Raw genomic sequence first — 144,179 nt, 5'->3', positions numbered from 1 at the left:
AAGGTGTGCCTCAGATATATTCCCTATGGTTACAACCAGTGCCTGGCAATTGCTTTGTGCTGGCAGGTTTTTCATTCTCAGTTTCCTTGCTGTTAGACAGATGTGCAACACACTTCTACTCAAATGTTTTATCAAAAGCTCTATGCAATACAACATATTAAATCCAGCAAAGTAGTATGCATATAGACATTAGGCCTGGTATGGTAATGTGTTGCTATTATGCCCCTGTACACAGAAAGAATTGGCCTACATGTACAGAAGTTATATTTATGTGACTTGAGTTTTGTTCATGAAAAGGTAATGGGCTTAATTCCGTAAGGTAATAGTAGCTTTAGTTCTGGCTAAAACCAAAATCAGAGCAAGGTACCAATGAAACATGCTAAGAAAATGTGAAAATCCTAAAACAAATCATCAAGGGGGAGTAAGCTTTTAAGTAAAGTTCAAGATGTAAACAAAAATCTTAGCACTTTGTCATAGTCCAATAAAGTGGTGGGTTTGGAAATCAGTGTATAGATTACACTGATCTTTATATGTCAGTAATATTGATACTATTCTCCCTGTTATATAAACACTGCAGAATATTCTAATGAAGTCAGCAACTTTTTTCTATGGCATTTCTTAAGTGGTAAATCCTTTTTAACAAAATAAGCAATTAATCTAAACCAGCATCATCTAGGAGACCTCAGGAAGGACAAGCATTTATTTTGATCAAAGAACTGTTAACAAGAATGTTTATAAAAATTAATAATGAAACAGAGTATACTAATTACTCTGTGGAAACTTCAGATGAACATAACATATACACTGGGGAAAAAGAGTATGTTGGTAACTTGTCATCATAAGAGGCAGATAAATACAGAACAATGATGAATATGGTTCACTTTATTTATATCCCCAGTCCTGCATCTTAACTGTTACAACCAATTTATAAAATTTCACAGTTTAAATTGTATTTATTTCAATGAAATGATTGATCTCTACTGTGGCTTGGGTCTTTTATACACATAATGTGCACATATAGATCATGAGCAAGGGGCAGACTGTTGGGAACATCTATCAGGAGTATCTGGGTTATACAGGAAATGGGAAAGTAGATTAATCTGTCCTAATTCAGGCATTTAAAGAACTCACTCTGTGGTTCATGGAGAGAAAGGGTATAGAGCCAATGATTTATTTCTTCCTAAGTCTGAAACATATCAAACTTATTCTAGTGAAACCTATTTCTTTCCATTGACTGTCGCAGGAGTCCAGGATCCCTGGCTGCTCCTTAAAACACCTAGTATGAGGTGAGAGAAACTCATACCTTGGGACTCTTTCCTACTTAAGCAAATTACCTTAGCAGTAAGGTTGTCTTTCCATTTCAGCTCTGAAATTGGAACTAGCTCTAATCCCTAGACCCATCATTGCTTAAAGTATTTCTTAAAAATCTCAAGCTACAAATTATCAGTGTGGGACAAGAGAATTGAAATGAGGAGGTAGAGCCATAAAACAAGTCAGGACATTACATCGAGTTCAGTTAGAGTATTGATGTGTGGACAAGCATATGTGTAAAAAGCTATTTCCAGGATTGGGCTCAGAGAACAGCAGTTAATGACTGATTATCTACCTGGAGTTTGGTAACAGGTGGAGGATCTCAAGAGCCCACTGTAGTCTCCATCAGTGACCTGGAGGAAACATCAGTGTGCCCTTTTATTAAGTCTGTAGGTGACACCAAACTGTGGAGGATCCATCAAGATGCTCAAGTGCAGGGACACTCTCCAAGGGACCTAGATAGGCTGGAGAAATAGACTAACAGGAATCCTATGAAATTCACAGAGGACAAATACAAACTCCTGCAGCTGGGGAGGAAGATGGTACAGGCTCTTTGGAAAGGGAACTTAGGGTTTGCTGGACAGCAGGGTGAGCATGAGCCGGCAGTGGCCCGGAACAACAGTGTCTTGGACTGCATTAAGTGATAAAAGGACATAAAAAGAGGCATTATGTCTGCTGAAGCAGAGTCAGCTAGTGAAGCCTGCCCAAAATTATACAGTGAAAGAATTACACATGAAAAAAGGGAGATCCAGATGAAGGATAAGGATAAGGAGAAATGTTTTTCTCAAGAGTACAGTCAAACATTGGAAGAAGTTACTCAGAGAGATGATGGAGTCTCTTTTCCTCTTTAAGGGTCTTCAAGATGCAACTAGATGGTGGACTTCCTGAGGTTCTTTGTAATCTAAATAATCCCATAAGAAATATCCTTTTCTGAATATACATGGTCAGAAAAAGAGCTATAGCTAGTGGTCAAATTTTTGGTTCATTAATCCCTACTTGGGCACATCATGAATTTGTCAAGGTATATAAGTTTATCAGGTTTGATAAACTTGAAAAGGTGCTTGTTATTAAAAGCTCTTATTAAAAGACTGTTAATGCTGGATATCTGTGCTTTAGTGGTTAGAAATGTCATTCTAATTTGTAGCCTATATTTATTGAAGGTTTTTGTGTTCTTTTTTTGTGCCAACTTAGTAGTGCTTAAATTTAAGTGACTTTTCTTCCTCCCAGGCATAAATATGCACCTGCTTGGTGCATTTATAGACAGCAGTGATACTTTTGGTTTTTATTTTGTTAGGCTAGATAAGCAGACTCTTATATACCTGTCTCAGGAGAAATTTCCTTCATTCCCTTTTCATGCTAACTATTTCAGTAGTTCATTTTTCCTGAACATGTATATGTCCCAGAAAGATTTCGGTAGTACAGGGTGACACATGCCACCTTCTCGGACAGAGAATCTCTTCCTCCTTCAACAGTGCCTTGCAGTTTCATACAGACATTGCATAATTCTAGGTGAAACTAATCACATTTTGGCTCCCCTGTCCTACCTCCTTCCTTAGTCTTGTGTGTTGCATTAATAAGGGAGTGCTTGAATATGGTGGAGCTTTAGTGCCTGTCCCAAACTGTGAATTTGGATGTTCAGTATGAATACTTTAATGTTCAGTATATGAACTCACAAAAGAAATAAGCCATCTTCTAAATGTGTCATCTCACAACAGAGCAGTCACTGTTTGGAGAATTTTCATCTGTATTGAAAATGTTAGACTTTCTCCAATGCCATCAGTAGCTGGGAAAGAAAATTACTGAAGGCACTCACAAATCAGCAGGCATCCAGATTTTCTGGCCACATCAGTGAGTTTTGACAATCTGGAATACCTTTGAATAATGAAACACCTATTGTGCAAGCATCCCAAACCCAGTGACCAAAACACTTATGACACAACTCCTGGTTAGCAGTGTTTTCTTACTGCATTGATAAAATGCTAACATGTAGAGTCCCTACTCCTCTTAAAAATGTGTAAGAACTAGATAAATTATTCATGTTGAACTTTTGTGAATTGCTTCTGATTCAGTTCTTTAAAGTCTGAAAAGCACATCTGGACATGCATCAGTAAATAAACAGGCTAGGCTTTCCTTGAAACAGCTTGTACTTTGGAAATAACCACATAATTTGAGATCAGGATGACCCTGGTGTTTAGTTGAATAGCATTAAAGCATTCCATCAATAGAATGAAAAGATTCAAGCCAAGATCAATTTGCTGACCTGATGAAAACAGGGATTTGCAATGCTGATTTTCTATGATGGCAACCACCTTATCCAGTTAACTGCATAAATAAAATTATCAGTTTTCCCCTTCAATATTACAGTTGTCCTTAAAGATTCTCAAAATTGGGGCATTTGCAAGCCATTCTGGAGAAAATAGTATCTTACAGTATTCAATTGTGTCAGCATATCTAGACTCATATTAGAATGCCCTACAATGAAGGATAAAAATGGAAACTGTAATAATTATAATCCTACAGCACTCACATTAGATATTCTTCCTGTATGTAAAGTTTAAATTTTTTGCACACTTTTATATTTTATTAAGGTGAAATAGAATGTAGGTTTAAGAAAGACAATAAAAACCTTGAGCTGACACTAAAAATAATAGGGACTTGCAACTACTTATACACTACTTAAAATTTTCACCACTAGCTCACCTATATTATTTTTTATATGCAAAAGGGGAAATTAAGAAGTCACTTTGGTAATTTTCTTTAGGACTAAATATTAGCATAGCTTCTTAGAAATAGGGTTTTTTCTGTGTGTCTTATGTTTCCTTCCACCCACAATTCTGTACTTCAGGACAATTTAATTTTAAATAAAAATAAAAACCAAGGAGTGGAATATAGTTTGGTTCTGAAGGTAATTCATACTAAAGGCCAATACAGGCCTGTGCATCATTTGCTAAAATCATGATCATGGTTCTAAAGGTTCTTGCTCAGTTGTCCTTTTACTGTGGTGCAATTTCTTCAGCACTTTATACTGCATAACAAAGAATCTGAATCTCGCAGCATTTGTTCATGTCTGAGCCTTGGTGGAAAGGACAGGCTGGATTCTTCCTCACATAACTCTAATCCTTCCATGACTCTTACATCAGTGTTTGGTTGCTGGATCATGTGTGTTTAGCATCATCTAAAGAGTCTTGAGGTATCCAAGGCATCCATGAAGTAGTAGAGGGACACTTAATGCCTTTTTGGAACAGTGTAGGGAAATCAAGAATGATGTAGGACATACAACACACTTACATGTAGAATGATGTGTAGTTGCTGCATTTTGTTCAGATCTTATGGGTGATTTGCAGTCTCAGAATCATTGGATGAAAGTCAGATAGAAGACCTCACATTAACTAACATGGAGCTGGAACCTTATGTTTAAACAAATGAAGACTACCCTGATTTCTTAAAAGATGGGCATCTAATGCTATTTACTGTGCTATATGGGATATTCTAGCAGGCCTCTGTCCACCACCTTTCCCAAGTCCCATGTCACAGTGCCAGACCACTGAGGCTGTCTTGGACAGACTATATCTCAAATAGCACTGGCTTCTTACGTTCATGTAGCCAGATCAAGCCCAAAACGAGAATACCCTGTTGTTCATGTGCAGGTTAACACTGAACTGAGTGCATCTATAGGTAAGTGTCAGCCTGTGAGCTGGGTATCAGGTTTTAGTCTATAATTACAGTCAAAGGAAATCTGTGAGTCAATGAGGAAATCTGAAGCATAGAGAATTATTTGGCTGACCACAAGTAAAGACTTCTCACATAACTGGCTAGTGACTTTTGAAATACCCTAGGATATAAGAGACATCTGCATGGGATTTGGAGATTTGACAAAGGATGTATGGGAGGTCCATGCATTTATGGAGCAAGCTGAATGCTCCATGGTAAAGCTTAATATATTTGGTGTTTTAGTTAAGAAGTGATTCCTGTGCTTGAGGACAATCTCCAACTCAGTGATTTTAAGCTTTTCTCACAGTCAATGGGGAAAAGTAGACACTTGTGGGGCCTGACTGTTTTAGGTATCTCCCAAGGTGAGATAAATTCCATTGTAAAAGTGACAAATGGTATGAAAGGACTTTAGACAGCTATCTTACTTGTACATGTGCTCATTATAGTCATGTACCTTTTGTCATGCTGAGGAATATCCCCAGTGCAGGTAGCTCAGTATCCAAGCTGCACTTTGTGCCCTGGGTAGTGAGAAATGGCTGAAGCTCCTGAAATCAGCTGTGGATGGGCACTGACTTTTGGTCTAACTAAGGGCAAGAAGAGCTGCATCACTGGCTGGACAGGGGTCTGGTCACCAGACACCCTGAAGGACCCAACTGGAAATGAGAAGAGCCCAGACCAAAATCTACAATTGGACCAAGAGGCTAATGCAAAGCACATGAATAGACTGTAAGGGTATGAAAGCCTAGAGACCACTTTGCATGAGTTATGCTGCTGCACCATGATTCCATTACTTAAGAGAACCAAATGAGTGACTCTGAGACTGTGCTGTGAGAGACCTGGGGTTGAACTTGTGGGGAACCCTCTTCTGACTGTGTGAGGGTAGGTTGTGTAGGGAATTGTGTGAGACCCACTTACTCAGTGGAGCCTCCTACTGTAAAGAGGCTTTGGACACACAGTTAAAGTCTTGGATGGAGTGGCTATAAATCAGAGAGTGGCTCCTGAATTGACATTAAAGAAAGTTCCTTAAACAACAGATGAACCTGGCATATGTTTGAAAATCTTCCTCAGCTTTTGAGCTCCTCTGTGAACTTTTACGATGTCTCTATCACTCACAGAGCTCCCTTGTCTTCCTCCAAAACCATTCCAGTCTGTCATGAAGTGCAAAGTTCTTGGCCTCTGACAATTTCCTCCCGTAGCTTCTACACCTGAGCAAATGCCTAACCTAGCTGATGTGACATTGGCAATGCAAGTTGGCATGCAGGACACCTAAACCCAGCAGAAAAACACATCAAAAACACAAACTGTAATCAGCTATGGTTCCAAGCACTGCAGCCTGGATGGCTCAGAGATTGTTCTATGGTTTTTTTTGTTTGTTTGATTTGGGTTGATTTGGTTGGGCTTGTTTTTGGTTTTGGGTTTTTGTTTTTACTTTTGTTTTTAAATAAAAACAGATGGGGTAGTCAGTAAGTTGAGGTTATTCCTGTTAGAATGAGCTGATATATTCATAATGCTATTTTGATAAATTTTCTTTCAAACCAGTGAGACTAAGAGACATTCTCAAACACATGCATCATGAGTAAGGCAAATTAGTTCAATACTGATTTAGAATCATGAGTTGTGTTTGTGCAAGCTAAAGTGCAATTTGCTTTCTTGTCTATATTCAGAAATTTATGAGACTGCTTCAGGACACTAATCAATAGTGCAATAGGCACTCTGCAGGACCAGCTGTTCAATGTTGCCCATGGAAATATGGTCCAGCACATATGTTCTACTCATATATAAATATAGATATTTTTAAAAATGAAGGAAGAATTTTTGAGAGCACTGTAAAATATATAAAAATTATAGACATCTGTTGATAGACAAATGAATCAATGTCTGCAGCTGTTCTACATTTATTAATTTTCTTTCCATTAAACGCTTTATTTTCTGAATAATTGACAGGGTACTGCTAAAGGTAATACAAGTTTTCACCACTCATAAAAGAATTCTATTGTACATTGTTATGATAGAATGCTACCATACAACTCTCCCTCTTCTTAAATATTTTAGATTTAGGCTTTAGGAGACCACTAGTGAACTAGCTTGCCTGTTGGAAATGGGTGGGATTTGTTTTTAAATCCACTCAGGCAGTTTTCTTTGGTTTCTATTAGTCATAAATAGGAACTATAGTGTTGAAATTTACATTTTGTAATGTTGGGAGTTTTCAGTCATTTCCAGTTGTAGTGGAATGAGAAATTTACTGACACGTGGAGTGGTATTAGAATACCTTTATTTGTAATGTGACACTGGTAGCACAACAGAATACTTGGTACCCTGTTTAACTTTTAAATTTTTTTGCATTTCCCCTTCTTTTCTTAAAAATGAAAAAAGAAAAAAGAAAAAAAAAGTAAGTCATAACCAATTGTAGATATCTAAGAGTAGAAGAGAGTTATGGAAAGGGTAACACAGAGACTTCCCTCTGAGCTTTTAAGATTTGCCCTCATTGGTCAGCATTAGGCAGACCAACCCTGACAATAACCATTGCCAGTGTCTGTACTTCCATTATGGTTTGCTGGAATCCGTCCCTAACATGTTGCTATAACTAATGCTTACCCTCTAATTAGTGAAGCTGAATTATGATAAAATTGTTGGGAAGACAGTTGCAAGATCTAGGACTAAACCTGAGTGTTGATGGTTCAATGTACATTGTGGTGGGCTGACCTTGCCTGCTGCCAGCTCCCCTGCTCAGCCACATTCTTACCTTCCTCATTAAGAGGACAGGGGAGGAAATAAGATCAAAAAGCTCACGGGTTGGAATAAGCACAGGGAAATCACTTACCTGTCATGACCACAACAGGCTCAACTTGGGGAAAATAAATCTAATTTATTGCCTATTAAAACAGATTTGCATAGTGAGAAAAAAATAAAAAATGAGTACACCTCCCCAACCCTGCTTCCCAGGTCCAGCTTGACTCCCCCACCTCTTTCTTTCATCCGCATGTCTGCAGATGTATTGATCTGTATTGATGACACTATTTTCCTCGCTTTCAAAACTGCCATGCGGAACTTTTTTTACCCTTTCTTAAATACACTTTCTCACCAATACTGTCATCTTGGCTGAGGACCTGCATCATGTTCTACTCTAAGTCTGTTCTGAAACAGTCTGGAGCCATCTGTGTGTGTTTGGTGTGGGTCAGCCCTGGCCCCTCATCACAGAGGCCACCCCAGAGCGCCATGGCAGCGCCTGGGCACCGGCAGCCAGAGCACACACAGGGAGGCACAAACAGAAATGTGAATCAAAGAGGTGCTAAAGAAACAACAGCTGCAGCTTCACCTAACTTGCAGCAGCCAGTGACCTGATTTATGCTAGTTTAATACATCCTCCAGAGATTGATGGGACCTCTTTTGTTCTAGGAACCTTTAGTGATGTCTGTGTCAGGTCTCAGAAGGACAGTTTCTCTGGGCTCTTCGCTGTGTGGCTTTACAAATGGAACGTGTTCTCAGCACAGCTTTAGATGTGCTTGCAGTATCTGTCTCAGCTACTTACATACTTCCCCATGGTCACACTGAGGTTCTGAAACCTTCCCAAAACAAAGCAAGCAGAAGTGGATGATAAATATTTAACAGACTCTGTTTCCTGCACAGTGGAAATCAGAGATACTGTGCCCAATGGACATTTTAAAATGTTTCCTTAAAAACCCTTATAATTTCACTTCTAATCATAGGTGAAGATTGATACTTTGGTTTCATTTGCATATCTTAGCCTTTTACATCTGAGTTTTATTTAATCTTAAATGTCAAAAAGTTCTGATATCTCTTAGAGGTGTTTGGACAGAAATTAGAAATGTCAGCATTCTGGGGAGTCTAAATATTTTATCCCTTCAGTTTATAAGAGTCAAAATATATAATAATTTATTCAAAAATAATGAATAGTATATTTTTTGGAAAGATCTGTGGAGAGCAAAACAAGAAAGTGTCCAAACATGGAATATGTATCAATATTGCAATATATTCATGCAATATTTTGTAAAATTGTGTTCCAGACCCTAGAAAAAGGTAGTGAACTTTTGGGTGAGGGAAAACAAAGAAGTTCCTGAGTTGCATGCAATTTTTCATTACTTTAATGTGTCATTAAGACTTAGACATACATTTAGAACAGTGACATCTGTGGCTTGAAATAATTGGAAATGTAGCATTCATAATACAATAATGATTTTTTAAATAAGAGAATTTAATTTGATGAGCAAATGCAGTGCCACACAAATGTAAGTTTTGGGGCTGGATCAAACAGCAGCTGTAAACCTTTCCAAGTAGATGCAGCTCTATTCAGAGCTTAATGGAGTATGATTCACAGCCTGCCATTCGAGCCTCTCTCACAGCAGAGATGCAAAAGAACAGCATGGCACTGGAGTCTGGGATGAAAAAGACATTAGGATAGTTGAAGAGAGCAATTACACATGTCAATGAAATTATCCTTTGTGCTTTGGATACGAGGGTTCAAAGGTTACAGACATAATCACCTCATTCTTCCAAACCACTGCTGAATCTGTGTAAAATTATCATATTTTTCTATATGCAATAGTCTACCAGTGCCCTGCATAAAGGCAGTGGCAGGCTGTCATTGACACTAATACGGTTCAAGACTAACATGTACTGAAAGCATTCTCAGAATGCCCATGAACTGCATCTATTTCTTTAGCTCTCAAAGCTTTTTTTCATGTGTGTCTATTGCATTCATTGCTGTTTGTGGCTTTTTAGCAAAACTGATAAAAATTACACAGAAATCTATCAAATAGGGAAATGTCTTCACAATAAATGTTTCTAAAAAATTATTAGCAAGGTCTAGTAAAAAAAAATCTCATGGTAGTAATCTCCTAGGCCAGATCTACTCCTAAATCCCACTAAATTTATAATCTACAAAGTATCACACAGCAGTGTAGTCTGACTTGATTTCAGGTTTGCTTAGGTCTCTAAGATTTTCCAGCAATTTTTCTAAATGCCTAAATTTAGGTGCTTAAGAATGCAGAGAAATATTATCCCTATCTCTGCTATACCTTTACAATTATACGGTTTGAAATACAACACTGTCTGTAGTCTGCCTAATTAATCTTGAGAAAATGTTTTATCATATCCTTGCTGCCTATATTTTTAAGAATGTCCTTAATTAGGCCACATACAGAATATTGTCAAGAACTAGATTATGCAATCTTCTCGTTTTATCTCTGTTGGTATATTCAAGGTCAAATCAGATTCCGTTCTTTTGAGGATTTCTTAATGCTTTAGTTAAATTTGTTTAAAGACCCTCTCTTCTCCAGGAAATGCTTTCATCTCTGACAGAAACAGGGTAGTTAAGCTGGTATGGAGGAGCTATATTTTTGCTACATAGTCACATGAAACAGGTTATAAGTTGATTATATCTACTTTAGCAAGCAATATAATTCAAAGCAATTGTCAGCACAGTGAAACAGGTGGTGATAAGGTCCCAACATCCAATCTTATGTATTTCGGGATTTCTTGCTTAGGCTAAGCTCTACTCTGATTCCACAGACTGGGTGCTCTTTAGCAGGTGGATTGCATTGGGCTGCACTCCAGGAATGTGTCCTTTGTCTTAATTTCCTCCACACAGGATCCAGGCAGCACTCTCAAAATCTGCTTTGCCATGCAATCAGTGTACTGTCAGTGCAGATGACTGGGAGATTTTCTCTGAACAGAGAAACTCCTACTCTAAACTTTGTGCTAATGTAATACCTTAATCGGTTGTGAAGAACTGGTGTAAGGTGACTTACATTTTCTCAATAAGGTTTCAGGCTATTAGCCTGGTGTTATTCAATTACCTGGGGAGAGGCATCTATTGCCATTTAATTTGTCCTAGGATATCCTTCTTGTTTTCCAAATGCCTGTTCCTTATGGTACAGATGTCCCATAAGTCCTGCATCTGAATTGTCAGCTCCACCTGGGTGTTTCTGGGACTGCAAGGCTTTCAAGGTGCTTTGGCTGCCTTTTTCTTCTTGTTTTACGGAGGTGGGAGGAGCAGTTATGGGCACAGGTATGTGTCAGTCATGTTGTGTCTCAGACCTTACTTATAAAGACACTCACCTAAGTGCTGGAGGTGTAGCTCAGCATCTTCCTCTCACTGTTGTAGATTATCTACAGGGATGTGGTGTTCCCGTTATTCTAAGAGAGTTTTCCATTAAATAAGCTATAGTCTTCTGCACTCAGGTGCATATAAATGATTAAAAAGATTGTAGGGTAGGAGAGGCTGAAATTTTTTCCATTTGCATATGGAAAAACTAAATATTTTGAACAGAAATGGCAATTTCCTATATATCTCCCGACCTGACAGGAAATCTAATTAGTGAGCTCTTGATCCTTCAGTGGACGAGAGGTAAATATTTTGAAATTTTGCTTTCACCTTGTGTAACATTAAAAAATTAAATAAATTTATCTTTTTATTTGTTTATTTGTGATGATGATATCAGCCCTCCTCAAGAAGGAGGAGTTTCCCACAGCCAAATTAACACAGCCAATCTATGCTACAAAGCAAAAAAACCCCTCAAAAAACCGAAACCAACAAAATAGTGTGTCAATATCTGTGCCTGCATATAAAGGAAAGACATGCAGCATTTCATTTTCCCTCAGATATCCAGATCTTGAAGGTTTGAAATTATAGACAATCACTTCCATTCTTCAGGCCAGAAAAATGAAAGGTAATACCTAATTATTGCAGAAATTAAGAACATAAAATGTGAACATTTTGAATTTTTCCCAGCAGTAGACATGTGCCTTTGTCCTTGCAGCTGCATTATGGAATTTGCATTCTTTTCAGAGAAAATTCTGCTGGTGCCTGTGGAGGGACAGATGGATTTGCAGAGCATCCACATAAAATACAAAAACCGCATCGGAGCACACCATGCATTACAAAATCATAAATGTATGACTTTTCCTTTGTTGTCAGATTAGAGAAAAAGCTTGAACTCTTAGGTCAGATTATTTCAAACCCATAAGAGTTAGCAACATGATCCTCTACAGTTATTTGGAAAACTCTTTTTCTTGTGGCAGAGGGCTTTTGTGTTGTTTTGTTTTGTGGTGATTTAACAGAATGTGCAATAGGAATTTCACAACACAGTGAAATAACTCCATGAAAAAAAAGAATTTTAAAAATATGTATGTAGATTTGGCTGAAGTTTTGATCTGTTAGATGATCATTCCTGCTCAGCAGTTTATCTTTTGCTATCTTTTGATATCTATTTTGATGTAGAATCAGTGTACACATAGTATATATGATCTACAGCTGGTAGGTTTTATGCATAAAGCACAAGAGTCGTTGGTACTTTGTGAATTTTACTTTACCTTGAACTGTTACATTCAGTTTGCCTTAACAAGCACAGAAGATTTTTTTCCTACTTCTGAACTATGGTCACCACAACATAGATTAAGTTCATTAATTCAGTGAGGATTGAGACAAGATAACACAATTACTCCAAGCTCTGCAATCCCACATGATTCCTATTGTTAATATCTAGTGGTGGTTTTCTCTGTCAAAAGGTCAGTAAATATGAATTTTAATTAAACCTTTTTTTTTTTAATAGATATAATTCAGATATTATGAAACATATTTACTGGTGTTAAATTTCAAGTATGAAACTTTTTACAACTTCTAGGAACCAGGTATAGATAGCTATTATATTAATTAAATTTTCCTCTTTTGTGAAAAATGTCACCTTGAAAATATAAAAGGTGGGGAAGGAAGGATCTTTTCTACATTTGCCACAGCAAAATGAGAAGTAGTGAAGAATTAGAAATTCTTGCAAAAAAAATCCAAATAAAGCAAAAAACCCTATACCTATATATGTAGTGACACTACACTATTTACAAACACATTTGCTGTGCCATTTGGAAATACCTTGCCCCTGTGTTCAATATTATTTGATTGTTGACTTCCAGGGAAATTACAGAGCTAAAAGAAATAGGCTGAAAACCTTTGTGATCATTCCTCATGGTCTTTTGTTTCACTGTAGGGGTGTCTGATCTGATTTCACAAAGACCCATAGATTAGATGTATACCTAAAAATAAAATGTCATTTTTATCTTGTTTCTTTGCTACTTTATTTACATAGGCCATTTTTTATGTCCTCAGAGTTTAATAAAAACCTTAAAGAGTTTTCCTTTTACAGCCTGAAGAAGCAAAATATTTGTTAAAATAATGTGTTATTTTAAATTTAAAGAGTTCATTGTTTGTGGTTTTTTTACTGCCTGTTACTTGTAATGGATGGAAAATTGTTTCCAGTAGCCTTATTTGAGACCAGAGAGCCTTTTGAAGCCTCACATTTCTTTGTAATTCTTCTATTAAAAATATATTGAAAACACCAAATTATGTTTACCAGATGCTTTGAAAGATTTTTTTTTTTTAATGATGTTGTGGAATAGAGCATTAAGGCTGTTTTTATTTACTTAATTTTTGGGAAGATTATCTGTCCAATTTTTCAACAAATGACTATAACATGGAAAGAGTTTTCTGTTCTCTAAAAACAATATGACTTAGAAACTTTTATATTACATGCTGAGCCAAAGTATTATGGATATTTTCACCTGAATTCACCTCAATCTTTAGAATTGGGATAGTCATTCATTAGAATCACCAACATGAAATAAAGCAACCAAGGAGGAAATCCTCCTAAGTGAACAAATCTTTGCTTTAGATTGCCATGCATCACTACTTGAATCCTAGGAATTCTAAGACCTGTATTATTCTTTTGTGAGGAATCAAATGGACACTTATGGTGCTAAGGCACAGCACCTCTGCCAAGGGATGGAGAGCACACACTATTTTTTTTTGCAGTCTCTAATATACTAAGAGTAAAATGAAGAACAGTGCAAGTAATTATGAATATCTTGTTACTCTTGCAAAACATAGCACAGCTCTAAAACTGAGAAAGAAGGAAATTCAAGGAGAAATGGGTGATTAACAAACTGAACAATATCAAACCCTAAAATAGTGTGTACATTTAATGGCAAAAGAAATCCGTTTTTGCTGTTATTCACATGCACACTCTGGAAATGATCATCTAAACATGTGAGCCAACCTCTACTGCCATTAATTCTCTACTGTGACTAACAGGAACCTGTGTCCTGGAGGGAGTTCATAGATACACTCAGATTTAGAACAAAAGGATAAATGAAAGACCTTCCACAAGGCCACCACATCCATTATGGAATAACTTACCATTTAAAATACAAGCCACTTCTAAAACAGTTTTAAAAAAAAGGTAAATTTTCTTTCATTATTTTCATTTTCCTAAATTTTGCCTGCCAAAACAATAGGGAAATCTACTGAGGTCTGCATAATGTTTGAGGGCAGATATGTTGCACAGAAGCCTCAGTGACAAGCATTCTGGAGAACTTTAATCTCATTAGGAAACCTTTTTAAACATAGTAGGCTCAAAAAGAAGGAATGCAGTATCACCAAGATCTTTGTTAATACCATACATCAAATGTGAGAAGATTCAGCATTTACAAATGCTATGCTATTTACCTTAAACAGCAACAGTGAAATTGCAGGTGAGATCTGTATTCTGAATAAATCCCATATTGAATGTGCTTAGTTTGTCAATTACTTTTCTTCCCTAATGCTAGTTCCTTGATAATGGACATTCTGCAGGATAGAGCAAACCTTTGCTCTTCTATCATGCTCAGATTATTCCTCAAGGTAAAAATCCATTAACTACCAAGATGGATCCAGATGTTACTTTCAGATTCTCCTGTGCTGGTGACATCCATGTGGTGGAAAGAACCACAGATATTCTGTCAGCATTTTAGCTGAATCTTTGGAATTTGTAGTTAAGGAAAGCTGAATCATGGTAGAATTGCATTTTAAGAAGCTGGTTAGTTCCCATTTAGGCTATATTTTAAACTTCTACAAATACACAAACACAATGAAGTAAAGAAGGTCAAACTTCCTTGTAAACCTGAGAAACTTTTATTCAGTGTATTACTGATTTAAAGTAGTTGCAAAACATCAAAGTAATTCACAATAAATGTTTGCAATAGTTTTTTTCTTAAATTGAAAGGTTTTTTTCCTCACTACTAATGCATTTAATATAGCTATTTCTGCAGTAACACAGTACTCTGAGTTTTCAGTGACACTACTCAAAGAATATTTGTTTTAGAAATGTCATTATTTTCCTTTTGTTTTGGCAAAGGAAAGTAAAAAAAAAAACTATTCAAATTTCAAGTCTGCATTGACATCCTGGTTCATTAGATATTGCACTGGTTACTCATCAAAGTGAGTTCCACCATATTAATTTTAATGTGTTCTAAATTGGTTGTTAAAACCTTGATGTTGCAATAATTTTGCACTGAATGAGGAGGGTGTGATTTTACCTAATTGTTGTGAATTAGAAAACAAACTGGATATTATTCCAAGAAAAAAATGGGGATTGAAAGACTGGAGAAATTCTCTATTATATTTCAGATAATTAGCGTTTTTAATAGAGGAGAACTAATGATCTAGATGAAGGAAATTTTTATGATTTACAGCTGTAACTTTGTATAGAATAACAACAGTAGCTGTAATGGGAATGACTGACAACTTTGGGTAATATAATGGTATTACATTAGAATAAGGAATATATAAGGAACTATTTGTGGTATGCTCCTGATTTGAATAAATATGTATTAGTCAGAGATATAGGGATATAATTTTTTTTAAAAATCAACAAAAAAACCAGCTTGAAATGCAAAGTTTCATTGTTTTTAAAAATCTCAGTAACCTACCAGCTCAATAAAATTTATAAGTCTGATTTTTGTTTAGGACTGCCAGTATTCAATGATGATGAAGGGTTGTTTTTTTTTCAATTAAAACCAGTTGTTTAGGCAACTTTTTAAACAGCCCAAGTTTAAGGCCTTAAAAAAAAAAAGAGATGGTCCGCAAAATTAAATTCAAAGGTGAGAATTGGTGTCAGAGACCTAACTCAACCTCAGAGTGAACTGACAGAATAACCAGTTTTACTTGCATTACCATGATATGCCATGTGAGAGCTTCTGGTGCCTTCAATATATAACTTTTGCCGTGGGAAAAAAAAAAAGCACAATAGCATTTGTAAGTGAGCAAAACCAAACAATTTGTGATAGCTGAATGATTTTGTGAACTCAATCCTATTACAGAGTCAATTTAGAATAGCAGGACTAGAAGAAAAATCTATAAATGTACTGGATGAATCAGTAAAAATCAAAATTATTGCACCTTCAGTATATTTCTTCAACAGAGCAATAGACCTGCTAGAATAATAGCTTCAAAAGGCCTCCACAAAAAAATATTAGTGGTGCTTCTGGGTTTCCAAAACCAAGGCCTAGATGCTACTATTCCCCTTATGAGTGCATTTGGCTTGTTTACATGGCTGGAACAAAGCTAAAAGCTTCAGGCTCCATGAATGAATCACTCCTGGCAGTTCCAGAGCGTTCCAACCTCCTGCCTCTCTCTTGATGGACCATTGCTACACTCTGCTAGCATCTGCAGATGTGTCTACAGCCACTTCTCTTCTGCCATGTGGGTACTCCAGTCAGGCGTGCCTGACTCTGGGCTTGCCAGCAGTAATCCACACCAGCTGCTGACAGCCTCTCTGCCAGAGAAACTGCTCAATAAGCCTGTGATGGAGGAACTCCTTTTCAAAGTACTTAAGAGCTTTAATGGTACAAACTCTATTTCTCACCAGCAATTTATGTCTTGTGACAATCTTGAAGTTGGAACTTGCAATACTGTCATGAAACAGAGGAAAGACAAAATCACTGTCTGGATGAAAGACTATTAAGAACATTCCTGCATAGCCTGCAGTAAAGAGTAAAACTGTGTTGATTTAACAAAAAAAAAAAAATGTAATTTACACATAAAGAGTATTTTTTTCTAGAGAAAAAGTTCATTCCTTCACTGGAGTAGGTGAGTAAACATCCATATTGCATGAACCAGCTTGTGACTCTGACCTTTTTATCTAAAATAAATATCCCGTGGTCAAATATCCCTTAGAATGATGGAGATTTTGTACAAAAAAACCCCAAACAACTAGATAGTTGTTATCTCAGTTCTCCACTTTCTATTTACTCCACTAATCTATTTACAGAAATATAATAACAGAAAGCTACAGACACTCTAGGAATATAACACAGTGTCTTCATGGTAAAGTTACTGCAATGTTTTAATGTCCAGTTTAAAACTGAATTTTCTCTGTGCTCTTCTAGCTATAGCAATTCTTCTGTGACTGCGGGCAAGTAAAGCATAAATTATGTATGTTCATTCAGTGCTTCACACCAAGAAGACAGTGTTCTTTGTTTATAGTTTGTTTTTTTATTGTTTGTGAAGAAGCAAAGTTGAAGAAGAGGGAGTACCAGTCAGGAAATAGCAATTGATAACAACTTTGGGCTGTCCTCCATGTGAGGAACTATTGCACAGACAGGAAAGCATAAAATAAAACGAAACTAGGGAAAAGAAACATTTTTCTATCATATATTTTTCTGCTTACACTGTAGAATTTGTGGCTCTTAATGCTTGCACTTTGGGAAGCAGGCAAGCAGGAAGACATTTGTGTGGAAAAGAGGACTATTTAAAGGCTAGAACTATTAACAGTTAAATATTTTGGAGAGCTTTTAAACCACAAGTAAACTATTAGCAGCAACTGTTAGGATTCTAGGGGAAATAATATTTTTCTCTTAAGAAATCTTTTTCTTAAACACCAAACTTTTTTGCTTCCAATGAAGTAAAATTTTTAAACCACAAACACATCTTGCTATATCTTTTCTAGACCTTCAAAATATATAATTTAAGTGAAATTTAGTGAAAATACATTTGTTCCTATTGTAAACAGACCTACGGTACCAAGTTTCACCCTACAGCCAATTTTTATGTCAGAGCTAAAAAACAATGAAAGACACAAAAACATTGACAAAACACTAACTCCAGTGGAGTGGCAAAATAGTACTCTAATTAATCAGCTAGCAGGGTATTAAAAACCCCAAAAACAACCAACTTGTGCACCATGATATTTAAGATTACTATGTTTAAATCTTACTATGAATGAATCTTATAATCTTACCATGAATATTCATCTTATTATAACTGAAAATTACTGCCTTTTGCTAATTTTGCAAGTTTCTATTTTGAACGTATTACATTTATATTCATCCCTTATATATTACACGTCTTTTAATACATATAATTGATATGCTTTTTATATATTGTCAAGCATCCAGCCAACAAAGGAAATATTTGCCTACAGTATCAGTCTGAAAAGTTTTTAACACTAAATTAGAGTATTTTTTTTTGTTGTTTTTGAATGAGAAAGGGAAGATGAGGGAAGGACATAGTTTTGGTTGCTAAAATAAATTTATTCTATATTGTTCAGTACCACACCTGAAATAGCAGAAAAATAATTTGCATTTGCATTATGTTCATAGAAATATTAAGGACTTATATGCTTGCCCAAAAGCCTAATTTAGATCTCCTTTTCTTAATAACATGACATGTATTAATGTTGAAAGGCCACCAAGTATTCAGAAATAATGAGCTCTGAAGCTTCCAAAGTCATCTAACCAATACTCAGCTGAGTTTTAATGATGAATAACTAGGCCAATCTTTTTTTGGTACCATAGAGCTAGGGATAGAACTTGGCCAAGGCAGAAGGAAAATGAAAGAGAAGCTTTGTGAGCCCGTTTACACTCCCTCTGCACATCATCCACTAGATTGTTGTGCTGTTTCCAAGTCTGCTGAGCCAGGTACTTGAGCCATGCCTCCCTCCCTGTTCTGTGCCCGTCCAATACATTTCCTCAGGTTGTCCGTTTAGGGTTTCTTCCCAGAAACAAGACGTCACAGCCTAGCTGCTCTAGACTTCATAATTAAGGCTGTCTGCTCCATTTTCCTGCCACCTTAAATGTACCTTTTCCCAAAACCTTGCACTCACTTCTCCAGGGGCTTGAGTTTGAAGCAGTATGCTTCCATCTGAGCACACCATTGCATATGAAATTAATAAACATAGCCAGATGAAATCCTAAACTGAGGTGCATGTGTTTGTGTTCTTCGGATAGACTCTCTGTTCTAGAGCACTTTGTAGCTGGATAAAGGTAATTTGCAGATGTTCATAAAGTCTCCTCACTTGCCATTTTTTGCAGTTTTCAGCAATAATATCCAGCTCTGTAAAACCTTTTTTTTTTTTTTCTTTTTCCAAACACTTTTGTATCATGGATATGAATTTACAGGCGTCCTGTTCACAGATTTGTTTCAGTAGCTAAGCTGCACCTACCAGAACTTGCTAGGTGATGGCAACTACCAGAATATTTTACTCTGTGCAGAAATGAGTCTAGTACATTTTAAGGTCTCCAAACCCCATCTAAAACAGAGCTTGACAGATAATAAACCAAAGGACGAGAGAGTCACTGGGGAAATAGATAAATGAGATGTCATAAACGCCTTTGCTACCTCAAGTCAGCATGATGTATGTTGATGTATTTCTTTGTTTAGACAAACATTTGTTGCATATCAAATTACAACAAATAAACTTCCCTACTTTTCATTATAAAAAAAAAGAATTTGATTTTCTTACAGTTATTTCAGTCTTCTCTGCTCAAGTATGAAAAAAAAAAAGTAATATGAAGGGTACTCATAAGTTGTTTGGGAAATTCTAAGAGGTTTTAATGCTGTTTGTTATTACACCTTTATGCCACTATTGTGAATTCAGTGTATAGGTTTCCTTAAGCTAAAAGGGATAAATATTTAAAACAAAACATAGGAATTTACCTACATTAGCCCTGTTTAAGTCAGTAAAACATCTGAAAACTCACACACCTATTTGAAAACGTAACTGGTTTTGTTACAATGCGGTGGTAGCTTGACTGTTTCAATGCCTTGAAAGGGAGAATTTTATGAACAGAAGGTGTTTTCAATTTTGATTAACTTGATGTTTGCAAAGGCTATTAGGAGAAAGAGATATCTGTTAAGCACTTTTGACCAAGAACAAATCAAATTATATGCACGTTATTAAGATAAATGTAATATGTAAAGTCAGAAAACCATAAAAACATGTTGGTCTAACTTTTACCTAATCTGTTTGAAATCAAACTGGATGAATTTTAACTAGAAATTTTTAACTAATTGTCCTTCTATTATGGACTCCTGTGAGGATGTAAATCGGCCTCTAGGGTGTATGCTGTATGCCTGTGAGCTGGAAATTTGGCAACTTCCAACAGGTGTGATGTTAACAATTTAAGTTAGTTTACTTTTGTACTGAAATGGAAAAGAATCAAAGATAGCTGTGCTTTGGGTTAGGAAGCTAACCCATTCTGAAATTCCACTGTAATATAAAACCAGATGCTGTAATGTCTTGGACTTTACTGTAAGAGATGAAGATAGTTCAGGTCCACTGGAAACTCAAAAAAGTCAGTGTTTTTTCTGGTCACTACTGCAACACAGATATGTTGGTCAGCCATAGTCTGGATTTCAGGTAGATTGTCAGTGAAGTTAACTTAGATTTATTTTCTTACAACATGTTAAAGGATATTGTACGCAATTTTCCCCAACAGATTTTCTCCCAAGCAGGAGAGATTCAGCTCATTGTTCTCCACAGTGAATACAAATTCAACACTTTTAGTGTGGCATGTTGAGTTTGTCTTAGAATTCTGTACAACGATCCACAGTTTTAAAAGCAATGATTACTGTGTCTCACTTTATAAAAATACAAATAACGTTGTGAGGGTGTATTTTCCATTAAATAGTCATCCTCAGAGTCCTAAAGCAAGATTTCATGGCATAAACACAGAGGTTTATTTAAGAATCAGTTTTAGACTAATCTTATTGAACGATAAACAATAACACATTCAGTATAAAGAGCAGAGACCTCAGATTTGGAATAACAGCACATAATAACCTTGTCTAGACCTGTATCACCAGTCAGACATACAACTGATAGCCAAGTGTGGCTTACAGAGGACTTTCTTTAAGCTGCCAAGTAATTTCTGGGTCCTTCTACCAGTCCTGCCAGGCTGTCTTTGCTGAGGTGAGTCAGCACAAGTCAATGCCAAAGCAAAAAACAGATCCTCAAGTATTCTATTTTTCAGGACAACTGAGTCAGGAAGAACTGCCTAGCGAAGAGGTGTTCTAGTTGGAAGATGGATTTAAATTTTGAGTTTAAACCAAAGGAAAAAAAAAAATCCAACAATTTCCCCAGTGCTTAGAATACAGCAGAGGATTGTTAATTTACTTAACTGTACTGCATGTTCTTACATCATGGTTGAAAGTTAATATCCATTTTCTAACCAAGTAGCAAATCTGGAAACAATTTATTGGTTTCAGGCAATCTTCAAACATATGTTCTGGGGATGATATTGGCTATAATTATCTTCATTTTCTTTTTAACTTCCCAATATCTATTTTTACTGTTTCATTTAAAAAAAGATTAATATAGAACTAGTGTAGCAACAATTTCTTCTGAGTAAATTATCTTTTGCTAAATTACTTCAGGAAAGCATTCTGAATGGGAGAATCAATTCCAGCCAACTATCATGCTTTGCAAGATTGTCCCTAGGAGTGATTCTCATGGACTGACATCACATTTTGTTTCAGTGTTGTGCTGGCATGAGACTGATGGGCAGTTACTGGCCCTGACTGTAAAGAAACAGCTGGACAAGCCAAGGCTAAGTCGTCATCCTTTCTAAGGACCACCTGCACACCCAGGTGGTCACTGTTCCTACTGGTCAAATCTCTGAACTCCCAAGGCTCAGGAAGACCTACAAATTCATATTATAGCCTTCTTTTTTCTTTCTTTTCTACACAGATAATGCTGCTCTTAGTTATAGAATGGATCCTACTTTGTCTGTGATGAAGACATTAAATAGTATTGGTCCTACAATGAACCTTGAGGGAACCATTATTGGGTTCCACTTGAACCTGAGCTATTGATTCTAACTCAATGGACATGCTACCCAGCCAATTCCTAACTCATCTAATAACTCCATCTGATGGAAAAGTAATATTTTTGCAATCTAGAGGTAAGGCAGCTGGGGAGAGCTGCATTAAAGACCTTAAAGAAGTTTCAATAGATGACATCCATAAATCTTCTCTTGTCCACTGATGTAGCTGCTTCACCATAAAAGACAACTAAGGTGATGAAGCCAAGTGTTCAGCTCTCTGTCTTCCACATATTTTGACACATCTTCCAGGAAATTCTATTTCATGAACTTTCAAGCACAGAGGTGAGGCCGACTGGTTGGGAAAACTGCTGCTCATCGGTGAAACCTGCCACAAACCAGGTGTTCAGACTGGTTGCCAGCTGGTTCTTCAGTGAGGCAAGCCCAGTGTGAGTAAATAACTGACTAGGTTTAAACCGATGTTTCGAAACACAAATATAAAAATATACTATTTTCTCAGTTATATAGTGAATTAAATTACCTCAACATGTACTTAGTACAGATGGGTAAAACTAGTGCTATGTGAGATTTTACCAGACTAAGATTCACTGTGGAACCTGATTGCTTCACAGGCCCCCAGTGCCTTGCAAGAGTGTGCTTTGGCCAGGACTACAAAATTGTTTCTGTTGGTTCCTCCCAACTCCCAACAGGTTACTCTCTTGGTCTTACTCAGTGCAGGCTACTATGTTCCACCTCTCTACACAAAATTAATTTCTTCCATCCAGTAGGGATTTTATAGAATCTTCCATGAACAGTTGATCCCTACTTTTTATTTTCGTCTAGCTGTTAAAGCCTCAACTGAGAATACCTCAGTTTTGTCTCTTGGCATCATTTGCAAGAAAAGCAGCCCTTGTTCCAAGTCAGCCTTTTTTTGTCTCTTGGCTGGTAACTTACTGGCCAGGTTGTTTTGGTCTCAGAACATTTTCAACATACTCTCACTAATTATATGAAGTGTGTTGCAGCTTTCAATGTGCTACAGAAAACATTTATGGGTATCTAGTTATACTGCATCCCCTAGGGACAATTTATTATCTCCACTACTCCTTTATCAAAACCCAGCCAGAACAACCATATTTTCTCTCCTTTCTTTAAACTTCTTTCATCTCTAGAAATGCAGAAACCTACACTATGTCTATTCTCTCTGCAGAAAGTTATACATAAAACAGATGAACATGCTCCACAACAACCCAAACAAAAATACTCAGAAAAATCTTTGAACTAGGGAGGTGTGCTTTGGTTTTTTTTTGGTTTTTTGGAATTTTCTTCTGCACCTGTTATATTATTCCCCTGTTACAGTACAAATTTGCTGGAAACTTACTAGGGAAGAGAGATTGTTTAATTATTTTTGCTTTTAAAATTGAGTCAATTTAGATTCACGAAAAAACCTGCAGGGTAGAGGAAATAATTGAAACTAAGAGGATGCCTGCCTGCCTTTCCACCTTATCCGTCACTGGCTGTCTTCCTTCCTATTTCCCTATATAATCCTTTTCGTCCATTTGAAGCTCTTAGCTTCTGGGAATCTGCCATGTCAGGTATTTGGGAAATATCTGGAAAAGTTGAGCACTTCTGTGTTATCAGAAATAATTAATGATGCATCTGCATGCTTTGGAATTAAATGCATGCTACAAAAGCAAACAAAAAAAATTACAAATGGGCAATACCTTAGCAAGGAATTGCACTCAGCATGTCCCATTTGTACAGTTTTAGTATGACAATACAAAATGCTTCTAAAAAAAGGTTATTAACTGTCTACTTAGATGCTGGAAATGACTATTTCTCTCCCTATTATCATTCTCCTTCCTTCTACTTCATTAAATATCTCTCTCACTGATCTTTGTGATCCACTGAAGCAAATAATTGTGTGATAATGAGCAATATTTGTGCTGGGGCTTTAAACAGATTGTAGTAGTCCTCTGAAAGACAAACAGATGATTCCAATAATTTAAAAAAATCTATAAGGTCACCAGACACCTGTATAGATGCAGCATGTGACTCAGCTCCAGATTGTGTATATGTCATATTGATATATATGTGATGCTGATAATATTAAAGCTGTGTTCTTAGGTGATATACAATAACAAAGAGTCTGCTCTCCACCATGTCTTCTAATAACTTCCTAAGTGACTGTTACATATTTGACTCCATTACTTTGCTTACTGGTTTATTAATTGAGGTACCTCTACATGATAGTGTTATCCCTTGAGATTTTCTTTGAAGCTGAGTTTATAGCTTTGGTTTCTATAAGCCTTTTTTTGCTTCTAAGAGCCCTGGGCTTTAAATTTTTTTTAAAATTAAATAAATTTTTTTTTAAAAAAAAAAAAATTAATTTTTTTTTTTTTCCTGACAAGAGAATGTCAGGAATAATTAGTCACAGAAAGCTGTTCACATTTATTACTTTACTGACCATTTCCTATGTATAGGTTAAAAATGATCCTTTCAGGCTTTTTCTTATAAGTCAGAACCTCTCCTGGTTCAGTTGATGTCTGCTTCTTCTCCTTCTCCCACAATACATGTTTATGAAGAGCTTGATTCTGCCTTGCTGTCTCCTTCCAGATGCAAGGGGGCAGCTGTTTTTCCTGCCTGAGGCCATCTCTGCCTCAGGCTGGACCAGCCTTTTCCCCTCAGTGTGTCCTCCCAGGGCGTGTGCTCCAGCCTCCAGACAGCACGGTGGTGCTGTGCTGAACTTCAAGTTTATCACTGCTTCTTTTAGGCTGGGGGACCCAAAACTGGGGACAGTGCTCAGCTGTGGTCTGAGCTGAGACTCAGCTGAGTGCTGAGCAGAGGGAGAAAATCCCTTTCCTCAGTATGCTGGTTCTTTTTATGCTAATGCAGCCTAAATGTATATAGGCCATACATACATCACCTGAGCTAGGGTGACAGGATTTGTACACTGTTATACCACCCAGCTATGAGCAACTGACACAACTTTGTGCTGTAAGAACAAGTATGTTGTGTAACTATTACACTAATACTTGATGCAGCCCTGCACCCCATTTCGAGTCCTATTTTTGAAGTGTTGTAATGAAATCTTTTCCATTTCAAGGAAACCTGGATGCTGTCATTGGTGGAAAAGTATCTTCTTCAATGTTATTTTTCTCTCTGTTTTTATTTGAATGGAAAGTGGTACTTTCATATTATCTCTTACCTCTTTTCACCACTTCTGTTAACTTTATCTAAAACTTTTGCCTTTGTACCCTTTTTCCTGAGTCTTAATTATGATTAATCGAATGTGTATGCACTCATATCAATTTTGCAATTTGTCAGTGCAAGTGTGCATGAAAACACAAGACAAGCTTCAGGCTTTCTCTCTCAGAGAATAATGTTTAAAATAGAATTTCGTTTGAAATAGCATTACCTTTGAGTTTGCACAACTTTTCAGCTGCCCCTTTGACTGTACTTACAAGTTACCTGACTCTTTTCCTCCCTTGCTGCTTCAGCTAAATGCAAGATGATTTTTTTTTGTGTAGAATAAGTAACTTTTGTCATGCTTTTGTCACAGGGTCAGAAAACCTTGAGTCAAATATATACTGCATGCTGCCTTGGCCAAAAGTACATCTGACTGTAATAATAGAGCCAGTGATCTGACAGCTTGTCTCCTGGGCCCTTGCAAGGCCACCTTGCCTCTGAGTGCACATAGAAAGATACCTTGTGCTTTCACTTTGAAAGTTCCCCAGAGAATTTTTTGTCAGGATTTTTCTTGCCAGGGATTGCTTTTGAAATGTGCAAGGAGCCGTGCAAACAGAGAAAAAGAAATCATTACTGCGGAAATACATGAAATATGTATTCTGCTCAAAGCTGTTGCATTTCCTGTGCTCACCAAACAGCATGCCCTTTGCAGCAAGGAGTATAAAAAACAAACCTAAAAGCCAAGGGAATCAAAACAAGGGTACAAGCATTTAGGTTATATAAAAGAGGAGCTCCTTTGGAGACAGCTCACCTCCTGAACTTGATGGCAAAGCATTTCAAACTTGGATACCTAATGAGATACTCTAAAATATCATGTGCTACTGAAAAATCATGTGTGGTCACTTTGTAGACACAAAAGAACGTGAAAATCTGAATAAAAGCTTCATTAAGTTGTAGCTCATTTATTATCACTTTCTTGAAGATTTTTTCTCCTTTGGTATTTGGAAAAATATTTGAGAAGAAAAATTTCAAAGTATTTGGAAGAAGGAAAATCAAACCTTCTTATTTCCACTATATGCTTCAACATTCAGTGTTCAGCATTCTTCAAATGTTCTGAATACTAAATGATGCAGAGGCTTTTTTTGTTTCATTAACATGTTCCAATAGCTTTAGGCTCTGAAATCTGAAAATACTAGTCTCAGCAAGTTATGCCTCATTTTTGTGGGATGTTTAATGTTATTGTCTAAACCTCTTGCATCTGCCTGCCTGAACCTGTGAGGAATTAGTAAAATGTAGAATACAATTAGGTAAGGTCTGCATTCCATCATCCACTTCAAATTTCATTGACTCTCAACAGCTGGTATTAAAGAAATGTTTTCCTTGTTGATTTTTTTTCTATTTTAATTACTGATGCATCAACAAAAACAAAAGGAAGGAATTACTGACACAAAAACAAAAACAAATGAAGAAATTGAGGGAACATTTAAAATTAAAAAAAAACCCACTGAATTACAAATTCATGTGAGTGGATTCAGTTTTCTTGAGAAAAGTGCAGATATTAGTGCTAGAGGAAGAAATTTCTCAGTCATACCAATCATGTCACCTTTTCTATGTAGCCCATGCATAAAAAAAATAACTACATTTTTAAACACTATATTTTTTGGTTTAATAGTGGACTTCCCCACAGGTCTGAGGTTAAGACTTCATCACATGAATGAACAGAAAATTCCCAGAGTCCTTCAGAGTTGTACTCCTACTAACAACAGTAGATTTTTCTCTACATTTCAGCAAAATAAAAGGTATAATCCAAGTCTGCCAAGACTAGAAGTATAAGACAATGCAGCTCTTCAGCAGACTCCTAGATTAAATCCAGATGAGGTTATTTGATTTAACTGGAACATCCGTTCCAGGAGGAAAGATCAAGAGAGTTAGGGTAGTTCAGTCTGGAGAAGAGAAGGTGGCTCTGGGGAAACCTCACTGCAGCATTTCGCTATATAAGAAAGATTGAGAGAGACTTCTTACCTCTTTTTACACTCAGGTCTGTGGTTCATTCCATGTAATGCAGTAGTTGCATTCCATTTTCAAAAGCTTTAAGGGTCCTGATGTTACAGTGAACTTTAAATAATATTTTACAGATTACAGAATTTTCAGCTTCCGAGTGTTTTGGTGAGTGTGCACACATATGTGGAAAAAAAAAAGATCTTTCCAACATGTATGTGCACATTCACAAAAAAACATTCAAGCACAACATAACTGACTAGCCACAAGAAATCTAGAAGTACTTTATGACAAACTATGTATATATATATATATAAGTGTTTATATAATTTGTCTATATAGCTCTGTTTAAACTTCCTTTTATATACTGGAATAGCTCTTAGCAAGTCTGATCTTTCATGTAGATTTAAGTTTTTTGTCTACATATAGAAAAAATTTTTACCATGCTTGTGGAAAAAAAATAAAATAGAGCTTATGTTTACAGCACTTCCCAGACTGCTTGGCTGTGGTTTTCAGTATTGTTCAAATGGCTCATAAGAGAGGGTTTTATTTCAAGAAACAGATAGGCAAGGGAGCCATCATAAATATAGAAAGCACTAAATTTGAATGCTAAGACCATCTCAATAGGCCTTTTTTCCAGTTCCTCACAATATTCAGGAATGTTGCTGTTTCTATTGAAGATATTCACCGGGTTTTTTCAGCCTAAAAACCTGGTTTTTATATTTTACTTCCTTTTAAGAACCATGGAGAAGCAAAGGAATAATTCCATACATAATTTTCCAGTTCACCTGCAAACAGCTATTTATGTGTTCAACTCAATCCATGTGAGTCAGACCACTGAAGCTTCATGGACATGTAAAGCTTGGTATAAATCTTACAAATAAAGAAAACAAAGGGGCGTGGTAAGAACTCCAAGAGAACATCACCCTGACCCTGCTCCAAGGCAGAATCAACTGTACTTGTGCACCCTTACATGGCTATTTAACATATTCTGAAAAACTTCTAAAGAATAAAGTGTAAGAATTTCAGTAACTTATGTAAATATTTACCAGAATTCATGATGCTGTTATACAATATTATTTGTCATTCTTGAAATTCAACCATTTCACCAGTCCTTTCATCAAAAGTGTTCATGTTTGCATATTTATTAGTCCCCACTCCGATCAAATGAGGTATTTAAAACACCTGAGTATCAATGCCCTCCACAAAGTAATTTTTCTTAAGGAATTGCAGTATTTTTATTTGTATCCTTGCTGTTTGTAGATCAGAAGCAAACTCTTACTAAACATCTACATTTTGCCTGTATTATAAAATATGATCTTATGAGTACTGTTTCTATTGCTATTTTCTGGATAGAAAGTCTTTTTCAGTTGATGGTTACCTATTTTAAAAAGAAACAAAGCAGAACCATACTTTAATTCAACTGTGAATAATCTAAATACTGCTCTTTGTTCAGTATTCCTGAAAGTTTATAGGCGAGTCTTGAAAATAGATCCATGAAACATAATTCAGGGGGAAGAAAAAACAAAACAAAAAAGAAAAAACTCCAAAAACAATCAATTGTGCAAACAAACAAACAAAAAATAAAAACCTGTGGGGAAGTTCAAATTTGCGATATAAAAGTCTTCATCTATGATAAATTTTGATATACCTTGGCTTATATATTCAAATAAGAGATGTAATCCAAATGTCTTTAAATTTGGATAAATTTGGATACTATGTTAGAATATATTTCACTTATGGAACCTTCTTCCAAAATTATGTATAAAATTTAAGGTCATCTCATGACAGTTTATGAATGGATATGTGGGACAAAATAATCTTTGTCCTTAGGGATGCACTACCTATGTGGATACAAAATAACTGTAGCAAAGAAACACGAGCCACAAAGTTAAAACTCTGCATTCAGCACCTTCTTGTGCAAGAAAACAATAAATACCTGCCTGAACTAAAAAATAGTAGGAAATGTTAGAGGACAACATGAACCCAAGCCTCCTTCATTTTTATATATATATAAATTATATATACCTAAAAAAATAAAATCATTTTCTCTCATCTTGCACAATGTTCTGTTTATGCCCAACACAAAACATTACATGCTGATTTAAGAGTTTTCCTGAGACAGGTCTTGCAAAGATTTATTTGTTTCAATTAGTTCAGGAGCTTTCCCTTTCCCTTCTTATTGCTAAAATCCACATGCACATTAATTCTGTTTGCCTTGAGTTAGATATCTAGACTGCCTTAGAATGAGTAGGGGATGATTATGCATTCCAAGCAGAGCTTCTTAAGCTCTTACCACTCTAAATATTTCTCAGAAATATTTACCAAAGAGAGAAAAATCTTTTAAAAACTCATGCAGATGGTAAATCAATGGAAGAATGTTTCTAAAAATAGTGTGTGAAGATGGTTACAAATTGACTCTTGTTAATCAGTATACACAAAAGTGGATAAATATGTGTGTTGGCATTTTCTCTGGTTAATTCAATATTTTTCTGTTGGCAGATACCCTTGAATCCTTATGCAAATTCCAAGTATGAATGACCTCAATCCCCCATGGTAGTAATAAAAAACATAATTGTGAATGGATGTACTTATATCTTTGTTTTTTCAAGTGAAAATGCCAGAGAGCTAAGTTGTAGCATGATAAGAAATCAAGTATAAATCTACTTTAAGAATCCTTCATCATTACTTTTGGCCAGGAGAAAAACTCCCATCAGCCTCCAGCAGCCTTAACTTCTTTAGGTGTTTCCCTTTGTTTCTTAAATGCCAATTCATCACAACCTTCTAAAAAAATATTTTTATAAATTTTAAAAAACTATTTTTACTTGAAAAATAATTTATTTTTTTATTTCCCTTGTCTTTCTCCTTTTCACCTTCTTGTTCACAGCTCAGGCCCATGATAAAATAAAAAAAACCCCGTATATGTCTCATACGTCAGTAAAACAAATTGAAAATGTCACCATAAACAGCCTACCTCAGACAACTAAGCAATAGTTTCAGGCCATTTCATTGCAAATGACCAGCTGTAAATCAGCAGAAATTGATTTCTTAAACCATGTTATGTAATCTTAAAAAAAAATAAAATAAAAAATATGAGTTTAAATTAAATTCCATGCTTTTGTTATCTGATGCTTTGATGTCCATAAATAACTTGACATAAACTGTTTCCCATAGGAAAATATATCTGATAGATGAGTTACAGTCTGATTTTGCCACAATTGGAACCTGATGAGTACTAGCCCAGGTGATCTGTTCAGGAAAAGATTTGATCAACAGCTCAGATTCCTACCATGACTCCCTGTCAGACACCATGACATCCTGTCAGGATGGAGTTATTACTGCAAAGGTATTCAGAGGCTGGCTTTCCAGACACATGTCAGTTAATTAACTGTGTAATGTCATTAAAGAATTTCTTTTAATTCATTGGCATCCTTGCACTAAGTAGAGTGAATGTTTTTTCTTGCCTTCCAGTTCTTTTTCCATTACACACATGGGCAGAGAAGAAAAGTTGAATAGATGCTTTAGAAAGATTTCTAGATTAGAGATGTGCCAAACTATGCACAAAGGAGGGGCAAAGCCAGCAAACTGACACACCTATTGTTTTATTAAACTCTTTCTGGTCTGTTATTTCTAAAGACCCAGGATATCTCTTCAAAGATCATACAGTGTAACAGCTGGAAAAAAAAGGACTTCAATCCCTGTGCAACTCCTCTGCTTCCCTGTATATTTGCCAGCCAAGCTTGCAACTGTGGCTAAATAAAACAGAAAAAAAAAAAAAAAAAAAAAAAAGCATGTGAATGTTTTTAAACATCTGTAAGTTTTGTAAATGCCCATGGGTGTATATTCTGACTGGGGCCTTTGAACACAAGTCAGTAATAATACCACTGAAGACCTGCAAGAATCAGTTAACTGGTTTTATATGTCCAAAAATTAGACATCTAAACTGAAATAAATCATAGATCAACCTATTGTTGGGAAATTCATCTGTCCTATCCCAAATGTCTACCTTAGGACCAGACTGCTCTCTCTTTAAAGACTTTCTCTTCACTGATAATAAGGAGTCAAGGATGGTTTGCTCAGGGTTTAGATGGTTTCAGCAATGCCGTTCTGAAACCCCTTCTGTTTATTTCAAAGATATCTGAATCAGCTATAGCTTTTAATTTTCAAGAGAATATGTGCAGTAACTTGTGTTTGTAGTCATGTAAATTTATGTGTGCTGATATATAGCTTCTGTTATTTTAGATAACATATATATATATATATATGTGTATAAGATCTCAGTCTTAAAATTAGTTATCTTTCCCAGTTTTAATCCTACTCTTAATCAGTAAGAAAAATAGATGAACCTAAATGAAATGTTTCTATAGGTGTTGACTCCACTACCATAAACCTTGCAATTTTCAGTGTAAGTATTGCAACAACAAAGGACAAAGAAGAGTGGTTTGTCCTCATTTAAAGATCAGGAAATTAATATATTAATGAAACAAGCATAATAACAGTGATTGAAGAAAGACTAAATAGCTTGCTTAAGGTCATACAGGAAGTCTGTGGTGGATGTGGAGCTAAACCCAGAACTTTCTTCTCAAATCTCTGTCCTGAATTTGGGACATGGGAAAAATTCCCGCTGAGATGAGTCAATATATTGTCTGAATTAGGACAAGTGGAAGGAAAAATATTTTTTATTAATGTTGTTTTCTATGATAACCACCAGATATTAGAGGTATGGATATAGGCTCATGTTACTTTCTACATATAAGAAAAATCTTCCTTAGTGTAACAACCTCTTTGCACAGATTTGTAGGAGTATTGCACACCACACATCAGCAGAAAGCTCTGAACAAATGTGATTTAAATTTATCTGGTTTTGCCTTTTCAGTGTGTGGCATTTGCTGTACACTTCATTTTTAAATCTTGCTATCCACAAATGTTTTAGAACAAAACTGGAAACTTTAAATGTGATCAGAAATGAAATGGGTGGTTCTGCTAAGCAAAGGCAGAAGCACAAAATGGTTATTTCTTTTGTTATGAAACTACTAAATGTTTCCATCTTTCTGAGATTAGCACCATTCAAGGCAGGATGGTGATGGGTTGGCAATTTATTTTGTTTGTTACCAGTTATCTTTGGTATTGATTTCAAAACCAGCAAACTCCACTCTCATATTTGTATTTTCTGAGAATATATGTTGAGTTTCCATAGCATAGGGATAAAAGATCATAGTGCAGGAAGGAATTCCTACAAATGCATTCCACACAGAACTATATTAAAAAAAAACCTGCCAATCCCTTTAAAGATGACGTAAACCAAGAGATGCAAGTGCAGTAATAAGGATCACTATTAAAACTTAGCCCTCACCTATGATAAAGATTAAAACTGAAATGCAATGAGATGTACCCTTGAACGTTTTCTTAACACTCTGCAAAATTACATTCTTCTCACATTGGTATTGTGTTTAGGAGTTTTCAGATGTCATAAAATACCTATTAAAATCTGACTATGCAGCTCAAGGACCATCTGATAAAATTTCTCACCTCATATATTTATTTTTTTAATGAGAGACTGTGAAACCTTTTTTTTTTTTCCATCACAAAACTCAGAATATACTTTGAAAGCTGGGGCTGACAAGGTCTTCGTTTGAACCAGCTTTCTTTAAAGCCAGTAACAAACAATCTTTGGGTGCACAGAGAAGGTTGTCATGGAAAAGTAGGTCCAAAAGTCAAAATCAAATTTTGAAGTTAGCTTTTGCTGAAGAACATTCTTCTATTATTGCGTTCATGCCATATTCAATCACTATGATGTAAAGCTTGCTTTGATAAGTCCAAACAAGGTGCAGTGATGCTTTTGAAAGGCAAGTAGCTGTATTTCTGTTAAATGGAACAACTGTGCAGCTTTAACATCAATGAATCAGGGAATGCCAAAATTATATTTTTACAAATTTGTCTCTTGAATGTTTATTGCAGGCATTTCTGCACTTCAGTACAAATTAGAACTTCTCAGAGAGCTACCTAGATCAAATTCAGGCATCCTACTCAATGTGAAAAAGGAGCTCAGTTTGTGTTTTTCGGTATGGCAAAGCAGTCCAAGCATTAACCAAGCATCCACCTGGAAATCTGGTACCCGTGTGAGCTGCAGGTTGCCTGGAGCGTGGCTGTGCTCCATATGCATTGTTGGAGTCCATGTGGTCGTGATTTGGTTTCCCCACAAGGTTCCTGTTTCATTACTGTGTGCATTTGCTCATGCAGGACAAGGAACATATCCTCTGGAGAAAAGATTATGGTAAGAGCTGATAGGTGTTGTAAGAGAGAAAATTTTATATTTCTGGCCTTTTCTACATTCATTTTGCATTCTTAGTATTTCTTTAAAATACTGAATATACTACTCTTTTTTTTTTTTTTTTTTTTTTTTTTTTTTTTTTTTGCCTCAAAGAAATGAATTAAAACATATGCCTATGATCCAGATGTTGTTTTTCAATAGAAGGCTGGAGCTAAATTGCATTCATCTAGCAACCTGGTAGCCAAGAAAAGTACAGCAACTAGAGGATGTCTGTCTTGCTTTGTTTCAGCTCCAATTCTGATTGTAAAATGCATGCACTGGCCAAAGAAACTATAGCCTTGTAATTAGGCCTTTGTAGCTAAAAATTCACCCAAAGCTACTTAGGAGTGTAAATTCTGCTCCCATAAACATTTATTTTGAATTTTATTTTAATAAATTTCAGGCAGAATGTGTCTGAACAAAAAATGTTGTATTTAAATGGAATTAAATCTTGAAATCATTTTGAGAAGCAAGAACTTTGTTATCATGCCACCCTCCTCCCTCTTTTCCACTCCAGTAATGCAATAGTTCTACAAGACTTAAGTAATGTTTTGGGTTTTTTATGAAAAAAAAATGAAATTAACTATTAATTGATTCAATGCAGGATGATAAGTTTAAGTATTCAGTCCATCCAGAAAATGGATAGAGAAACCATTCAAAGAAGTTCTCTGAGGCTTAAAGGTGAAATTATATTCTTTCAATGAAGCTTTTGATAAATAGACTTGGTGATTGGCATGCTCAGGGAAATAGAACGTCTTTGAGTCTGGCAAGTGGCTCTTTTAACATGCAACATTTTTAGATTCTCTATGGCTTAGCAAGCAAGAAACAGAGGCATTCCTTATGTTCCACTCTTATTAACAGAAAAAGCCTATGATATGTTTACATATCTTTGAGTAAACTGTAAAAATCCTTTTGGAAAAGATTTTAATTGTAATATCGCTAATCTTAATTACACACGATTTTTCTCAAAGCTTCTAGGTTCCTCTCTGCATATAAATTAGTGCTCCTGCCTATCCACGGCAATTAAAAATTGACATTTATTATATATTTTTTTTAAAGTTTAAATACATTTTTCTCAAGACATTTGTGTACTGTTTTGGAAAGGTCTCCACTCAGACAGTGTTGAAGTCAATGCATATTTCATGGCTCTTCACATCATTTACTTAGTACTACAAGTGTTGTTTTGTGTGTGACCAGCTGTCAAAGTGAATTTATCCTGAATTAGTAAAAAGAATGAATAAACTGAGCACCAAACCCAAGTAAACCCCTTTTCTCATTGTTTTTACTTCAAGGCCATAAAGTCCTAATGAAAAAGCTGACCTTTGGAAGAAAAGGAATTATTTTAACAATTATTCCAGCATAACCTAACTAAATTCTAATTAAATATGCTAATAAAATAATTTTGCTCCACTTCAAATTCAATTACAGAATTGTTTTGGATGGAAAACCAATAATTTATTCCTCCATTTAATTATTCATTAAAAACTCACTGACACAGGTAGGACTGCATGTGGAAACAGAGTCTTTAACATGCAATTTTAATCCTACAGCTAATGCCTTTTAGCTAGTAAGTCTTCGTAGTCCGTGTTGCTCTGATGAAGCAAGAAGTTTTTAAACACCTGAAATCCTGCTGTGGGCTGTGGTAACATATTCCATCTCTAATGGATGTCAGTGAAACACTTTCGCAATCATGCATGATCCTGCTTATATTCCCAACAGCTGCAGACTAAACATCTCAATTGACTCCAGCCAGTGCCAAATCATGTGAGGGCTGCTAAATGTGTGGGCATGGACATCTGTTTACAGGACTTTGTTCACAAAATCTTTGTCTCTTCAAAGAATTCATTTTCCCCCTCTGTGAGCACAATGCATGACATGTAGATATCACCCCTGCCTTACAGGAATAGCCCCATTCACGGAAATAAGGGAATTTGCAGTAGCCACAGAGTCCAAGCTTCCTCCTCAGTGAAACAGATTAAAGATATTTCTGGAGTTTTAACTTCCTTTAGGAGAGATTTCCCTTTCTTCATAAGTTTTGACCCTTTTGTGAGGAGTTTGTGTCAAGCTGCCTGAGCTGATGGGCCTGGTCAGGATAAAGGATGGGTCAAGGAAGAGTAAATTTCCTTCTGGGGTGTCAGAAGCGTCTCTGCTTCCTTCCTCAGGTTAACAGAATTTAATGAAAATATTTGTAAAAATTGCATTTGCTTTGTAAAGTAGGTTTAAGATTTGCTTGCCAGAACTTTGTTTTTGGAAGGTACCAAAAAGAATTCTTATGACAGACTTCTTTGAAAGAGCTGCAAGGTTTGCAGTAGTTAAAAAATGCTATATTGAATGGGAAAGGGCAAAAATTATTTGACTGGGAATCAATATTTTTGCAATAAGTATCAAGAATCACTCCTTAAACAATATCCAGTGTAAGTTATTAGTGTAAAAATATATTTAATTTATTTCCAATATGAACAGTTCCATTAAGAGAAAAGATAGGCTACATATATTTTCAAATTATATTAAAGGTAAATTAGAAAAAAGTTTCCTTTCAGTTAAATATGTGTAAAAATGCCTCCTCTGTATTTTAACTAAGAATATTTCAAGAAATCCTGAAAAGCAAAAAAAGTTACAATAATTTTTTGCTGTGATCAGTGATTTTGAATCTTAAAGATTTGGCTGAAGTAATAATATTAGGGTTGATCACTCTTTCTCCATTAGCTAAAGACAATTTTTATAACTACCTTACTAAATTTCTTTCAAAGAAGTGTATGTCAGTTTTAAAAATAACCAGTGTGTTCAGTAATACTAATGTTTTCATATGTTCAGTGTTTTGAACTTGAGTAAAGGTTACAATCTTTAGTTCATAGATCTGCTACCAACACAGGTAGATATTTATTGCTTAAAACCTAACTACAGCATCCCAGGCTGGTACTGCAAGGCAGTTTGCACCATGTCTGAACTGGACATGACATATAGCCAGATTTTCCTATTTGCATTGCTAGAGTTGCTTCATAATCCAGATATTTTGGGAATAGGTGTTTGGAGAATGCAATTCTGTAAGTAGCTATTAAAGGGAAAAATGAGTAATTTAGGATGGGACTCCACCTTGGCTGGTGGCAAAACCTACAGATAATCACAGCCTGTGATCAGCCCCAAAGATCCAAACAGAATATTATTTAAACATCAGTTTATATATTAAAATGTAAATTTGAGATAAAATTTTTTTCCTTTATATCTAAATGGTACACATCAGTTACAATTCTCATTCTAGTCTGCCAATAATTGAAGCAGCTGTCACTTCAAAGGCAGCGAACCACAAGCAATCAAAATGACTCTTGAAGTTTTTAAAGATATTTTGGATTTAATCTCTGAAAAGGAAAATTGCTGTATTTTGATATTTCTCAAACATTTTTTAATGTACTAACACATCAGTTATTCACCAGACTTCTTCAGCAATAAACAATTCCCAGAAAATAAAACATCAGCTATAAAAGATTAGGTTTTCAAAGTCTGAAAGAGTGTCCATTAGAATAAGTGGTAAATATGTTGCTTATTTGCTTCAAAAAGATCTCTAGAGGTGTTAAGTGTGTACACAATGTGATGAAAATAGGGATTATGCATTTAAACTTCTTGAGACACACCTAGAGTTATATTTGGAAACATCACTGATTGTTGAGAAATATTCTGTAGCTTTAAAATAATATTAAAATAATATTACACAACAAACTTCAATAAACTCCAGTTGAACATATGTTTGTTCGGGAAATTGGTGTAAATGAAAAATACAATTATGGAGAAACCTGATTCATTTTTATGGTGCTTGATAAAATGTTGGAAATTTTAGAATTTTTTTTCCCCACTTTTAAACTTTTAGTTGTATTTATTGCTTTATGTCATCATATGGAAACATAATAAAGAATTAAGGTCCCAATTATGGGCACTGCAGGAATAAGTTTTTTCTTGGAAGGACTTAAGGAGTACCCTTGTGTGATGTTATCAAACCTTTACTATACATTCCTTCTGAATGAGAAAAACAGGAAGTTTGACTTAATATTTAGCCATTTAGTATGTGTTTAAACATGCAGTATGGAGGGAAGATCAACAGCTTTGTTAGTGAAACTGGAGGTTTTCTTTTGGGGTTTTTGTGCCTTTTTTGCATGTTTTGGTTTTGCTTGTTACATTTTAGTCAAGAAAGCTGAAATTTATATCTGCTTTTTGGTGTATTTAAAACCTCTCATGTAGAAAATCTTTACATGTGTTCTGATTTTTTTTTTTTTGCAGTGAATAAAGCCATTATTTCAATGAAACACAAGAGCACATATGCAGATAACTGTAGATAAGTACATATCTAAAACTTTTATAGAATCAAAACCCATATGAACCCAATGTACTGTAAAATTCACAGTCCTCCATCTAAAGTCATACCTTCATTAGTAATGCATGATTTACACCATTTCCTTCTTATAAAGCATGACTTTCATGACACTCATTAAACTCAGAGAGAAATCGTGTTTTCAACCCATTCACCTGTGTAAAGCAGGTTTTTCTTATTCTCTTGTAAGGTCAAACAAAATCCTTTCACAGACCATACACCCTCTTTCTCTTTTTCTCTTTTTCTCTTTTTCTCTTTTTCTCTTTTTCTCTTTTCCTCTTTTTCTCTTTTTCTCTTTTTCTCTTTTTTTCTTTTTTTCTCTTTTTTTCTCTTTTTCTCTCTGTCTCTGAGAAAGATATTATACGTGCATTTATGCTGCACTTATTTTTCTTCCTTCACTTCCCCCTTCACTGTCCTGCTTCCCTAAACCCCTCTTTCCTGTTAAAAGTTAGTTGAAATTGAACTTTTCCCATGTCTGTGAGAAGTCAAACAAGAGTGAATCAAACACACATTCGAAATGTTCCTGAAATTTTGACTACATTGTAAAAGTATAAGAAAAAGGTACTCAAAAAATGTGTAAGATTTAAGTGAATGGCTAAGGAAACAAAATGGAGATATATATATATATATATATAAAATAAAGAAACAAACAAAAAAACAACAAATAGACAAGAAAAAAACCCAAAGAAAAACCTTTGAAAATTGAAAATTTACCCCAACTTGTTGAAGCTACTTACTTAAATGCAATCTCTTAAAAAACCACCCAGAAACTACACACTGAATTCCATGTAGCTATATCTCTTGCCTTCACAATTTCTGGGAGAAATGTTTAATCTCTAAATGTACTGCATCATCATCCAGGCCACAGTTGCTACCTAGAACATGCACCATTGTTCTGTGTGATAAATGCAATCATTTTCTGCCTGGGGCTGTTCACAATGGAAATTTTGTACCCACAAACAATCTTGTTAGTTTCATAATTGCTTTCCCCCTTCCAATGAATGCAGAATATAATGAATGCCAAGACAATCTTTTGAGTTCAAATCCAGGGATCTTCATCAAGACAATGAATGTGCATTCATTAAATAGAACCATGTTGAAAGTGCTTCTGCCATAAATACAGTGTAATAAATTTTCTTTAATGAGAATGTAGTATTTTAGCACATTACTTAATTAGGGATGAGCAGAAAAATGGACTTAATTCCTTCAGCTTCAGTGAGTGCAGCAGAAGCAGTACATTTTCATTCATTGCTTAGGGACCCATTAATTACATTACAGGCTGAATAACAAGAAAAGAAATTATTTAATATATTATATATAGTAAAGCATAATTTAATAATTTTAATGCTTATTGAAAGGATGAGGCTGGATGGAGGTGGCGTTATCTTCCTCTTAAGTGTCATATCTGTGGAACTGATAAAATTTCAGATTATTTTTATGGTCTTGATTCTCTGTTGGTACAAAGCACTAGACAGCTACTCATTTTGGGAGAGCAGAAAGAGCCATAATCATGCTGTTCAGTAACTGAATCAATTTACAAACCTGTATGGGAAAGTCTAAGCTGGACAAACCAAGACAAAAGCAATTCTTAACAGAAGATCATGCTAGTTAATGTGAAGTGTATTGATAATTTAAAAAGTTATAAAGCTGTGCTAAAAGCCAACATTTCAACTGAGTGTAAAAGTTCCCATCACCATTAAACACTCCAGTGTTAAATCACTGGGGCTCCTTTATGCAAGAATCATGGCCACTGATTATGAAAAACTGTAATTGAAAGGAAAGAGTCTCTACTGTTTCTTCTGAAAACTGAACTAATTTTAGTAAAATGAACTTTACATGAAGGGTAACTTGCAGAAGAAAAAGTCTACACTCTGCACTTCACAGATGTCCCGTATAATTCTTCCTGTAATCGTGTCTTTGGATGTTATACTCTTTGGTCTATAAGAAAAAAAATATGTTAAAATGGTCATTCAGGTAGATTTCATTAAACATATTGCATGTGATATAACATTTAACAAAATTAAAATTTTCTGAGAAACATTATTTAGATTGTTCTACTATGTTTAAATCAACCCTTACTTGCTGAGGTTTTTCATTTTAGAAGAAAGGAACTGCTGTGGTGAGAGTGTTCATATTTTTCTAACAGGCAAGAGTGTTTCTGTGTGTACTGAGAACTTGTTGGTTCAATTCCTTCTCCAGGGATGTGAAGCCATGGTTTCCCCACCTCTAAAGACTGTCCCATTTTCTCTTGACTGTTGTGAAGAAGCAGTGCATTCTACAATTAATTCTGTTGAGATCCTTCTACAGTGTATAAAGGCCTGAGCGTTCACTGAGCTCTGGTTCATCAGTGGAAGAGACTGAATGCAGCATCTTATCCTACCACAGTGTAAGCTGCTGTAGTTTCAAAGGAAGCCACAGAAATATTCAGAGGGCTGGAGAACCTCTCCTATAAATATAGGATGAGAGCTGGGGTAATTCAGCTTCAAGAAGAGAGGACTCTGGGGAGACTTCAGTGTGGCCTTCCAGTACTTTAAGGGGGCTTATAAAAGAGAGGAAGAGAGACTTTTTATATGAGCAGACAGTAACAGGGCAAGGGGGAATTTTTTACATAGAAAGAGGACAGGTTTAGATTAGATGTTAGGAAGAAATGCTTTATTCAGCATTAAGGAAACTCCCCAGTCTGAGCATTCTGGAGCCTCTCTGTCGGGCACACTCCCAAGGCCAGAGGCTTTCACTGCTGGGGCCGGAGCCCCTTTGCAGCAGCAGCTGCAGTGGCCAGGGGAGCCCCCTTGACTCCCTGCACACCCCATCACAGACCAGGTTCCCTCACCAAAACAGTGTTCTTTCTCAAAAGGCTGCAATTTGGTTAAGTGAAATTTTATAAGTAAGAAAGGTGAGAATTTGCTCCTTTGAACTTTCTGTAACTTATCTGAATTTCCATTAAAGTATATAGAAGCTCATTCTGGAGGAATTTTCAAAAAAATGCTGATAATATAAATATTTCATAAGGTAAAATAAATTATAAAACTTGTTTTCCTGTCTTATGCCATGGTTCATCTTACCCTCAATACTGCAGAACAGGTAATGTCACAGCTATAACTACATTTCCAATATTAGATTATGAAGATGCCATTTATCAGTAAGAAATGAAATCACAGCTGTAAGAAAGTGAAAGTTCCCAGTGATAGATCACATTGGTTTACACTGTCATGTCATTCTTGAATTCATCACTGTGATATGTATGATAGTTCTGAATGATTAAAGATTGAAAATAAGCATAAATTGCATAGCATCAAGATCTATTTAAACGTATGAAAAGAAATTCACTCAATTATTGCTCAGCAACGTAGCTAGTTGAGAAAAAAAATAATTGTTCACAGGGATCACAGAATACACATTCATTTGTCAAAAAGAAGGTTGGAAACTAAGCTCAAAATGTTTTTTATTTCTCTTGAGCATCAACAGATTTCAATGTAGGAAATCAAATATAAGATGGAAGTGTTATGTAGTCAATATAAATTTATATTCATTCTACAAGTTAAAAAATTTATCATGGCCAGAAAGTTTATAATAAGGGTTTTGAATACATTTCCCAACAATTTAAATGAACATGGCCTCTTACAGAAGAATGGTGAATTAATTAATGTTAGGAGTAAATACTCTTGCCAGTGATATAGGCCAAGTGGGACGTACGACACATTGGGGGGGAAAAAATGCTGCTGGAGAATTTATGAGGATGAACATGAAGAGATCAGATGCAGTTCCAGCAGAGCTATTGAATTCACAGCAACACAAAGTATGAGACAATGCAAGGTATGAGATAACCTGGACAAACTTGTCCTAGGGCACTTTCAGCAGCATTTTTAGCATACAGGTAGAAGCGCTGTTCCTGACAAGTGAAGATGATGCTGCATGCTCCAAGGAACTTCAGTTGTCTGCTGTCCTTCAAAATAAATCTCCACCCTCCAGCAGTCACACAGGTACCTTCCTCCTGTCTTACCCTTTCAGCAGCTTCTCTGGTTGCACAAACTCCGTCTGATATTTTCTGAACCTTTGGGAAAACATCTCTGTCACTTTTGGGGCTTGCTTTCCTGTTTGCCTCCTGTTTCAGGTAAATCCTCAGCTCCTCTTAGGCATCCATGAGGATGAGCTTTTGCCAAAGGCTCCTTCCAGGCTGTGTGCCTCCCCAACCTCTTGCCAGCCATACATGCTTAATTGTCCTTCAAACAGATTCCATTTCCTGCTTTCAAATGGGCATACTAGCAACCTTTTTGACAACAGCAGTTTTAACACAAGTCTGGGTAGTGTCCAGAGAGCACCTGCAAGTACAAAAATAAGAATATTAAAAATATGAAGCCATGCACCATATGCTGCTGAAGAACTCTCCATGCTTGGTAGGGTCAGTATATTTCTGACATATAAAGAATGACAATGCTTTATTTGCTTCACACAATACTCTTAGTATTGAGCCTCAAAATGGCACACTCAAACCTCATCAAAACAGTTTATTGGGATTTTTGGCTCATCATCCCTGATAGCTAAGCTTTAAGGAGCACATACTTCTCTCCTGCCCTAGAGCAGGGAGCAGCTGAAAGAGGCAATGTTCCTTTGACACTTGAGGTGAAGACCTGGAGAAAATAAAGAAAAGAGGGTTTTTTTTGTTAAAGAGGTTTTAAAAATTATAAGGTTTGTAACAACATACAAATCTTGGCTAATTTACACTATGAATAGTCCTAGGGTTCCTGTACCTTAAACATGGTCAATTACAACATCAGTATGTAAAAGCTAACACTTAGGGGAAGGGAAAAAAATGGGAGAGCAAGAGACTTTATGTAAATGTGTTCCATGGTGTTAGAGATGCCAGAGGATGCTGAAGGATTTCCTGTGAGCTGACTCTTTCCCCTTAGCAAGGTCACACAATTTCTTTTTTCTAGGAGCTGAAACAGAAGTGTTAGCAGAGATGTAGGAATCAGATGGAGAGGCAGGGAGTGAGGAGCAGCACCAGGCAGAGATGGTGGGAGGAGATGCAAGTGAGGCAGAGCCAGGATGGCACAGAAGCATCAGCAGAGGCAGCTCACTGCACAGAGAGCCAAGTGGGCTACAGGCAGCAGCTGCAGCAGTGAAGCAGCCAGCAGGAACAACATGAACAACAGGCTGGATCAATTTAAATCAAGCCTTGGTCCCCAGTGAGAGTTAAAAATGTTATTAACTGAGTGAAAGCTACTTCAGGGAAGGAAAATCATCAGTCTCACAGTAGAACAAGGGAAAACTCTCAGGTTTTATGCTTCAAAAACTGTTTATATAGCATTTGTTGGACATTTCCTTTGGAGTTTCTACTTTGTTGGAGTTTCATTCCTTTAATAAAGGTATTGTTTGCAAGCAATTTCAAATACGCTTATAAGTGGGATATATTAATCATCAGGACAAGGACATCAAACAGGACTGACTTGTTTGGTTTTTTTTAATAACCCTTTAAAAATATTTTTTAGCTATTTCATATATTTTGTACTGGTTTCATAGGCTTTTCATCATCCACAATTTAAATTTAAAAGGACTGTCTTTTCTCTCTATATGACAAGATCTTCTGTATGATGACCTCCCTTCAGAACAAGATCAGCGACTCAGTCCTGGTTCTGTTTTATTCTTATTCTTTCTCGCTTCTGGAATGAATTTGAACTCATTTGAAATCTGTCAGTAAAATTATTTAAGGTACATTTAGTTGCATTTCATATGACTGAGTTTTAACTGAAGTAATTTAAAATTCATTATTTAGCAGTCCTCTGAAGTTGTGTAAATAGTCCATTGTAATGTATGACCAATTGATTTATTGATATATATGTCACCTTCAAGGAGGAATTGGGGTCAGTGTACATCATGCAAACGCTATTAGGTTGAACCTCATTGCTTTCTTAGGTTGTAGTTTGACAAAATAGGTTCCAGTGAGTTGATAGGTTGAGTAGTGTATTCAGGAGGCAGGGAACATTAGCATCAGTGGAGTCTTTGAAAGTTACATTGATATGAGTGTAATAAAACCTGAAAATAACAGTCAGCCATGCAGTGCTGGCAGATTACAAAATCTCCTGCCATTTTAAATGTCTGTGTTGCTGTCCTCTGAAGAGAAAAAGTGCACCAAGACATGACTAGAATTTATTATTTTATGACTTTGAGACTGACCTGCACGCTAATCCAGGAAGGAAAGTGTTAAACACTTTGTGTGTGTGTGTGTGTGTGTGTGTGTGTGTGTGTGTGTAGCAGTGCTTAGCAGCAAACCTTTACATCCAGTAAAATTAATACACCCTTGTGTGTTTCTTTGATCCTAGCCCTTTTGATTTTAACTCCTCTGATACAGATGTCTAGACAAACCCAAATACATTTACAAAAAAAAGTAATCTCCTTTGAAGGACATATGGTTCTGCTCTAGGAAGCACTGACAAGAACTGGTTTCTGTAATGTAGTCTATCCATCACTTCTAGGTAGGAAAATGCAGAAAATAGCCAATCCCCTGAAAATGAAAGTCTACGGATATTTTTTCTCTGTATCTGTAAGTATGTAAAGCAGGTAGATACAAAGCTTCTGAGGGCTGATTTATATTTTTAATCTAGAGTTCATAGTGGCATATGGTCGGATGACTTAAAGCTATGCAAGTCTGAAGCAGTGACAGTTCTCAGGACCTTCAAAAACTTTGGAGAACCTTGCTTGATTCTCAGAAGCTCCTGGAAGCCTAGGGATCACCTCATTTGCACAAAGAGTAATCTCATTTAAAAGAAAACATATACTGCCTAACACATGGTATAATCTTTGAAACAGACAAAACTAATATGGGAAATTTTTAAGAAATTAAAAGGAGTGGCAGAGACATACTATTTTAATGGAAAGTTTGGGATTACACTGAAGGTCTAATATGTTTTGAGATACTGCAAATTAAGCTAGGATAATCATCTCCCTCCCCAAAAAAGGTGTGAACAGATGCTGTTAGAAAGTTGGAGTGGTTAATCAGCTGAGTTCACTTCATAGCAAGAAATCACCAAGTACATGTTTGGTCATCCTTATTTTTATAGTCAAGTTTCTTTTTATGGGCAAAAAGTAAATGTACTTCTATGCAATGAGATCATTCTTACTGTGAATGAAGTTTAAGTAGTCAAAACACGTTCAGATCTATTTGTTGCAGAAGAAGAAGGAAGAAAAAAGAAGAAAAAGAAAAAGGCCAGAAGAGTAAAGGAAGAAGGAAGGAGGAAGAAAGAAGAGGAAAGGTGGAAGGTGAAAAATATGGCTAAATACCAGTTAAATTTAGTGTATATGATCCCACCAGCACATAATGCTTTCTGTCTGGTGTTCATAGGATCAAAAGATCATTAGCATAGGAAAAGATTTAACCCAGCACTGTACTCACCAGTAAACCATATATCCAAATGCCATGTCCACACATTTTTGAACACTGCAAAAGACCACAACTTCTCTGAGCAGCTTTTGAGGAGAAATGAGTAGCACAAACAACATGTCATGTGATGTAATAGATTTACTACAACACCCATTTCCCTATTCTGCAGGAAGGAGGTAGAGAAAGTGGCAGTGAAACAGAGTCAAGGAAGAAAGGAGGGGTAGGGGTAAGAAGTTTCAAGATTTGGTTGTTTCTTGCTACCCTCCTCTGATTTTGATTGGTAATATATTAATTTAATTTCCACAAGCTGAGTCTGTTTTGCCTGCGAAGGTGATTGATGGGTGATCTCCCTCTCTCACAGTCCTGATCTTGTCCCATGAGTGTTTCATTCTGTATTCTCCCCCCTGTCCAGGTGAAGAGGGGAGCAATAGGTTGGTTCTGGTGGACACCTGGTGTCCAGGCAGGGGGCACTGCAACCTAAAACTGGCTTGGCCAGATTTGCTACTCTCTACTTCTTTACCTAAAATCTGCTGAGTAGTTTATAGCCTGGAGTCTCCAGCACCATCCTGTGCTTCTTGTTTGGTCATGCCATGGTTCATTCTCCTATTCACTGTGTCCTATGTCCCTGCTCTCAGGCCAAGTTGATGTTCCCCCACAGTGTATATCCATTATACTTAAATATGTACATGTTGGAGGCATACACAGAATAACTTCTTGCTACTGCTCTTCATAAAATTTAGGTTAAAGCATGGAGAGAGCAGTGCACATAAAACTCAGTAGGCAGAGGTGACACCCTGAGCTGTGCAAAAGTTACTGTTACAGCTAAAGAAAGTAAAAGAGAGTGGTCAAAATGAGTTCAAACAGAGCAAGCTGAATAGTCTTCAGTTCTTGGTCCTCAGCCAGTTAATTCAAAGCTTCTGGACACTGACCAACAAGGGAAATAGACATTGAACTCCATTATCTTCTTTCTACCTTGAAAATTCTGTCCTCTTTATTCTACCCCTAAAAGGATGTTGAACCTAAAGGGATTAGAGTCCTAATTCTTCACTAATAATTCATTTCTTTGTGCTGTCTCCACATTTGCCTGGCCTGTCAGAAAAAAAAGAAGTTACTTATTTTCCAGTATCTGGTAATATTAATGTCATCTTGGAGAGGATTCTTTTAAAAATATTGAAATGTAAAACTTGTGGTGAGCCCCTTATTGAGGTGTGCCAGTGACTAGTCTCAGCAGTAGAAATCAAGGACTATTTTGAGTGAATGAATGAATGAATGAAGGGGATGAATTTTTATTCTGCTGAAAAGATTAAACTGGAAATTACAGAAAGACCATTTAAAAAGCCACAGTCTTCAGCTGGTGGGAAAAGCTGCATTAGAGTTATCTTTGCAACATTTGGTACATTGCCCACAGTTGATTGCTTGTGTTTTAGAGGTGTTATCCCCAAACTCTCATCTTGCCTTTACTATCATGGCATCTGTCCTAAGGAAATGTCTAAATACTCCCGAAACTGATGCCTACATGATGACTTACAAGAACGTCAAGCACGAACATACTGCCTGTGATGCTGTGGGCCCATCCTGGGCTGTGATGCTTTTCTCAGCACTACTGACAAGAATAGCATTTGAACCTTGATTGCAGCCTTGCTTTTCTCAAGTGTCGCTTGGCAACTAAATATGCACGCAGTGATTAGTTTTTCCAACTTAAGCACGTTTTGTGGCTGAATTTTCCCAAACTTCTCTGACTTGAACATTTTCTGCTTGGTTAAAACGACAGCAAAAGCTTAGTCACAATGAGCTATTTTAAAAGGTACTGAGATTTTAAATGACTGTAATAAAGTGCTACATTTGGTGCCTTTCTTCCATGCATTTGTATTTGCATAATTAAAAGGGAAGATTTATATATAGAGAGGCTTTTTTTTGTTCCTTTCTCCTCAAGTTTTTGCACATAGGCTGCCTGTGTTTGATGCATTTGGCAGAAGGCAGAAAGCTGTAAGTTGCATATTTGAAAAGAGGCATAAAGTTGAATATTAAATGAACACAGTTATAGGTAAGCAAAAAAAAAATGTAGAAAAATTAAATACTCCCTTTCTACTTGTAGATTTGGCATATACAAATCTTTAGTTCTTACAATTAATCTTAGATTCATTCTTAACCTTACCCACTCCTGTTGATGTATGCTTTTGTGGGTGTATGACATGTATATTCAGAATGAAAAGGAATGTTCAACAGATTCCAGTACTATTAAGCTTCATCTTCTAATCCTGTCTTTTACATCTTCAGTTTCTGTGGCAATAACTTTCATCCCACTGCTGGGTTTATAGCCAGTAACGATATGTAAGTGCCAGTTTATCTAAATTCTTCTACTGTTTATATCAGTGTGACACTGAAGCTTGTCTTTTTACATATATACATAAAAAAAAAAAAAAGAAAAGGAAAAAAATCAAAGTAGTTTTAATTTAAAGGGAAAAAAAATACTGAGATAAATTCTTAGAAAATGCCTGGAAAAAAGCAACCCTAGTAGGAAAGGTGTGGGAATGAGGGCTGGAATCAAGCTGGATTTGCCCTACCAGGGAAGATGTGGTGATAGCTGTTCATGTCACATGTGCCTGCCTCTGAAATATGAGCTGTAGCCATGCAGAGAAAGCTTATGCAAATATCATCATGATTTTTTTTTTCCTTCCCATTTCTACCTGGTTCTTTATTTTCTAGCCTGGTTTTCAGGATCACTGCCTGATAGCTGTTCCACCTGCTTACCCCTAAGTGGGGCACCTGGTATTCATCAAGCCACCCCAAACATCTAAGCCACTTTTCTGGGAAGCAGTACATGCAGATGGGTAAAAAATATAAGATCAAAGAATCATTTAGTTTGGAAAAGACCTCTATAATCATCAAGTCCAATCATAAACCTAACACTACCACTACCATCAGTAAACCATGTTGCTAAGTCCCATGTCTACATATCTTTTAAATACCTCCAGGGCTGGTGGCAGGGCAGCCTGCTCCAGTGTTTGACAAACCTTTCAGTGAGGATTTTTTTCCGTATATCCAGTCTAAATTTCTCCTGGTACAAACCTGGGGTCATTTTTTATCATCTTAACTTGATAGGCTTTTGAGTAAAAGGACAAAGCAATGCACCAGTATCTTACACTGAGGCGACGAAAAACTTGATAAAGTGGGGAGCTGATACTAGCAACAGCACTTGTGAAATAGCCATAGATGTTTAATGACAACAGCCTGTGAAGGACACAGCCTCAGCTTTCAGCAAGTGAGGAATAAATGTCACATTTGACTGAATCTTTCCCATCTCATACAGGCTTTCCCTCTGCTTTTGTCACGCGTGAGCAGGGCTTGGCACAGTAAAAATGGCATCCTCCTCCTGTCAAGTGTGTTTGCTCCTACAGTGCTGTGAATAGGCACTGTCCAGGATGATTCAGAGTGAAGCCTCCTCCAGATAGGCATTGATTGTGCTGCTTTGAATCAGACATGGTATGACTTTTACTTACTGCTGTAAATTGGCTTTTTTTGCATATCTGTGTGTCAGTATTGCCTACATACTAAAATGTTATCTGCCTCCAGTTCCTTCAGAAAGGGAAAGTGCATGTCTCAATACATAAGGACTATTCATCTAGGGAGCACTCAGGTCAGGGTCTGTTTTGAAGACATCTTTCTCTACTGGGAGGGTTGTAAATCTATATCCTTCATAAAAGTATTTCTTGTGTATAGGTTGATAGCATCAGAGTGCCACAGCTGCTTGACACACATTAGTGAAAGGAAGTATGTAGAGACTGTTTAGATGTTTCAGGTTTGGGAAGGTGGTGGTAGGAGGGAGAGGACACAGGAAGAAATATCCTTTCTGATGTAGTGAATCCCAGGGGGTAAATTTGTGATTTGATATTATTATTCCTTTTATGTCCATCTCACAACCCTCTGAACAGTTCAGTTACAATCTGACCCATGATCTCCACCAGTATGGAAAGGGCATCTCTGATATTGACTGTCTTTTTTTTTTTCCCTGACCATTTGTTCTAACAATTTTTATAAGCATTTATATAAAAAAAGAAAGAGTTGCTGTAGGTTTTGTTTTTGTGCACATCTGCCATCCAGTCTGTCTGGGTGTTCAGTGCTGCCATTAAAGGCCCAGCAGTCAGTCTGAAGCTCTCTTGTATTGTAACATAAAAATCAGAGTGGGAATGCTACTCAAGCTGCAAGTATTATGGCTTCATGAAGTGTGAAGAGGAGATGAAATGTCAAGGGTAACCTCTTGCCACGTTTCTGTAATTATTTTATCATCATTTATGATTTATAGCAGATGTCTGTGAAGCAATTATTGGAAATAACACTATGCCTGTACATTTTTGAGTGAGGAAGAGAGAAGGGAAAAGATTCCTCTTTAGTAATACAGTGCTGTTTACAAGTACTGGTTGTAAGTACTCGACATACTGAAGTGATTGACATGTCTGGTGACACCTTCCTTAACCTGTGTTTTCTTAGAAGAAGCTGTAGAAGTTATTATGAAGAGGGTGTTAGGAGCATCATAAAACAAACTCAGATCAATCTTTAGAATACATAGGATACCTTTAGAGGGAGCACTAGAGGAAAATAGTTTATCAAAAAACAGCACTAGGCACATAGCACCATTTGTTAAAGATACATTATGTGAATATTATCTCCTTACAGGCCTGAGAGGGCTAAAGGAGATGATAATGCATAAATTCAAGTTAGTAAAAATGATAAATTTTTACTTGGAAGTGGAAAGAAAAAAAACCCTTTTAGCAGGTTTCATGAAAAAAGTTGAAGAGAACTGCTACAGTTTCATGCTGAACTAAAGATTACAGACTTAATTTTTGTCTTTTAGTCACTTTGATTTCTGACAGGAGATAGCATTTATCCTGATGTAATGGTATTTATGTTGTTATAAAACATCAGTATGATTTTCAAGAAAACACTCTGCAATAGATCAGGACCCTGATCCTATTTCCTACAGCTGTTTTACCTCTCCCTTAAGCTCTGTTTTCTGTGTCTTTACTTCCTCATCACACTCAGTGCTTTCCTGCCACTCAATATTATTCTCACCCACCCTCAAAGATCAATTTTTACCAAACCATGATTAATTTGGTTTCTGGCTACAGTTTAAGGCTCAATCAACCCACTGTGATTCAGCCTCCCTTGTCTCCATCCACTATTCCTGCTCACCATTACTGTTGTCTCTCTGAATTTATTTCCTGTCCTGTTTTTTTCTGATCTCCTTTACAGATTTTAGATGTTTTCCACAACATCAGTTCTGGACTTCAGCCATCACCTCTTAAGAGGTTAGGATGCTCCAAGCATGGAACTGGGGGGCTCAAGAGAATCACAAGGCTACAGTTATTCACCTGTTTACTGCTAAAAATAACACATTATCCATGGTTTTCCCAGGCTTGCACTTTGGCTGGATAAAATGGCTTGTGATAGGGGCAGTAGAAGGTGTACCATCTTCAAGTATGGATCATTCTAATACAGTAAGGACTTGCTTCAAAGGACTAAAGAGATAAAGGAGCTGAATTCTCTCAAGCAGAATAAAAAGAAAGGAGCCAGAAAATTTTAATCATATATTACTTTTTATCTTTCTTTGTTTTTGGAATTCTGAGAAACATTTTGTGTGACATTTAGAAAGCAACGCTTAGCATGAGAGATCCCTTGGGGGAGAAAATTATGGTCCAGTCTTTAAATGTTTCATTAAGTTCTAAGCACAGAGAAAGCCTTTTAATGGGAAAACGTCTTTTATCCATCCTTTAAAACTTAAAGCAGACACTGAATATCCCTGCATAGGATTTAAGTGACTAGGGGTTTTTTTGGCCAGGGGAGGGAGTGGGGTCCTGTAGGGTTGAATTCTGTGAGACCAGGAGTTGGCCCTGTGTCAGACAGAACCAGTTCCAACTCCAAAGCAGCCCCACTGGTGCCCAAAAGAGTTCACCAGCAACACTGGCAACGCCTATGTGACAATGAATTTAAGAAAGGGTAAGAAATTACGTACAGCAGCTGTGAGAGAGGAGCGAGATAACGGGAGATACAACTCTTCAGATGCCAAGGCTATTGAAGAAGGGGAGGGAGGAAGGGTCTTAGGTGATGGAGCAGAGGTTCCCCTGCAGCTCATGGAGCAGATCATGTTGGAACAGATATCCACCTGTGGCCCATGGAGATGGCCATGGTGAGTCAGACTGTCCCCCTGAACCCGTGGAGGAGCATGTTGGAACAGAAAACCATCTGTAGCCCATGGATACCCCCACACTGAAGCAGGTAAGAAGGAAAATGTAGCCTGTGGTCATTGACCACTCATGGCATTGAGTTTTATCAGGTACATCTTCACAAGTATATATTTGATGTTAATGGAAATAATAATGTGAAAGAAGTGATCTACAAATGGATTGAAAAAGATCTGGAGCAGTATATGAAAGCAGGGGATGAAGTCTGTGCTGAACTGACTGGTGAACCACAAGGAAAAACTCTAATTACATAGGAGGAGCATACAGATTTTTAAAATGATGTTAATAATGTGAAGCTGCTCAGTAAGTCATACCAGCAATAATTGTGTTTTGGTGTAATAGAATACTATCAGAAGCTTGCTTTTTAAATAACTACTCTTCATTTTAGGGACCCTTTCTTTTTTTTCTACTGAGAGTGTGATTAAGCTTGTACTGATGTCAGCAGAAGGTTTAAAATAAGCATGTAACTCACATTATCATTATGGTATAGTAATTACATGCATCATCAAAAGCAGAATGTGCCCCTAGGTGCGTTCTACTGTAAACTCTACAGTGTACTGTACACACATTTTGTAGCTCATTTTAAGACCTGGAGATAATATTTTTAATGGGAAAATTGCAGATTTGGGAATGCATTATATATCAGGAATTATTATTACCTGATATAAGTGTGAATTTCATTCTGCTACGAAGACCTGTGAATGTCCCTCTGTACCTTTACACCACAGTCTAGAGTTGCCAGTAAAAGGCCAGAATGAGCCCAGTTATTCCAGCTGAATGTCAGGTTTGTGGAATCTGTAGATCTTAACTCAGACCAAAGGTTTAGATGGTAGCCTGTGTGTATCTAAGATTCAGGATCACTTTTGTCTCCACGAATCTGCTTAACTGTATTATCCTGGTACAGTCAAGTTTCTCTTAACAAGATGCTCTAAATCTCCATTAAATGTTGAGTTAATGTTTGACTATTTTAGTTTTTTTTACAAATATCACTGATGTTTTGGCCTTTTTCATAGCAATGAATGAAGTTACTGCTTTCTGACCTCTTGAATACTCTTCTCATGTAGTACATAAACACTTTACTTTCCTGTACCAGATTCAGAGATGGCAACACATAAGTATTTTAGATAACATCCTGGTTTATGTGATACATTCTGTCTTGTTTTTCCTTTTGTAATGGTCTTCCAACAGCAAAAAATTTTTGCATTTGAATCTCTGGCTTACATGCCACATCCCACAAAAATAAATGCATTAGAAAGTAAAAATACATAATTACAATATGGAATCACATATGTCAATTGTGTTTGTGCTCAAGTTTCCCTCCAGATAAGCAAAACACAGTTTAGCTGACTGACACTGCCCACAAGCAAAGTGTAACAAGACTGAAAGTCAACTGTTAGTTAGTCCTATGTCAAGGTATTCAAAATAATAAGATGTCTCACATGTTTTCAGTCATTTTGCTGATATTTCTAAGTGCCATTCCAGGTCAAGTCTTTTTCCATCTGATTGACAAGGATCAAGTGAAGAAATATAAATGAGTAACAGGAAAAAGATGTGTAGTTAAGCTGTGTCTTAGAAATTAGTTTTCTTTGAAGAAGGGAAGAACTTGTTTTTTATCTTCATGTATTAGTTGGAATTGCCACATCATTAGTAATTAGGCACTATGGTTTTCCTCTAAATTACTTCCCAGTGTCCAGTCAACCTAAGTAGCTGTCTATTTCACACCACAGGTGAAATACCCACACCCAGTTCCTTAACCAGACAGAAGGTTTCTCAAACCTATGCTCCTCTCTTTATCCCATGAGCCTGGATGGATCCTGTGAAGTGCAGCTAATTTGAAAACAGCATATGCCAAAAGCAGATAGGAAACAAGAAGCAAATCTACTATTGAGTAGTGTATGATCAGGTGAGGGAAATTCCCAGTGGAATCTCCCATCTGAGCTGGCTTGGTGACTGATTTTAATTGTTGAATTCTCTGCTAGATATCTGTAAAGCACTTTTCTGGCAGCTGTTCCATTAAACACAGATAAGTAGATATAGAGTGGATCTTCCATCTGAATCCCAGCTTCCCACTTAAACTGGGCCTAACAAACAGTATTCAGCATTAGTATGTGTTGAATACATGTAGCCAAATAAAGCTGAGTTTTATGTTTGGAAGAAGTAAATCTATATTTTATATGTAAGTTATATGTAACCTATTTATATATATTTATGTGTAACATGTTTATACTATGTTAGAGCAAATCAATAAAGTCTTAATAGATTCAAAAAGAAAAGAAGAAAAAACAGAGAGCGTTAACAGTTCCATTTGTACTTAGAATCATTCTACTATGGTACAACCCAGAATGAAACTTTATTCAAAGCAATGGGCTACATTGAACTATTATGTAGGTAGTTCAAAGTTGCTGCAGCTTAAACTGAGGCAAATTAAACTGAACGTGCCCTGGCAAATGCTCCGGAACATAAATTTAAGTAAGTGTTTGATGTGAATACAAATTTTGTCCTCCACAAAGCAAATACAAGCTCAGCTTTCAATATATCATGTGTCTATTCAATGTCACATTATGCAAACACTGCTACTCATAATGCTATATTTTTTCTGTTTTGTAGGCAATTGCTTAGAGGGTCCTCAACAAAATTAATTTGGAAAAATTCAGAAATCAGAAAGACAGTGATTTACATCGTCCACTTCTTAAACCCCTAAACAGACAATAGAGCATGGAGGTGGTTACACAAATTTTGTTAGTTTTGTTAGTTACAGTGCATAAAATTTCAGCTAATTACCTTCTTAATCTATTCAGTAAAATCAAGCACAATGTGGTAAAACATTGAAAATAACCCTAATAAATTTTAAATATATAAATCAAATCCAAGAGAAGTCATAGGCTTTCTTTTCTTAGTTAATTTTAATTTCTACAAATTGTCTCACAGATATATAAGATTTAGTCTAAGGCTTTGAGAATCCCACACAGGAATTTGTTTTTAAGGAACCATTTATAAAGTAAAAACTACCTGAAAATGTTTCTAAACTCAGGAACCTTATGTTAGAAGATGTATTTGTGTATTCTCCTTGCTAGAATTTTCTGCCTACAGAATTTCTGTCATTAGTACTGTTTGAAAGTGAGAGAAAGTGCTATATTTTGAGTGACTAATCGTGTAATCACATATCTGCAAAAACTGAAGCCATGTAGAACCTATTGAGCAATTAACTAACTAAAATATCTGGAAATTAATTTAATTTAAATAAATGAAGTCACATTTTAATAAACTAATCTATGGGTGGAATATTTTAATTTAAGCTGTAGCCATTAAAATTAGGTATCTAGTCTAAATCAGTTGTCTAAGTCCTTTTCTATTCCATAAAGAGTTAGACATCTCCAACACATCTTAACACAGTTAGACTGTGAGGATAAATCTGTCATTGGAAACTGTGGTCTCCCTTCACTTAGTATGTAGAAGAAGCCTGCATTTAGGCTTGACATCCAACATTTAGATAATAAAAACTAGATTATCTGAGGCCCATTAAATGCTTTCAAAGTCAGCTACTCATAAAGTGAGGTAAGAGTCACTCTTGGAAGGTTGCTACACTTCCCCTTTCTGTTAAAGCCCTTACTTTACATGTTTGATGGACAATTAGATGGCTGAATCTCTTGTGTTGAAAGGTCAGAACTGTTGATTAGCACTAATACAATTCATGGAGACCACAGGTCTTTCATAAGTGAATTTGGTAAGAACTTTACATAACAATTCATTAATGGTGCTAAAACAGCAGGCCTGAGAGCTCATTATGTAAAATCCGGTGTAAATGAAAAAAAAAAATGAGAGAAATGGCCATTTGTTGTGAAATCTACCAAAACATCTTGCAGCAAAATAAACAGGGAAAAATTAAAAGGCCTGTTATAAAAGTAATAAAAACAAAACACAGAAAATATAAACCAGAACTTTATTTCCTGTTTTCATTCTTTTATGCTGAAAACATTTGAGAGATACAATGGAAGAGTCTGGCACTGAAACAAAAATATGAGTAAAAACAATAATAAAATAATTCCTTAAAGAGATAAACTGAATCCATTTTACACTGAAACAAGTGTATTTATAAGTTAATTTTTCATGGATGTCGTACTAGTAATATATATCTAAAGAGACAGAGACTGCAGCTGATTTTCTTAGATATTGCAGGTTCTGTTAAATTTTTTTTTTAAATTAAACTTTTCATTATTTTAATGAAAGTATGGGATGAAAAACATAGTTTCCTGAAATAAACAAACAGATATAATGTGGCAGAAAGAAAAACTCAAAAAAAATTAAAAATTATTTTGAATTTTTATATCCTGGAGAAGTACCTTGTTTGTGTCCTGTATAAGTTCAGAAAATAATTACTTAAAAGTTTTCTTTGGAGAGGTTGAAAAACAAATGCATTTCTGTTTGTACACTATTGTTTTTGTAATGTTATATTAAAAGATAAAATTTTAAAGCATTCATATAGTTCAGCATACACATATCATAGTTAGGTTAGGGCTAAGGAGAATTTGATTTGCCTTTGATTTTGAAATGGAATGTGACTGATCAGATATCCTCATACTAGTTCCTATTAATTACTGATTAATTACTGAAATGTTGACTTTCACATTTGACTAATAATTCATGTGAGATTTAATCTCTGAAAGAAATTTCTTGCTACTTTACATGCAGCCTCATGTGGGCATGTGTTCTCTATAAACATCTGCCAGCTTTGCCAGATTATGGAGATCCAAAATGCTTGTTTCTTTTATGGCTAAAAAAGAATCTTTAGAGTAATTAAGCTGCTGTAGCACTAAAACCATTGCATACTGGGCTTTCTGCTGTTGCCTTCATTTTTGTACCTGCTTTGTGTGTTTGGGTCCAAGTGTCTGTTTTCCCCCATGTGAGTTTTTTGGGGAAGAGGGCTCACTTTATTTCTCTTTGTAGAGAATCTGAGAGAGTAGGTGTTGGTAGATGCTATCCATCTGATTGATTCTAGGTAGCATGGTAATAGCAACGGATGAGGAAATAATTAGGCGGCTTTTTCAGAGTTTGGAACTAGTTTCTTCTATTATTGCTATGGTAATATTACAGTATTTCGCATTAGAGGTTGCACAAAATGTGTAGTTATACTAGGGAAAACCAAAGATTCACACAGCTCAGTTGTCTTCAGTCATGAGCAGAAGTAGATGCTTAGGGGAAGCCCAGAACAAAAGTTCTGTAAACTCCAGTTGTTCTGAGTGTTCTTCCAGAGACTCCTGTCAGAAGCTCAGAAGACCCTGAATGAACTGCTATTTCTTTGTATCTAAGAATCCTCCAAAGGCTTTTGTGCAATGAAAGTGACAATGGTCCAGTTGAAAGCATGTACACTTTTGGTGTTATAAACTCTTTGGCAATATGTTCCACAATTTAGCCAAGTGAAATCATTCAAATTAGTGTGATATCTCTCCTACCTGAATGAAAATTAGATGTTTGTCGTTGTAATACACAGTTGACAATGTGTTGGACAAAATGCTTATTCACATACTTGTAGCTTGGCACATATTCCTGTTCCCTTTGATATGCCATCATTTAAACAATGCATCACATCAAGATTCTGTCCTTGGCACTTGCACTGCTGCTTTCAAAGCAAAATAAAAAATACAACTGACAGCATTCTGCAGCTATAATGGCTTAGTTGTAAACTGCCTTCTGTTACCTGGAATATGAAAGAGGCAATAGAAAAAGTTAGTTCCATCCCCAGAACAATTCCTAACAGGATCTCACAGGATCTGTCATTTTGATGGAGATGCTATGATACATTATAAGGACAGCTAAAAGCAATATCTATGGACTTTCACTGAAGTTTTTCCATCATTCTTTCATATCCTAATGACATCATAAAAACAATATGAATTATTTACTCTCTTCCAAAATGTCTGTTATGACAACATAAAACACAAAATACAACAGTTTTGGACACAGAAATGTCACAGAAAATCAAAAAAAATATGTAACTAGCCACTGAACATGAGGCCAACATTTTATATCCAAATTTTCTTCAAGATTCCATGTATTTCTTTTTAAGTAAAACTTCATGGGAATAAGGAATGTGTCGTTCTCATATTCAATTTCCCTTTGTTTTCCTGAAAGGTACAATTTGTTTCTCTCTTTTAAAACTGACCAAGTATTCAGACAACAGGTATCAAACAAACCTTTTACAGAAGCTCACAGGAAATGTTCAGCTTTGCCAGAGTTCTTGACTTTAGAATTGCCTGGCAGCCAAGGTGGTCTTTGTTCATACAGTCTTCAATGAGTATGTGTCAGCTTCTGCCAAATTACTGTGATACTGATGGGTGATCATAGCTGATCCCAAATGGCACCACTCACTGTGGAGGCTTTATGTAGAAGGTTATGAGGCCCTTGGAAGGCAGAAATGGACTTTCTAAATTTGAGGAAATGGTGGAGTTGCAGCTGCAGCGTTGGATGACTCCTGCTTTCTCTATGTCAATGAGGAAGGCATGAGTAGGTCCTTGGTCTGTAGGTGTCCAGATTATTATCTTCTCTTTGGTATTGCCAAGTCTATTTAAATAGGCTGAAAAAATATGTGTTGGTGGGAGTTTTTCCTTCACTCCTCTCACTCATGAAGCAAGAATTCCTGATGTAACCAAGTGCTCTCCCACATGAACTGACAGCCACCTACTCATGGCAGATATTGAACAGAAAAGAAGAGAACAAGCACAACAAAAAATAGAAAGCAGTCCTCTAGAAAAAAAGTGAAATATTGCATCTCTGAAAGGGGGGAGCACAAGCCCTAAACCTGAAATGCATTTTGATGTTCAGTAAGCCCTTGCATGTCTTTCTGTTAGGGATGAATCTTATCCATGCACCAGGACAGCCCTTTAGAACACAGCAATTAAATTTTAAGCATACACCTGTACCCAGGCTGAGTACACTTTATCTCCATCCTACTTTCTTGTCACCTTGCACTCCATTTGCACTTACCTCTATGAGCAATTATTGACAAAGATGTGGTTCTCTGTTGCTGTAACAGAAACAGATGTTCTTTCTAGGATTTTGAGGCCAAAAGACAAACTATGCTCAGCCATAAAAGAAGCTGTAACCATTTACTGCTCTTTGTGTAGGGCTGTCTAAGATTATCTGGTAGGCATAACACTTTGAACTAAAGGAATTAAAATGGGACATGAAGACCAAGTAAATGAAAGAGACAGCAAATATACAGAAATTTGTCTTTCACTTGTTAAATGTTTCTTATGAACACTTTAAAATGAATATTTTTTTCCCCTTTATTTATATCTCAAGGTATTATTTGGAGTATGCAAATGTGATGTGTTCCACAAATCAAACCTGGCAACTCATAATCACATCCTGTTGTATACGATTTGATATTCATAGACAATCTTTGCCACTGACTAAAGCGTGCGTGTGGGAGAAGTGTCTATCATTCTGCTATACAAATTTATCAATAAAAATGTGTGCATGAGAGTGCTATGAATAGAAGTAGATATCAGTAGATTTTTCCTTGGGAAGATAGATAATTAATTTTTCATTTTTTACTCCATGTCTCCAACTTGGACGCTTTCTTCAATATGTAGCTTAAACCTTCATTTTTTTGGGTTTTCATGTCCCTCCCTTTTTCCATAAATCAGAATATTTAAATATGGAGGTATATATTAAATGCAGAGTATTTTATATCTTAATAACTTGCCAGCTAAGTTTCTTAAAATGGGTTCTCGAATTAAGTAAAAATATACAGAGATTTACATAATATTTTTTTCTGATTAGATTTCCATTTGAAGGTATCAGATTAGGTAAATTTTACTTTTTGGAAGTTATCATGATATTCTGATGTTATAGGATCCTTTTATCTCCCCTGGAGAGTCAGCCCAAATGGGCAGTGCTTCCTCTTACCCTCTTGAACTATGCGTTTCATGGGTCTTAGGAAAGCTTTTGTTTGACAAACAGGAAAAATAATAGTGAACTGCTTTTCAGATTTACTCAGTGCATTAATACATTTAATGCATCAAAGAAATTTTTTTCTTCTTTGTTATAAATATCAAAGATGAACTTATCCTGTTCTTTTAATTCTTCATATTTTGTAAAGCATTTCATATGGTTTTTAACACTCTTTGGGTGATTTGTGGGTAAATATGTTATATATCCATAAGCTGATATACACTTTGGATGACATGCATACGAATATTTTCCCACACCTTTAAAGACTCTGTAGAAGGTAGACACTGATCTGGAGATGAGGGAAGAAGGGATGGGAAGCATGGGAGAACTTCCATGTCAGAAATTCTTGTAAGGAAGTCAATCATTTACAATAAGGTGTGTGGAGAACCATATCCTCTTTCATGCCAAAACCAACCTTGTTCTTTCCATTCAACACTCACCTAAAAACTGTGACCACTCTTGACTATAAGGCTAAAGAGATGTTCAGTCACACACCCCAAGATCATTCTGTAAGTGGAAGTTATCAGTTTACCTTCATAGAGATTCTTTTTCCAATACAGGAGAGGAATTCATATTACCTTTGTTCAAAGGTATTCTTCTCTGTGGAAAAAATAAACAGTATGTTTATTTTTATAAACTAGGCCATGGATCTTGTCATGAAGGTCTGTTCTATTAATCAGCAGTTAATATATTTTAGCCCATTACATCCTTAAACATGAATGTCTTTCAATATTTTTTTTTCTGAAATAAGGCTGTACTATAATCTGTTCCCTATAGCCCCTGCCTCTGCCTTCTGTCAGTACTGGAGCTTTGTTTCCTACAAAAAGTAATGGATAAAAGATAGTTTCCTTCTGCATAATTAGTTTAGGAAAAAAAAAGTAGTATAGAAATTAAAATACCTATAAAAATTTGGCTTTCAACCTGTTCCAATCTGCTGCTGTACTATGCTCAGATTTTAGTCTGAACACAAAAGATATATTAGCTTTCCATTCTCTGATGATGATATCCTATATGGACAGTCATGTGTTTTTAATGAGGCTAAGGTAGCGTTTAACAAAAAATTAAAATTTCTTGCTTTTGAGCTTTTCTGGGGTAGATGTCTTTTCATTACATGGCTATAAACATCTGTTATCTATTCAGAAATAATTATCTGTTGCTCTTTTTTATGCCGAATTCACAAGGTCTCTTATTAACAAGGTATTATCAAGTTTTTTTCTTAATCTCTCTAACTAGAAATCTGCTGGCTGCATTACATAAACAAGAGCATTATTAAAAGGGCTCTTCAACATTACCACTGCATTGCATTACAACTTTGAGTGAACTTCAAGCCATTTCTCATAATCATGTTGTTTCTTAGTGTTTTAAATCTAGCATGGGAAGGGCTTTGCACTATTCCACCTTAGGATACACCACCTTTTGATTTTTGTGGTGTGGGGCTTTTGGGAGATGGCTTGTTGTGCTTTTTTGATGGTAGTTTGGGTTTTTTGCGATGATGCTTGCCTTCATCTTTACAAGATACTCATAAACTCAAAAAGACATGTGAAAATTATAAGACTAACAAAATGTTCTTCCAGTTTTGTTTTATTGTTTTTTTAGAAGAAACAGACATGGACCAATTTAGTTTATTTGTAGATATAAACATACCAGGAAGTGCAATTCTCTTTGCTCTGATGAGCCACTTCAGACAAATTGTTCCAAGATCTCTGGCCTAGAAGTTTGCCCATGGATTTTTTTTTTAATTCCTCATATTTCTCCTGTTTACCAGTTCTTACTTTATCCTAAGCATAGTACTTCTGAGGGGAAAAAGAATTTACAGCTAGCCATTTCTAAAACATTAGATGAAACTCTTTTATTTTAGTGTCATTACAATAATCGCTACAACTGTGTTATTTACATTTGGATTCAGGAAGTAGTCCATCTAAAGAGATCTGCTAATTGATAGTTCTTAAAAACACAGACATTCTATTCTAATTAAATTGCTACCCTGAGCATTCTGTTCATTGGGACAATTTTTGTGAGCAAAGACTGGAATATGCTAGAAAGAACATATTAAAACTACCCTACACTTCTTCCTGGTCTAAAAATGTGGGAAGCAGTGTAAGTTACATTGTTTTAAAACTAGAAGAGAATTATAAATAGGTGTTCTTGCAATAATCACTCTAGAGCTACCAGCTATAAATCTAGACTCTTACAAACTATGGAATATGAGGCAACCCATCATTAAAAAAGGGGGAGTATTTTTGGTGTAAAGAAGAGATCAAAGACACAAAGTCATAATGATTTCATATCTAGTTGCCACATACTTTGTCTAAAAGTAGAGGTTCTCATACTATAAAAATGAATTCTGTTGGCTCAGATATATTTAACATATGCAGAAAATCCAGCACATTCCTGTTAAATCCAACAAGTTCTGAATTTGACATATCACGGTGTAGCAGTGCTCTTTAGCATATAATAGGATCTAAATTTGGAATATGCAAATGTATAAAGACAAGAAGTGGCTTAATGAGAATAAAGATCCTTGCTGTCACTCTTTTTAGGTAAGTATTGAAACACTGAGAACATCAGTTTTCATTTGGTTTTGTAAGTTGGCATTTATAAGAATGAAATCTATGTTCCTAGGGTAGTCAACACTGCTCAGGCAAATGTAATGGGTCCTGTTTGTGTTTGTAAAACAATGACTCTTTCAAAAACGAATGTGGTAGACAATACAATGTGCATGCTACACAGAAAACTAAAGAAAAGTAAAATGGTTTTGCTGTAGAAGTAATAACATTGAAATAAGAATTTTTTTTGAATTATCTTTTAATGGAACACAAATTTGATCAATCAGTTTTAGGTCTTCTAAATATGGAGCAATTCCAGCAGCATTCCAGTGCTGATATAAGCTGCAAAGTAAAGCAGTGAAAGAGTTTGTGAATTTTAATAAAGAAAAAGTTGATTGCTGAATATGGTTTTAGCACACTTTCAAAATGACTTTTCTATTATGTCCTGGTTCTTACACCACATCCTTCATTCCCATTAGTTATTCAATCTATAAAAATATTAGTCCTGTAGATATTTATTTTCAATCTAAATAACTAAAATTTCACAAAAAGGATTAATTTATTCAGGGACTCCTATAGAAATATTACACTTTTTGTTGTGGATATGAATAAATGACATGAAAATAACTAAATACCATGTAAAATGGAAAGTACTGGAGTGAGTTTTGGCAAGGGAAAGAGACAGTAGGCTTCAAAAACAACAGCACATAGGGATTGATTTCTGCCTAGGCAAAACAAGCATTGGCTGGGATAATATTTTCTAGCAGTTTCCTCCTAGTGGTGTCATTCATTGAGAGAGATTGGGATAAGAAGTGCCCCTTTTGAAATCAATTACATGAGATTTTTTTTCTATTATGTATTTCTTCTGTCCTATATATAAACAACTAATGTTTAAACCTGTGGCTATCAGCAATCCTGTAAAATTGCATTTCTTTTCAGTAAATTCAATACTTAATTATTTTGTGAGTTTACAACTGTGTAAAAAACAGCTCAAGTTGTTTTCAGTCTGTGACCTCTATGTATTTCCTTGATGTAAAAACTTTCAAACTTGTATCTACGTCACAGAGCTAATTTCTAGTAGTTTTTAGAAGGAGCTACTGTTTCTAGGCACCTGCAAAGAAATAATAGTCAAAGCTATGGTTTTAGCCAAGGACATGCAAGATGACTAGTTCTTCAGTAAATGTTTAATGTTAGTAAAGTTTTGTTATAATTTTAATTTCTGCAAACCCAAAGTGACATTCTCAGATCATGCCTAATCGTCCAAGCATGGCATGGCAAGAAAGAGGAAAGATCAGAGCCCTCATGGCTGGGTGCAGAGGGCTGCATACACACAGATTTTGTGTATCAGTGTTCTAGAAGTGCTGAATAGCATTATCAGTGCTCACTGTAAGCTGGGATATCTCCTGTCAGAGAGGCTGGTTAGCTGAGGATCAGCACTGTTCTGCAGCAGGCTGCCTCAGAGCTCAGGCACAGTGGGCACATATACATGGTTTTACCAGACACCCGCATTGACCCTCAGGCAACATGACCTAAACATTGCATTCATAGCACTAGGATTTCAGATTTCTGTTCTTTAGAAGGAAATCAAACATTTCTCTACAGATAAGATTCCTGTAACTGTTATGTTTGGCTAACAGAAAGATAATTTCTTCATCACTGGAATTCAAATGATGTCATGTCAGCTACTTAAAAACTGCGTAACCAAATGATAGGAAGTGCCATTTGTGTTCAGCAGTAACAGGTTTTGTGAGTCTTCAGCTGCAGACACTGTCATTTAATTTCAGCATTCACATTTTTAATCTTAATATTCCAGCATCTGAGCAAGTTTGTTGGAAAGAAGAGAACAATCTTGACTCAGTGCTTAGCCTATGATCTGAGGAGTAGAAAATTATGCTGAAACTTCTCATGGAAAGGAAAGAGATTGTTTCTCTAGCACTAAGAAAACATGATTATTAAGAGACATGGGAAAATATGCAATATAGGGAATTTACCTACTGTACATGGCTAACTAAATATATATATATATATATATGGCTAACTAAAGAGCAATCTGAACTTTGGACTTCTAACTCATAGCTTTAGCTGAATCTCAGTATAAAAGACAGTTCCCCCAGCAAAAAGTACTTATTTTTAAGGAGCCTATAGCAGGTTCTAGGCACAATGAAACCAGACCTTGGTGAAATTCAGTGGGAACATCTGTTCAAAGAACCTACTTGGAAATTAGCCCAGACATTTGGATAAACCTCAGTTCAATGTCTAGCTGCTCTGGTACCAAATACCATAGGAGGAAAAAGGTAGGAGATAGAAACAAAGCAAACCTGAATGACACATTTCACATATCATTGGACTCCCAAGTCTACAAGTGGCATTAATTACTAGGGAAGATAAACACTTATAAATGCAGGGAACAGAATCAAGGATCTGTTTGAGAGTTGGTTTTCCATGTAGCTAGAATCTTTCTGACTTAGTAAAAATCAGGAGAACAAAAACATTAAATATGATTATATAATGTGAATTACATGAGTTTAGATACATAGAATTGAAAATATCACGTTTTTTAGCAATTTCCAAATTTTGTCAAAAGTTATGTAAGCCCTTATTTCAGATTATAGATGAAAAGTAAAGCAGAATTTCCAGTGTCATACACACAGAGAGGATACATATGCAAATGTTATGATGAAAATAGATTTGAATATTGTATGAAAATAATTTGCAATGCAACTAAGTACTTTTGCTTTCAATATGAAATTTTTAAAGCATTCTTCATGAGTAATGCAGAGAAGGTGGTGATGGAGGAGGATGTAAAATGAAACTGTCGATAGAGGATTGTTTAGTCACCAGGCTACTCTGCTGCACTATTACTAAGGAGAAGAGAGTTACATACGCAGGATGCTTAAATTAAAATCTGCATTTTCATGGCAAGGTGGGATACTAATTTAGGTCAGGCTGGTATAAAGTGAATCACAGCTAGGATTTTACCAAGCCCCTTATACATCTGGTGACTTTCTAAGGCATTATCTGCTTGAAAAATCATGAGCTGGCCTTTTTGTTAACTTTGGTTAAAGTTGATTTGATATAGTGATTTGTTGTTTCCTGCACATAAAAACTGTGGTGTCTGATGTTTTAAACAGTTCTCTTCTGCTTCCCAACAATACTTAATATAAAAACATTTCATGAGAAAAAGGTGAACAGGATTCCTTCACGAATATGCCTTATGCAAAACCCACTTCTCCATTTCTATTTGCTACACAGAAGTCCTTATCCACATCCCCCCATTCATACTGTGAAGCCCCAGCCAGAAGACACCATGGAAAAGCTAAACCCCTTTGAGCATCATCTAACTCTGGGGGACATGACTGCCCTGCTGTCAAGCCTACAGATTTAGGGAAGGAATGTCACTGCTCATCTCTCTTGACATTTTGCGATCTCACAATGAGGAGGAATCCTGGTGGTTGGTGGGAGTCTGGGTTTTGGCTGTTTGACTTTTTTTTTAGAAGGTTTTTGTACTGTCCTCTTTCCTCACCCCAGTCCCCCGATCTGTCTCTGGGAGTTTGACCACCCTTGCATATTATTCTACTTTTTAAGGCCCTTTCAGACTTTTCAGACCAACCAATTATTTCTTGGACATTGTATATGGAAAAAGGCCTAGCAATAAAAGGCATAGTTAAAACTGCTCAGTAGACTTTAATTTATGCATACTGCTATTTTGGGAACCAGATTTGATAAAAGCCAAAATACAAGTATTGTTTATTTTCTTTTCCTTTTCATGGGGCCAAAGAAGAACAAAATTATAATCTCTTAGGTGTACAAATAATATGCTCTGGGATTATAACAGCACTGACAGCTCCCATCTGTGATTAAGCCTCTCTTTTAGCCACCACACCAACACATACTCCAAATCACCCTGCAGAATATAAAGTGAAAATAAGCTCATAGTGATGAAACAGACTGCTGAAAGTGGTTTTAGTTAAGTCAAGCAGTTGGAGAGGAAACACCAGCAGTTCAATGGTCTGTGATAGGTAAAACTGCATCCATTGCTAGATAATAAATTTTTTGGATCTCCTTAATCAGGATGATCATAAGAAAAAAATATTATATTGTGGCCAGATGCTTACCCTACTGTATTTCAAACCATCCAGATGTGATCCCACTAAAATCCTGAATTCAAATAGACACAGTATCACATCACTGGGCCTGAGCCAGACAAAGTGCCCTTCTTCAGGACACTTGGATCTGATGATGTCTTTTGAAGTAAACATGTCTAGACTAGTTCTTTGGTGCTATGTACAGAGATTACAGGAAAATAAGGCTAGTGCTGGTTCAAATGACCCTTGGAAACACAACGACTAGCAGCACAACGTTATCTTATTTTGCCTGCTGTTGCCCAGATCTTATGAAACACATCGAAATTTATCATGGTTTCCATCTGAAAACATTAAAAAACCCTCTTGAGCAGGCAAAACTGAGCCAAGAATGTCCCAAAAACTGAACAGACCTCAACAAACATGTTTGCAAACCCACACAAACATCTGGATTGTAACAAAAGACAAATCTAGCAAATGTAGCCAAATGCCAGCTTTTGTTAAAGACATTTCTTGTAATTGTAAACAGAGTTGCTCATTTGATAGACAGCATCTGTTGCATTTTCATGAACTTTGAAAATAAGTTCCCCACTTCCTGGTTGGTTTCACAACTTGATGGCAAACTCCCTTTGCTTTTTATTCTCATTGTCTTGTCCTATTTGTATACACAAGATCAGCCTGTTAAAAATTCAGAAAAACAATCTCCTGGGGCATCCAGCAGTAGTCCATTTTGACTTGTGTTTGTTTCCCAATTAAGCCTGTAATCCTATGAATGAATGATTCTAATATAATTAATCAGAACTGCATGCATTCAATTCATTGCTGTGGACAAATGGTAACACAATTGTGTTAAAGATCTTTCACTGAATAGCTAGGTCCAGCTGCAGTTGCAAACTTATACAATGTTAAAAATGGTGGAGAAGGAGATCGGGTTTTTGGGAGGAAACTTCATAAAATATAAAACTGCAGATTGCCTGCTCACTATTAGCTGCATGCTGGGCTGGCACCCAAAACCTGAGAAATATTTTCAATCACTGTCAGAACCATTGTGGAGAATTGTAAGCAGCTGATAAAGGCCTTTTGATCTATTTCTTCCAAACCTCCTATTAACTGTCTTTTGTCCTTCAGCATATATAATTGGAATGTATAAATCCAATGCATTTTAAAGATTAGCCAACCTAGAGAGAAAGAAAAAATAGTTTTAAAATATTTCTCATACTCTTCTAAAACACAGTTGAAAAGCATTGTAGAATGGAGTCAGAATTGTTTAGACTGGAAAAGAAAATCATTAAGTCTAATGATTAACCTAGTGCTGCCAAGTCCACCACCAAACCTTATCTCTAAGAGCCATATCTTCTGGTCATATTACCTCTGGGTACAGTGACTCAACCACTTCCCTGGACAGCCTGTTCTGAAGCTTGACAACCCTTTCAGCAAGAAAATATATCTATCCAATCTAAATCTAATATCCAATCTAAAACTCTTCTGGCACAACTTAAGGTCATTTCCTCTTGTCCTATCACTTTCCATTCTCTTGACTTGTTCCAGGGAACCAGAACTGAATAAAGGATTTGAGGTGTGACCTTACCAGTGCTGTGTACAGGGGGACAATCACTGCTCTGATCCTGCTGGCCACAATATTGTTGATCCAAACGAGGATGCTGGTGGCTTTCTTGGCCACCTGGGCACACTGCCAGCTTGTGCTATGCCAGCTGTCACCAAAAGATGTACTAGAGGTCTTGACTGCTCTGTTCTGCTTCCTTGTGCATTTGTTTGCAATTTTTTTAATTCCCAGGTGCACGAATGCGAGAGAAAAAGATTATTTTTGTGCTTTACATGTTAAATGGAGAAAGATACTTCTCTTTAATAATCCAAAGCCTTATTAATTTGAAGCTGTACAATAACACTTCTAATAGTGCACATCATGTATGTCACCAGTGCAAACCCTTACCTAGAATGCATTCTGTATGATGAAAGGAAGCAGACATGTTCCATGCACATGTAATTTGTTCACCAACATCTTTGAATCTCATTATTCAAATCCAGGCTGTGTTTTCACAAAAAATTTATTTTGAAGAATGAACAAGTCCAGTTTCTGAAAGTAATGCATCACTGAGGTGATGGCAACACCACCACTCAAAACTAAGTGAAGCATTGCTGCAACTTGAAAACAGCTTTCACTGCAGTTAATGTTTACTAGTTAAAAAAGGAGATATGCTAGAAAGCAGACTGACACTGTTTTCTTCTTATTTAGGTCACTGTGCATAATCCAGGATTATATATTACATGTATTATATATTATGTGTAGTATGTGGAGATTGTAATTATATTATATTGTGTGCATCAACATCAGAAGACAATTAAAATTATAAGAAACTCTTCTAAGAATAGAAAATACACCAGGAGATTGTGCAGGTTGGGAGATAGATTTGCTGTTATACTTTTGCCCCAGTGTTTACCCCAGGATGATTCATTACCTGCTTTCATGGTTTTGAATACTATATTTTCAGTGGCATTACATTATCTAGTCCAGCTACCCCGTTTGTGTGACACAAATTTGCACTTAATTCATGAGAATTTCAAACAACTCTGGAAGAATGTGTAGAACTGGCTGAGATGCTCAAAACTGCACAGTGATTGTGAATACTTCATAGAATCATAGAACACCAGGTTGGAAGGGCACCTCAAGAATTGCCTGGTTCCAAGTTTATTGGCAAAAGCACTGTCTAGAAAAGTTTGTACTGATAGGCTTTAAAGAAGTTTGACTTTCAAAGAGAAGATTCTTCCTAATGTGAGATTAGTACTTTAGGAGTCTATAGTTAAATCAAATGACAAAAACAAGATGGAAAATTTGAAATCTGTTCCAAGAAATCTTGAAAAGAACAACATTTTCCTTACTTTCTTCTATGAAAGATAATTAGATTGTTAAAAATAGGTGTAGGTAGGCAGCTGTTGAGGAGATAGATCACTGGTATCAGTAACATTCTGCAATTTTGAACTCAAAGTGATGATCTCAAGGATGTGTCTCCAAGGCTCAGACTCAACAACTACTCAGGACTTGGGGACTTGCCTAAAAATCAAGGCAAGCTGCTCGTTTAACATTTCTAAGCATTACAAAGGATTTCTGTGCATTTGAATTATTGGCAGCATTTAGAAACTGGTAGCAGGCACCTTTGTCAAGTAATGATTTTCAGTCACTGCCAAAATAGATAATGGAAGCAAGAAGTTTTGTCAGAATTTTCAAAATGGACCTTTTGAAAATGGAGGCAAATTCCTTACCTGACAAATATATTTAACACCCAGCAGTTTCCATTAAAAAATATGTTTTCTACCATTGATTTTGGAAATGTACTGATAACTGATATATACCATGATTAAGGTGCCTGAGCTGCTTTCAGTCAAGTAGCACATTTGATCTGACTAGCACATTTATATGTGGATATTTACTTGTCATCCTAGGAAAGTCAGCCCATGGACATAGTCTAAAGAGATCATTTATATGGTTCCTGATGGATGAGTTCCCCTGTATAGCACTTGTATCCAGAATGAAGAATAAGAACATTCTTAGTAATTCTACAGCTAATATAAATTTGTTAAGTTATATTATTTATCTATGTTTCTAACTGACTTAGTCCTATAAGTATGAAATTATTGAAATTGATAGAAACATTTACATAAATCCTGTATGTCATAAAAGATTTTGATATTTTATAAATTAACCCATAAAATATTTAAAGATTATATGAAAAAGGAATGAACTTTGTACACATGAACTTTGAAAACTGCCTCCATTACATGTACCATCTTTTTCTTGTGGAAAAAGGTCTAATAACAAAAAAAATAATTTGAACTCTCTCTGCTTAGAAACAGAAGGCAGTAAAAATCCTTCATTTATTTTATTATTCCTAACTAAAGAAGTTTATACCCAAAGTTAAAGGTGAATCCACATGACAAGCTTGCAGAGGACATTTGTGCTTCATACAGTGTGCTATACCATTGTCTCTGTTTTACTGGACACACATTATTTCCTGCTTTCTTTTCAAGTGACACTGCCAAGAGAAAACACCATTTATATCTGTCACATCACTTGTCTCTTCATCAGCTTAGTCCAGCCTTTTTGCCATGCGTTGCTTTGCTGATACAGTGGTGGAGGGAGATAAGGAAGGAATCTATGCTGATATTGAAACTGCTCATAGAAGCTTCTTATAATGGTGGACAGTGTGTACATGTAGCCTGCACCTGTAATGCCTTTTGATTTAAAGCTCAAATAAAAACACAGAAGAGAAAGGAAACCTATTTCTCTCACTAACATTAAATTTAGAGTAGCAAAAGAATGGACTGATAAGCTCATTGATAAGTTGACATACACACAATACGCAGGTTTTAAATATCTTAAGAGAATTTTAGGCTATTTTTCCTTCCAATTAAATTTAGAGGTTTTGATTTCTTGTAAAACATATCTGTGGAAAGCCTATTAACATGTGTTTAGATTTTAAAATGTTTCAAAGAAATCCTTTGGAGTTACCAGCACTCTGAAAATATTACAAAGAAACGAATTTTCCAGAAAGAAAGGGAAGTTTCCCAAATTAATATCAAGTTCATCTCTTGATTGGTTGGATATTCATATTCTGCCTGAACTTTCTCAGTTTCTCTCTTTCAACTCTGATTTGAGAGCCATGAAGAATATTATCAACAGATTCTTTCTCTTCATTTGAACAATATGGGGTCTGAAGCAGTAGAATAAATCAGAACAGAAGCCATAAAAGTTGTTCAATATGTGCAGGATTTTCAGTTGGGTTAAAGCATGTTGAGCCTCCAGATTGCAAACTAAATGTTTGGCAAGGAATGTGTCTAGCATCTCCTACTCCTCCTTGGTTGCTAATATAACTTATGGAAGCCAAACTCATACAGGAGAAGTCACTTTACTCCATTACTGCACATAGAAATAGTAAATGAGTAATGTTTACAGGACGGAATTTATTTTTTTTAATATTGTATATCTCTGAAAAATGAAATTCAAAGTTGAGAGAGTTAGAAGTGAAATCATGGTTCTCTTTGACACGTGGTAAAAGCCAGTATTTCTATTGCATCATTTTAGTTATAATGTTTGCAATTAGTATCGATTACTTAGTGTTGGAAACAGATGCTGTTGAAGGTAATTTCTTAAATGGGAGAATACACAATTCCTTGTAAAACTGACCGCTGAACCATTCAGCACAGAGGTTTTGGTTGAGTGAGAAAAAAAGGCCTTGCAGAGAGGTCTCAAACAATTTGTGTTTCATTTTGACAGTTACATGCAGAGGAATGGTTTAGATGCTGTGAGGGGCCTTGTGGAAACAAATGACTCCCACAATACATTTTTTTACTCATGAGCATTTATGTCTATAGGAAATGGAGCCTCAAATCAGACATTTTCTGTGACATATACACAGTTGTGTATCAGCAGGAGTAGATGGAAATGAGAAAAGAAGTATTGTGCAATTCTTTCTGATATCAGATGATTTGATTAAGCCGGCTTATGAAGGCAAAACTGCTGTTCTGGTATATGGGAGTTTTATTTTAACATTTTTGAGATCTAGTTTTTAGCAAAGCCTACTTAATACAGAGTATCTGGAATCAATCACTTTCTTTCTTTTCTACATACACACCAGGCAAGTCAAATGAAACCTGAATGAAGAACTGCAGGATTTAGCTTAGCTAAAATTCAACAAAAGAAAAGTTAATAAAAGTAACATTTCCTTACTATTTTCCAGTTTATCAGATAACCATGAAACTCTCAAAGCAATCCCTTTCTTTTCTCTGTCCTTCTGTTTGTGTGTTATGTTTAATCATCTTCATTTTCCCTTCAATATGCTGTTTTCTTCCCCCGAAAATTTGGCTTCTAGTCTGTATTCTCTCATTCTCTCTTTTCCCATCTTCTTCCCAGCTTTTATGTGGTGAATCCTGTTTTTCTTTCTGCATTATCATTCTGTCTGCAACTCTTTCTTTTCTCATTTATTTATCTTTTATTACCTTAACTCTAATGTGATATTTTTTGACATGCCTCTCACCAGCCTGGTAAAAGTCTTACCACTGAGACTTGAACCCATGTCTTGATGATACAGGTAAATACACTGCTTAATGTCCTTTCCCTAAAAGGAAAATAGATGTAAAAAACCATGCCATTTTCCACTGACAATATAATTTGAATAATTATTAAACTATCAAGAAATAAATTGTATATGGATTGGTGTTTTGGTACTCCTTAGTCTAGATATAATTAGATATTCAATTCATGATTTTTTCTTGTGTAATTTTCTAAGCAAAATTTATTTCACTTCCACTACATTTGTGTATATCATATCTATCATATCATATCATATCATATCATATCATATATCATATCATATCATATCTATTTAAATGTTACTACCCTGTATGATTTTGCAAGCTTATACCAACAGTAAAGCTGGCATTACATCAGCAGTGATTTGGTAAAGACTCTGGAGGCAGCTCAGTTATCCAAAGGATGTAATGACAGTTGTGGATATGCTGTGGTATCCTGCCAACACCCCACCTGTTGATTCAGAAAGCTACAGGTCTCAGACCACCTAGGGCACTCCAGGTAACATTATGAAATACTGATGTCTATTTCAGAGAGTCAGGTAGGGTAAATCAGGACAGTGACAGTGAGAAGAACCAAAGCAAGATTACCCTATTTAAATGTGGAGCATGTTTTAGGGCATATAATATAAAAATACAGAGGTGACATCTGCAGTTACCTGTTGGTGCTCACTAGGGCATGTCTAGTTTCTGTTCCTCCACATAGATGGGTCTCAGATGTACTTGGTGGAGCACATTATAGTTCTTACATTTTCAGTTTATATTTCTTATAAAGAAATTCTATTCTTTATATAATTTCCTTATATTTGTAAATCCATGTCCTGTCCATTTACAAAAATGGAAATGCACTAAGGTGTGTTGTCAGACTAAACACAAAAATGCTTCTGCATTCTGTGGTCTAGGTGTGGCCAAAACAGCCTAAAGCAAATCGGTCCCAAAGTGTCTCCTATGGAAGAATAATATATTTTGCCTATCTGAATCTTATCTGAAAATTACATATTTCGTACTTCCTTCAGTCCCTGCCCAACACAGAAAGTGAATTTTTGCCTGGCTCATGACGGGATTTATTTATTTTTCTGGTGTTATTTCTAGGTTAAGCCTTATTTGTGAATCTTTTCAATGCATGGCAGTTCATACTAAGGGTCAAACAGGCTGGTCAAATTAGTCCACTGCCCCGAAAATGTGGCTTCAAAAAACGGCAAATCAAATGCTGAAAATATAATTAATGCCTGAATCTACAAGTAAAAACAAAACAAAACAGCAACCAAAAAACAAACTACCCCCTTCCCCCCCAAAAATAGAATTATTCTACAAAATGGAAAGCTTTCATTGATTTATTTTGGTCCAGAAGAGAGGATAAACTCAACTTCTCTCTGCTAGTGGGATACTCACTGCTCTTTGATCATGCTGCTAAAAAGACATGTGCTCTGTTGTTTGCTGAAACTGGCTATTATTCAGCAGAACTGAGCCAAAACCCTTAAATTCCCTACAAGTATTCCTCAGTCAAAGCTTTACCTCAGATCACTGGCAATGGATTTAAGGGGAAAAAAAAAATAAAAAGGAAAATATAGGATAAAATCACCACCAAATCTGCTGTCAGATTATTTTAAGAAGTCAGTTCCAGTCATTTAAACTGACTCAAAAATATGCTGGTAAAAAAACAGTATAGTGGAAATGAACTTAGTGAACTCAAAAGAAAAACAATAGCATCAGACAATGTAGACTGCTTCCCTGAGCTTCCTGTCATACAGTTAGTCCCTAAATCCCAACAGAGCCAGCGAAGGCAAACAACATTTTATAAAGCAAACACAGAAGTCTGGGTCTTTCCTGTTTTTCATAATGAGGTCACCTGAAAAATGAGCTAGATATATCTCAGGTATTTGTTTTCTGTTGTCTTCAGCAGCTGTTGTGCAGAGAAAGGAAGAGTTTTCTTTCCTGTTATTTGGTTTTTTAACAGATCCTGTGCATGTCAACACTGAAGAAAGAAAGCAAGCATGAAAAAAAAAGCATGGGCTATGCAAACAATTTCTCCTCATACAGGTCATTGATGCCATGAGTCAGAAGAGGAAAATGGAACTCAGGATGCCAGGCAAACATTAAAATTACTCACAAATGACTTGGAAATTACCCTGTTAAAGAGGTAACAACAAGTTTGTATGAGATGTTTGAATAGCAGAATATTATTCAGGAACTGCTTGCTATTGAGTGTTGAAGCTACAATAACATAACCTCATGTATTGTTCAAAAGCAAAGGGAAGTCCCAACAAAGTACTATATAATTCCTAAAATAAAATAGTAAATTAAATATCAAACCCTCAAAGTATCATTTAGAAATGTTCTAGCCCAGGCAAAGTGTACATTGGGTCAATTTATACTTTACAGGCACTAGAATTTGGCATTCTTTCATTGAGAAAAGAGTTTTATTGTTATCCATGTGAGATATGTTGCACAAGTAACATTGATCCAGGCAGCATATAGTCCCTTGAAATGGGATGTGTTATCCAGAAGCAACTATTAAATGTCTGTTAAAATGGTCCAGTAGCAATGGTGGTCCATAAAAGATAGGAGGAAACAGCTACAGACCTAACATAAAACTTTAACGGGGAAAAGGGGAAATTGAGTTATTAACACTTATCTTAACAGCAGTTTTGCACCAGAATAATCATTAACTTCAGTGTGGCTGCCTCTTTTGTTCATCCATGTGAGCTGGGGAAGAGCTGTGCCTACAGTATTCCCCTGAACACGTTAGGAGTCTGTGCCATAAAGATGACTTCTTTCAATAGTTCCTAAAACTGGTCTTTGAGTATGTGAATTCCTCAGTGACTGTGTCCACCAATGTGTAGGTATGTAGCAAATGAATGTTCACCTTTAAATGATGTGCATGACTTCACCTAGAACATAGTAAAGACATTTCAGAATATAAGCTTCAATGCTGTAAAGTAAGTGTTGTGGTTTTCTATACTGGGAGCTTTTGGGGTGGGATTTGTGAATCAATAAACTTCTTCATGTAACTGTTTCTGAAAATGGCATTTGATATCAATAAAATATACACAGAGATTATTTTTATGAAGTTCCAAGAAAAACACTTGCTTTCAGTTCAGGACTAAAAGGAGAAAAGATTGAAACAATTTCTATTCAATTTCAGAGTCATCATGTTTTTTGATGGCTGGCTGAAAAATGAGCAAACAAAACACATCAAAGGTGATCATAGTCATTAAATTTTAAACTGCAGATATATGCAGACATTTATTGCCTGATTGGATTCTGAAAGATTAACTTAGCATAGGAACCGCAAGTTCAGTTAGATGGCTACAGTGGCTAACATGTGGTTGATTTATTGTTCTCAGGGGACAAAAGGAATTGAAATTTGACAGACAGGATACGCTGTATCCACTTACTGGAAGAACATTAATTCCCAGAAGTCAGAATGTATGCATTACAAGCAATGCATCTTTTCATTTTGTTTTGTTTTTCAAGCAGTATACAGCTCAAAATAGCAGAGACGATGCCTGAATGCCTAAGTAACTCTTATGTAGTGAACTGGTGCACAGGAAAAGGAAGCGTGTCTGTCCAAGAAGCACTTCAAGGAAGCCTTGCAAGCATGCTTGATTTAATGCAATGTACTTGCCAAATCTCTTGAGCTATTAAGCAACACAAGTCACTTTGTGCAGCGTGCTTTTCTAGGAAAAAAAAACATGCAAGATAAAGAATGTGTGAGTTATAGATATAAACTAGGTTACAAGTTGAGAGCATCTGTAAAATGTGATCCAAAAAATGCCTAACATACCAACCTACCTTCTTGCCTACTGCATTTGACTCATCTAAATCTTGCACTGTACTTGCCTATGAGAAAAAAAACCCACAGTGAAAATACCATTTAAACTGATTCTGATACTAAATTCTGATACTTGTGTAACCAAGTTTTTCTTCCAGATGAATAAAATCACATCCTTTGAAATGAAATGCTTTTTAAGATATGCTCTGAATGTTTTAGGTGAAAGTTTTCTTAGCATAAGGTACTGTAATGCCAAAAAGGAAGATTTTTTGGGGACCAGATACTAGCTATTCTAAGCCAAATAGATTGTCTTTATTTTGATGGAATAGAATCTAATCAGAGTAGACTCTAATCAGAGTAGAATGTAATCAGATCCATGTATTACATGTCACCATTGGAACACAGAGTGTGCTTACACAGCTAAGCATATTCAGTGTACACACTCACAGGAAGTCTGTAGTAAAGACAAGAGGTAGGAATGCAAAATTCAAAATCCTTTGGAGGCATTTCTGGTCGCTATCCCAGCACTTTCTCAAAGACAGGTGATGAAACCTTTTAGAGCAAACTACACTTAAAGAACCGCTATCATCGGCAGAAGCCCAGAGTCCTTGGTTTTGTCCTTTCCAGTCTTTCTCAGGTTTTCTAGGAGCTCAGTATCCCACCTAGCACTCAGTGAGCCACCACTGCAACCAATCAAGCAATTGGAAGTTTTCACTGACATGTCTTCAAAGACTTTTCCTGCAGCTACTTCATTTTTTTTCTTCTTTCTCTGTCTATTAATGCCTGCATAATACTTCACCTCTGTTTTGCTCTGAGGATGGAGTGTTTGCCCTAGGTATACTTATTATTGGAGTTTTTCCAGCTGTGGGATGCTGGTTTTAGAGATCCTATTTCACTTAAAAACAGCTTACGCTCTGTGAGAGTGTAAAATATTCTGACTAGATAGTTACTGATTTATTGTTGCCAACAGTGGTTTTCTAATTCCATTACTATAATTTCCAGTGAAAATTCCATTTACAGTACTCTATGTTTGGACTCCAGGTAAATGAAAGTCAGTAATTTAGTGCTGTGAATGTGCCTCACTATTCTAATCATCTTACTTGTTATAGGCTTTCTTTCTTTCATTCTTTCTAGGGGAAAAAAAATATCCCAAAGGAAAAATTGCCACACATTTTTAAGAAGAAAACAAATGAGAGGACTTCAAGTGTTACACTACGTATATCACATAAATTATCCTCTATTCTTAAAAACCCCTGTACGCTGTAATTTAGAGCCAACATGCAGACACCTATTTTCCATTGCTGCTGAACTGGATTACCACCTGCCTTGACTCCATCCTTTGGAAGGCTGCCAGCATTGTTACAATTTAATGCTATATCCCACTGTGTCAGGAAAGACATGCCTCCCCAGCCTCACTGTCAAACAAGTGCTTGTCAACATCCCTTAATTATTGCTATTATTAGGAATGAAGGTTAAATACATGTGCTTTGTGAATGGTAATTTCTATTGTCTGGTTTAGTTTTGTTAGGTTCAGTTCAGTGCTACTATGAAATAAAGATTTAATTGAAAGATGATTTTAGAGTCAGGTCTCTCAGTTTAGATATCATTATTTGTAGTAATTTTTGTGCAAGCTGTGTTAACATTTACATTTCAAAATGCTGGTACAAGAGGGAAGAACACAAGTTAAGGAAAAACCTATCTCTCTCTCACTAAACAGAAAATAAATGTTCAATCTCCCGGACACTACATACGCAAAGAAGGATACAAGCGACATTTTCCTTCCAGAAAATTGGAAATTTTCCTATGAGAAAATTGGAAAGTGGACACAGCTTCACTTACAATATCTATCTTTGTACCCAGGTGAATGGTTACTTCTAGAAACTGTGGCCTCTGGTCATCAGAGGATGATTAGGTCAGAGGGGGTTTTTTTATCAGTGGAAATAAGTAAATTCTGGCCTTGAACATTTCCATGGGTGGTGCATCCATGACTGGCAACCTGTTCCAGAGTATTACCAATCTAGCAAGTTAGGTAGGAGTTTTTTCTAAAAGGCAATCCAGTATAGTGAGTGGGGATCTACTCATGCATACACAATAACTGATTCAGAGCTGTACACTGATCATTTCCATCCAGCTTGGTTAGCAGAAGCAACAATCCTTTTGCAAAGTCAGCTTCTGACTTGAAAAAAAAAACAAAAACAAAAACAAGTTCAAACTTTAAATGCATCCTGAGAAAGAACTATGATGGTGCCAAACTTTTTTTTGTAGTAGTCAGGTATTCTATATACTCATCCAGAAACAAGAGGATCTAAGTTTAACCTTCTCAATTAAAAGATTCAAACTTCTATTTCCCCCTTCCTGTGGAAACAATGCACATGCTGCCTATCAAACATCCTTTGCAATATTATATGAAAGTACTAGTTGGACACAGACACTTCACCAGCCAGGCAGCCTGTGAGAGGAGGCTTATTGGACTTAAAAGTTGAAATTCCTTCCAAGTGCTATCCTAGGTCCTAAAGAAGATGGTCTTAATTCTTGAGCCAAAATATTTGCCTTCATTCACAAGGAAGACCAGGTGAAGGAAGTGAAATATTTTTGTTTCTCACGTGGTTGCTTCAGTGACTACTACTTCCAGTTTCTGGGTGATTTCTCTACAGAAATACAAAAGGAAAATGGAAATTCAAATCCATCCAAAACACTTCAGGAATTTGAAAAGAAAGTAAAAAATTTTCTATAGTAATTAACTTCCAGGCTTATCACCAAAATAACCATAACATTATATTAATATTTTTTTAAAAACCAGAATGTGCAGCTGACTAGACAGTGGCTAGTTTGAAGTATATAAGAAATAGACAGGAGGTCATTTCATTATCTGTGAACACGTGGCATTTAGAATAGATGAAGTAGGGAAAACTGAAAGTATGTAATATTTTGTTAGTTGGTGTCCCTGAAGAATGGTTATCATGGTTATATGTTTTGAAATGAGTTTCTTCTTATTCTGCAAAACTTCTCCTTATAAATCTGAACAGTAAAAAAACTCTAGAATTTTGTGAGTTTCAAAATATTTATATTTGAATACTGATAAAGTCAAGAATTATTGCTAATATTTAGAATCCTTTATATTCTATCTGGAAAACATAATTTTCTCTTGCAGAAAACAAATAATAATGATTTTGATGCATTAACTCCACCAGCCTATTAGCATGTTCTGTAAGCTGGAGTTTAAAATATTAGTATTAATCAAAAATATAACTTTGTTCTGGAAGCACTCATTTTCTTAATTTCATTGAGATTTAATCCATCAGTTAATACCATTAATAACTCTTTCTCACTCAATACCAGTGATGTTTCCCTCATTCGTTGTACCACTGAGCCTACAGCTGGTTTTACTTGAAATACAATATCCTACATCTAATTCCTTTAAATGAAATCCATCTAAAGCCAAATTTCTGTGAATAGAGCAGAGTTAACACATGGCTTGTGTTACTCAGGGCACTCCTTGTTTACAACCCACAGTACATTTTCATTGATAGCACTGTATCCTTCAGTCATGGTCAGCCCATCACAGACTGTAACCTACCCTTCATCTCTTTCCAGCTGAGTCAGTGTTTTCCTCTATGTTCATTTATGGGCTGATCCTGAGAGGCACAAAGAACCTGCATCTGCAGTGAAGTTCATTGCACTTCCTGACAGGATCTGACACTTGATTATTTCTTCCTCTTTTACACATAGTGCATCTGTCTATGTTGGCTCTCATTTTATTCCAGTGGTTTTCTGTAATAATTATTGCCCCTTTTCCTGAATCCTTCTATGTTTAGCATACTGTCCTATTTGTCATTTCCAGTTTTAAATGAAAATCTTGAATGACACTGAATGTAAAATAGCCTCCAGTATGAAGGCTTCCTGCTAATTTGATGATAACATCCCAGTTATGCTTTGTGATTAACCTTCTAGCCAAGAAGCTTTTTAAACATACAGTGTTCCTATTACATTTGCATCCACAGTGTAAATGGAAAATGCATGATATGTGATCTCTTTCTGCCTACTGGCCTCACAGGATATTTCAATCTGCAGTTTTCCTAAAACTTATTTTCCACACCTTATACTCAGTTAAATTTCTCATCATTCAAATAAGTGATTAATATGAGCCTAAGGCATATGAGCCCATTGAAAATATTTCCCCTTATAAGGTAGTATTACTGTTCATCCAAATATTTATTTTCTCCTACATCACCAAACATTTAGAACCATTCAGTGTGATCCATGCTGCTCACTGAACATATGCCCAAAAGGTGAACAAGGGTGGCCCAATCCCACGGAGGCTGGCCACAGCCTGCAGCACCAGTCACTGGCCTCAGAGCTCCCTGGCAGTCCCAGACCAGGCAAGGCAGAATCCAGGGCAATGCCAAGTTCATGGAGTTGGGTTGGGAGCAAAGCAGGTGGAGTCAGGGACAAGGCTGGAGCCTGGAATCCTAGAGCAACACCAGGGCAGGCACCAAGAGCACTGGGATGGGCTGAAGTGTGGTCCTGAGCAATCATCAGGGAAGGAAAAGCTTAGTGCTGCCCTCAGGGCTCTGACAGCAGCTTGGTACTTAATGTTTACCTCATTTTTGTGTTGCAGGAGTCCCAGGATGCAATAAAAATATAATACATGTCATGAATGATATAAAAATGTGAGTTTCCAGGTGCACTCTGATTTTATTTTTGTGATAGCTACATGATATATTGAGGACAAATTCATATGATTTTTTGCAGTCCTATTTTTTCAATATTTATATTCAATATCTTTCTCTGATACACTAGTTATAGAATAGGACAGCATATGAAGAAAAAAAACCATTTCTTGCTGGCATTGTTTCAAGTTTATAGATCTTTATATTAAACGAGTCGTTTATAGAAACCATTGTGATCCATGAGTTAAACATTCAACTAAGTGCTTTGTCAACACAATGTCAGTTGCAAACACAGTAGATGTCTCTAACAACTCAGTTGTTTGAGTCTCAAGTCCTCGTGGTCATTGTGCTAATAAAATGCACGTTTTCTTACAAAGCAAGATCAAATTTCACTAGTCTTATTTAAAATAGCTGAAATGCTTGTGTTTAGGTGTGAAATCTCAATTAATTTGTTAGCTTAACACTTTAATATTTAAACATTAAGGATTCTTCTTTGTTCTCAGTGTCATACAAATACATTTCCACAATTTCTGCTCTTTGATGAGAAAAGGAGTTGCATGGGGAATAGTAGAATTAATAATTTTGAGTGCTACATCCTCTTTGCAACAATTATCCAGTAGCACCAACCCCAGCTGAAATACTGACTGGATGCTCTCTGAATCCCTTGACAGTGCTGGAAGCATTCACACTGCTGCCACTGATTTCTAACCTTGATGTCCTCCCTTTAATTGAAATACCCTGTTTTAGCAGAGCTCTTCTGAAGACTTCATGCACAGGTGCAAGGTTAGTAACTGCCCTGCTGAGAAAAAGGCCATAAAGTAGTAGTAGATAACCTGTTTGGGACATCTCAGTGAAGATTCAATCGTCCCATTTCAGCAGACATGGAAAGAAAATATTTTTTTAAAAAACATTGCTGTTCATTTTTAATGAAACATGGAATTATCTTCTCTTTTCTGGTTATTTTTTACTCTTTTCATTCTACCTTTTGACCCCATTTTAAAAATCCTTCATATTTAAACATTTTCTGTACAGAACAGCAAGTCAATTTTTAAGTAGAAATTGATCTAAACTTGGACTTTGAGGCAACTTCTGAGTAACGTGGGACCAGCCTCTTCCATTTTTATTTTCCTTCAGAATTAGATACAAATTTGGTGTGTTTGCTGTTCATGTACAAGTCAATTCACCATTAGCAGTAAATGAAAAAACAAAGGTTAAAAACATTTTCACCGTTTCACCGTTCATCCCTTTGCTTTATTGCAGAGCCCATTGTTTAAGAATTTAGAACTAACCTTTTGCCTCTTTACCTCTCACATAAGGAAAGGCTGAAGAAGACTTAGGCAACTTAAGAATTTTTACAATGACTCAGCAGGCATATTGGTTTTAGTAAGTGTAAGGTTATTATGAAACCAATACATTCAAGTTCACTATATTTAGCTTAGTAGAATGGAATACAGCAGGAATAGAAAATTTTGAAGGATTCAGAAGTTGTGATTTTATGCATTATAATTTAGCATACACCTATTTTTTTCAGAAAAATAAGATGTTGCAAAATACAAAGGACCTTAATTATCCAGCTTTGAATGTCAGTTTTTTCTGTGAATATATCCATCCTTTCTAGTAGAATGTATAAGTATCCATGGGTAAAACTGTATGTTCCTACATTAGAAAATACTTCATCTAAGCACTGAGAAGGCTTAATAAATTAGTGTTTTGGATTACTATGTGTGGTCAGGATTTTCTCAGCAGTTAAAATAGCCCGTTTATCTAATGCTCTATTCCGCAAATCTACAGTTCATTTTTAAATTCAAGAAGTTCTAAGCTTAATATTTTTTTTTGCATAACAGTTTCATCATGAAAGTTCTGTGATTTTTGGTAAACTGGATCCAGTATTTTAGAGTTAAACTTGAAAATCCTTATTGTTAATGATGTTATTGTTAATTATTACAGACTGTCATACTACCTAAGCTAAGATAAATTCTTGGTGTTCTGCAGAAACAGAACCAGACACTGTGCTGCACTAAAGGACATAAAATTTCAGGCTCAGTTCCATTAACATCTATTTATGCCTGCATGCTCTAACTGAATTTGAGAACTGAGTTGGAGGTAACAAAGAAAAAGCTGGAGAAAGGTGGTCTGATAGTCTACTGGTCCATTACTTCCATTTAGTCACTTGTCTCTGGAGGATAGGAAAACTGGCTGTTGTAATAATCATCTTATACTTCAGTGGAATTCTAAGTAACTGATTGCCTGCTAGACTCAGGAGTTCTCTCGTAACAGATGTTTTGTGTTTGTTCAAATACACTTGCTTATCATTTAAAGGTAGCAATGTCACTCTCGTTTGTAAGGTCTGTGTTTTTATTAGTGTTAAAAACAGAAGAAAAAAAATATGAATAATTTTTAGCCTATGATTGAGCTTATAAGACCTAAAGTAACCTGACTTCTTTTGGCATCTAAAAGACTGAAATTTTCTTTTCTTTGCAAGAGGGTAATTGTATTTCTCTGCATGGGTCTTACACAACTGACACTGGAGGAATTGGCCATATGGCTGCCATCACCACAGTGGGGAGTTGCCATATCAGTCATCAAGATAACTGATCGAGCTAGAATTCAACTCAGGTATGAGGCAGCATTGTAGTAGTTATTATAGAGTGTGGTGATGGAGTTTTAATGTAGGGGTTTTATTTATTATTATAACCACCTACATAAATGATTATAAATAGATTTTTTTTTCCTAAGAAGACCTTTTCCACCTTCAAAGGAAAGATTTGCGTAGATAAGCACCCTTAACAGGCAAGCCCTAAACACTCACAAGTGCCTGTATCTCCAGTTGTATTTCTTACTGTGTAGGATTTTCTTCACTGCTTTGAATATTTAGTGACCCTATTAGTTACTGGAAGAAATTTTTCAGTCAATTTCACCGAAATTTTTCAGTCAATAGACAGCTACTAATGATGTGCTTGATTCAACAAAATGAAAACTTGGGAAACTTGGTTCTAAAGTGAAGATTATTTTATAGCCAAGGTGTATTTTTTTATTCTGTCCATAATGCACCTTGTCCAAAGGGTCTCTATAACTTTCTATAACAAACTATTTTATTCTGAGGTAGATTGTCTGTTGAAGATATGATAGAGTATTCACACATACACTCTACATGGAGGCTTGACATTTCTTCTCCTACTGAGGCTACAGGAAGGTATGCAGGCTGCAAACACATGAAAATTCTCCAAACATGGAAACAGTATAACTGGTCCTTCTCACTCTCACTAGATGGTGCTGCAGAGTAGTTTTCTGAAAAATAAATAAATAAACAGAAAAACAAAGCAAATTGTTCCCAGAAATTGCTGGTTTACATTTCACTTTCATAATTGCCAAAATAGTGGAACAATTATTAAAGGGGGGAAAAAACACAGGCTATGTAGGTGTAATGGAATTTGAATTCACAAACAGTCCAGATGTCTAAACTCTAGTCCTTTACAGAATTTATGCCAACTAGATTGTAACTTGGAAATTAGAATAACAGGATTACAATAAGAATGTTTCAGGATAAGTTTTTCATTGTGTCTTACTGTGCTCTGCCATGGCATATCATTTGTTCTGTTTTTAAGTACCCAAGATAGTTTCCTGAAGACCTCAACAGCATGCTGTGTTCCAGGTATGTGGGATTCACAGTTAGGTTTTCCTGTAGGCACTCTTTCAGATTCCTCTCTGGAATCTCTGAAAGGCCCAATCTAAATTCAGTAACCACCAGAACACAAAATGTTTTCATTCAGAAACAGAGGAGGAGAATGTGCCTTTTGTAAGGTAATTGCTAAAAGGCTTGAACAGGTTGCCATCAACTGGGAGGTGAAGATATCCTGTCTTCAGCCTGAGCAGATGCAAGGGGCACAAACTCTCCACACAGAATGCAATAGGCCAGGGAAGGCAAAAGGATGAGAACACTTGTCCTATTGCTGGGTCACATCAGTGTACAAAGAGAAGAAAGGTCTAGTGAGGGGTGGGAGACTAAGCTCAAAATACAGCTATGTTGTAGGTTATTGGTGACAGTATTCACAGGCAAGAAGTCTGAGGAAAAGAAGAATCATTTTGGGCTCTGATTCAAACATTTGTTATGCTATTTGCAATAAACAGTCTTAGATAAGTATGGAAGCTGCTGAGGACAAGGGCTAGAATTCAGGCTTTCTGGAGGAGTTCCTCACCACTGATGAACATACTCAGGATCCTTCTTGTGCTCTCACTTGTGTTCTCTTCCCTGTCTTGCAGATGCATCCCAGGAGCAAAAAGCTGCCTTTTCCAATAGGGTTGTTAAAGGATAGGAGAGCCTTGAGACTTGCATATTAATTTCCATAGACCCATCTAAAGCAGGGCTACAGGTGAACAGATGGGGGAATTCTGAGATAGACATCTTTTCCTTTTGCATTTCTAATGATCGTTTTCTCTGTTTAGCATGCTATGCAGAATGCATCACATTCTGTGGTCACTAACTAATATACTATATAGGGAATACAAGTATTTCACTCACATCCCAGTTCAGTAGCTGGAACCTAATAAGAAAAATAACTGAACTCATATGAAATTCTGGTGAGAAGACTTTAGTTGGAACACGAGAAAAGAAATCCTGGCAATAAATTGTATTTATCTTTGAATAAGATTCCCAAAAGAAGGAAAGCTATCTATTCCCCCCAGACAACTTTTCAAACTAAATACATCAAATCCATTAGAGAAGCACTGTTTCTTGTTTGGTTTTTTTGTTTTTTTCTCTTGTTAAATCCTAACTATTCTGAGTACAGCTTACCGTACATCTCAGTTGTAACTCTTTTCATGCTTGTGTTGTTTGGGGTTTTTTCACTTTGACAAACAGAGGAATAAATATTAATAAGCTATCTAACATAACTATTTAGTAGTAATCTGTCTGTCTATATTGAAATCAGGGTTAAAACCAGTTAAAGAAAAAATTGACAGTATGTCTTAATATTTGTGGGAGGTTAAGTATTAGGAAATATACTGCATATCTTTGAACTGGCACACAGGGGAAAAATGATACATCCTTGTACATGCAATAACAATACAAATGCAAACACAATACAGACATATGTAAAACAGACACACATATGTCTGGTGCAAGAATGACACATAGAAGCTGATTTCTCCCCAATGCCTGTTTTAAATCTGATTCCATTAATTGCCAGCTGGCTGTGAGCTGGAAGAGGGCTGTCAATGGAAATGGCAAAAACAGATTCATCTCTTGATTTAATATGGATAGCTCAGTACACATAGTCTGTACTATGCATTTATTCCTGCACTTTTCTAATTGGTCTCTTCAAATTGTAGATTATATAATTTTAGCTAAATCATATGGGAGAAAGACAGAGACCAAATAAAGAGATAAATTATTAATTTATGTTTTATTTTAATTCACCTTAATGTAGTTAAATATTTTGAAATGTTTAAAGTTAAAATGAAAGACAAATGATAAATTCTTTGATTTTCTCTTAACTCCAAACAGCTATCGCATGCTGGAGTCTGGAACACAAAGCAAGATACATCATGTGTGACCTAAGAAAGAGCACAAGTTTTCATAAGGTGACTAACAGGAAAAGGAGTTTAAAAATATAATAAGTATAAAAATAATAAATTATATATTATATATTTATATATAATATAAAAATAATTTATTATTTTTAAAAAAATAATAAATTAAGATTTTAATTGGCTCAGAGAAAAAGTTGCATATTCTCCTCAAACTCTACAAGTCTGATTTTATGTGAAACCAAAGAAGATCATCAATATTTTGTCTCCCAGAGATGCATCCAAAAAGACATCCAGGTATTTCCTGAAGTCTAAAGAAATAAGGTCATATTTCAGGGATCATATATTTAATCCTACTGCAAAACTGTTTGGTAAGAATACAAATCATGGGTCCTGAGCAGGATATTTGGCTGTTGCTTTGTGTACAAGATCCCTAATTTAAGCTGCAGGCAGCAGATCATGATTCATGTGATGAAAACTAAGTCAGATCTATCTTTGTCAGCCCTCAAACACAATTAAATACATAACATACTTAACCTGCAAATAGGGGGGAAAGGAAGAAAGTCACTCAGCGATGTCAGTTGTGTACATATGAGAAAAAGTTAAGGTATCAAGACCGTGCCTGATGATAAAAGCCAACTCCTTTCACTTTTGTCTGTTCCTTCATTTGTATGGTAATTTTTATCTTCCTTGTATATTGTAGAAGTGAAGCTTTGTTTGGAGTGCCTATATCCCTACATTTGGAAAATTTTGCTCTGTGAGAGAAGTCTTTCTATTCTATGGACTGTTGCCACTTTATGCAAGACATTCTTCCAGGTTGGCAGGGAGCAGTACTGTACTATAGCTGGTCTTGGAAAGTGACAAAGTTAAAAATTTCCAAGATACTTTCCAGCTAAAGTAAAAAAATAAATTATGCAACTGTGAAGTGTTATCCTGTTTTATATGCTCAACCTTCTCAGTGAACTACTGGGATCTTAAAGTGAAGTTTCAGAAGCAGTAAAGTCTACTGTGTGATATTTAAGAATATTTGATGAACTGATGAGAATTTAATATCCAGAAGACACTTAATATTTTGTGTATTATTTTTGGGTTGGATGACATTTTTCTTTACTTTGATTAGATGAAAAAGAAAAGCAATTTGAAATATCAGAATTTAAATGCCTTGTCCCCCATGTTCTTGACATGCCTATGAAATTTTCCCCCTCACAACATTTCCCTGTTGCTATGCTCAGTGATGATTAATAAGTGTAGCAGAGTAACATTTGTCTAAAATGAAATTATGAAGAATCTGACAATTTCACTGTCACTGATATATTTCAAAAGCAGTTGTCTTCAACATGAAGCAGTACCTTCTTTGAACCATTCAGGTTTTCTGCAGATCTGAACCGTGCCTTGCATTTATCTACACAAATATGGGAGTAAGAGATATACTTTTTATTTTAAATGAGATTTCACAACTGCCTGACTTGAAAATTCCCATTTGTACAGCTATAAAATGGCAAGATATAAAGTGTTCCAGTAATAAATTAATTAATTTGGTATAATTTCAGTGCTAATATGTTTTTTATTTTATCTGAAAACATTACAGAAGAGTGCAGATTTCTGCACAAAATATTGTTTTTTTATTACAGAATGAAATGGCAAAAATACTAATTTTGCTTTGCTCTGCAGCATGCAGGTTTTGGTATAAACATGCTGTTCCTTTCACATATCCTTCTTGCACACAGCAGAGTTTGACACCATTGATGTGCATGGCTGGTTTCAACAGTATTTGATGTCAATAGGACCTTTTCCATGTACTTAAATGGATATAGGAAGAAGAGGACTGGTTACATATTTACAGGATATATCCTGTTAAATGACCAAAGAGCGGTTTACCATCTGTTTTGCAGGATATGGGCCTTTTCTTCTAAATTATTTATATTCCTGCCATGTCACAGCTTTAGGACAATTACCTAAGGGTCTCCTGCAGTGCCTGCAGGCCACAGGATTCCCCCACAGACATTCTGCAGGCAGAGGCTGTACACTGCATAATTGGGCTGCATTGAGTTCCTTGACAGAGTAAATTACCCAGGAAAAGCGTCCATATTTCCATACCCACCTTTAAGAGTAAAATGTCTCTAAACAAAGACCAAAGGACCTTGTAAAAGCAGCAAGAACTTTTAATTTTAATTTCCTAGCTGACTGTTAGGACCAAAAACAATAAATCATGCATTCATTACACAGCTTTTGCCAGAATCAGTGTATTGACTTTAGAGGAGGTATTAAGAGACTGAACTGCAACTAACTCCTGTGGCAGCAGTCCTGCCAGGGCAGAGCCAGTCCGACTGAGTTTGGAACTGTCTGCCTGTACTCATCTGCCTGTGCATTTTTAAAAGGCTACCTTCTGCAGTTGGGAGAGTTCATTAAGTCACTAAAGCATCAGATTTACTTGAGAAGAGAGGGGAAACTGCAAGTAAACTTTTGATAGCAAAGCACAAATGTGAGGAAAAAATAATTTAAACTCTACTAAATTAGTGATGAGTGGGAATGAAATGTCTAATATCCTTAATGTGAGCTGGGTTTGTTTAAGTCTCCCTGTGACTCTTACCCAATAGCAATGCCTCATTTCCCATTGAAGTGTATCCTGTAGGCTTGTGTGTCTCAAAACACCAATTTAATGATTCCAAAGCAGCCATGGGCATTGACTAGAGCTTTTGGACTAGCTGTAGCAATCATGGTAGCCTGAGGTAAAATGCATTAATTGCACTCCAGCATTGTCTTATAATACTCCATTTACTACAAAATGTAGTTTGTTCTTTGATCAGTGGAAGGAAGAGATAAGAAAAAGAAACAGAGAAAAGATGGATCCTTGTTATGAGGTGGCATTTTTCTTCCTTATCCTTACTGGTTTTATCCAACAAGTAGCTCTCGAGCCTGAAAACAATACTTCCCAAATGAGCAGATCATTGCTGAACAATTGTGAATTAGCACAGATTGTGAGCCTGTCAGGAACTAGATACTTCTTCCTGTTTTGCAGAGTTTGTAAAGCATAAAATCCTGAAGCCTAATGTTTCCTTGAGAGAAAAACATCATCTTTCCGGAAGCAGACATGCTTGTTTTCTGTCATTAAAATGGTCTGGAGAGAAAAAATGTAATTGTTCCTGTCTCTTCAGGTTTAAAATAGATCTCTGAAGTTGTTGGCATAACCTGATTCACCTCTGTATCATTTACTGTCAAAAGAGTATTACCTTCTGGGGAAAAGTTCAAATTAGAGAACATTACAATGAAAAAGGAAAAATATTAATGTATAAGCTTTTCTCCCTTTTTATTCTCTCTTGAACTGACTGAAGCTTTACTGTGTTTTCAAAGATACTGAGATATTTAGAGAAATGAGACACTAATGCCAAAAGAGCTTGGAAATGTTTTCTTCACCAGTCTTCTCTAATTTTGTTGACTTTTAGTGTTTTATCCTGTGTTGTCCACTATTCTGTTTAAAATGAATAGAGGGATTGTTTTTTTTCTTTGTTTTGGTTTGGTTTTTTTTGTTTTGTTTTACTTTTGTTTTTTGTTTTTTCAACAAATTTGCATGTGTTTTAAGGCCTCTTTTTTATTTTATCATGAAGTTTTTCTCACAGAGTCCCTGACAAAGAGAGGTCTTGTCAGTCTCCTTGACCCCTGAAGAGGTGAAGGAGATACTAAAAGTGTCCACTCAGACTCTTCTCTTGTGACCTGTCCAAAAAGAGGAGAGACAAGAAATACAGCCCCCTGTTTATAAAAGACAATTTGGAAGGAGGGGGATAGATGTTAGATCAAAGATGAAAAGCACCAGAAGGATGTCACAGGGCTTTAGGAGCCTCTCTGAAATCACACAGCAAGGTTGCTGAGTTTGTGACTCAGTTAAGTTCCTGTATTGACTTCTACCTTCTTCGGCCACTCTTGAGTCAAAGCCATGGACAGGTCAACTATACTTAAGAAACTTGTTGCAAGACTTCTGCTGAATAATTTATATTTTAAAGTTGAAAACCTACTGTTTCTGTTTGATAATTGCTGTTAGACATCTGTGGCAGACAACTTTGTCATGATCTGGAACTCTTAATGTTTTACAAGCCCTGTCCATCAATAATCAAGATAGTGTGAAATGGAAAATACATAATCTCTAATGCTAAAAAGAAATTATTGTAGTAGATAAAGATGAAAAATCTATTTCTTCTTTCATATAAAACCCATTTCCATGGCTTGATAATTTGCCCATTCCTCAAAGTGAAGCAAAACTGGGTTTGCTTCCATTTTATAACTATTTAAATTACTGGAGCTGTAAAAGGAGGATATAGACAAAAACTAGGTCCAAAAGGAGAGATAAATAAAAAAATGTAGGTTTGATAACATTTCCTTTTACTATATGTGACTTCCACATGGTGACTTGAGAGGATTCATAAGCTAGGTTTGTCTTCCATGTCTGCAGTTCACTATAAGCAGAGAGTGAGGTTGAGTGGGATCTGCTGACGAATATAGCAAGCAGAGCAGCTGCCTAACTTACACCTCACATCTCCAGTGGGGCATGCCTGTAGCATTGAGCAGGATGTCTGTGCAATATTGTGCTCAATTTCCCCTCTCATCTTAGGTGTTTATGCTACATGTTTAAATTTTGATGGTCAACACACCTAAATATTTATCTCACCTATCCTTTTCTCTAGAAAATTTAAGTAATAGTCTGACAGCTGAAGGACTTGATCAGGAAATTAAGGATCTTGGTTTCTTCTCTGTCTGAGTGCTGTTACATAGTTTATGTGGTAAAATATGTGGGAAATGTTCAAAAGGGAACAGGGTATCCACTAACTAGATGAGTGGTCCTGTCACTAACCAGAAAGATGGGCACCATCTTACCTGCTTTCTCCTTCTCTAGATACCATTAATTTTAATTTCCTTTCTTCATTGTAATATCAGCTAAAGAGAACACAGTAATGTTAAATAAGTCACTTCAGGACTGATCTTTAGGATAATGGAAAGTCTGAGGATAGTCAGGACAGATCAAACTGAAGACTTGCATTATGTATAACTTCACATATCTTGGGTTAATTACCAGATACTAATTTCATTTTCTGAAACCTGGATTGCCATTCTCTAGATGTGCTTTTTAATGGACTTATCTACATGTGCTTTTTTAGAACTAAGTATATAATAGATAAATTCCAGAAATCCAGTCAAGCCAGGATTTTCACAGAATATAAATATAGCAACCTTAGATCCAAAAGTAACATTCACCTCATGCAACTTAAGGTGCTACAATATGGCTCTATACAAAGTGACTTGTCTAGCATTGATGAAGATGAAGTCACTGGAATCAGTGGAGAACAGAGACAAAGCCATCTGGTCTTGAAATTTGACGCAGACATTCAAGGAATTGTGCTGGTGAAATCTTTCTTCCATGGCTGAGAAAAGCTTTTGTGGAATCCTAATCTTTCACTTAGAAAGCTGAATATCATGTTATTCCTAGTAAATTTTAGGAGACTATCAGATTTCTAACCTCCAGACACCTAGAAAACTGATATGTTTTAAAATGTCAATGTCTATTTTTTGCTAGTTATTTGGACTTTTATTCTTGGAAAATAGAAGCAGTTTACCAATTGCCTATCAACATTTTAATCACACACCTGTTACAGGTTGGGTTCACAGGCATTTGGGAGTTTCTCCACCTCTTTTCTTTCCTTGTAGACTAAGGATAAATAACTAGCTTGCAATATATACATTTTGAATGGTAAAAAGTTATTGTAGTGAATCTAAGTTCCGTGTTCTGCCTTCAATAATATGCGAGCTAGATCTAACCTCAAAGTCATGTTTCAGCGGCTGCCATGCCAAAGGATTCAAAATTTTAAGCTCTGCTGAGTGCCAAAGTTTATTAGCTTGGGCTTGGTGCCACACTGACACGAATATGCAGCATCTGGCCAGCTGAGAGGTCAGGCAGGGAATGTCTGGATCTACCTTCAGAAGTCCTTGCTGACATACTCCTTAAAGTGTTAATGGGAATGCATGGGTGGCAATGTCTATAGTTCTACATCACCGGAGTTAGGGCTGTGGAAAGAGTCTATCCAAGTGATTTAAAGAACTTGGGCTGGGAGAAGTGACTGACTTTCAGTCCATGACAGAAGGAAGGTAGACTAAAGAAATGTATGACTAGGACTGCTTGTATTGCATGTTTCCTAAGCCAAGGTGTGCCACGACTGAGTGTGGTGCTTTGGAATTTGGGATGATCATAAATGCCTAATCGGTGCAGGAGTACTTTTCCACTTACTGTGGTCAGAGTACTGCAACTTTTGTGCACAGGCCTTGCTATCAGACACCCATATCTGTATTGTTTTGAGATCTCTTTAATGTATATCACTCTGTGTAGAACTGCCCACTTAGAAACTATAATAAGGAAGAAAATGAATGCTATTTATTATATAAAGCATGATTCAAAATCTCTACTCTGTAGGTTTAAAATACAACATGTTATACTATACCATAATATACATACTGTTATATAGTGTGTCATAAACAAAGTCATTTGTAATTTTGGGAATTTTTAGACCTGAATAAATGATATATTACTGAAGATAAAGGAAAGTCCTTGTTTATAGGGTGCTATATTGTTTTGTCATATGCTAATTATTAGGTATGTACAAATTCTTATATTTTATGTCATGCACTTTAAAGTACCTCAGAGTAGATGGTTAATAAATCAAATACAGCAGCAAGTGCATTTTGAATACATGAGTATAGTGCTTGCTTATCTCTCTGCCATAAAGCAGTTTATAATATATCAAACTCCCTTTCAGGCATTTTAGTAATTTATCAAAAATGAAATAAACTGCTTTATGAAAGTAAATAAGTGCAACTGAATTGTGAAAAGGAGTTTCTTACAGGTCAAGAAAGTAAAATAATTTCCAGGACAATATTATTGAAATTTATTTCATTAATTCCTAGTCTTGACCTTGTATCCCCAGCTACAGATTTGTATTTTGCTGTCAACATACTTAACATCTTCACTTGAAAACTGTTTCTTTCAACTAGATACACAAAAATGTTTATAAAAACTTATTCACTGTGATTTCTTTACATGTTTATAAATCTCATTTACATCATCCTGTCAGTCACTTAATTTTCTTTAAATTTCTTCCAATTTTATAATTTTTAAATGCAAATACTTGTGAAAATCACTGTTTTTCCTCCATTATCGGAAAGTACTTTTATTTTATAAATTACAGATATTATTTCTTATGTTTCATATCTGTCTTATGTACTCCTGGGCTGATTTAGAGCTTCATCATTTATAAATTGGAATCAATGAGAGAATCTGCATTTAATTTTCATTTTATTAGACTTTCACTGAATCTATTTGGTAACTTTTTTGGATATGACTAATTTAAACTTTGTTAGCATTTTATATCTCAGTAGTTTTAGAAGAATATTATTCCATGTGATACAATATAAAAACCTCTTGTAAACAAGCACTTTCATGTCACTATTGAAATGAAGTCAGAGTTTAACCATATGGCTATAGAAAAAAGAAATCTCTTCTTCACTGACTTGCTGAAATCATAAGTAAACTGTGGCACTTTAAAATCCCAAGTACAGAGGGCATAAGCTTTATTCAAAGGTTAACAAAAGGTGGCAGGTTAAATTGCTCAGACACATATTAGGTAACAGGAGGAGCCAGAAACCTCAGCTCTCAGCCCCCCTGCTTGAACCACTAGACACAGGCCCACCTATAGCTCGACTTTCTGTCAAACCCTGTGTCTGTAATTAATCTTTCCTCTAACACAGAAGAAACTCTCTATAGACACCTATGATTTATTTCTTGGAATCCCACCTTCTGACCCTTTCCTGGAGGTCCTTTGTAACTTGAAATAATTTCACTTCATGCACCAAAGACATCATTACATTTCTTACTGATGAGATGTCATATACTTACAGGCACTAGTAATTTCTTACATGGCTCAATAAGACCTAGCAATGTGAAAAAAAGGAAATGTATTTTCTAGTCTTCAGTAATCTTATAAGCAAAGGTATCTCTGTATATAAAATCAACCTTATAAATATGCATAGATCTTTACATATTGATGACTAAAATTAAAAAGAAACCTGTAAAATTTTCACTGTATCATTTGAAATCATAATATAAACATTTTGCAATGTAAAACATGACTTTGAGAATATTAATACTGTTTCATATACCTATATTTGGTGCTGTTCACCTCCTTAAGAATCTTGAGTGAGAGCTGATGGCTAAAATGAAGAAAGTCGGGGAGTTTCTGAGGTATGTGTAAAGAAATTGAAAGCTCCAGACGAATCACTGAAATCTGTATCAATGTCAGGTTGACCTTAGCAAAGGCCCAGATTTTGCTAATGCAGTGTCTAAAATGCTCATGCAGAGGTTAAGTTTTCCAAATCAAACTTCAAGTTGTTGGCAGGGCAGTTATGGGGAACTCCCTTGCAGCTGTCTGTACCAGACTTGGCCTGTAGTATATGTTGAATAAAGGACTACAGTTTCCACTGCAGCTTTCAGACAGAAAATGTTCTCTAAGTCAGAATTATTTATAATGTACTAAAGACTACTTAATTTATGTGGTGCTGTTCTTGATTCCAAAATCTCCATCACATAAAATGAATACAACCATTCATAATAGAGTAGATTGCAGGAGTAATTTTCTACCAGCCCCGAAATCTTTAGAATATCTCTCATGTATAAGCTGATCTAACAAAAAGAGAACAAAACTAATTTTGCTTTAAACTACTGTATATTTTCCTAAAGTGTAGCATAGCAATAAATGTACCTTACTTCTCTGAAGTGTCTGATCAAATCAGAAGGTTGTAATCATCTTAGAAGGTTATAATGATCAATAAAAAAATAGTTAATTTAAATAAAAATGAACACTTTTGTTAAAAGTAATTCTAAGCAAATCAGAAGGGAGAAGACTTTAAGAGGGATCATTCCAGAGGATGCTGGTAACATGATCCATAATTCCAGAACCAAATTTTCAAAGCCATCAAGTAAGGAAGTTGCACATTGAGGTGTGGTTTATTTTGTATGTGATTCCTAAAATGTATGTGCTGAAGGCCTTATGCTGTAATTGTAGCTCTTATTGCTGAAGATAGAAACTGAATGATGGATTAGAGAGGATGCACATTTCTCATTTTGTTTAAGAGTCAAAAACATTCACTACTCATGCATTCTTAATTCATTAATCTATCTGGATAATAATTTGCATGCTTTGTTCAAGGGAAAAAAAATCTAGTTGGTAGCATGTCATTATTTTTCTAAAGGTGCATGAATAATTTGTGGTGATTGAATTCCTCCAACAAATTAATTAATTATTTTTTTTTTTGTCTGTTACTAAATGTCAAGACAAAGTCATAGTTTTAGATGCAATACCTGGTTAAAATATTAGCTTTGTTATTTTTCCATCAGGAGTTCCTTTAATATTCAGTAGTCAAATTTTGTTGGAGGTACCTGATCAAAGAAAAGGTCATAAAGTTTTGTTTCCTCCCTGTAAATGAATAAACTGTATTCTGCTTGTCATGTTGCTTCTTTTGTGATAGATTTGAGGACATGTAAGGTGTGTGCTGTCACATTTTTAAAGATAATGCTTTTGTTCTGGTCTTCTTGACTAAAGATGGAAGAGCTGGAGCAGAAAAAAAGCACAACTGTTTCCAGTTTCCAAGGATTCAAATGGATTTTTTCCATGCAAATAAAGACTTATTCCATAATACTGAATACTGATTTTCAGATCAGGAAGGACAATCTTCACCACCACCCCTGAAATGTAGGCAGTGTATTTGAAGATCATTATAGATACCACTCAGATGAATTAATATTTTCATGGTTGTAGTATCATGAGCTTATTATATAGGTGAAATTTCTAAGAGTAGCAAAAAAGTCCCATCCCCAGAAAAAACCACAGCTGCTTTCAAAAACTCGATTTTGCAATGAAACTTGCTTATCAGGAAATACATTAGTTTGTATTCCTGACTGATCTTTTCAGTGCAACTTTCAAACCCTAAAATTGTGGCACTTTTATCTCACTAAACAAAATGCAAAACATGGAAAATTGTGGAAGGAAAAAAAAAACGAGAAGAGAATTTATGTTACAGGCACCTCTTTCCTTTTCTGGGATCTTTTGAAAGTAAAAACAAACAGAAAAAAAACCATGATATGAGTAGCAAGCTTTTGGATAGATTGTTGAGCTGTTAAGTAGCTAGTCAATTCAAGACTCATATAAATGAATTTCTCAAGGATTTATAGCTGGTCATTCTCTAGAGGCAAAGTTAGCCTTAACCAAAAGCATGGATGTGATTTTACAACTTTATTATGGAAATGGCTGTAGTTTCCACTGTAATTACTGCTTGTTCTCTCACAGACATAGCTTCCAGAATGCTTTAGAGCAAGCTGCTTCATCATACACTACACAAGGAAATTATGCTTTTTTTTATGTGTTCCCATGTTCTCACTCTGGTAATTCTTTTCACATCATGGGAATTATAAGGTGTCAGACATATTATTTTTTTACAAAAGACAGAAAAAGAAAACAAGAAGAAAAGAAATAAATCTATTGATATACCCATGTTATAAATGCTCACATTACCTTTAGTGGCTTTTAGTGCATTGAGTTAAACCCACTTTTAATTTTGCTACTCTTCATGAAACTCTCCTGGGTTTTATAAATACCTGCTCCCTTAGCTAGACTTCCCTATGATCCTGGGCTTCAAAGTCTGGTTTTATGAGGAAACCACGCTGTCTCCCTGTCTCAGCGTGCAATCTTTCCTGTCACCCGCTCTGGGGGCCTGCTAAGCGTGGCTCGCTGCGCACAGATTGTTTGTGAAGCTGCCAAACGGAAGCCAGCAGCTCAGTTCAGCTGAAAGAGATAAAAAACAACATTATTTCATAGCTATAAAAAATCACAATAGACTTGTAAATGGTGCCTTGTACAAACAGGGTTTTTCTTCAGGAAAAGAATAGGTCCTTCAACCAAAACTGAGACATCTGTATTGTTCATTCAACTCTTGTGCAATAAGTTGCTATTAATAGCTCTGCATTAGAAAATCTGGCTATAAATAACATCTGAAATCTACTCCCATAGCACCCTTTGTCCCTCATATGCCTTCTTTGGGACATTTGTATATTTACCATGAAAAAGAGAACAAAACAACTTTGGATAAAAAAGGGTATGACTATATTGAATGATTCAGTTCCTCGGATGGCTTTCATTTTGTGGGAGGAAGAGAAGGGAGAAGAAGGATAAAAAAAATAAACATCTCTCTGACTTTTCTCCAATATTCTAGCTAGACTAACAGGCAAACAGACACAGCTTGACAGACAGATGATTGTCTTATCAACTGAAACCAACTTGGAAAGGGTATATCCAATCCTCCTAAAATAGCTAATTAATTGGGAGCTAGTCCCTCTGTTCTCTTGATATGGGAACTTTTCACAGCAGATGGTCTGTTCCATGATACAAACTGTATATTAGTTTTCACATCTTCCTGAAATGGAAGTCACTTAACAAGCCCTTCCAAATGAATGGCACCAGTAGGAAAAGCTTGATGGTTTTACCTCTCAGGAGGTAAAGATTTGACAAGGTGTTTTAAAAGTTTCATTTGTAATTTTGAGTCTTTTAGTTTTCATAATGGTTTTGTGCTGTCTCTTGTTTTGTTTTTTGGGTTTTTTTTCTTCATTTCTGAATCTGAGGAATACAGTTTGCTCTTCTCTGCTTCTATTGACAGTAACATTTTTGCTAGGGTGAAGCTAAAGGAACTATATACTCTCCACATAGTCGTTACTAATCTGAAAGCAAAAAATCTTACTGAATTTTAATTTCATTGTAACTTCTCCACTGTGTGTCTCAAAACAGTCTAGATATGTTTAGTTGAGAACATAAGAATGTGACTACTATTCTTCACAGTCTTTAGAATAGCGGATTAGAACAAAACAGTTTCATTTGGAAGAAGGAAGATTTCCTTGCTGAAGTCTTCATTCATACACAAAGTTTATTCCATTTTTCATTGTTGAATTGGACCTGGCTTTACAGGTGTTGGTTAATATTGAAGAAGCTCTCCATAAAATCAACACCAACTTGTGCTGCAGCTGTTTGTCACAGCTGGTTGGTTGTTGTTTGGTGGGGGTTGGGAAGAAGATACTCTCCTGCTTCATGCCTTTCAGATGGTTTCCTACATCCAGCATCTTAAAAAGTTTTACCATTTTTAATCACCCAGTAGCTCACCACAGTTCCTCAGGGTGTCTCTGCTGTGCACCTAGAAGAAGTATGTTTATATAAGGGCAACAAATTTGAGAATTGCAATATACTTCCTGAGCCTCCTTTTTTGATTCTATAGAAAATAGAAATCATCTGGGTATGAAATCCCACAATGGTACAGCAATGCAGTACTGCAGCTAAATCCTAGGCTATCAGCCCTATTTTTTTAGGCTCTCACTTGCAGAAGCATAAAAAATAATATTAAAGCAAACTAGTAATAGGGCCAATATATGTCATTTTATCTCTTATGCGTTCAGACCATTCAGCTTGCAAGCATCACATTTCTGTAAAGCAGTATTTCTTTTCCAGACATTCCATAGTGTGCACTTCTTGTGGAAACAAGGTTCTGAAATGCTCCTGTCTGCTCCAAAGCTCTGTGGTTCCAAGATCATCTACAACTCAAGTAGGCTATGGAATCCCAGGTCCTTCTCTTCCCACCTTCACCAGTTAGCTGTTATGTGTAGCCAGTAAAGTGTTGGCAGTTTATAATTGAGTAGTTAAATTTGTTTTATGAACCTGTATGTGCTCATCATTAGGCAAGGCCTATATCTGGTTGATTGAACACGAGTAAGAAGTAGCAGGTAAAAAGAGACAACATCAGCAACATTTTTCCCAGCAGAAATAATCAGGTGCTCAGTGAAGGCATTCAGCTAAATCATGTGAGACAGATCCAGATGTGAATAAATGTTACTTGCAATATCTTTGTGAGCTTTATCCTTTTTAAAATTAACTATTAGAGATGTGGAGCCTGGGCCTGAAAGTTATATTTGCTCTTTCTTAATTTAAAGTAGGTAATTGACAAAGTTGAATAACCTTTAGCCAGACCTATGGTTAAAAGAGATAACTCATAATAATTATTGTAACACATGTGAGTTTTCAAGCAATAGAACAGAATTTCCATGCTGTGTGTGATGATAGAGGGGTATGTTCAATTTTCAATGTATTTGGAGAATAAATATTCTCCAATGCCTCAGTTCTTGAAATTAAAACTAGATTATGAATAGTTGTAAACAGACAGATAAAAGGAAATTCCTTTTTCCCCCATTATCCTAAAAAAACCCAAAACCCTGAAGAAAGCATATTTATTCATAGCAGGTAAGTAATTTTCATCAAGAAACAAGAATTCTTATTGTAAGCAAACTGTAAACTTTATACAGCTGCTGTTATATGGCTGTAAGGGATTGTAGCAAATTTTGTGAATCTACAACCAAATAATGTTGATTTTATGTTATAAATTTGAATTGTGAATTGTAGTTTTCATTAAACACTTGGATTCATGGAAATGGTATTAACTTCAAAATTTATGGTGTAGTAAATAATTCCAACTCTCTGTGATAAGAACCTTTGTTTGCTGACCCTGTGATAGACATATATAAACCTATACATGTTACATATTATGTACATGTTTGTAAAACACAAACACAGGTTTTGGTTTGTAGAATAAGTATTATAGGTATATTTTTATGTGTTCTGAAAGTAGCTAGGGTCAATGAAAGGATTTACAAAGCAGACAGCTTGTCTCTGTTTGTTTAAACAGAAGAGAAAAAATAGTTCCAAAAGAAATCAAGCAGTGCTGCTGCTAAGCTGATATTGAAAATTTTATTTATTATCAGCAGCCAAAATTCTTTACAGTTTTTTGTTTTCATGGGAAACCTCTTTTAAAAAAGAATACCTCTTTAGTAATGAATTCTGCTTTTTCTGAGATTATGGATGATACTAAAAAATTTAAATCAACATACCAAATAAAAATGTATGGAATAGGAATAAAATACTATTTTTCTCTCATGAGATCAATAATTATTGGGGTGGTTTCAAGAGGATGTATTATTTGTGAACTGGGATCCACAAGTTACCTAATTTTCTCTAGTAAATATTAGAAATCTTAACTATGTTGCATGTTGGAGCTAAATAAAATGAAAGAAGTACTTTAGAAGAATTTAAATTACAACTTTTGATGACTATTTTTGCACATCACATGGAGAGAATGGATACCTTGGCTATCATGAATCCATACTTCTAGGGCTTTGAAGAAGCCATAAATTCCTAAATTGATCTAAGATATATTTACACAAGATTTTATGTGTCACAGTTTAGTGCACTCTAATGTTACATAACATGGACTATTTTGCTTTAGATAAAATGGACTACTTTGTTTTAGATAAAGGATTATATTAATTTCAGCTTTTGCAACCTTTATAAACCCAACCCTCAGAATTCAACAAAAGAAAATGCATGTGTGATGCTGAAGCCAACTACTAATTTCTTGCTAATGAATTCACATCTGTTTCATGTGAGTGGGTCAAGATAAAGACCCTGTGTACATCTATGCAGTAGATCAATTCATTCTTAGATTAATAAGTGCATATTTTTGCAAGTGTGGGCTTAAGAAATTTTTCACTCACTGCTGGCCACCAACTGCTAGGAATGTGTTGCATGTACTTGGAGATTCTTAGTCTGGTAAAAGAATATATTTGGAGGGAGTTATATTATTTTAGTTGCTCTTTTCTAAACCACAAGTTAAAAATTATGTATTACAGCACTACTGGACAGCACCTGAATTTTTTTACTGGTTTTACAGCCCACTGCAGAAATGTGTACACATTGTTGAATCAGTAAAATAGTGTTCAGTCAGAATCCTAGAATTTAGCCCCTTATGTTTCTATATGGTTCCTGCCAATGATGATGAATAACAGAGGTTTAACATGGCAAAGGAAGTAATCATGATGAGCTGCAGGAGAATTCTAGTAGATAATTATTCCAACTCTTCTGAAAATCTCAGAATACATATTTCTGGTTGTAAAGGTAAGCATTTATTTTTCAAAGAATAATAGAGATTATTTTGTACTGAAGATTTTATCTCATATAAAATACAAGATTACTGGGAAGTAAGTTCATCCCTTAAGACTAAATGTGACCTTCATTATTGATCTGCTTTAAATCCTCTTCAGTTTAAAATTATCTTAAAATTTAGTCATCTTTTCAGTGTTGCTTTTAATTCTGCTACAAGCATTATTCTTAGATTCTAGTCTTGTGGCTTGGAAAAACAGTAAGGTCTATATAGTGTCCTGGAAAACCAATGAGAAGTTAGAGACAAAATTAACTTTAACATTATTTATATGCATGAACATAAAAAAATAATAGATCAACTTTTCTGACATTCTATATTCTATATTCTATATTCTATATCCTATATTCTATATTCTATATTAATTATATTATATATATATATATTTTAGATTAATACCAGTGCCCTCAGAAGTAATTTGGCCTTATAAACTTCATATAATCAGACCCAACTCACAGTCCTTTCTGCCCCAAGCTCCAGACATTAGTCCCATTTCCAGTATTTGTTCCATCAATATAAACTTGCTCGGATATCAGGAAAAAAGAATATGAGAGACTGAAAGCAAAATGCCCTTATGGTGGATTTCTGAGGCTGTCTTACTGTGGTCTTGGCTGGAGTCTGGAGCTCACTGAGCAAGATGATTAACAAAGAGCAGGAGACAGTCCTTTGTATTTGTTTGGAGGCATACAAGAAATCCATTGGCCTACACATGGCACTTGACAATTTCACCCCTTATTTTCCAATGAATTTTCTTAATGAAATGAACTGTTAAGACCAGTGCATGAATATGAACTGTATGTGGTACATTACCTATGCTGCATTTTAGAGCATGAGAAATGTGACCATGTTCAGGCATCTGTGAACAGAAATTGGAAGTTGTGGAAAATAAACTTTTGTCCTAAAGAGCTTTCAAGCAATAATTCACTCTTATAGAAAGGTCTATCCTAAGGTCATGCTACCTTTATTTCATAATCCCAGAACACAGCAAGGAAGTGAATCTGGACATGACCTCTTTCAACTCCTGTTCATCAGAGCAGATGATACAAACAACACAAGCATTTCACTGCAAGGTCTGTGAACAACCTGGAATCATGGTATAATTTTGCCAGCAAGAGAAATCTATCAAATTGGAAGCAACAAAGCTTATTATCTTGTGGTTTTGTTGAAGTTATCTTTATCTAGAATGAATTACTGTATAATTTTAAGCAAAACCCCAGTCTCAGTTAACTCATTCTCATTCAATTAACATGTTTATCCACTTAAATGAAAATGTACATTAAGTTTTTGTAGTTTAGTTGTCTGTTTCTACCTGACCCCATTATTTCAGTGAAACTAATGATACTTCACAATGATTAGTATCAGAAGTAGGCCACAGAACTCTAAGGAAGTTAAAAATCTTCCATTCTGATTGTATATACAGAGACAGAGTCAGACCTTGCTTCAAAAAAGCAGAGTATTTACAAGCAAAGTAACCAAGAGAGATTTAGGTAAAAACTAACCTTATTTCAAAACAGGTAACTGTTTCTTAATACTGGACTGTATTCAGGCACACTTTGTGTTAATTCAGTGTCTGTTTTCCCTGCTGTGGTAAATGGATGAACAGACTGCTGTGTTAGATTCCACACACTGTGAGCAGAGTCACGGAATCATAGAGCCAGCCATTAATAGAATGGTTTGGGTCATCAGATCATATTGTTCCAACCCAATGGTTTGGGTCATCAGATCATATTGTTCTTCACTTAGACTGGGTTACTGTGAGCACTTTTCATCCTGTTCTTGAACATCTTCAGGGATGGGAAGTACATAATCTCTCTGGGAAACCTGTTCCAGTGTCTCTTTATCCTTCCAGTCAAGAATTTCCTCCTAATACCTAATCTAAACCCTCCTTCAGCTTCAGAAGATTCCCTCTTGTCCAATTACTACATGCCCTTATCAAAATTCCCTCTCTGGCTTTCGTGTAGTCTCCCTTTATGTACTGGAAAACTGCTTTGTGATCTCCCTGGAGCCCTTTCCAGGCTGAAAAACCACAAGTATCTCAGCCTATCTTCATAAGCGATGTGTTCCAGCCCTCTAATCAACTTTGTGGTCCTCTTCCCTTCCTCTAACAGGTCAACCTTTTAATTGCATTGGGGGCCTCAGACTTGGATGCAGCACTCGAGGTGGGGTCTCACAAGGCCAGAGTGGAGAGACAAAATCACCTCTCTTGACCTCTTGGTCACAGCCCTTTTGATGCAGCTCAGGATTCATTTGGTCTTCTGGGCTGCTAACACAGTTTGCCAGGTCATACTGAGTTTTTCATTCACAAATGCCTCCCTCCCAGTGCTGGTCCCAGCCTGTTCTGGATCCAGCCTGTACTTGTCTTTGGGATTTCCCCAACCCAGCTGCAGGACCCTGCACTTGGCCTTGCTGAACTTCATGAGGTTTGCACAGGCCCACCTCTCAAGCCTGTCCAGGTTCCTCAGGATGGCATTGCTTCCTTCCAGAGTGTCACTGGCAAACTTGCTGAGGGTGCACTCAATCCCACTGTGCAAGCCACCTGCAAAGATGTTAAAAGTGCTTGTTTCAATACCAGTCCTGAGGAACAGCACTCAATAGCATGATATTTTTAGATGGTGAGTGTCAATCTTCCACTGTACATCACTCAGAAAACAGACTGAAGAGCAGAGCAAAATAGAAAGCAGAAAGTACTATTTTCAGTTTGTTCCTGAAAAGTGGTGATAGCAATGTGAAGCACTCTAGCTAACCTTAGGAATTGATCTTTCTTCTGCATGAAACAGTGAATTTCCTACCTTTTTTCAATCTGCTGTAGGTTTGAACCACTGTTAGGCTAAAACATCAAGGTCATATTAATTTCTACAGTGCAAAATTATAGAAAATTCCCTAATACAGAAAGCATGCCAGAGTTTGCATGGGCATGGAGCAGACGTCACTTCTTGGTTTTGTTGGAAAATGGCACAAAGAGCCTGACTCTGTGCCTCATGCAGTGATTCTCAGTGTCTTCCCACACTCTGTGGGAAAATGTGCAAGCTGATGGTTTACCCCAGCTGCAGCAAGGAGTGTGGTCCCAAATGCTCTGGTTTAGCACCAGTCTGAGCTTGCAGAGTGTGCACTGCAGTGCAAGGAGAAGGGGCTAGATCATTCACCATAGAATTGCTTCTGGCTAAATCTTGAAAGATCTCTCTGGCAGACTTAATCAGGACCACACTGTACCTTTAATCTCAAGGCAGAGCAGGCTCTACTAATCTGACCATTTCTAACCCGTGCTACCCCACTGCACAGGAAGGATGGGATGGGATGGGATGGGATATGATGACAATTTGCTGTCTTTTAGCTTGAAAACTGACTAAAGAGATGAAAAATCTGGCACATCTTTTGGCATACCCTTTGGATATTTGCAATTTTTTTTCTATCCACGGTTTTTTATATATGATACATGAAATTCTCAAAGGCTGAAAGAAGAAGGTCTACTTTTCATTTGGAGAGACATCATTAGAATCCAGCCTAACAAAACTTTCTCTATGTTCATTTTCCTCCTTGAGTAAATAATTTCTCATGGCAGACACTGCTACATTACTGGCTATTACACAGCTTAGGTGGTGTTGATGTTGTACTGGTTGCCTTTTATTTGGTTAGTTTTGTTTGCTTTATTCTTTCTGCAGACAGACTTTAGGCTTTTCACTGTTTACAGAGGTTCTGAAAAAGACAAATTACACAAAAGCAGCTGATTATACTGTCTTCTGATTACTTAATTGGTAGATTTTTAGGACAGATGACACTGGATACATTTTAGAAAATACAAAGGTAACTGGCTGAAAGACTCAGATGTGCAGGAACCTTGTAAAACAAAGGAAAGAAAGTCTGAAGAGCAACTCAGACACTTTAGCCTTTTGAGTACCAGAAGAGTAACCCCCCCAGCCCCAAAACATATAAATAAACTCTAGTTCTGTGCATTATATGCAGATGTCTAGGACACCCTTGAGAATCTCTAATGACTCAGCTACTCTTTTTGATTATTAGGTAGATTGCATGCATGGAAAATATACATTCTTTCTCCTTGTAATGTGATCTCTATGCATTCTTTTAATCTGTTTAAAATAAATTACTTCCTTTGGGCCAAGGGATGTGTTTGATTCAAGGTTTAAATCAAGGAGAATGCTTTATTTCAGAAAATTTAATGGATAACCCCCAAAATTTTACTAAGTGCAAGAGGTCTCTGACTTCTGCTTTCCATCTGTCCTGTAGCATAGCTGGTGCTCTGTTTTACATGTGTGTATTGGATAATCAGTTTTTCCCCATTAGTCTGAGCAATTAATTATCTCTTTATGTACAGATTTCAAGCATCCATAAAGTAGATGACAGGTTATAATGTAAGTATTCTATTAATTATTCGTATTCAATCAGCTGCATGCTTCAACCACAATTCTGTGAATAAGAAGCTACACATGGTTCCAATCCCATGCTCTCACATTCTAGGAGTCTTTTTACCACTCTCCACCTCCAGGCAGCATCACAACTATCCAAAAAACAATAAACAAAAATGCTAACTCATTTTACTGTAGTTTTGTTACATTATTAATATTTAAATACATATTAAAGAAAAATTGGATATGAACGATATTAAAGGCTTGCTTAAAATGAGTTCTGCTTTAAAATGTGAAGAGAATGCGCAAGTCTAAATACTCAAATAAGGGTATTGAAGCAGGAAAATTGGTTTTGTTTTCTTTATTTCTTTTATTCTTTCTTTAAATATTTTAGGCTTATAAAATATTTATTCATAGAGAAAATATATTTGTAGTGATGGATTAAGCTGTTCTCTAGAGCAGTCAATAGATTGTTTCAGGCCTGATGTCCCCTGAATAATTTTTCAGAAACTTCTGACTTTCTAAAGTTTCATTTCACCTTATTCTAAACATAGAAATTATTTAAATAAGTAAAAAATTATCCACCCACACAACACAAATGCACTGGAACTATTTTCTATTTGCTGCAGTCATGTTGCAGTCATGTTACACATTCCTTGAGCTGGTGGCTCAAACTGGAGAAGGGATTAGTTTCACTGCATCATTGAGAAGAATGATAATGGTGCTCTGAGATGTGCAAGCAATGTCACCACACTGTAGGGCTTTATACCAATTAAATGAGAAAACTGCTAGAGAATATCAGCAAATAGCTGTGGTGAAAAACTAGTGAAAATTCCAAGGTTTTCATCACATGTGGATTTTAGTCTGTGTTCAAGAGATTGCTGAGTTGCATAAAATGCCTTTTGTCATGTGGGTGGGAAAACTAATAATGGGGCAGCCAGCAATTGACTGTTAAATTGGCAATTCTTTAATTGTCAATCTAGCAATTTTTCAGTTTATAGAAAAGTGGTAGGTTCTGTTTAGGTGGCACAGGAACTGAAACATCTTGCTCCTGAGAAGAAATCTAACTGACAAAATTAGATATAGCTCACATGATTGACATATAGTCTTACAATCAGTGAGGAAAGAAATTGAATTCTGCAGCAATGGATGGAATTCTGTAATAAAATCATTATTACATATGCACCCATGCTGTAACAAATAAATTTAATGAAATAATTATTCTTTTAAACATTAACGTGGGAAAATTTATCTACGAGTATTTCCTGTTGGACAGCTAGAAAAGGTAAAGGTCTATACCTAGATTTGTACTGAATTTCCTTAATCTTCATTTATTCTTATCAACACACTTCTACAAATGTAAAGTTGTTAGAGACAGAAAAGGAAACCTTTTTTTCCTTGATAGAGAGAATTGGCACCATGGACAAAGGTAGGTGACCAGTTTGGAGGGAATAGTGATGTATGTATTGGAATAAAATGTTTTCTATTTTCTAACAGATTGACAGATATGCAGATTAACTATACTTAATGCAGGTAAATTTTAATTAATAAGATCTAATTAGAGGGTATTTTAATCTAACCTCAAACTTGAATCACAAAATATTGAGATGAAAACCACAAGAAAATGTGAAATATTTGTTTTGGTTCTTATCTATTCAGTTTTCACCATCATGTACACACTTCCCATGCAAGCAGTTCATTGCTAGTGTTGCAGACTTTAAGCTCAGAGCTGTGTGAGTGGGGGGAAAGGGGGCTGTCACCACCCAATAACCACCAAAGTTGCAGTTCAAATACGTGAGGTCAGCAAACCTACAGAGTTGATACCATGGTGAAATTTAAAGGAGAAATGGAGAAACAGAGATTCAGGTCTGCAGTTTTTCTCTGCTCAGCTTAATCCAGTCATGAAACCTTCCCTGCAGATGGGGGTGTTGAGCAGCAGTGCAATGATGATGTTATTGCTTTGCATGTGGCATTCACCCCCAAAATAAGAACAGAAAAGGACCTAAACCTCACAGTTTCGTCCTAGCAGTAGAAACAAATAAAGAAACACTCTCCCTAACCAGGAACAAAACTCTAAGGAAGAGAGTTCCCATGAGGGAAGCCTCACTCTGAAAAACCACATAAATTCACAGTTAAAGAAGATTTTGCATGGCCATGTGTTTGAAGACTACATAGCAATGACAGACAGTAAAGTAACATTAGGGGTGAGGTTTTGTTAAGAACAAGAACGAGCAAAAGAACAAAGAGTTAAGGATTGCATTTTTTCCCTTTTCTTCCAGTGCCATAGTCTGTTCTAGCTTTTCTGAGAACTTTGTATTCTAAGACTCCAGAGCTTCCAAACCCCCTTTTTCTCATAGAAAAATATATTATATTGCCTGAGCCACACTGATGCCAAGATGCTTGGGTTTTACACTCTCTTATTTTTCCATTTTTTTTGTTTGTTTTGTTTTTTTGGTTTTTTTTAATATTTAGTAATACATGCAATTTTTAATTTTTTTTCCCTTTGGATTCCTGAAATAAAGTCTTAGAGAGGGACTCTGGGTGAATCCACTAGGTAGCAATAGGTAATTAAAGAGGTTCTGTCTCTACAGTCATTGAGTCTCAATGCAAACCTGGATGTGATGCAGCTGTTGCTGGAGGGGAATGTCTAATGCTGGGGTTTTTTAATGGTAACCAACTTCTGGGGAAATTGAGATTCAGGTGCCTGCTTGAATTTGGGAATGGGTCTCCTGTAAAATAAACAAAACCTTACAAGACATCAAATTAAGTAGAAAAATAGTAAAAAAACTTCTAAATTTTTTGTCTGTAAAAATAGGCTATTTAGTCACAAGAGACTGTAGCTAGGGAAACGTGTTGCAAAAATTAAGCCACTTTGTGAAAAGAAAATTTTACTACCCTAACATAAAAGGTACTCTTCTTGCCATAGCTTTATGTAACCTAATTATTTTCAGATTAAATCTTGATAGAAATAATTAAATAAATATCTACTAGACTAAATTTGCTGATTTCCTGGGTACTAGTGAGCTGATTACTGATTAGTTTCCATCTACAATATGGTACAACAACTTATGCACAATGTACACTAAAAAGAAAAGTCCAATCAATAGAGAATATTTTATATCAACAAGGGGACTTATTTGAGAAAATGTCTAAAAATGTCAAGACCTCATAATCATAAAAAAGAACAAACTTTGATGCAAATTTATTTGAAGCAGGAGCAGGGAGAATAAATCAATTAGATATCAGAAAGCAATTTACTGCTGACAGGAAAAAAAGAATAGCTGTGGAGATAAATGAGAAATTCGCCAACATGTGGAATGAAAATGGGGAGGTATCAGATGTTAATGATAAAGAGTAAAAATAATAAAACTTGTGGCAGCTAAGAAACATCAAGTTGATTTTAGCAATATTATGGACCTTTTCATTTCAAAATTTCTAAAAATTAATTTAAAAAGCAGTGTACAACAGCTGCATCTTTGATTTGAGAAAAAACAAGCATAGCTATGTATTTCCTAACAGACTACAAGGACTAAACTATAAATGATAACTCTTAAACAACAACTTCTAGTGATGACTACATTTTTATGAATAGAACTGTGTAATATATCTCTATTAATATAGAATGATCTGAATAAGGGGACCTTTTAGTCTACTGACAGTTTTTAACACATTTAGCAGTATTGGAGAAATACTAAAGGAACAGGAATTTGTAAATCTTTTGTCAGTATTTAAAAGAGCAAACCTAACCTGAATAGAAATAGCTGGAAGGTTTGCACCAATGCAGGGCTATTAATGGAATCCTTAGAAAATCCAGTGTTGATGAAATTATTTTAAAACTCAGCAAAAGAGAGCATTTACAGCACAATCTTATTCTAAAGACACAGAGAAAGGATGTGAACTTAAAAATTGTTTGGTTTCCTAGTGATTTCCATACTGATTCCAGCTACAGATCTGATCCATTCTGTCATCTTTGTCTAAAGACATTTAATTTCATTGCCCAGTTTCAGGAAGAGTGCTCTATCTTCTTTATCTGGTGGCTCCACACAAAACTCATATAAACTTGGGGTCAAAATTAATGGTGTTTTGATCAGCTGAGTGTCCTCATCATTAAGCTACAATGCTGTGCCCCCTCTTGCATTTTCTTGACTTAATAATTCTTGAATTCATGCAGGATGGCTTCAATACTTCAATGTGAGGTCAGTCATTTGGGTCGAGTTCAAAGGCTGCTGGTAAACCATAGGTCAGATCAAATGAAAGTGTTATTCCTTATTGCTTTAAACATTCTCTGCCTCTTCAATCTGGATGTCTTCACTGAGCAAAAGCTTATCTCAAATTTACTCAATGAATTTTCTACCAACCTCACATAGTTACTGCTAAAACAGCTGATAAGGTCATGACAGTCTTCAGGAAAACAAGGCCATTTCCTGGAAGTATGATCTGGTATACCTCAGGGAAGGGAACCACTAATGAAAGATTCAGTCCAACTCAAGTCAACACCACCAAGTCACACAGATCTGTCCGTATCAAAGCAGAACTCAGATTCATATAGTTATCTGTTCTGAGAGGTTACCTGATTTAATATTGTCCTTTCACTTTCTCCAGTACATGTTGAAATCTGGTTACCAGATTAAAGAAATACTCAGTCTATTACATATATAAATAAGCATAAGATTTATATTTTTCTAGGCAAGTGTGAGTTCTGGGCTGTGGTGAGGAATTCAAACTCCCAGATATCAGAAGATGCAGAGCTGAAAAACCAATTTATTTCTTTCTGAACTTCTTTGTCAGTATGCCCCATCAATCTCTTTCAAAGCTGACTGGAGCTAAGAAAAAGCTCTCAAATAGGCATTGGATCAACCATTATTAAGGACCAATGGTTCTGGTCAAGAAATCAATGTAGAGATTTATCAGTGACATGATATCTGCACTAGTATATATAATATTGTCTTTCATATATACATACATACATATATACATACACGCACACACATATATGTATATATAAAACACAGACTGGTTTTATATAGCAAGACAAAATTTTGGGAAAAAGCACATTTTACTTCAGTCCAGGCTTAGTCCCTAACAAAGTTTAATCTAAAACTGCACTTCCTGTAGCTGCATACTCTAGAGAAGATTTTGAAAAACTCAGAAATCTGACTTGAAGTTTATAAGATTTGAAATCTACTTAAAGTTTGAAGTTGGTCTAATATTTTTACCTACTCTTCATCACACTTCCATTCTGCCTACATGGCTCTAATTAGCATCTAAAAAGTAAATATATTATCATTAAGTAGCAAGTAGAATTCTACTAGCAGGTAGAATCTTTGAATTTCCCTCACAGCTGTGATGCATTGCTACTTTGGAGTGGTGTAGATGTTCATAAGAGTTTGCTAGTAGGGATTTACTATACAATGAGAAATAAAACTTGACTGTATTATGGTATTTATCCATGGCTGATTTATTAAAAAATGGTTGACGACCTGCAGATTTTAAATTAAAATAAAATTAAAAATAATTTATTGGAAGGTGTCTTGAAACTCTTATTTCTTAAATGAGTGTAATGTTTGTGTCTTGCAATATTGTGGGTCCCTCCTACCAATATAATATCAGGTGATAGGCATGATGATAAAAAATAATTACATTTATTACTAGACACATTTTTCTCTTCTACAAAAAAGCTATTGGACAATAGCTATCAAACTGAAAAAATAAAATCTGCAGCCATCATTTTTTTTATTTAACCATTCTTAACTCACCACATTGTAAATGTGGTAATTTAGCTGCTCTGTAATTTTTCTTTATTTCTGTGCTTAGCGGATTGAGTTCTGAAACATGATGACCTGCCATTAGTGCAAGTGTCAGTTTTGATAAAAAAGTAGAACACTCATGCCCACGACTCTCCTTTGAAGGACAAAAAATCTCTAAGGACTTGAAGACCACTGGGCCTAGCACTGCTGTTCATCATTAAACCGTATGCACAAGTGCCACATCCACACACCTTCTGAAAACTTCCATTATGGTGATTCCACCACTTCCCTGGGTAGCCTGTTGCAATGCTTGATAACCCTTTCTTTGAGGAAATTCTTCTAATATCCAATTTAAATCTCCCCTGCTGCAGCTCAAGACTATTTCCCATCATCTTTGTCAGTTTTACTTGGGAGACTGACCCCCATCTGGCCACAATCTCCTTTCAGGTGGCTGTTGAGAGTGATTAGGTCCCCCTTGAGCCTCCTCTTCTACAGGATAAATAACCTCAACTCCCTCAGCCACTCCTCATCAGACATGTGCTCCAGATCCTTCATCAGCTTTTTGTCCTTCTCTGCACTCAATGTCTTGTAGTGAGGGGCCCTCACTACACAGGATTTGAGGTGCAGCCTCATCAGAGCCAAGTACAGGGGAATGATCACTGGCCTGTTTCTACAGGTCACATTATTTTTGATAGAAGCCAGGGTGCTCTTGGCCTTTTTGACCACCTGGACTAACCGGGACATCGTATATTGGATTTTTAGTGTCACCTCTTGTGGCACATGTTGTGTATTCCTTCTTTGCAGAAATCATTAGCTTAACCAAAGGAAAGAATCCCACAGCATTTCAATTTTACCACTTGAACATATTTCCACTGCAAGTTCTTTGCTTCATTGTTATACCTTGCATCTCATTCTCAGATCTTTTCATACTGGGAGAGGAACACAAACTTGTTACATGACATGTGATTTTTAGAATGTGCATTATGGAAACTATTGAACACAGACAGCTGATTATATCCATGTGGGCAATTGTTTGTTACTGGGGTCTTTTTTGCTTTTGTTCTGAAGTCTATTTTCCTGAAAGAAAAAAAATTAAGATGGTATTCATTCTAGTCCCCACCCATTTTTGTTATTTTCTCTTTGAAACCTATGTTTTGACTAGTATTCTTTACAAGATACAGCAAAATTAGTACCATTAGCTTCAGTCTACACAGAAGCTGACCCAGAGACTAGAGCCCTTTCTTAATCATCAGCCTCACTAATTGACCCTTCTCTTCACAAGGGTTATTTCAGTTAGGCAGCATTTCAGCTTGCTAGCCTCACTAGGCTATTTGCTTCAATAAACTCAACGTCCTTTTTGTATAAGCTGGGAGATAGACAATCATGTTGACAAGTCACATTATATAGCTGTTAAACATACAATCCTCTTTTATCTCAGCCTAAAATACATCTCACTGACAGTAAGGAAGCAGTATTTTCAACAGGTACAAGTATACATCACAGGCAGTCATAACAAGGGAAAAAACCACTGTTCCTTAAACAAATATTCCTGGACAATTTATTTTATTGGAATATTGTTTTAGAGGACTTATGTGTCTTTTTATCCACAAAAGACACTTGATTATTAAATTCACATTTAAAAATGAGATTAAAAGATTAAAATTTCAATATTATTTTTATGGTCAATATGTTGATGTTATCACTAGTTGAACAATCTGGGTTGTTTTTTTTTCCCTATATAGTCTCATGCTGTTTCATGCAGTTATGCAAAACTATGCAGACTCTTCTTTTATTACAGGAGGAAGTGGCACAGGGATTAGACGCATGATGACTACTTGTCCATTTCCAGGAAAGAAAAAAAGGGAGGAAAAAACCCACTCTGGATAGACACATAAGTGAATATTTAATGAAACTCCTCTTCTGACTATTCTGAACCTGGACGTTACCAAACTTCCACCTGAACCCATCTCTAAGAAAGTCTGTGGTGGTTCATGATCAAACTGATGGGCACAGGCACAGTGTAGGAAGCTGGGACCATTCCTCTTCTGAGACAGGACTGAAGTGCCAGTCTGTCCTTCTGTGTACCTCCCATTCTGGGGGCAATGCCTGGGGTCCACCTCTTAACAGCTATTCTCTTCTGTGCCTGTTCTAACTGTACAGTTTCCTGAATGTAAACCTTTTACTGACTTTGTAATGCTGCTCTCAAACCTAGACGGAGACAGTCTGTGTCCTGAGGGCTTCAGAGTAGAATTTGGTGCTTTTTCCCCACTGTAGGAGAACCAGCACTTTTAATAATTATGCTAAAAAGTAAAACACATTTGTGTATTTTATTAATTTTCCATAATTTAATGTTGCCTCACAAAATTCTATTCAGTCAGGCAAGCAATTTTTTCTTTTGACAGGCCAGTAAGATATCATTAATTTTTCATTCTCATCAATCACCATGGTAAAGGCCGTCTGAGAAGGTTTTGTGCTTTGGCTGGTAATTTGTCATGACAATTTTGCAAGGTTGTTTTAATGCCTTCTTTTAGCTGATTGAAAATGTCTTATTTACTTCAATTAGTTTTACCAGTGAGACACCATGGTTTTATACAGAATGAATTGTTAATTGCTCCCCAAAGCCTAGGTAGACACCTGCTTTTCTATTAAAACACAGATCAAACTGCATATGTGGTGAGGGCTAAAATTAACTCTATTGAACAGGGAAAGAAGAGAGACTTAGAGCCTTGTAATGTGTAATACTGTCAATCTTATTTGTGACAAAAATATTTTCTGATTTTCAGTTAAGTATTAGTTTTTCAATATAGAAAAAATAACAAGCAGAAGCTCTTTTGTTTTTACTTGTTTTCTAGAAACTACTATACTAAATATATATTTATGTATATATCTGTATTGCCCTAAGTGATAGGTGTTTCATAAATCCTTTGTAAAGCTGGTGAATTAAACAACCTTTCTATGACAATAGTTTAAGCTTAACTACTCAGCTCTTTATAACCTACTTAATACTGACAGACAATAGAGAAAGCAATAAAGAAGATTTAAACATCTACATTAAAAAAATTCAGGGTCCCACAGTCCAGTCTCTAATCACTCAGTAGTATTTGTTTTCTGTATATATTTTATGCAGTTCTCATAATGACATTAGTATTTCCACATGGTGAGGTCGTACCACCACAGTATGGAAAACGCTTGTCTGCAGCTGATTTCAGTAGGTCACCAACATATTCTGCAGCTGGTATGAGGCCATAATTAGTGAAATTAATTAGCCTTAGGAAACTAAGCCATGTGACCTAGACTTTAATACACATACTCGTTGCTATGGTAGCCCAAATAGGAGTGTGTCTCAAGCTGTTAGAGCCCCTGGTTTCCTTTCAGAATGAACAGCAACAGTGTGGATGTGTAGACAAAGCAAATCTATTTGTTGGATCTGGTAAACTGCAACAAATAATAAATGAAGTGAAACTGGTACCTGAGGGCATAGCTTGATAGAAAACTAAATGTAGGATTTAAGCTCTGTGATAAAAATCTTTACTGTTTTCCAACTTCAGGCATTATCAGAATTTTATGGCACAGGTCAGAAACACTAGAGGCAAGTTAATTTTGTGGTAATGTTTTTCCTTAATGATATTGATTTCTTTCCTTATATTCCAAATTCTTCCAAATGCAAATAAATGAAAGCTCTTGGGCAGATATGTCAAAGAGACCTTTTCAATTTTGGATTTATATTTTTTTAAACTTCCCACCGCTTTCAGACTGCTCCCATATACTTGCCCCATTGAAGCAAATTCAAAGATATATTTATTTTGAAAAATCAAGAAAGAAAACACCTACAGACATAAGGTATTAATGGAACTTTGACTGTAGGAAGACTATTTTAAATGAAAGTCCCAAGACTACTCTGCAGCTTTTTGCATTTTGAGCAAAGTTTGTGCTTCCTGACACAGAATTTCTTGGGATTTAAAACCCTATTTTCTAAATTATTTTAACTATGTGACCCTCAACTTTATTAGTTAGCTCCAGTAATTTCAGAATACTTTAAAAAATACAAAGATGAAAAAATTTTTTTTACAATAATTATAATGACACATGTTGAAAAGATAAAAATAGTACAGAGAGGTGGCTTGAAGTCTCATGCATTACACCTGTTGGAATACTCTATATAATTAGTCAGATTTAATTGTTGGTTATATTTAGCTCCTGCAGTATAGGACTGGTTAGTTTCCCAAACACTTACTGAGGTAAATGGCTTTCTTTCTAGCAATAGCTTACATAATGCCTATACTTCTGCTGAGATTCAGTGAGGCAGTTTATCTCCTTTTTATAATTATCTGAAAGATAACCTTGATCAGGTACCACTCTCCTCATGAAGGTTCAAGGTCATCACTGCTAAAAAACACAAGTAACTTTCCCGAGAACTAAAAATAACTGCGTGGTGAGAAGTTCTTAAGAAGTTAATGAATAATTCTGAAAACTTGGAATACGGAAAATACACCCATAATTTTGCACAATCCTTGTGCAAATGTGAATACTATGAACTTTCTGATTATACAAATTTAAACTCTGGTGATAGGGAAAAGGGAATGGTTAATTTTCAAGCCAGCACAGCACGGTGGGTGGGAGCTTCCTGAGGAGGGCCCCACAGTGCCCTGGGCTCACCCACTGCAGTGCACTGCCAGCTGTGAAAATGCATTTAAGGAAGGTCAAAGAAATGCCACGAAGGCAGAGGAAGAAGGAAAATGTGTGAGAAATGGCCCTGCAGACAGCAGGGTCAGACAAGAGGGAGAGGGATGGTGTGGCCCAAGTGCCAAAGCAGAGATTCCCCTCAGTCCCTGCAGAGACTATAGCAGAGCAGAGGGGATTTCCTGCAGGAAATCCACACTAGAGCAGGATTAACTTGGAGAACTCCAGCCACTGGAAAGGCCCATGCTGGGGGAAAGGGCCCATCGAGGGGTCCCCTTAGTGCAGGTGAAAAGAGGGAAGGAGCAGAGAGAGGATGTTTTATGGAGTGACCAAATGGCCATTCCCACCCTCTGTGCTGCTCAGAGGGTGCAGAGGAGTCAGGACAAGTGAATAGGAAGAAAGGTGTTGGTTTAACATCTGTATTTATTTCTTCCTCCCAAAATCTATTTCAATAAATTCTGACTTTCCCTGAGCCGAATCTGTTTTGCTAGTCATGGTAATTGGTGGGCTCTGTGTCTTTGTCTTTGTCTTGAGCCAGGATCTTTGACATCCCACATCCTCCCCCTGTCCCTCTGAGGAGAGGGGTGGATGAGCAGCTGGGTGGGAATTTGGCTGTTGGGCAAGCCAAAGTCAACACAGGAACTGAATGGCTTGGGATGGTCCTCTGACTTGGAGCAAACCTGATGCAAACTTTTAGCCTCCATCTAAGAAACTATTACAGATTCTAAAGAACCTTCTCTCCAATGATAACAGTTCTGGTTTGCATGACAGCATCTAAATTCAAATTCCATCTATAAATAGTATTATATTATGAAACTGTAATGTTTAATTTTATAGGGGTGCTTGAAAGAAAGTTCTTCTACATTGTATAGCAGTGAAATTAGATCTGAAGTTTTGCCCCCAGGTACAAGAAAGTTACAACCAAACTAGCTGATGTACCAGGCCTAACACTGATTTCACATTGATCTGTACCAGCTGCAACTCCAAATAATCTTATTTATGTAGTCAGGGGGCAGAATAGGACATTATTTATTTATTTATTTTTGGCAGAGTGCATGAATTAAATCAATGGCAAAACTTCCTAATCATAGCCAGGTTTTCATTCATTACGTTTGTTATGTCACAGTTTCTAATTATAAAGCTAAACAAAGGAAAATAAAATACAGCCTGTTGCTAGTCTTTTGAAGGAAGATGTGAATTTTAAAAAATTTTAAAAGACAGGGTATTGAAATCTAGTAATGCAAACAATAATAATGTGTAAATATGAGTGTAAAGGTTAAGGAATTAAAGAAAATAATTTCTCAAATGCTTTTTGGATAGTGCATTTTGATAAGCATTAGGAAGAGGGAGAAGTCTGTGATGCACAAGAAATTGAAGAGTGACTAGGGACCAAAAGGAAGATGAGAAAGAGAAGGGTAGGAAAATAAAGGAATTATAAGAAGTGTGTTTTTTGAGTTAAAAAGAACTCAAGGCAAAGTGACAGACACATAATAAAAGTATTAGAATGAACGTGATGGGAAAATCTATCTCTGCAAGCCAAACAAACAAGAGTTTAAATTTCAATAAATCTATCTATAAATGAATTATAAATTCCACAAAATTAAATAGATATTGTTTATCTTGTATGGATTAGTAAACCATGCTCAGCTATTACCTTTATGTACAAGAACTAAATATATAGAAACAAAAGAATAGCAAGCATTTAATAAAAAAAAAAAAACTAAAATGCAAAGTTCTGTCAATAAAACACTATCCATTCAAAGGTTTAACAGTATTTTAGTGAAATACTAATGCATCAGACTTTATATAGTTAAACAAATAAAACTAGTACAACTAAAAGTAATAATGTAAAACAAAATACACACCTTCAGTAATTTTTAAGAAATGCTCTTATCTAACAGTATTCTCTGTAGACATTAATATCATCTGACTTCCTCTTTCTTCTTTTGTAAGGCACTTCAATATCTTCAAGGAGATCACTTAAACTTCCTGAGGCTCAACCCATCTTTTTAAAACATATTGTCTCATTTCTGCCACTGACTTGCTGAGCAAGACTGTGCCTCTGTTTTCCTACCTGACTCATTCTCCTATCTAATGTGACAAATTCTCTAGGGTGGAGACTTTCCTTCACTGGGTATACATACACCAGTTATGCCACTGCTAAGCAGTGACACAAATAGCAATGAATATATTATCCTAATATTGGTGTCATGGTTTTAATTTGTGACTGTTGTCCTCAATGCATGTTGTTACATAAGTTTAATATTTCCATTTTTCAGATAAAGAAGGAGAAAACAAGATAGATGTGAGAAATATTATTGATCTGGCAAACACTATATAAGAAGCTTATGGTAGTGCAGAGAGCTGTATAAAATTGTGTCTTGGCTACCCAAACTATGAAATGTCCAACCTACTCCATCCTTGCCTATCCAGAGCCTAAAGATGAGTACAAAAGAAGCTGAAGCAGGTCCGTTAAATTTGACCTAGGGACTAGACAAACTACTTAATAAATAGAGTTGTGAAAACTAACTGATCTTCATTCATCTTCTTTCCAGGAGTGTAGAGAATCATCTCTTACCCAACGAGAAATATTTCTGTTAGTTTATTTGAGTGAATGTGAACATAAAGGAGCCCAGAGGAGCAATGATGGTTGGGGAACACCAAGAGGCTTATCAGGAGCCTCTGACCTGCAGGGATGATCAGCCCCATGGCCCAGGGGGCATGACACTTGTCAATTCAAGCCTAAGGGAGAGGCTTTCCCCAAGGAAAGTCTTTAGAGATGGGAATAGGAGCAACTGCAACAGGGTTATAGACCTCATTATGGGATGCTGTGGAAGAGCATTTTGGTCATGACTTGCCATATTTGGGGAAAAGAGCCAACAGTTAACAATCCTTTGGGATTTCTTCCCAAAGGAAGAAATCAAGGCAGTTTGAAGAGGAACAAGCATGGGAAAACAGGGTCAGGGTAAAAGAAGGCAGTTGAATGTTAGCAGAGGGACTGGTCACTGTGTTTGCATGGTCATGCCCAGTGCCTGGCCTTTAAAATCTTTAACTCTTTTTTCTTTAACTATCCATTCTGTGCTCATGTCTGTGCATGGAGGTCTGGCTACCAGCCACTGGGTAGAGCAGCAGGTCTAGAGACCTATGCATCTGTGGTGCCATCACCTAGAGAAAATGGAGTATGTGTGTGTGGTGTGGGTGTGCATGACAGCATGTGCAACTACCAGCAAACATCTAGCTGGTCTAGCAAGCAATCAGGATAAGAGATTTGAGTTTTGGAGTAGCCAAAAGGCTGGGTCAGATCTTAGAGAATGGGTCTGAGAAATGGTACTGAGGCGCCTGGAGGTCTAGACCAACTTTTGTAGAGACCATGAGATCTGAAGTTTGTCTAAGACCAGAAGTGGGGATCTTCTACAGAGAGGCCTGTTTATTTGCATTTGTGCAGGAAGTCAGAGTGAAACCCATGGACTGGGAAAATGGAATGCCCACTCAGGCAAGTTTCTGGAGAGATAGATCATGTGTCTGCCTGTCAGTCTCTGTGCTTTGAGGTGCTCTGAGTATCAGTAGGTGGATTAGGGCTGTGGCCTTGCAGGCTCATATGTCCAGGTGCCAGTGATGGGGAGACCTGTGATCCAGAGGTAGCTGCTGCAGAGCCTGAGTTCAGCTGCTGGAGGGACCTACACAGAGTATGTGTTTCACTAATTGACCTTCATTCTCATTAATCAGAGATGAGAACAGGGAAAGGATATTGATGCTGTTTGTGTGAGTGCATTCTCTGTCCATGTTATGGTCTGTGTGACCAGCTGTGTGTGTATATACTCCACAAAATTGGTGTGTATGTGTGCACACGTGTGACTGTTGGAGACTCAGGCTCAGCCTCACTGCTGATTGCACTGGTGAACGTGAAGCTATGGCAGCCTTTTCTCCATTTCCCTACTGGATTAACTCCTATCAATTTTTCCTATAGGGAACTATCTACTTTTATTTCAGTATTACTCCTTTTCTAAATAACAGTTGTCATACTGTTCATAATCAATGTGAAAATAAAATATTTTAAGCAGGAAAAGAAGAGCTAAGCATTCTGCTTTTGAATGTCTTTACGATTTTTATTCTACATACACATAATCTAACTCAGGATAATGATGAAAAGGTCTACAGAGATTATCTCTGAGATAAAACTTACTGAAAAAAGCACAGAGAGTGACAATTTTTGCCATGTTATTTTCCTATGGCTAATCATGAATACTACTTCAGACAGCAATGCTATGTCATTGTGTTTTGATAAAATTGAAATCAAACCTTGGTTTTTCTAGTGATATGAAAATACTCACCTGCTTCTCAATACTAACATTACACTATCACAATCCTGTCAATATATTTTAAGAAAATATAGTTTTTCATCTGAGATTAGTTACATTTTCTAGGTCTTCTACTCTCATATATGGCTAAATAAAAATGCACCTGCAAAACCTACTATTTCTAGAATAAAGATAAAAGTGTTCCTAAAAATGTATCAGTCACTAACTCTGACCCTCAAGGGTTCAAAAATATATTCTTAGGAATATTTTCTTTTAAAGGAAATTTCCATTGCTTTGAATAGCAATTTCTCTTACGGAATATAGTGAGAGTACTTAAAGCACAATGAGGCTGTCGTGCTCAGCAATTGTTTTGTCCTGCAGAGCCAAGGGTTAGAGTGTTGGTTCTCTTTTGATGCCAGCAGCTTCTTTTAATGTCTAGTTTTCTCTGGTCAAATCCCAAACTGGTTTAAACTATTCAAGAGCCTCTTCTTCTGATCTCACAGGGCAAGTGAAACAAGACAAATGGGTGAGAGGAGATCAAGTGATTAGCAGAGGTAAGTAAAACACTTCAAAGCAATTCAATGTAAATGCCTAAAAGAATGTCATTAAGTTTTATTAAAGTAAATGTGACTACCTGGTGCTTAAATGCAGATAACCAGGGATATGTATTATGGTCATTTGCTGAGCCCATTGGATCAAAAGATTAATAGTTCTTTCATTAATGCAGTTCTTTTAATATTTGAAATGTTTCCTAAACACTGTCTAATTAGAGAAACTTAATGTCAATTTAATTAGTCAATGATCACACCCTGTGTGATTAATAAGTGTTTTATAAATAATTCTTGTGCCTAACAAAGGCATGGGGACACCAATATTGGGACTAGAAATCAAGATAATACTCATCAGGCTCCTCTGTTGTGCCTTCCTTCTAAGATAGTAATAAGATGTTAAATGCAGCCCATTTACAAATGAAACAGCTGCTTCTGGGCCTGGAAGAGTCCAATGTAACCATCAGGCCCATCCAGCATGTTCTATCAACCACCCCTAAAATCTGTTATTGGATGAAACTGGTGTGTCTGGCTCCACACTAAGAGCTCTTCAGTAGCTTCCCAAAGACATCTGTCATGAGTGTACCTGGCTGTACTTGCCTGTATACCCACCTCCAGCTGCACCTTCACCTCTTTATCCCCACCAAGCATTTAACCTACTACCATTATTTAGTGACTCAGTGCTTACCCTGGAATCACATTGTGTCAGGTATTCCTTACACTTGTGATATCCTACTCTCTGCAAAATAGGAGAAATTATAATTTTTTTGTTGGACACTGATAGAGTGATCCCTGGTTCCATTTGAAATGTTATTACCACATTGTAAAAGATTCATAGCAAGGAAAAAAAAACATATCTCTTAAGTAAAAAAAACACAAAATGAAACACTAATCCAAAAAACTTCGCCCAAATGTCAAAGCAAGTGGGCATAAAGTATTGTCAAGATAGCAAAAAAAAAATCCCTATATGAGAAACATTGCAAGAATACAATGGTATCTCTTTCAACAGTTACAGCCAAAAAAGAAGAGGAACAAACCTTTTTTTAATATCTTGAAACTACATTAATTGGGTTTAATCTAGAGAGCACAGACTGCGTGCAGGGACAGTTCAGTGGGGCAAGAGATAATGTGCAAGAGGTGATCTCACTTTACAGCAGACACTGAGGTGCTGGAGTGTGTCCAGCAAAGGGCAACAAAGCTCATGAAAGGTCTAGAAACGTCTTAAGAGGAGCAGCTGAGGCAGCTGGGTTTGTTTAGTCCTGAGGAGGCGCAGGGAGGAGCTCATCACTTTCTACTGCTCTCTGAAAGGAGGCTGTGGTGAGGTGGGGACCAGTCTCTTCCACCAGGCCTGCAGTGACAGGACTCAAATGGCTTTAAGCTGAGACAGGGAAGATTCAGAATGGATAACAGAAAAAATGTTTTCACTGTCAGGGTGGTCATGCATTGGAATAGGTTGCGTAGGGAGGTGGTGAAGCCACCATCCCTGCAAGTGTTTGTCTGGATCTGGCACTGCATGATGGTTTAGGGGTTACACTTGCAATTCTAGGTGGATGGTTGAACTGGATGCTTTTAAAGGTCTGTTCTAACCTTGACAATTCTATGATTCTTAGTCAGTTTCTTGCCATGTATTCATGAAAACCCCTGTAAAGTAAAATTTTCTTGTGGTTTGTATAGCATGAGTTAAGCTTCAGGTCAGCTTTCCATTTGGACTCCAGAAGAAGTTTTGAAATGGATTTTGAGACATTGCTATACCTTTCAAAGCTCAGCTGACACTGTAAGCTGGAGCATGTAAATCTTGAAAGCAAAGTAAAAAAAAGTGGTGGTAGTAAGGCCATACTTTAAAATTTTAAAGTGTCACCACGAAGTCTTATACAAGCTGTGGAAATTAATATGCAAACTTACTCTCTCAGAAGGATAAGTGGATGTAGGGTGGCAAAGATGTGCTGGAAATAGTTAAGTAAATTGTTCACTATTTTGTGGCCTGCAAATAGATGTGGAAAAAGCTTCTTTGGTGGCAATTTCATAAAAAGAAATGGTTCCTAATTGATGAGCATTATGCAGGTTCAGACCCTGCATCAGAGGCATAAGATAGTGTTAATGAGAGGTGACATTAAATATTATGTAAATTATGCTTCATGTCAAAAAAACATATGGTACTTTAACCATGGTTCAGACAGTTTTCACATTCTCTTGCTACATTTACAGAATACAGCTGTCCAGATTAGTTATATTTATTCACATGGAATGAAACAGCTCAATGTAGATGGACCAGCAGAGACCACGGGAAGAGGCACAGCAGCAGCACTGTGACACTGGCCCAGCAGCCTTGTCTCACACTCACAAAGCTTCTGACTTGAGATATAGTTTGCTATTTCTTCAGTAAACTCAAGTTTGTGCAGTAGAGTTACCAAAGCAGACCAGCAGCTGACCTGAATTGGGATGTCACCATATACTAACAAAATGGTGTGGGGTAGTTTTTTTTCTGTTTGTTCATTTTGGGATTTTTTTTGTTTGGTTGTTTGTTTTTTTTTAAATTTAATAGGTAAGGGATGGACAGGGTGCAGGTGGTCTCATGAGACTCCTCTAAAAAACCACCTATTGTTAAGAGCCTCTGAATTTAATTTGTTCAGGCTTGAACCATGAATTGGGAAATCTTGTGTATTGACAGGAAGCAAAATCCTGACTTTCTATGAGTCTCCCTGTAAAGCACTCAGTTAATTGGGTTATTTGTGATGGGTATAAGCATGTCTTTCTTGGAAACACTTTGTCTTGTTTCCAATTGCATTATGACCTTCTGGATTTAATGAAGCTCTCAATTAGTTTATCTAGGGCCATTAGCACGTTTGTCCTTCACCTAGGATCAAAATAGAAAATGGCTTTATTTCTGATTCCTAAGAAATGTTAAGGTGTTAGGTGTGATAGCCCAACAAAAAATGATGTTTTTGTTGGGGGATGGGGAGTGTCAGGAATCGTGGGGCTGTACAAAAACTGTAATCTCTTACTGGAATGTGGCTTTGGACTGTGCTAGGAATTGCTTACTCATGCTGAGCTGCCCCTGGGAGTCATGAGACTTTTGTTGTGGTCACATGCTTGTAATCACCATGGTGTAGGATGTTTATCAAAGTCACTGGGGGAATAAAAGCACTGTGCTTTTTAAAGCAGGGCTTGTGGTATGAAATACTGTTGATTCATTTTCCGTAGAATAATGAGTTCAGAGAAACTTTCACCAATGTTCATTTGCATACAGTCATTACCTTCCCTACACAGTCTTGCTTTGTACTTTAAAAGGCACAGTTACAATGTGCTTGTTCTTACTAAAGTGTTAAAAGCACCATTAAATTATAGATGATGGCTTATATATTTTGTTTTCATTTTAATCTTATTTGGATGTTAAAAATCAGTACAATAGATTAAAAACTACTCAGATTATGTAAGTATACAATGAGGACTAGGACTATTTCATTAGGAAAATAAAATTCACTCTATATTTTAGATTAATATGTTTATTGTTTTATGACTTTCATCCAATGGGACAAAAGCTCACAACAAGATACTTACATGCATCTAAAAATAAAGAATCCTAGAGATAAATTTCCAGTGACTACACCTGCTTTGCAGAATACTTGTGAAGACATAACTTCTGTGAGAGATACAAATTGCCTGTATAAACATATTCACATTTAAACCTCATGCTGAGTTAGAGACCTGAATGAAAATCCCACATGGAAATATTCCTGGAGCCCTGTGTTAGATGAAAAAAAAAAGAAAAATGGAGATTGGCTCATGGTAGAAATAACACAACAAAAATTGGTAGATTACACAGCAGCAGAATTTGACCCATTGTTGTGTGACTTCATTTAAAGGGTTTGAAATACCGGTTTGCATCTTCCAAAATCTTTTCTCACTTGAATAGTTCATTAATTTTACAATTTAGTTCTTAACCCTAAGCAGGCATTGGAAAGAAAGTCCATTCTAAGGACTGGTGAATGTGTGGGCCAGTGCAGGGCTGCCTAGGTGCTATCCCAGTTGGATTGTTCCTAATATTCAACACCTCTAATATTTTTCTAGGCAATCTCTTAATTAGAGATATACTCTGCAACCAAAATAGTATTATGAGAAGACTCCACTGATCAATGTAGAAGCTTTTCTCATGTCAATATGTCTTCTGATAAATGCTCACAGATGTGTTTGCAATATTTCTGCAACACAGAAGTGAATGCTTTCAGAACCTTACATAAATTAGAAAACAAGAAGAAAATAATATATTAACAAACTAGAACCCCTATTCCAAGCCTGTAACTAGGGAATCATAGGCCATCTTTCTGGCTTCAACTATCTGCAACTATTACAGATATCTTCCTTTAGCAAAATTAATGTGCAAGAGATTTAAAGCAATCATATTTGTATAAGTGTAGAAAAGGACATGTAGGATAAGAAAATTAAATAGATCTCATCCTACTTTTGCTTACTTCCTTTTAATCTTTAGAAAAGAGAGATTTTAAAGCATCATTTTAAACCTGTCTCAAGATAAATATTAGTATTAAAATGTGCATAACAACTTCATAGTTTTTAATCACATATTGCAATGGCATACATATTACTGGCCAAAAAGAAATGTACTCTCTAGTAAAGGGATGATGATTAAGCTGAAACTGTACTTTATTGATTAGATATTACACCCAGTGTTAGATTCATAGGATGAATTAACGCTGCAAATTCATAAATTCAGAGATTGCCAAATACAAGTGAGTGCACTTCTAGTGTCATTTCTGATAGCCATAATCTAAAGGGTATCAAATAAACATATAATTAAATAAAAACCATTCCTGATTGTTTTTTTGTTGAAAAATAAAAAATATGAAATGAGTGAAGCACTTTGATCTTAGAAACAATTTTCTGCCCAAAATAGAATTTATTTTTTATGGACTGATTTTGAACAGCTGTTTTGAACAGTCTGAGTTCTGTTCCATCTAAATTCATGTGCATCTGGATTAAGTATTCTTTGGTGCAGGACATGAAATTAATATGATAAAAGAAAGTAGTCAGTGGGTACCCTGATTGGCTGCTAGAAATTTCAAACCATAGCATGTCCCTGGCATAAGATCAAGTGTCACATATTGGATGCTCATCACATGTGAAATACCAGGATGCCAACTGCTTCTCATTTAGCCAAGCAACTCTTTGGCCTTCTCCCAGCAGCTGGCTGGTACCCATTCAAAATTCACAGGTTGGTGGGACTGTGATCCCAGCAATCTTTTATTCCTCAATTTGCTTCATTTTTTTGCTCATGGCTTTTCCCCTCTCTCTTCTTGTTTCACTGATGATTGCTAGTTTTCTTCTTTTTTCTCATTTATGCATGTATGTGAGGTTTCTACTCCTCTGTACTCCACAATCTCTGCCTTTTCCCCCTTCTTTTTTCCTTTTTTTTCCTCTCTTCTTTTCCTTTTTTAGTTCTATGTTTTTTTCTTCCATTTTACTTTTCCTCCTCTGCACTTTTGTCTAAAATGTTGATGTGTCATGCTTTCAATTTTGCCTTCCTTTGTAAATCAATCCAAGCCAAAGCAAAAAAAATATATTACATTATCATATGCTGTCAATATGTGTACAATTCATGTCATCTGGATAGAGAGCTGGGATATACTGGGGTTTAAAACCAGCTACATTAAACATCCTTCATTTTGGGGGTTTAATCTTTCTGGCCATTAGTCTTTTCTTTTTCTCCTAAGAGTGAACTGCCAAATTCCAGAGCACAACCACAGAGGAGTTCTCTCTATTCTCTAGGGTTATGTGCTAATTTTCTTAAATTCTGTCTTAAAGAAAAGGCTTATACTATGTTTTCAGTCATCACAGCACTGATGATTTTGAGATCATTTCACATAAGGTGAATTTTCTGCCTTCAATAGTCCTAGAAGGTCTTTAAATTGATGTAATATCCTTATTATGCATTTTCATACACCATTTTAACATTGTTGTGGGATATCCATCATATTCCTCACAGCAGTTACTTTTAGATCATTTTAAGTTTTCTGAGTAAGTTTTCTCTGCATCATTCAATAAATATTGACCTCTTGGAGCTATGTGGTTAATGAGTGAAACAATGTTATATTAGGAATTGAGTTGAACCCTGAGCTGCCATATCTCAAAATTTTGTGCCTGAAGTTGAACAATTCATTTGGTTGTTATTAAAATATTGTTCATGTCAGCTCTATAGAACTGATCCTGTGAGCGCTAGATTTTCTTAGGGTTATTATCGCCTATTCCTCCTGTCATAGGAAACCATTAGTCTAGACATATCATCCTTAAGTTCTCAACAGTAATCAAGCAATCTGGAGGCCTGAGAAGTAGCAAGCTGCAAGTGAAATGATGTTTGCTCCTGATAACAGATGATATTTCGAGAATGTTTTTCTAGATGCACATTTCCAGAATCCTGAATTTGCACAAAGCACAAATTAGGTGTAGGAGCCTGGGTCAAAAGGTTGTCCTTGGAATAATATACAACACTTTTTATTATTTTATTTTTTTTTTTTGTAAAGGCTGTCATGTATTCCCATGAGTGCCTTCTTGCATTGTAATTTAATATGATTGTAATATGTAATTAATATGTAATTTCTATCCTGTATTTTCTGTGTATGAAATGGCAGGATGTTTTACAAGGCAATACACTCTAACAGCTAAGTGCACTGCACACTGACTATATATTGTATTCTGAGGAGAAAGTTATGGAAAACTGGATGTTCAGAGCCAATTTCACTTCTTAAAGCCTGAAAATCATATGGAAACATCTCAGTTAACGAGTTTTTAAAATCCTAATGTTAATAGTCTTTAAAGTCTTTGGAGGAGTCTTTGGGAAAGAGGGATAAAAATTACAGCTAATTACACTTCCTAAATTACAGTTTTCTTTCTTGTGGCACTATCCTTTGGTCAGAACTAGTGTGATAACAAATTGGTGCTAATAAAGTACAACAATTACTCCATACTTCTAAAAAACATTTATCTCATCTAGTGTTGCCATCAAAGGCCTAAGGAAGGCCAGTCTAGAGGAGCATTTTGTTCAGAAGTAATCTGTAAATCTACTGTTGCCTCCTGCTTTTGCCACTTACCTGAGCAGTGCCTTTCCGCCGTACTAAATTAAACTGGGGATTAAATGTTAAACAAAATTTCTTGTGGTATCTTTTTCCCTACTTCATCAGCAAGTGAAGTATGTGTTCAAAATTGCACTGATAATGTAAAATGCCTTCTAAGCTTTCTTGATATAATCTCAGTGACTGAAGCAAATAACTCCTACTTAAATCATGAAAGCTTTAAAAAAAAGATGGTATCTGGGAAAGAGCTGGCTCAACTATTCCTCTCCTGTCTGAAGAGAGAGAGAAGAGGAAAAAGAGAAAGTAGTGTATATCAATAAGGATTGTCTTAAATTTCTTCCTATATGAATGAGCAAAAGCAGTACAAGAGCATTAGTAAATAAAATATGTATATTAGCTATTTGATTTGAACATCTACAAAGCAGAGGGCTGCATTTGAATTAGTCATCCTTGCCTCCCCTTTTAGTCACTCACTGGAGAAAAATAGAAACTTCTAAATTGTAATTCATGTGATTTATTTTTAGGTTTTACATAAGGATGAGGATGAGATATGACAGAAATGCCCTATTTTTATCTTTCAACTATAAATGGAGTTCTGACAACCATATTTTAGATTATTATGTCTATAATGTAAATGTCTAAGATCATGTGGTATCAGTGCATAATAGTGAAAGAGGTGGACCAGTACATAAATGGCAGCTTCTTGGAATGGGAGGGTAATTATGGCAATAGGGAGGGAGAAAAAAACTTTTCCAGCATACACAGAAACACAAAAGCACTTGAGCAGATGGTGGTGGAAGATCAGCCAGAACTCCATGTACCTACATAGCCAAGCAAATGTGCAGATCAAGCCTCCTTCCTTTTCTGAAACACAAGAATTGAATCAGAGCAGAACTATCATTCTGCTAATGAATTAATGGGTTTAAAGAAGAAAACAAAGCCAAACCCAAAAAGCTATTCTAGAATTTATCATTGTTTTACAGATCAGAGGTTGCAAAAAATCCTGATTCCTTCAGATTGAGGACTGGAAGTTAGGATGTGGAACAGATTCTTGTAAGGGATCACACACTAATCAAATCCAAGACTCTATTATTCCCAGCACAATGAACTTGGAGTTTTCTTAGTTTAAGAATGCTTGCCAGGAAGCAATTACACATCTCATACTGAAATAGTCGCACAAATAAAGAATACTAATGCAACAATTACAGGAACAGAAAATAAATCAAACCATTTTCTGTTCTAAGTAATATTTTGGTATTTAATATGGCAATCCTATCCAGATATCTTTACCTGTTAGATTCCAAAAACTACCCATAAATTCCAGAACTTGAAGCCACCAAACATTTGTACAAAGTACCAATACTTGCTATTTTCACAGCAAACTTATTTGTAACCCACTGTATCCCTTTCTTCTGAAACTAAACCTTTGTCTATCTGTCTGAAAAAATCATCACTAAAATTTTTAAAGCTGTATGTATTCCTATGAATTATGTTACTCCAGTTAGGTGAGGCTGTTTCCACAGCCCCCATAATTATTTCCTTATAACAGCAAGAAAAGGCCAAAAGCAAGGGGACACATCTAAAGAAAAATATACTGAAAAGTGAGCAGGATGAAAGAGGAAAGGATGGTGCAAGACAAAGGAGAGTAAATGAAGCCAAATATATTTTTAGTTCTTAAATGCAAGAGAGAATTTGAAGATATTAAAAAGTTATTATACTTTAATAATATCTCTAATTTTCTGGATAATACCTTGTCTGGTAATGCATCCAAATCCCACTGTTTCGCAGAGCTTTGTTAATGGTGCTCTATCCTTGCAGATAAGAAAGTGTCATCCAGTCTATCCAATCTACTTACCAGGACAGTAACTTCAACTTATGGAATCTTTTGTTTAAGTCATTCTTGGTTTGTTGCTGGCTTTTTAGGTGGCGTGCTTTTTCATTTACCTAAAAGAGTTGTGAAACTTCCATAAGTAGTGACAAAAATGACAAAAGCAACATCTAAGTGTCATTGAAAAAGAAGTACAAAAATGATGATTTGAACTATAAATCATGAATGGACTTGCACTGATTTCAGCTTCCAATTATCTAAAATCCTGTTAAAGCATTTTATTTCAAGATAGGGCACTATATGAGCTGGAGGTAAGATCTGCTCTCTTCTTGTCTTGAAGGTCAGTTATTGCCAGCTATTCTCACCCCCAGCTTCTCCTTTTAAAGAAAAACCCAGAAAAGCTCATTCTGGTTTAGCAAAGGATATATAATTTATATTCTCGGTGTACCACATGCAATTGGTGATTGTGTCTATATGGATGAGGGAATATGTGAATTACTCTGATGTGTTGGGTAAAAAGGTAGTGCCTAATATACAGTGCAATGACAGATCATCTATTTCAGAAAGGAAGCAGACAGAAATCTTACGAGAGCTAATAAACTCCCCAAACCCTTAAGTATGTATGCTTTTGAGGGTATACATGACATTTTTGTATAGTATCTACTGGAAAATATCAGCTTTTATATTTCAGATCTCAGATTTACATATCAATTCACATCAGAGGAAGGTTAAAACTTAAGGATGGTAATAAATCTTTGTCCAGTTACTTCTGGATGTATATGGATTTTACCATAAATATTCAAAATTACTTCTGAATCTCTTTTTTTTTTTTTTTTTCCTTTATTCCCTTCTTTCTCTTATTTAAAGCAAGTCATCTGTCACATTACTTTTCCTCAAAAAGGTAGTTCTTAATGATCTGGATCTACTGACCTGTCTTTTCTACATTATTTTCTTGACACTGTTTACAGTAATGGCTTCTGAGGAAGTTTCTGGTGTATAGTATATATTAATTACCTCCTTGGAAACTCAAAGGTACTTTCTACTGGCACTAATTGTCAAATAAACTGATGGTTTCTAATTGGAATGCATTCACAGAATATCACCATGTTTGGCACTAATTGGCACTTCTGTTCACATCATCAGCTGAGAGGTTGAGGACAGAGTGAAGATTGAAACGATCCTTTAGTTTCTGGAAGGTGTTTTTATATATGTCAAAGTTCAAGTGCCTGAGCAATGTAAGAAAGAGATCTAGCTGACATAGAAAATCTTAAGACTGTAAGTTTTTCAAGAATTTTTAACACAATTATTTTGTAACCTCTTCCCCAGATGCTGAGCAGGAAAACCCTTCTATCTGCCCACAAACCCTTAAATGTTCTTAAAAGTTTTATACAGGAGATAAAGATTTGTCATAGAAAATTAAATTATGTAAAATTTACTTTATTTCTATCAAATTGATGCTTTTGTAATTCAGTTATATTTATCATATTTATACATTTATATATTTATTTATAATACAGCAACTGATAGTTGTCTTTTTGGTTTTAAGGTGTTTGAAACCTGAGGACCATACATGTAGTGGCCAAAATGCTTTACTCTGGCCAAGAACAAAACAAAACTTTCAAAATGAAGTATGAGATATATACAGAAGATAAAATATAGAAGCCTTTTTCATTTTAAAAATGTCTTCTATTCATGGATATCTTATTTTTAATAAGTGGGCTGTTATAAGAAAGCCATGAACTTACAAATTAACAATGCAGATTAATTTAAGTGCTTTGGGTTTTCATCTGACAATCTACATTCATGATCCTTTATTTTAGTAAATCTCTTTGATATATCCATTCATAAGCTTTGTCGAAGTGTTTGTGGAAACACCCAAACAAGTGGTAAAGAATCTGATTATCCTTAAGGATTCAAATATCCCTATTTATGCTGTTGCTCTGTGCACTTTTCATTATGTTTTGTAATTCAGTGTTCTATTAGATACAACACTGTACTTCATTGGCTGGTTATTTTTCATGAAAGGATAAAAATATTTCAATTATATAGACATTTCCTCCACAATAAATGTAATTAACACATAATTATATGTAACAATCTAAAACTATGTGATATTATAGCAGGTGATAAATTTCACTAGGTATGAAATTTTCAGTCCAAGCAGGAGAAAATGTAGATTCCATATCCAAAATCATAGACACCCAAAAGAAGCCCAACAATCATTGATAAATTTCAGAAGAAGAAAAACTAATCTGATTTGTCATTAAAGTTCAATCTGCCTGGGTTTGTTTCTAGTTTACGAGACTCTTTGCACTTGTTGTGCTACTTTGTGGCTGCTCTACATTTTTCTTATGTTTTATTTGCATTACATTTTTTTTAAAGCAAGTTACAGATTAGGTTCCATTGATCTTTTTATTATGGTAGGAGTAAATTCATATCTTGCTATCAGTTGTGCACACACTGGCAAGTTAGCTGACCCAAGTTTACTTGTTATCTGCCCTGATGGAAGAGCAGTAAGTTTAGCTTTACTGTGCAGTAATAGATTGCAGTTCTTTCATCACAGCTGTTCTAAAACATGCTTCAGAATTCTGCTTCTGTTTCAAAAATAAGATTGTTAGAAAAGCCAGATATTAGATCTATTTTTAGTTGCTGGCAGTAGCTACAATTTCATGATGGGTACCCACACTTGCTAATTGCATCTTTTATGTTGCACTGTCTTCCTTAACATCCTGATTGATGCAGATAAATAAGGAAAGAGGTGGATTGAAAATTGCCTAAATTGCTAGTCCCAAAGAGTTGTGATTGAAGGCATAACATCGAGTTGGAGGCCCTTCAATAGTGGGAGTTACTTACAGGGGCAAGTAACAGCACCGGTACTGATTAGCATCTTCATTAATGACTTTGATAATTAGGCAGTGAGAAGCCTCAGGAAGTTTGCAGATGATACAAAATTGTACAGAATTATTAGTATACCTAGGGCTGTGGTGCCATTTGGAGGGCCCTCAAAGGACTAGAGAAATGGGCCAACAGGAGACCCATGAAATTCAGTGAAGAAAAATATCAGATCCTGCACCTGGCAGGGAACAACCCCATGAACTGTTCAGTACAGGGACTGACTGGGTTGTACAGTACAGGAAAAGACTGGAGGTTCTGGTGGACAGCAAGTATAAAATGAGCTATCAGTGTGTCCTTGCAAAACAGAAGGCTAGTGGTACCCTAAGCTGCTTTAGGAGTGTTGCCAGCAGGTCAAAGGAGGTGATCTTGCCCCTCTATTCACCACTGGGGAGACATATCTGGTGTATTGTGGTCCATTTCTGGGCTTCCTGGTACAAGACACATATGAAAACATGAACCCAGTAGAGGGACACTGAGAATTGAGTGAGAATAAACTCTAATATGGATTTGCTTTATTCCTGCCCCAGCAATGAGGTGAGATTGTGTAGAATAATCTCTTAGCCACGCCCACAAGGCTTCAGGCTCTGAACTCTCATGAGTACCGTAAAAATTTAACTCTCTCCTGGCATGTATCAGGAAACTCAATTATCACACATATTGTTTAAAATGGCTTATCTCTCTTGATAGGCAATGGACTTAAACTTGCATAAATTTAGGAGTAAGATTAATCAAATTCCCTAAATAGGACTATTCATATTTTAAAACATATTCTTGAATCAGAGTTCACATGCTTCAGCTATTCCTCCTAAGGTTGTTTTTGGATTGGATCAGATCATGTTGTCATGAGCCTCATGAGTAATCATATAATCATGAATCATGCATTCAAAAAAAACAGGACAAATCATCGGTTTTATTTGTTATGCAGATAAATCATCTGACTTGCTCTAGATGTTTCTGAATGAATAACTGATTCTTGCCCACTATCCAGCACTGTTTCTTAGTCTGAGGTTTTCTGTCTCTATAGTCCTCTTTTAACTGGACTATAAAGGTCATTCTACATGATCAGGTTTTATGGTTAAAACTATATTTTTAAAATAATAAGAAACTTGAAACTCCTTGTATTTAAATCACTGGAAAAAATAATGAAAACAGCAATGACACATGAGGTTTGGCAGATGGGGACATTATAGAAAGATGCTTCCTTTTTTGAGACTTCACAGGATTTCTCTTTCACTTTTTACAGTGAGTCAAAGCTCTGCTTCTCCGGGAAAAACAGTTGCACATAGTATTCTGACTTAAAAATGACACATATGTCAGCAAAATATCAATACTTTTTTGTGCAGATTTTTTTCTCTAGCTCTGCATTTCTACCAACCCTCTGTACACTCCTCAAAGAGTTGGCAAACCCCAGACTCATTTTTGCTTATGATCTTTTGAGTGCAGCAGTAGTACATTTTACTTCAATAAACACTTTTTCCTCACGTCTGTCCTCCTTGGGTTTCTTGTCAGTTTTCAGGTCACTGCTTTATGTTTTGATCTAGATGGGCATCCTTTGACCCAAGTATTGTTTTTTATATCTTCAGATGTATCATCCTCAGTGTATCAAGTTTTGTTTGTAAACTGCATTTTTTTTGTCTAATAATTTGAAAGTTTGCTTAAATTATCTTTTTTTAATAGATGTATCTTTATGCTAGATTTTATCTGCCTTCAAAAGCTGTGGTAACCACTTCACACAAAAGAATAACTAAAAGAGAGAAGGACGTGCTGTATGCAGAACAGCCTTTTTTTCTGTTCAGTGCTATGTGAACAGCTAAACTAGTATGGAACACTACTGCAAGTGCACTGCAAAACAAGTCAGTGCTCCTTTTATCCTTGGTGCTTCTTTTTTTCCCCTTTGATGTCCCATTTACCTTTGACCAGCAGTGTCTGACAGTTTGGATTTGTCAGAGGCACTCAGAGTAGAGCTGCCCTGTGTCACTGTGTCTTCCTGCTATCAAAGGAGCTGGGCATAGAAGAAAACGGTTTCCAGGGCATTGTGACCATATTCAAGGCTGGCAGAGCACCAGTACAGATCAAAACTAACAGGTCTTTTATTAAAAATGCTGTATAACTGTGAAAAGCTGTCCTTCTTTATGAAGCGGCAATTCTGCTGTTTCTATACTGTGACACTGCTTCATAAATACTTTAAAAGTATAAAAAGTAAATATGAAATCATTCCAACAAATCCTTTGTTTTTGTATGTCTGTGTTAGTTTATGATTGCTGCTTGCCCTAATTTATTAAAGAGATAAAATAAATAATTTGACCCATTAGCAGGTGTTTCACCTTCAGCCTCAGTAAAAAAACACTTGTCTCTCTACAGTAATACGTGTGATGTCAGCTCCTCCTACCCCCTCCATGACAGAGGCTGCTCTCATGGTAAATGTCTCTTCAGCATGACTGGCTGCACTTTGTTAATTTGCAGTGAATCAGTTTGTTACTCTTTCAATTGTGTAAGCTCTGAGGCACTGTCAGACCACAGCAGGCAGTGGGCTAGGCAGAAAGGTGGTTCCGAGCACGCAGTGGGAGCACTTAGGCTTAAAATGCTAATTTCTGCGAAATGTGAGCTGCTGACTCAGAGGCTAACAGCATCTACACAGTTTCATCTTTCACAGCTTCACAATTCTCTCTGGCACACACATATTTTTTGAAATAGCAAAATTATTTTTTTCAGCCAGTGTATTGCTCACAAAAATATGCTTATGCTTCTCCACCACTTCTTAAAAGATTATTTTTTTATTACACTGTTAATCAAAATATTAACACATGGAAAATTCATGTGATTCAGTGACTCAGAAGGGTGCTACGGTGGATTCTGAAATAATAAACCTGTGGGTGAAACAGAGAAAAATGAAAAAATACTGTATTTAACTTTGGTGTATCCACTGTATTGAGGATTGAAAGTAATTCATAGGCTATCAAGCATTTCATATACCTGGATTATTATTTTTCATGCATGGTGCATTTACGTTTCAACTGTACTGTGACAGCTTAAAGCAGATATATCATGGGGGTGAGCACCCCTGAGAATGAGTGTCCCTGTCCATTTTGTCACTGAAGGGGAGGAAAAGAGTTGGGGCACAGTGTGACCAGTGCTTATGAGGCAGAGGAGCATCACATCATCCAGAGAACTGTGGAACTGTGGAATTATTTGGGTTATAATGGACAACCTATGGTTACCTGGTTCAACTTGAAGTTCAAGTCCAGGGCCAGAACAGACCAAGTTACACAGGAAATTGCCCAGATGTGTATTAAACCTCTCAGAGAACAGAGATTTAGAGATATCACAGCCTTTCCTATTGACTACACTCATGGGGAAACCCTTTTTTTTCCCTAATAACTGATGGGAATTACCTATGTTACAACTTGTGACCCTTGACTTCCATCCTAAGACTGTGCACTTCTCAGAAGAGTCTTACTCCATCTGCTCTGTAGCCTTCCAATGAATGAGACCATGTTAACCTCTACTTAAGATACCCTTAGCCTCCTCCTTTGAGGACAAATCCAGTTATCTCAATCTCTTCTTTGTGCTGTGAGCTACAGCCCTGACTATCTTCGTTGTCCTGCTTTAGACTCACTTTGGTGTTCCCATGTGTTTCTTCTACTGGGAATCACAAAATGGACACAGCACTCCTGTATTCTAGAGCTGAATAAAATTATTGATGTTGATTTTAACTCAAAATATGCAGCCAGAGACAGTGGCTACAATATTATGTTATTAAGCTTGCAGAAAAAAAATTTAGTAGACATCAATATTCACTTTGTTAATTTTTATATTGTACACTACAGCCAGTTATTTGACTGCGTTAATAATTCTGTGGGCAAAGATGACCACCATTGGATGTTTTTCTCACTTATGTTATCCCAAATAGTCCTAAAGAATCTTAAATATGTAGATAATATGTATTGACACTTATGGTAACTTCATCTAGCTCATCACATTCCAAGTCAAACCATATTTACATGAGTGGAAACACTATGGGAATCAAAATCAGATTAGAGCAAATAATGTGTTGATATCTCAGAATACTTTATGGTGAAAGAGAGGAAACTTAAAAATGTGATCATGTTTAGAGCTGGATTTATGACTGCAAAAACAGAAATAGTGGCATTAAATAGCCAAATATGATTTTACTCATGCAATAGCAGCTAGACTCCCAGTATAATAAAATAATTCCTGAAAAGGATTTGTGCAACACAGGCAAGTTCAACTGGAAAAGGGCCAAAAGTGGTAACTACATTTCAACTGAGTTGAATACAAGTGACTTTGGAAATTGCTAGAAAGTATTTCTGTATGCAGTTGCTTGCTTCCATTGATTTTCAAATATTGCGTTGTGAGACATTATCTCAACAGGAAGGAAAGAAGGAAGGAAGGAGCTGTAGTACCATTCAAAGAGGACTAAGGCCCAGGAAACTATGGTCAGTGACTGCTAGCAGGATAAAGTTTATTTGGTGGCAAGAGTCCTTTGTGGTCATTATAAAAAAAAAAAGGGATTTTCTAGTAGCCTTCCACATCTCTTCATAACAAAACCATAGCAACCCCCACGCAAAGTATGTGAATGAACGTGCTGCTGAATGCCTGTTTTGTGGGGAATGGCTGGCAGTTTTGGAGCTGTGGCCCTGGCAACAATGATGCCTGAGTGTTTTCCTATAAGTACTGGAGCTGTCTCAGACTCTGGGAGTGAAGGAGCAGAAAGGACCATTCTAATAATTGACCCTGACTGCCGGCATATTCCAGGCCATGGAACCTCCTGCAAGCCTTGCCTGCTTTAGGCCCTTGAATTGTGCTTGAGCTACAAAGATGCTGCTTTTCAACATTTATGGCACTGCTGTGAAAACATGCTTGTGAGAAATAGCCATCTTGACAATTCCATATCAGTTAGAAAAATCTGTGACCAGGCTATTAAAACATAAAACAGCCTTTTGGTAAACAAAACTGAAATAGAGCTAGGCAAAGTCTGAAGGAAATAATGGAACACACCATTTATTAGAAATCCATCCACACTTAAGGAATACTGAAAGAGGTCCAACTGTAAAATATTAATGCTTGCCTTTGACATAGATTAAAGAACTGAACACAATGTTTTGGCTGAGAATCCTTAAACAACAAAAAAACCCAGAGCTCATTAGTATCTAAAGAGAACTATAAAATTAAGAACACAAAATTTCCCTTTTTTGTTTTCTCCATTTATCTGTAGCAGTTATTAAATTCCTGAATGGATTTGACTGAAATAAGTGAAAAAATCTTTAAATAATTTGTAAAACAAATAGCTATGATTATGTAAGATATACCCGTGTGACTCTACACCTGCAGCTAAAGGTGACTGACTGATTAATGATCAACATGGTAATTTCTCACTCTGGATAGTTTGTTGGGGGTTTTATAAGACATGAGGGACTAGTTTTATGAATAATGTCAGACTCAATAACTAGGTACTATTTTTAAACAAAAAAACAAACAAGCAAACAAGCAAATAAATAAATAAATGCCTTAGGTGTCTCAAATCTCCATGCAGAAGATTTGGAAGGAATTGTTCCAGAAGACAAAGGACTGCAATGCAAAACTGAAAGGAGTTAATTTTCAGCCTCATCTTCTTCTAAAGGTTGAACTAGAAAATGTTTTGAACAAACATGATGTAACTTTCAGATGTCAAATACTTACAGTGACCACCATCTTAATTTATCTGGTCCTTGAAGTAATCTTTTACAAGGTTCAGATGTCAATTTTTGAATTCTCCTTATGCCTGGTCATTTTATAAAAGTCAATTCCTTTAGGGAACAGAAGTTGTAGCATGGATTCTATATGCTTTTTGAGGATTCATCTTTAAGGAAGCATGAAGATAGTCTTGTTTACATCATCTTTGCTTTTGGGGACACCTCTAGGCAGTTTTCCCCTTCATCACATGACTATGGTTATGATTCTCTTCCAACTTTTGACAATAAAAGGATGTCCTTTTTCACTTGGATTAGGACAAGCACAGATTCTGTAAATCAGTTTTTTCCCACCACCTTGTTCTGATGCCACAGCCTCCTCTGTCTATACTTCATTTGTGGTGGCATGTTGTTTTTCTTATTTTTCTCTCTATATTATTGGATCCAAAGGTACTATAAATTTAATTTTAAAATAAACACAACAACAACAACAACAACAAAAAAAAATTAAGCTATCAAGCTTAAAATATAACTGGTTTCTCTGAGATACCATGCTTAAAATTTGAGGGTTTGGTAAATACAGAGAGCTCTTCTGCCTTTAGTGCCGATGGCTTTCATGTTCATCAGATGCAGAGAGCCATTTATTGCCTTGTAAACTTGCAGGAAATTACCTTTCTGCTATTATATTGTCATGGAAAATGGCTCTTCTTTATTCTTTCTTACTGTGTCTCTTCTCAATGCCATCATCATTCGACAGACGTGTCTCTCACTCTTGGGATGCCTATATTTCCAGTGTTCCTGTACAGGATAGCTTTAAGAAAGAAATTAGAATTGCAAACAGAAAACAAAATCAAAATTACTGGACAAGGAGAAGCATTAGCTATTTAAGATTTTTATAAGTGGGACATTAAAAATAATGTTTATTTTAAGAGTTGTTAAGTTAGCCTAATAAAATTAGGTGACCTTCATTCCCTGCAAATAATCAGTCAAGCTCTCATGTAGCAAGGTAGTTTATTTTGACTAAAACTAAGGAGTATCTAAAAAGGAATATAGAGTAAATATGTAGATTATGTGTTGAAATCAAGTAGGACAAATCTTCCAGTGGCATCTAGTGATTAAGTTTCACAAAAAATCCTGGTATTCTTCTGAGCATGTCTTGACAGGTCTTTTTGGGTTGCAATATTAAAGAAGGGACAATTCAGTCCACTAAAGAGAACTGTGCTTCCTAAACATATAGTCAGTGGACATTTTTTCAAATTTTTCCTTTGGAGTACACTTAAGGGTTTATAAAAGAACAAAGTAGTGACAAATGTGTTCTCTTGTCACTTGCTTGGAAAATTGAGTTCTGTTCAGTGTTTTGAACAGAACAGAAAGAACAGTGTGAACAAGAACAGCAAGACCTGAAAATCTCACTTTGATCTCCTTCTTAAGAACTAACCAGGAGCACTGTGACATTCTGTAAGGAGGCTTGATATTTCAAAAGTTGTAGTTGTGTATGATAGTGGCTTTTGCAAACAATGGAAAAGTAGTCTCATTTGAAGCTCACAGCACTTTTTTTTCTCTGATACTATGCAGTGTGAATCCTCTCTGCTTTGCCAAAATGCTACTTGGGCCTCTAAAACCAGGTCTACTGACAAGATCCTTTTATTTCTCCTTTTTTTCAAACCACATAACTCCATGGATTAAGCTCTGTATATATCTCTAGCTATCTACAGGCTATGGGTCAGGCCCTCTTTAACCCCAAATTTTATCTCTATTATCTAATCCCTTCATGCTGTCCTGTTCATTGCTGGACATTCTACAGTCTTCAGGAAGAAGAATGAAAAAGGTTATGAAAAAAGGTTATGGAAGCTCTCATGTGTGAGAGCTAGTAGGCAATATATATTTTGACAATGTCAGGAATGGAGTATGGTAAATATAATGGGTGGCATGAACAGGTGTGTCTGCAAAGAGAAACAAAGGCAATAGACTTTAAATTATACCAGCTGAATGATACAATACAGTATATTTCTAAATGCTCGAGCCCAGAAAAAGAAAGAAAATGTGAACTGGAGTTATTTTAAGAACCCTTAATTTCTGGTCTTTCTTAAAGTCTTGGGAAATATTTTGAAGTGTTTTTTCCCTTCAATCAGTTCTTCTCCATATCTATTTTAAATGTCTTTTTATATTTCTCAATTGTTCTTCATATAAAATTTCTGTTGCAGATTATTTGCATACTCAGTTTCTGCATAAATATTTTGTAAGTTAAGTTTTTCAAGAATTTGCACTTAAACCAAAGATAAAAGTGAGATACACTGACAAAGAAATTACATCAAACAAAGCAAGCTGGTCTCATCTGAGGAAACAATCTGTCATTATGGGCAGATTTAATTTGAATTATTGAAGTAGAATTGTTAGATATTAAAAAGACTTAAAGTGAAAGAGTCATACTCATTATCCTTTAACTGGAGTCTCCAGATGTTACTATATTTTCACATGACAGAAAGGTCTAGATCCAATCTTTTATTACTAACTTGGATTTTTCCACCCTGAAAGAAATTGCTTTTCAGATTAGCTTGATCTTTATTATGAATTTTATCATATTTTTTTCCAAATGTGTAACACAAAGTGGATCACTAGGATTGTTTAGTGAAAGGATATTAGATAGCCTTCCTGGAAAATTCCTACTTAACTAAAGATCATTAAATATTATGCTTTTTGTAGGTTTTGAAATACTGTATAGAACTTCATTATAGAGTGTAGAAATCCATTAATAATTATATAAATCCTTAGGAAAAGTATTGTCTGCTGTGTTCCTTGAGTTTTAGCCCTTACAATCTCTCAATGCAGCATGGAAGTCTGAAAGACAGTTCTGACCACAGGAGAATTCACACTGCCTCTGCAGACAACTTGATATGAACCAAGGAGATGGGTATGCCACTTCCAAAATTCTCTTTGAATAGGCTGTGACAAAATGATCGTGTTATCCAGGGACAGTCAAGATGAGGACATCTGGAGTAATGCCACACTAAGCAGATATCCTAAAAATATTACCAGTAGGCTATTCATAATTTGAACAGACATCAGGTTTTTTATTTTAAAGAAGGAATTACCATGGATTCCAGGTAGCCAATGCTGTATCTTTGGGCTGCCATACACAATCAAACTGGTGGTGACTCTGTCACTTCTTCTTTGGCCCTCTTAGCCGTGAGTCCCATAATAATGTCTTACACACTTTAAGTGCAATTCTAACAGAACACCTGTGAATTATCTCTTTAGGTGTTTTCTATAGTTCACACAAAAATATGTAATATTAAGCAACTTTATGATCTATTTATATTTTTATAATATCTCTGTTGAGAATAGCACACTACGCTCAAAGAAGAGTTCAAGTGACTGAAAAGCAAACTGTAGAGTTTATATCAAAGTTCTGCAGACAGCAATTATTAAAAAGTTTCCAAACTATTCACATTTCCTCACTCACAAACATCTTCTGGTACTTTGGCTATCCTAGAAGCCCTAAGAGATTTAATTTTTTTAAAAGAAAAACTATCTCAAATTTGAATTATTTGTGGGTTTTGTCTCTGTAAAATTGTGTTATTAAATTGCACTGTTCATAATATGCTTAAAAATATTTTGTTTTCTGAAGAAGTCCTGAATGTGCCTGCCAAACTAATGAACAGAGCTTCCTAAAGGAACATATTATTTCTGTAGTCAGTGTTCTGTGTTTGGAGCCAAAAGATTTTTAGAAGTTGGAGATTTGCTTTTGTCTAACAAAGCATTAAATAATTTTGATTCAGTTTATACCAGAGAAACATCTCTCCTGTCCTTCCCCTGCCATGATGCAACAGTTTCTATTACATATGGGGCTTATGGTAACAACATTTGGGAGAAGACATCCTTACTGAAGTTTTTTGAAAAGGTTATTTATGTGAGCAGGCTACCTAACATGTATGACCAAAAAATGATTCCCAAAGCAATGATTCTGCCTCTACAAGGGGGTTGGACTATGTGATCCCTGTGAAATGTAGATTATTTATTACTTGAATTTCAGTGGTCTATGATGAATTTGCTTTACCATTATCTGAATCCATGATATTTAATGAAATAAGAAAAATATTCAAAACTCTTGAAAATTACAAATTCTCAATATATGTCTTGGTGCACTAATATTGGGAATTATTGATTAACACTAAACTACTTTTCAATCATGAATAGTTGTTTAAAAAGCTATTAACTCATACACAAGTAACCTATAAATCACTGACTCCCAGAATTTTCAGCACTGCTTTCCTGTGCCCATTATATAAATGTGTGCATAGTCGTGACTAGTTTTTGGCTGCCTTGCTTGTATTTGTAGTTTGTAAAACATTAATTTTGAGGCAGTTGACATTTCTTATTTCAGTTTATCTATCAGCAACTTGCCTTTCCCCAGCAGATCCAAAGAACTTCATGGTTGTTCTTAGCAACTGACTAAAATGCATGAGAATTTGTGAAATAGTGCCAAGGAATGTTAGGCACTAATTACCATTTTTGAGAAACAGTTCAGCAGAAAGATTAGATGATATACAAAAGATGGAGAAAATGTGAATTGCCCACTTAATCCTAATCTTAGAACACCGAAAATGTTCAGATGCATTAGAATGAGCAAACAGATCTTGCAGGTAGGATACACACTAACCTTCTACAAGCCATAATATTTCAGTACATTGTTATGAGTACATGGGCAAAGAAATCTAAAAGCAAAATTATTGTTAAAAATCTTACCAGTTAGTGATAGACATTTTTTTAAAAGACAATTAAGATTGTAATTATCAAGTAACATGTTCTCATTTTCTGTACTTAAAAAATAGTTTCTTAATAGTCCTAGAACCAATTCTCTCTGTGATGGGCAGTGATGTGCACTGTAATGTTGCAAGAAGTATGAAATTTCTCTGAAGTCACAAAGCATTGAATGTATTGTCTGTGAAGTTTTCTGACTGCTCCTAGTGGTGAAACAGACAGCACTGATGAGATATTCTTCAAATAGCAAAATTATTTTTGAAAGAAAAGTGGTTTTCCATTCTGAAATTTTCCAGCAAACCAGTAAATAGTGTAATATTCTCAATACCAAGTCCTCAGATTTTCAAGACACATGTTACAGATATGGAACAGGATATGCAAGAGGTATTTTCATGCCACACTCAGCAGAATGAGTAGTAAAAATAAATCATGTTCCCACTACTACTGGATTTTGTATAAACATTAGCAGCAGAACTGGTAATGAGGCCTAAACTACAAACATGATCCACATGGAAAGATACTGTCTAGCTGATCTCATGAATGTATATTCTTTTATCTCTATTGGAACTTAGCTCTTAATTAAATCATATGTGTTTTTCAGTGATCCGAAGACTTAGAAATGTCTGTGTTACATCTAGAATTGAAAATGAATCGAAGAATTGTACCTGTAATTCTGGACACCGTGGTTATAATTCAGTCATATTCTAATGGTATGGCTTCAACAGACGGATTAGTGGCATGTGGCACACAAGTCACCAGAAGCAGAGATACAATTGAGGATTGCTGTGTGCACACATACTTGGACTAAAATTATCTGAGATAACAAGACAAATGCTGAATCCGTAAGGCTATTTGCTATTTGAATGTTTCAAGTTATTGACATTACTTTTTCTGGGTATTGTGTGTAGAAGGGAACAAAGGATTTTCAAAAGGGTTTTTTTTCAGACACAGTTATAATTCATTTTCCACCTTAATGAGGTTCCAGATAACCTAATACAGTCACTGTGGTTACCCTGAATTTTCAGTGATCAAAAGATCTTTGATCAAGGTGGGTTGTTCACATGCAATTTGTAACCCAGAACATTGGTTGGTTCTTTGCAGATTCATATTTCTTACAGGCAGGAGAAAACACATCGAAAATTTTGAACTTAACTGTCAC

The 144,179-nt window shown here is 36.0% G+C and overlaps 1 long non-coding RNA gene across 1 annotated transcript; it reads right to left on the bottom strand.

The window, feature by feature from the left end:
* Positions 1-55,285: 55,285 nt before the first annotated feature.
* On the bottom strand, positions 55,286-117,974 carry LOC147653458 (uncharacterized). Its single transcript, XR_015285886.1, has 4 exons — positions 117,784-117,974; positions 103,567-103,666; positions 59,845-59,912; positions 55,286-58,034 (listed from the first exon to the last, which is right to left on the bottom strand). It is a non-coding gene; the product is annotated as an uncharacterized LOC147653458 (long non-coding RNA).
* Positions 117,975-144,179: the final 26,205 nt, after the last annotated feature.

Source organism: Cyanistes caeruleus, chromosome 4 (genome assembly GCF_971803275.1).
Source record: "Cyanistes caeruleus chromosome 4, bCyaCae1.hap1.1, whole genome shotgun sequence".
Classification (NCBI taxonomy): domain Eukaryota; kingdom Metazoa; phylum Chordata; class Aves; order Passeriformes; family Paridae; genus Cyanistes; species Cyanistes caeruleus.
The sequence above is the reverse complement of the archived record's forward strand: the minus strand, read 5'-3'. Positions and strand labels throughout refer to the sequence as shown.